This window comes from Moschus berezovskii, chromosome 12, assembly GCF_049115385.1.
Source record: "Moschus berezovskii isolate FMDL1 chromosome 12, NW_MosBer_1.0, whole genome shotgun sequence".
Classification (NCBI taxonomy): domain Eukaryota; kingdom Metazoa; phylum Chordata; class Mammalia; order Artiodactyla; family Moschidae; genus Moschus; species Moschus berezovskii.
This window is the reverse complement of record NC_142471.1, coordinates 46,580,504-46,724,682: the sequence shown is the minus strand read 5'-3', so window position 1 is coordinate 46,724,682 and position 144,179 is coordinate 46,580,504. Positions and strand designations below refer to the sequence as shown.

General features: G+C 40.2%; 5 protein-coding genes across 12 annotated transcripts; 3 read left to right on the top strand and 2 right to left on the bottom strand.

Moving 5' to 3' along the window:
• The first annotated feature begins 9,017 nt into the window (after positions 1-9,017).
• Positions 9,018-50,400, top strand: UBE2D1 (ubiquitin conjugating enzyme E2 D1). 3 transcript variants are annotated; one of them, XM_088842109.1, is made up of 7 exons: positions 9,021-9,270; positions 40,564-40,627; positions 40,722-40,753; positions 42,785-42,862; positions 44,281-44,386; positions 48,715-48,808; positions 49,507-50,400. In XM_088842109.1, the coding sequence occupies exons 1-7, from the start codon at positions 9,247-9,249 to the stop codon at positions 49,616-49,618; spliced, it is 510 nt and encodes a 169-aa protein (XP_088698235.1). In that variant the 5' UTR covers positions 9,021-9,246; the 3' UTR covers positions 49,619-50,400. The 3 variants fall into 3 exon arrangements, with proteins under 3 accessions (XP_088698236.1, XP_088698235.1, XP_055281174.1); XM_055425199.2 differs by having other exon boundaries at positions 9,023-9,270; positions 49,529-50,400; XM_088842110.1 differs by lacking the exon at positions 42,785-42,862 and having other exon boundaries at positions 9,018-9,270.
• Positions 50,401-68,963: 18,563 nt separating this feature from the next.
• Positions 68,964-81,207, top strand: TFAM (transcription factor A, mitochondrial). The gene is made up of 7 exons (XM_055425202.2): positions 68,964-69,205; positions 69,779-69,897; positions 71,405-71,475; positions 71,895-72,044; positions 76,139-76,234; positions 79,902-79,958; positions 80,436-81,207. Exons 1-7 carry the CDS (start codon positions 69,105-69,107, stop codon positions 80,580-80,582), a joined length of 741 nt encoding a protein of 246 aa, XP_055281177.1. The 5' UTR covers positions 68,964-69,104; the 3' UTR covers positions 80,583-81,207.
• Positions 81,208-91,338: 10,131 nt separating this feature from the next.
• Positions 91,339-96,591, bottom strand: ZNF239 (zinc finger protein 239). The gene has a single exon (XM_055425201.2). The coding sequence runs from the start codon at positions 96,564-96,566 to the stop codon at positions 95,355-95,357; it is 1,212 nt and encodes a 403-aa protein (XP_055281176.2). The 5' UTR covers positions 96,567-96,591; the 3' UTR covers positions 91,339-95,354.
• An 8,534-nt stretch (positions 96,592-105,125) lies between these two features.
• On the top strand, positions 105,126-129,436 carry LOC148775991 (uncharacterized). The gene is made up of 3 exons (XM_088841970.1): positions 105,126-105,146; positions 107,421-107,914; positions 123,384-129,436. Exons 1-3 carry the CDS (start codon positions 105,126-105,128, stop codon positions 123,418-123,420), a joined length of 552 nt encoding a protein of 183 aa, XP_088698096.1. The 3' UTR covers positions 123,421-129,436.
• A 528-nt stretch (positions 129,437-129,964) lies between these two features.
• ZNF32 (zinc finger protein 32) lies at positions 129,965-134,596 on the bottom strand. 6 transcript variants are annotated; one of them, XM_055425207.2, is made up of 4 exons: positions 134,298-134,574; positions 133,467-133,547; positions 132,154-132,293; positions 129,965-130,947 (listed from the first exon to the last, which is right to left on the bottom strand). In XM_055425207.2, exons 3-4 carry the CDS (start codon positions 132,221-132,223, stop codon positions 130,154-130,156), a joined length of 864 nt encoding a protein of 287 aa, XP_055281182.1. In that variant the 5' UTR covers positions 132,224-132,293; positions 133,467-133,547; positions 134,298-134,574; the 3' UTR covers positions 129,965-130,153. The 6 variants fall into 6 exon arrangements, with proteins under 6 accessions (XP_055281182.1, XP_055281180.1, XP_055281179.1 ...); XM_055425205.2 differs by lacking the exon at positions 133,467-133,547 and having other exon boundaries at positions 134,498-134,596; XM_055425204.2 differs by lacking the exon at positions 133,467-133,547.
• Positions 134,597-144,179: the final 9,583 nt, after the last annotated feature.

Genomic DNA, 144,179 nt, shown 5'->3' with positions numbered 1-144,179 from the left:
AAGCAGAAGATATTAAGAAGAGGTGGCAAGAATACACAGAAGAACTGTACAAAAAAGATCTTCACGACTAAGATAGTCACGATAACATGATCACTGACCTAGAGCCAGACATCTTGGAATGTGAAGTCAAGTGGGCCTTAGAAAGCATCACTACGAACAAAGCTAGTGGAGGTGATGGAATTCCAGTTGAGCTATTTCAAGTCTTGAAAGATGATGCTGTGAAAGTGCTGCACTCAATATGCCAGCAAATTTGGAAAACTCAGCAGTGGCCACAGGACTGGAAAAGGTCAGTCTTCATTCCAATCCCAAAGAAAGGCAATGCCAAAGAATGCTCAAACTACCTCACAATTGCACTCATCTCACACGCTAGCAAAGTGATGCTCAAAATTCTCCAAGCCAGGCTTCAGCAATATGTGAACTGTGAACTTCCAGATGTTCAAGCAGGTTTTAGAAAAAGCAGAGGCACCAGAGATCAAATTGCCAACATCCACTGGATCATGGAGAAAGCAAGAGAGTTCCAGAAGAGCATTTATTTCTGCTTCATTGACTATGTCAAAGCCTTTGACTGTGTGGATCACAGTAAACTGTGGATAATTCTGAAAGAGATGGGAATCCCAGACCACCTGACCTGCCTCTTGAGAAACCTGTATGCAGGTCAGGAAGCAACAGTCAGAACTGTACATGGAACAACAGACTGGTTCCAAATAGGAAAAGGAGTACGTCAAGGCTGTATATTGTCACCCTGCTTATTTAACTTATATGCAGAGTACATCATGAGGAACACTGGGCTGGAAGAAGCACAAGCTGGAATCAAGATTGCTGGGAGAAATATCAATAATCTCAGATATGTTGATGACACTACCCTTATGGCAGAAAGTGAAGAGGAACTCAAAAGCCTCTTGATGAAAGTGAAAGAGGAGAGTGAAAAGGTTGGCTTGAAGCTCAACATTCAGAAAACAAAGATCATGGCATCTGGTCCCATCACTTCATGGGAAATAGATGGAAAAACAGTGGAAACAGTGTCAGATTTTAGTTTTTTGGGCTCCAAAATCACTGCAGATGCTGATTGCAGCCATGAAATTAAAAGACGCTTACTCCTTGGAAGGAAAGTTATGACCAACCTTGATAGTATATTTAAAAGCAGAGACATTACTTTGCCAACCAAGGTCCGTCTAGTCAAGGCAATGGTTTTTCCTGTGGTCATGTATGGATGTGAGAGTTGGACCGTGAAGAAAGCTGATCGCCGAAGAATTGATGCTTTTGAACTGTGGTGTTGGAGAAGACTCCTGAGAGTCCCTTGTACCGCAAGGAGATACAACCAGTCCATTCTAAGGGAGATCGATCCTGGGTGTTCATTGGACGGACTGATGCTAAAGCTGAAACTCCAATACTTTGGCCCCCTCATGCGAGGAGTTGACTCACTGGAAAAGACTCTGATGCTGGGAAAGGTTGGGGGCAGGAGGAGAAGGGGACGACGGAGAATGAGATGGCTGGATGGCATCACCGACTCTGTGGACATGAGTTTGAGTGAACTCCGGGAGTTGGTGATGGACAGGGAGGCCTGGCGTGCTGTGATTCATGGGGTCACGGAGAGTCGGACACGACTGAGCGACTGAACTGAACTGAACTGAGACTTTGCAGAAAAGCACATCCTACCATGATTCAGGGGACCTGGAAATGAGTTTGTTTGTTAAAGGGCTGTATCATGTAGACTTGTTTAACAACTATTTAAAATTTTTTATTTATTCATTTAGTTAATTTTGGCTGTGCTGGATCTTCATTGCCACGTGCTGACTTTCTCTAATTGTGACGATCAGGGGTAACTCTCTAGTTGAGCACAAGGGCTTCTCATTGCAGCGGCTTCTCTTGTTCCTGAACTCCAGCACACTTTTTTAATGACGGCCACATCGATGAGGCCCAAACTCATTTTTCAAGTACATAGAAGCTAATCTTCTAACCAAGTCTAAAGTAGAATGCAAACACAATAGCAGTTAACATTTTTCTGAAAAGTGCCATGATCCCCTCACTGTGCTAAGCGCATCACATGCATTACCTCATTTTATTATATGAGGTAGGTGCTATTAAACCCATGTTTATATGAGGAAACTTACCCATGTCCACTAAGATAGTTTAGAAACACAGGTACATACTGAACTGCTCCAGTTCCTTTTGAGGTTGCGAGAAGCCAGGCCTAGAGCCTCATCTACCCATCTGCCCTCATCCTTGTTTTGTCCTGCCTTCCACAATCCTAGTCCTAGCTTCTGGGACTTCAGTGAAACACTGCTCTACCTCAGAGGGAACAGTCTGGAGCCTGTTTGCTGGACTCTGTGCTAAAGAATGAGGTGACTCAGCTGCTCTGTTTAAGAGTTCTAGCTACCCAGATGTGCTTAATTTTATGTGTCCACTTGATTGAACTAATGGATGCCCAGACAGCCGGGTGATTGTGTGACAGTGACCACTGCTGCTGCTGCTGCTGCTAAGTCACTTCAGTCGTGTCCGACTCTGTGTGATCCCATGGGTGGCAGCCCACCAGGCTCTGCCCTCCCTGGGATTCTCCAGGCAAGAACACTGGAGTGGATTGCCATTTCCTTCTCCGAGTAAAGAAGAGCCGCCCTCACATATATACACTGTGTGTGTGTGTATGCTCAGTTACTCAGTCGTCTGACTCTTTACAACCCCATAGACTATCGCCTGCCAGGCTCCTCTGTCCATGGGATTTTCCAGACAGAATGCTGGAGTGGGTTGCTATTTCTTTCTCTGGAGGATCTTCCTGACCCAGGGGATAAAAACCATATCTCTTGCATCTCCTGCATTAGCAGGAGGGTTCTTTACCACTGTGCCACCTGGGAAGCCCTGTATATATACATTGCTATGTATAAAATAGATAACCAATGAGAACAGGAGCGGTGGGGCTTCCCCGATAGCTCAGTTGGTAAAGAAGCCACCTGCAAAGCAGGAGATCACGGTTCGATTCCTGGATCAGAAACATCCCCTGGAGAAAGGATAGGCTACCCACTCCAGTATTCTTGGGCTTCCCTTGTGGCTCAGCTGGTAAAGAATCCACGGGCAATTTGGGAGACCTGGGTCCAATCCCTGGATTGGGAAGATCCCCTAGAGAAGGAAACAGCTATCTACTCCTGTATTCTGGCCTGGAGAATTCCATGGACTAACAGTCAGTCGGACACAACTGAGCAAGTTTTGCTTTCACTTTTCACGTAATGAGAACTGACTGTACAGCACAGAGAACTCTACCCAGTGCTCTGTGGTGACCTAAGTGGAAAGCAAATCCAAAAAAGAGGGGATATATGTATATGTAAAGCTGATTCATTTTGCTGTACAGAAGAAACTAACACAGCATTGTAAAGCAATTATACTCCAATAAAATAAAAATATAGAATAGCCACCCTTACCAATGTGGGCAGGTGTTATCCAATCCTTTGAGGGCCAAATAGAACAAAAAGGCTGAGAAAGGGCAAATTCTCTCTCTCTCTTCTTGAATTCAGACATCCATTTTCTCCTGCCTTTGGACATAGGAGGACACAAGAGTTCCTGATGTGGGACCTTTAGACTCCAGAGTTTACACCAATACCCCTCTCTCTCCTTCCTCTGTCTCAGGCCTTGGGCCTACGGTTGAAAATTACATTATAGGCTTCTTTGATTTTTAGACCTTCAGACTTGGACACCACTGGATTTCCTGGTTCTGTAACTTGCAGACAGCATATCATGGGCATATCTCAGCCCCCATAATCATGTAAGACAATCCCCATGAAAAATCTCCTCTTTCGTATCTATGTACCATATACCCTATTGGTTCTGTTTCTCCTGAGAGTCCTGCCTAATGCACGGGGCTGATCAAAACTTTATTAAAATAGATTATGACTGAAACCAGAGAACACTTTCCTTCTCAGACCTCATCAAAGAGAAACCAAAAAATACTTAAACATCCTTGTGCTTGCTGTTCAGCACTCAGTTGGTTTTAATTAATCATTTAAAAAATACATTAAAAAATGGACAAAAACAGTTTTGAAGGACACATATGCCCTAGAAGGGTACACGTAACAGAAAATACCTGTAAAGGAAGTACCTGCCTGTCACTCCTAAAAAGTTTACGGTAAACTTCACAACTTTCGAGACTGTCTGCACTGTGCCCTTCTTAATCCATGGTTCTGGCCTAGTTCCAAGCAGACTCTCAGTCAACACTGGGTCCTGACCGTATGGAGATTTACTTGCGCACAAGGAAGTTCGTGCTTCAAGCCCCAGCCCCAGCTGGGGAATGGTCCCCTTGAACCTTCTGGCCTGTAGCTAGACAGTTAGTGAGGGAGGGTGTAAGGATAGAATCTGTGAGCCAACAAGCGAGACAGATATTCTGGAAATACTTTTAAAGATATTCAAGAAAGAATGCTTGAATTATATGTGTGCCAAACACCTGTTCTGAGCCATCCCAGCTCTCCTGACTGAGTTTCGCCTCCTGATGACTCTGGTTTTCAGTTATGGGACAATAGACTCACAAGGGAAAAAGGCCCTGCTGTGTCTGAAGACCATATCGTGGGTCGACTGTCCTAGGACAAATGAGAGGTCTCATCAGCCCAAAAGAACAGGCAGAGGTCAAAAGAAATGGGAGCACTTGAGTGGGGAGGTCTTTTACAAAGACTTTTCTTTATTCATTTATTTTTGGCTGCACTGGATCTTCATTGCTGCATGGGCTTTTCTCTGCAGAGAGCTGAGGCTACTCTTCGTTGCAGGGCTTCGGCTTCTCATCCTGGTGGCTTCTCCCATTGCGGAGCACAGGCTCTAGGTGCTCCGGATTCAGCAGTTGTGGTGCGTGGGCTCAGTAGTTTCGGTGCACAGGCTTCGTTGCTCCACAGCATGTGGGATCTTCCCACACCAGGGACTGAATCCATGTCCCCTGCATTGGCAGGTGGATTCTTAACCATTAGCCCACCAGAGAAGCCCTACAAAGACTTTTGACAGCATAGCCACAAAGAGGCACAAAGAAGAAACCAAAAGGAGTTCTTACATCTGCAAAGACAAATGTGTTTTCATGGAGAACAGGTGGAAGAGAAGCAAAACTGGCAATCAGTGACTGTTCCCAGCAGTACCTAGGAAACAGGTAACTTCTGTTCCAAAGAGGCAGAGCTGGTGGTGGTATTCCTAGCAAGGCAGTCACTCCGCTTGCCTCACTTATCCATGGTTAAGTTCAGGAACTACGAACTCTGGACTCCTGACACATGCCCTGTTCCATCATGCCACACTCATCAGGAATGCCTGAATGTTTTCATCAAACCCTTTCTTTTCACCCTACTCTGAAAATTTCTGGTGAGAACAATGTGTCAGTTTCTCCAGGGTCTTCATTAAACTGCCCAGATTGTTGGTTTGATTATATCGATAATCAGTGCTCTCCTCCTGGTCCCAAGAAGCTCTTCATTCATCTCTTTCACTCAGCGAACAAACCTCTCCAGAGACTTCTCCAAATGGTTTAATTCCTTATTTCAGTTTCTTCCCCAGGATCATGCTTTTTCCAGATAAACAGCATCAGGCAACCATTCCATATTCCAAGTGCTAAGAATGACTGTTCCACATCCCAAAATATGAGTTTCTGAAAGTAAGCACAGTCCCTCTCATAAAGTCTGTTTCATTTGAGTTGGGTCATGAAGGATGTGTTTGTCAGGTGCATGGTGGGAGGTCATTCTATGCAAAGAGAATACATTGTGCATAGATACATGACCATGTGTGAGCTAAAAGATGAAAAGGAGGCATCTAGGGACAAATCGGGATGGGTATTTTTCAGTACACTGAGTCATTGAACTTCCATGATACAAACCAATAGAAATTTTTAAGCAGTGGAGTGATATGATTAATGTGCCTTTTAGTAGTATGTAATAGGAAAAGGAGTACATCAAGGTTGTATATTGTCACCCTGCTTATTAACTTATATGCAGAGTACATCATGAGGAACACTGGGCTGGAAGAAGCACAAGCTGGAATCAAGATTGCAGGGAGAAATATCAATAACCTCAGATATGCAGATGACACCACCCTTATGGCAGAAAGTGAAGAGGAACTAAAAAACCTCTTGATGAAAGTGAAAGAGGAGAGTGAAAAAGTTGGCTTGAAGCTCAACATTCAGAAAACAAAGATCATGGCATCTGGTCCCATCACTTCATGGGAAATAGATGGGGAAACAGTGGAAACAGTGTCAGATTTTATTTTTTGGGCTCCAAAATCACTGCAGATGGTGATTGCAGCCATGAAATTAAAAGACGCTTACTCCTTGGAAGGAAAGTTATGACCAACCTAGATAGCATATTAAAAAGCAGAGACATTGCTTTGCCAACCAAGGTCCGTCTAGTCAAGGCTATGGTTTTTCCCGTGGTCACGTATGGATGTGAGAGTTGGACTGTGAAGAAAGCTGAGCACCAAAGAATTGATGCTTTTGAACTGTGGTGCTGGAGAAGACTCTTGAGAGTCCCTTGGACTGCAAGGAGATCCAACCAGTCCATTCTAGAGGAGATCAATCCTGGGTGTTCATTGGAAGGACTGATGCTAAAGCTGAAACTCCAATACTTTGGCCCCCTCATGCGACGAGTTGACTCACTTGAAAAGACTCTGATGCTGGGAAGGATTGGGGGCGGGAGGAGATGGGGACGACAGAGAATGAGATGGATGGATGGCGTCACCAACTCGATGGACATGAGTTTGAGTGAACTCTGGGAGCTGGTGATGGACAGGGAGTCCTGGCGTGCTGTGATTCATGGGGTCACAAAGAGTCGGACACGACTGAGTGACTGAACTGAACTGAACTGAACTGAATGGTAGCCTAGAAACCAACTCTTTGGAAAAGACCCTGATGCTGGGAAAGATTGAAGGCAAAAGAAGAATGGGGCAGCAGAGGATGAGATGGTTACATAGCGTCACCAACTCAATGGTAATGAATTAGAGCAAATTCTGGGAGACAGTGAAGGACAGGGAAGCTTGGCATGCTGAAGTTCATGGGGTTGCAATGAGTCAGACATGACTTAGCAACTGAACACACACACACACACACACACACACGATAGCCTTGAAAAGGGAGAAATTAATGCCAGTGTCAGAGTCTCAGTATCTTTTGAATGAAACTGCCCTGATTGTTGTCTCTGACTGTGTGTTTTTATCTATCAAGTGGTGATAGACTGACTTATCAGGACTGTCCATTTAACAACACTGGAGGTTTTTTTCCTGGGCTTCCTGGTAATGAGAAACTTACTTAAAATTAGTGCTTCCTGGTAGTGGGAGTGGCTAGGGATGGTCTCACTTGCCGCATTATATCCAAATACTATCAGCTTGGGAATGTAACTCTCCAACGCAGCTGGTGCCCAAGCCCAGATTGTTTCTCCCCTATTTACAAGGACACTCTCACTCTTGCCCTATGAAAAGGAAGAGCATTGTTTTGTAGGGTCCCACTTTCAGGAGCCCAAAGATGTTGCATCAAGCTAGCCCCAGTACACCTCTCTGCAGGATCATACGACTTTGCTGGCGTGTTTCAGAAACCTGTTTGCCCCAAAGTACTTCAAATTTCCCACTGCTGATTGGACCATGGTTGGCAAACTAATCCAAGAGTAGTCAATCTATACTTTGCTCACTAGCTGAAAATGTATAGCCTGAAGTAAAAAGACAAATTGTGTCTATGGGATTCTTCCCTTTAGGGAGGTAAATACGGAGTACCAAAAGGCTTGGCCGTTTAGCAGCAGAAACAGTTGCTTGAAGAGTGTCAGAAAGTGCAGTAAGGGTGGTGGGAGCTCATACCCTGTGAGCCCTGAGAAGTTAAGGGGGAGCTGGAAAAAGGAGGGTGGGCCAGCATGCAGAGAGAACCAAGATCTCAGGAAAAGGCAAATAAGAGAGTAGCCAGATTCCAGACTGGTTTTAGTTTCTATGTTTATTTTGGATGTGGGGGGTGGTGAGAATGAGAGGCTTCAAAATTAAGTTTCAGATTCTGTTAATATTTCCATCATTCTTTCACTATCTTATTTCCCTGAACATTTTCTTTTAAGTTACCTGAGTGGATTTTTGTTCCTTGCTCTTTGTAAGCATTTAGAATGGTACAGTGGCTATTGTTTAGGGTTTTCTGGAAAGCTTTCTTCCAACCCTTGCCTTGTAACACATTCTGATTCCTGGCCACAGGGAAGAAAGGTGGACATGTCCAGGAGGTTTTTGGGCTTAAAATGCTGAAACTGGGGTAAGAGTTTGGCTGGAAAGAGAGATTTTTAAATCATTATCATATACATAAAAACTAAGAAATAATTTTTATAGAGCACTTTCAACATATTAGGTAGTGTGTTTGGCACATTATATTAATATCAGTTCAGTTCAGTTCAGTTCAGTCGCTCAGTCGTGTCTGACTCTTTGCGACCCCATAAATCGCAGCAGGCCACGACTCCCTATCCATCACCAATTCCCGGAGTTCACTCAAACTAGTTAATTCTTACAATAATATATGGAGATTATTTTTTTCTTTGGACACACGGTAACCGAGGCTTAGAGAATTTAAGTGCTACAAGGTCACACAGTGGATAGGGATCCGAGCTTGGATTCCATCCCAGGAGGAGGGTCAGTCCACAAAGTCCACGCTTCTCCGGCTATGCTGGGTGGCCTTCCAATTCACGGAAGGACACAAGGTCTACCGTCTAGAAAGATATTAATGGCGAGAGGTCTGAGACTGGAACTCCAGGGCACTTTAACTCTTGAGAAGAGGATTTGGTAACAGAAAAAGGGAAGATGAAAAAAAAATTACAAGATGAGCTGTAGCACATTAGAATCCGGTACATGTTTTTCAAGCTAATTTGTTATTCTCATTTTACAGATTGTGAACTCCAGTTTCAGTTACTTGATCAAAATCCATCTGCAGAGACTAACCCAGCCCTGGCACCTCTGTGCCCAGACACCTGGCAGCGGCCGAGTAGGATACAGGAACTACATTTCCCAGTACGCTCGGCGGGAGGGGGCGGGGCCGGGCGGCCGCAGGTTCCTTCCCAGAAGCAAAAGCGGAAACAAAAGAGTCTCGCTGGTGTCCCCGCCCGCACACTCGCACACACCAGCGCTCGGGCGCACTCGGAGCAGGCACCCGCGCCCAGAGCTAGCCAGACAGCTGCGAGCCGGGGACCCACCCGGCTGAGCCAGCCGAGCAGCCGGCGATCTGAACCCGCACTACCGCACGCCCCCGAGCCCTGCAGCCTACCCCCGCCGGCCGGTGTCCCCGCCGCCCTCTGACCGATGGCGCTGAAGCGGATTCAGAAAGTGAGTGCCGGGGCCGGGCCTGGGGCAGCGGGGCGGGCTTCGGCTCGCTGCCCACGCTGACCCCAGTGGTGGTCCCGAGAGACGCGCCGGGAGGGAGCGTGCAGGGAGGATGGGCTGGGGCGGGGACCGGGGGCCAGAGACGCCGGCGGGGCCAGCGGCACCCGACAGGTGAGGTGGGAGCAGCGGCAGGTCCCGGGTGCTGGAGGTGCTTGGAAGCAGGGGGCCCGATGTGCGCTCACGCCGGAGCTGCGCCCGGGGATCCCTGGCAGGAGAGCCTCTTCTGTCTCCAGACCTTCCCAGAATATGTGCCGCTCGGTCACTGCTGGATTTTGCCTTACACCCGGCTAGCTTTGGCCCTTGTCATGCAGCTTTCTTCACGCTGTTTCTGAAGCCTGTCCTCTTTTATGATCTTGCTTTCCCGTGCTCCCGGGAGGGCATGGAAGGTGTGGTGGGCCTGCAACCTTCCTCCGCGGAGCTGTTGGGCTTGGTCTTTCTCTCCTCTGCTGTTGGCTCTCGCTCAGATGCCCGAATGGGCTGGGAAAGCCCATTTGGGGCCGAGAAACCAGGAGAAGCCTCCTGCTCCTTCTATTTTGGTGCCTCTGCTGCTGCCACTTGAGGTCACATAGCTGTAGTGAAAACATAGTTGGTGATACACAACAAGATGACCTCCTGGCTGTGATTCATGGTGAGTCAAGCCAAGCTGTTTTGTTTTTTTTTTTCTCGCCGTGATAAACTTATATATAAAGTTTGAGACACAACAGAAACTGTCACAAATTAAATTGTTCGATGCTTTGACACATGGGTATAGAATGAGGAAGAAATGTGTATGTTCATTAAACAAATATGTATCCGTCCCAACTCAGTGTAAAGAATTGTTTTCTCTTGAATGTTTTTTGCTACCGCCTCTAATGTGAACATGTTACAAACCTGAGATTGGGGCGTTTTCTTTCTGTTCACTTTTGTTTCTTGTTGGGTTATTTGGTCTGTTCACTGACATAAGTTTTAGGCTTTACTATTATGGTTCACGTGGAGAACATTGAGAATTTGTTTTTTTAATAGGAAGTGCGTTCAGCATTTAAGCCAGCAATGGACAGCCTGTTTCGTAAAGGATTTCAGAAGAAATACTATCAAAAAATTTATCAACTTTTTCAGGCACGAATCAATAGGGCAGTGATAGGGAAGTATACATTGTATTCTCAGTCACCATTGATGTCATCTTTTGGTACAGAGGACAGCAACTTTCTGACCCAGCCGATTTGGTGGTGGTGAAGGGGAGGGGTCAAATGATCTGAGAAATACTGTTATTTTCTGTGCCTGTTAATGTTACTCTCACTGTAAAGCATATAGTGAAAATCAGCATGTGTTGATTAATATGCTTTCTGATGTGAAGATAATTCAGTTATACACTTTTTTTCATATACATGATTCTAATTTTGAAACCCCACTCAGCATCTTTGCCATGCCTTGTGTACTTTTAAATGATGATGTAATGTTGGCTCACATTTGAGGTAAACACACATTTTCCAAGGAAGTCTTAAAATTCCATTTCCTTCTTCCCTAGTTGTGAGAGTTTTTTGCAAGACTGCATGTACAGTAGCTTCAAATAGTGTAAAATTTGTCAACAGTAGGTGAACATTCAAAGAAAATGAACACTGTTAAGCGTCCTGGGCAGTTTATCAATCTCCTTGCTGAGCCAATGTATTTGTCTTATATATATAATATGGCATATACCCAAAATCATATTGTTAGTTACTATTAGTTATTATTAGTTTATAACAGAGTTGTCTGCTTTAAAAAAAAAATTGGGGATGACATGACATCCCATCTCTGTGTGTCAATCTTTGGCTTCCCTTCTCTGTTACCAAAAAAAGTGGCTTGTACAGATCTCTTTTCCATTAATCACTTGTTCAGACCACTCTCAACTTTAGAAAGTATTTTTTTTTTTGATTCCCCACATTTTCATTCTTTACTACCTTCTTGATGAGAAGTGAATTCCAGGGGAGGTGTGCTGTTTGCCATGTGAACAATTAAGTTACAGAGCCCTCTTTGATATCATCAGCATATAAATTCTTTTTGAATCTTGCGTGCTTCAACAAAAGAATACATGTTATTAACTTTTGGCCTTTCTTTTAAAATGTATTAAAGTAACACTGTCAGGTAAGGTTATTGGGTTGCGATTTTCCTGGGCCTACAGTGGCACACTTTGGAACTGTGCAGAACCTTAAAGAACTTTCAGGAGTGAAGGTCAGGGGAACAGCTTCTAGGGTAGTACTTCAGAATCAACCATGGGGCGTTTCAGGCCATCCCCACTGCTGTAGTTCATGGGGTTGCAAAGAGTTGGACACGACTGAGCCACTAAACTGAACGAACCGCTGCTGTAAATGGAGAGATGGTGCTGAGTACCTCAGATGGGCTGCCGTGGAAAAAAGGTTGTGAACCACTGACTGACATTCTGGTCTACTCACTGTTGTTCAGAGAAGGATCTTGAGGTTTGGAGTGGAGTACTTTGTCCAAGTTAATCTCTTAAGAAGTGATTTGGCATGTTTTAAAAAGGTCATGACTTCACAGTTTTTCACTTCATAGGGAAAGATAAAAGATGGTTGAATTAAATGTATTTGTATGAACATACAAAGCATGTGGATATGAGTGCTTAAAGTGTATTTCTATGCTAAGAGTATGCTAAGTGATTTAATACTCTAATTTAGAAATCCAGTGCCAGTTTTGCATTTCAGCTCATAAATTTACACACTCTTTCCCTATTTTTAGATACAGTGGAAGATGTCACAGTCATTTAAATGACTAAAGGGAAAAAAATCGAACAAAGTCTGAGGAGAGAAACCCTCAAACATGTCTGAAAAAAGAGAATAGTTTTTCAGGTGGACATTTATTATTTTCCAGAATTAATTCTGAAGTGTTTCTTCTTCTTTTTTCTTTTCTTTTTTTTGAAGTATTTCTTCTGTGGGGCTTCCCTTTGGCTCAAATGGTAGAGCGTCTCCTTGCAATGCAAGAGAACAGAGTTCGATACCTGGGTTGGGAAGATCCCCTGGAGAAGGAAATGGCCACCCACTCCAGTACTCTTGCCTGGAAAATCCCATGGACAGAGGAGTCTGGCAGGCTACATTCCATGGGGTCGCAAAGAGTCGGACACGACTGAGTGACTTCACTCTCTCTCTCTTCTATCAGTGCCAACTTTTGTAAACATATTTTGGAAATCATTTTTTAAATTGCAAATATCATAGTCCTAAATGTCTTGAAAACCTGAAAAAAAAAAAGGAAATTCTAACACAGTTATCATCTTAGTATATTCCCTCTAGATTTGAGTTTTGCTTTGTAAATATAGCAACACAGATGACTGTTCCTCAGTGTATACTTCTGTCAACAAAAGGGAATATTTATATTTTTAATTTAATTTCAATTTAACTTAAAATGTATATATATAATATAAATTAAAATACAACTTTATAAGTGTTTTTAGCTGTTGAATTTTTTGATTTGTACAATTTCACATTACACTGCTTTTTATCTGATACTTCAAAATTGCAACAACAACAAAACCCCAGCCTTTTGTGGATGAAACATCAAATGGGAGAAGAAGCTATGGTTTCTATTGCTGGCTCTGTGACTTACTAGCTTGTTTCCCTATCCATACAATTATGCTGCTGATAAGTAAAACTGGCATGTATGACATATAATGGTTACTCTCTGCTAGACACTGGATTAAGTGCTTGACATATATTAATTGATTTAATCATTAGTGGACCCACGAGGTAGAAATGATTATTATCCCCATTTTACAGATGATGAAACTAAGGCACAAAGATATTGAGTAATGTACTCAGAATCACATTCTGTAATTGTAAGTGGCAGCGCTAGGAGTCCAAACCAGACAATTGGCTCCAGAATCCCTACTCTTGACTATTTTGGTATATCCAGATGGACTCATATCTTCTATCCATTGTACTTAATTTGAAGGACATAGAGTCAGATGAATTTATGGACATGTTTTGCAAACTGAAACATTCTATACAAATGTAAAGTGGTATTATAATTAATACCTTGGCATATTTAATCATCTTCATAGACACATCACTGTGTTGACTATGCATTGTAAATTTCTGCTTTAAAGTGATGTGCACTAGATCATTTAACATGGTAAAAGAATAATATGACTTTGTTTATCTTTGTTCCATCACTTGAAATTTTTCCCCTCTGAAAGGATTTAGGGGAAAAAATGATTGTAATTCATAAATGTTCTGTCAAAAGAAAATTTCAATGTGAAGTTTTTATTTGAGAAAATGGTTTATGAATTAATCTAGCTATTAGTTCCCATAATGGCTTTGAAAAGTAGTCAACAGTTCAGATATGTTAGAAAGATTTTCAGATTATAAGATTAAGACTCCAGGTTTCTTCCGTTAAAAAGGATATGACTTAAAAAGTTTTAAAAAGAAGGAACACAGTATTTGTGCTTCTTGGAAAATAAATGGTTTGCCTTGAGATGAAAGGAAGAAAATGTTCTTTTTCTAAAAAGACACTGCATGAATTTTTCTGCTTTTAAATCTTAGTAATTAAGTTCAGTCTTTCTTTTGCCTTCAGGATCATGTATTTTTCTTCCTTTATCACAACAAAGGTGTAAAAAGATTAGATAACCTATCCTACTTTAAAAGTTCTGAGGTTCCTTCTCTGTGGAAATAAATAGCATAGTTCTAAATATGGCAGTTTATGCCTATTTTAGGAAGCCAGGCACATATAAAAACTAAACCTAGCAGGATGTGGGATTGCCTCCAGCAAAGCAAAGTAGCATCCTTATTCATTTTAATTCCCCGAAATACGTGTAGAAAACATATTTAATGAACACCACTAATCAGAATGATCAGTTAGTAATACTTTCCATCAAACTGAGTTAATGGTTGTCTATAATGAATTGGCTCCCCCTCCCCCCTTTTAAACACTGGATAAATTGAGAATATGTTTAATTAAAAATATGTATTTAAATACTTATCCTGTCTCCTCTTAACCCTGTATGCTGGCTCAAAAAATACTGGAATAGGGCTTCCCTGGTGGCCCAGTGATTAAGAATCTGTCTTGCAGTACAAGGGACATGGGTTCAATCCCTAGTCTGGGAAGATCCCATATGCCTTGGAGCAACTAAGCCCATTTGCCACAACTACTGAAGCCCATGCACCTAGAGCCAGTGCCCGCAACAGGAGGAAGAGTAGCCCCTACTCACTGCCACTGGAGAAAGCCCACTCACAGCAACAAAGACCCACCACAGCCAAAATAAATAAATCTTAAAAAAAGAATACTGGAATATTTAATATAATCCAGATTTGCAGGTTTGGGTATTGGAGGGACCCTCAGGACACCTCAGAACAATTGAAGGCAAGACAGTTTCTATTTTTGTTGGTCTAAATGGCCTCTGAGAAGCTGAGGGTTCCTCTCCCCCCGCCGAATTTAAGTTGGTTCCGGGAGGAATCTGAAGGTTCAGTTACTTACATTAGACGGTAGTGATAGATAGGCTCCTGTGTTCCAGGAGTTGTCCTCAGTATGGGGAGGAAACCACTATGACACACTGCATCTACCACTGTGGGTCGGATCACCACCATGCTCTGCAGCTTCCTGTCTTGCCTTTTCCTGAATGTTGTCCCCACTCTTCTCTGTTCATATTATCCTGTTTGTGTGGCTCTTCTTCACTGACAGCTTATTAGATTCCTACTCTCTTTTCAATTTAGGAAAGCCTTTCTATCTGGGGCGAGGTGGGGGTTGGTTCCTTCACCTTTATTAGCAGTAAAATTAACCCAGTGGTTTTCCCTCCAGGTTGCCACCCTCCTTTTGTGAGCAGTTTGGATTGCTCTAGGGCATCACCGACTCAATGGACAGGAGTTTGAGTAAGCTCCAGGAGCTGGTGATGGACAGGGAAGCCTGGCATGCTGCTGCCCATGGGGTCACAAAGAGTCGGACATGACTGAGTGACTGAACTGAACAGAGAGGGAACCCAGCTGAGGTGGTGACCTGGGCCTGTTGTTCTTCTCTAAACCCGTAAAACTCTTGAGGGTGTTTTTTTGCTTCCCCCAAGTTTTAATGTGTTGTATTTTCATTTAGTTAAAAATACTTTCTAATTTACCTTTTAATTTCCTTTTTGGTTCTTGAGTTATTTAAAAAAAAACATGATTTATTTTCCAAATAATTGGAATGTTACAGAGCTTCTGTTACGGATTTCTAACTTAATTCCATTGTGATCATAATATGTGTTATTATTTGATGCCTTTAAAATTTTTGACCTTTTTTATGGCCAAGAATATGGTCTTTATTTTTTACTTACACAATAATAACATCCTTCCAGTATTCAACATAGATTTTTGAATGAATAGTGTTTAGTAATTTCTGGTCTTAATTTTGCCCATCACTGGTTGGCATCTTTTGTTTAATCGCTCAGTTGTGTCTGACTCTGATCCTATGGACTGTAGCCCACTAGGCTCCTCTGTCCATGGGATTCTCCAGGCAAGAATACTGGAGTGGGTTGTTGCTATTTCCTTCTCCTGGGAATCTTCCTGATGACCCAGGGATTGAACCCTGGTCTTCTGCATTGCAGATGGGCTCTTTACTGTCTGAGCTACCAGGGATTTCTAGTCTTCATTTTGCCAGTGTCTGGTTGGCTTCTAGGCTATGGTCTAAGGAATGAATGCAAAACTAAAGTCTACACCTTGCTGATATTTTAGTGTTTTCTTGCACTTTTGTGATCTTTCAGAACAGGGGTGACAAAATCAGTTTAGTGGATCACAAACAGCAGTTTTAAAAATAGAATAGAAAATTTTCGTGCTTTGGATATAGTAATGGTGTTGTTTCATGAGACCTTAGTTTTAGTTATGTGTGTGTGTTCCTGTGCTTGTGTGTTGTGTGTACTAGGTTGTGGTGTATAGTCCTTTTTTTTAATTAGTAATTGTTGTAATGAAAGTTTCAAAATCACTGTCCCATAGCATAAGATCTTTAGGTAAGATCAGTATTGTCAGAAATACATGCCATATATTTATGCATGCATGCATGCTCTGTCGCTCATTCTTTGTGACCCCATGGACTTTAGCCCGCCAGGCTTGTCTGTCCATGGCATTTCCCAGGTGAGAATAATGGCGTGGATTGCTATTATTTCCTTCTCCAGGGGATCTTCCTGACCCAGGGATTAAACCTGTATCTCCTGTCTCCTGAATTGGCGGGCTGATTCTTTACCACTGAGCCACCTGGGAAACCCACCGTATATTCATACATATACCTATATGTGTACATATATATAGAGAGAAAGCAAATGAGCCTATATACATACATACAAGCACACATACACGTACACAACACATAAAGTGTTCTAGTCTTGGAACATTTCTGTTTGATAGAAATTGTCAATGCTCATTATTTTCTACTACAAGTATGCTCATTATTTTCTACTACAAGTAGCAGCATTTTATAGTCACTGAATTACAGCTGCAGTATTCAAGAATAGTACTGGCTAATAGTACTCTCTCTAGGAGAGATTACTTACCTTATTATGAAAATGCTTATTAAGTGCCTACTACGTGCCAGTAATTAGGGATGAAACTGTCAAAATGTAAATATTGATAGATAGGTTTGTGTTTTAAGTAGGTTTTGAGAAATAGGCTGCTTCATTTTTTTCTTTTTCCCTGAAGCATATCTTTCTTGGTTACTATGAAATAAATAGTAACTTTTGATAATGTAGCATTTAAAATGCTCTGTATTGCATGTTCCATCATGTGTCAAAATTCTATTTTGTATCTAATTTCCTATCATGTTTTTCTTGCTTTTCAGAGTGTCTGAACACAGAAGCTCTCAAAGCTTGTGAAGTAGTGTTCATTTCTATCCGTTTATAAGGTAGAAGCCTCCTGGGAAAAGATAATAAGAATTCCTTTTCATTCCTTCATTCGTCACACTTTGGTTTCTCTTGAGCATGACTGAAAATGTGCAAATGGCCTTAATTCAGTACTGGAGCATTGTTGGCTTCAGTGTCGATTGAAAATAATGTGCTCTAGTTATTACAGCCTTGAGATGAGTATTGTTTTGCGGTAGGAAGAGTGCTGGAGTGGAAGTCAGATGGTCTGAGCCTTTGTCCTGGCTTTGGCTTTGTGACCTTGGCCAAGGAACTCATAGTCCTTATTTTCTTTATCTAGAAATGTAATGGGTTGAACTAGGTAACTACTGTGGCCTTTTCTGACTTATAATTTTCAGCACACTTAACTAATGTTATGTGCTGTTTTCCTTCTGTCCCGCAAACAGCAAAAATGGTCACAAAAATAAATATGGAGCAGTGGTACTGTTTTGCTGCTACATGAAACTTGAATTAAAATTCTATTTTAAATTGTCAGAATTGAAATAAATGTGGGCATCTTAATGTATAACATAGAATTAATGAGTCTCTAAAGATATATCACCTTTTCATTAAAGAGCATTTATTTGAGATGCAAATAAGATTGATTTTTCTTTTTATACTGGTAACATAGTGTGATTTTCTCATTCTATTTAGCACCCATCTGTTTCACAGGTATCTTTTGTACTTTAAAGATAATTTTAGGACTTCCCTGGTGGTACAGTGGATAAGAATCCTCCTACCAATGCAGGGGACATGGATTCAATCCCAGATCTGGAAAGATTTCACATGCCATAGAGCAGCTGAACCTGTGTGCCGCAACTACTGAGCCCACAAGCTGCAACTACTGAAGCCCCTGTACCTAGAGCCTGTGCTCCACAACAAGAGAAGCCACGGCAATGAGAAACCCATCGTGTACTGCAAGTAGAGAGTAGTCCCTGCTCAGCGCAACTGGAGAAAGCCTGTGAACAGCAACAAAGACCCAGTACAACCGAAAACAAAAAAAAGATTATCCATATATTTAGACAACTGCCTTACACAACTGCTTTACATATAGTAGATTTTTTAGATTCAAATTAATGCATTTATGGAGCACCTTATGTATATAAGGCATATGCAAAATATGATAAGTAAATGTATGGGAAAGCAGGGTATAAGCAGCATTATCTAAGAACTTTTAAACTAATAAAGATATGAGATGTATCACAACTCAGTATACTAAGGAAAATATACCATACTTGAGAATGAAGGGAGTCAAAGGTGGGAGAGGCCAAATTTATCCGGGGGAAATCAGGGAAAAGTCTATGGAGAAGATAGATTTAGATATAGCTTTGGAAGATTGGGTAGCATTTTTTTTTCCTATTATAAAAGAAATCCATGATTATTGTAGAAAATATAGAAACTGCAGACCAAAATAGAGTGGAATGGGATTTCCCTGGTGGTCCAGAGGCTAAGAATCCATGTTCCCAATGCCTGGGGCCCAGGTTCACTCCCTGGTCAGGGAACTAGATCCCACATGCCACAGCTAAGACTGAGAAGAACCAAATAAATAACTAAATATTTTAAACAACAACCAAAAAAAAGAGTGGAATGATGGTGTTGGGTAGCAAAGACATGGAAACCAGGTTCATAGAGGAAGCTACAGAAATGCAAGCACTAGAAAGTACGTGACTTATTTGGAAAGAACAGATAATCCTGTTTTGGGGGGTCAGAACATAGTACGACCTTAAAATTTCATACTGTGGAGGGCCTTGAATACCTATACTGACAAGTGTTAGTCGCTCAGTTGTGTCTGACTCTGTAGCCCACCAGGCTCCTCTGCCCATGGGATTCTCCAGGCAAGAATACTGAAATAGATGCCATTCCCTTCTCCAGGGGATCTTCCTGACCCAGGGATTGAACCCAGGTCTCCTGCTTTGCAGGTGGATTCTTTACTGTCTGAGCCACCATGCTGACAAATGTGTTCTTAATGTAGAAGTTGGGGGATACCATTGAAGGTTTTTAAGTAAGGAAGTAACATTCTTAATCCTATTGCTAGAACTACATTCTTGCCCTCATAGAACACAAGATTCTTTACCGTTTATAGATTTGTCACAGAAAGGGACGTATAGAGTGCTGTGTGAATATAGCAGGGACCCTTTGGGGGCTTCAGGGAAAGCCCCCTTAAGGAAATGATATTTAAGATGAGACAAAGTGATTGTGTGTGTGTGTGTGGTGGGGCGTGATTAGGAGTCTTCTGTCTAAAAGGAAATCATTTTTGAAACTAGAGACAAGACAGTGTTTTGGGGAAGTGAAAGTCATTATGATTGATACAGAGAATGGTTGGGGGAAAGTGGTTGCACATGTGGGGCTAGAGAGCGGACAGCTCCTCAAAGTCATTTTAAGGATTTATAAATCTTCTAGTAAGGCTAATGAAAAACATTGAAAAGGTTTGACAGGGTACTTTAAGATACTTTGACCACAGAGTGTTGGTAGAGAAATAGGTTGCTGCTGCTGCTAAGTTGCTTCAGTCATGTCCAGCTCTGTGCGACCCCATAGATGGCAGCCCACCAGGCTCCCCCGTCCCTGGGATTCTCCAGGCAAGAACACTGGAGTGGGGTGCCATTTATTGCACTTGTTCAAGTGAGGTCCAGGAGGGTCTGAGCTTGCCTGATGGCAGAGGCCATTTGGAAAGAGGGATATATGAGAAGAGTTGTAGGATGATTGTACCATCTGGCCTTTTTGAGTTGGTCTGACCCACCATACCTCCCTGTGCTTCGCCCTTCTAGTCACATCTCAGGCTCTGGGCCTTAGAATCTCTACAGACTCTTTGGTCTACTGCCCAGTCTGATCCCAGATTCTTTAATAGTGTCTCCCTGGTTCAAACCTTTGGCTTTTTATTCTGAAATGTCTCTCTGACTTTTCTCAGACTCTTCTGCCCTTTGGACCTCAGTTTTTCTACATGATGGGCCTCCTCCTGGGACCCTTTCATTGGGAGGATTTGGACTAAAGGGGAATCTGAACAACCTGGTAGTCATTAGTGTAGAGGGGGACGGGGTGTGCAGGAAGGAAGGAATCATGGTGATCCCAAGGTTTAGAGTTCAAGTTACTGGAATAATTGCTTTTTACCATAATCTTCATAAGGTGGACTCAAACACAGTTTTTACTGGGATACCTTGAATTTGTCAAGATATATTTTTATTTATGTAAGTCCTATGGTGGAAATATTATGTATGGTGGTGGTTTAGTCACTAAATTGTGTCCGACTCTTGGGACCCCATGGACTGTAACCTGCCAAATTCCTCTGTCCATGGGATTTCCCAGTTAAGAATGCTGGAGTGGGTTGCCATTCCCTTCTCCAGGAGATCTTTCTGAAGAAATATTATGTATGAAGTGAAAGTTGCTCAGTCTTGTCCCACTCCTGCGACCCTGTGGACTGGAGCCTGCAAGGCTCCGCTGTCTGTGGAATTCTCCAGACCAGAATACTGGAGTGGGTAGCTGTTCCCTTCTCCAGGGGATCTTCCCAACCCAGGGATCTAACCCAGGTCTGCCACATTGTGGGGGGATTCCTTACCAACTGAGCCACCAGGGAAGTCCAAGAATACTGGAATGGGTAGCCTATCCCTACTCCAGTGGATCTTCCTGACCCAGGAATTGAACTGAGGTCTCCTCATTGCAGGCGGATTCTTTACCACCTGATCTACCAGGGAAATAAGTATAAAGGGAGATTATTGAGTCTTTTCTTTAAAAGGAAGTCATGTTTTAAACTAGAGGCAAAATAGCATTTTGGGAAATTGAAAGCCATCATATTGTGGTACTATAGAGAGCACTGGGGGAAAGTAGTTACAGATCTGAGACACTGGCTAGATAATGTCCCTTAGTGACCTCCAACATTTATTCCAAATTGTGCTCTTTATAGTTCAGACTCAATAAATATTACTTTGATGCAGCAAAGTCAATAGTGTCATTTCTTTCTTCATCATCTTTCTGTGTGGGATTTGGCTGCGATATCATTATTTTTAATAGACAGTCTTTGCCAGAGATACCTGATCCAAAGAGACAGTGAAGCAGCCAGGACCTTTTTATTGAAGTGAATTTGGTTCCTCTAACTTAATTAATTGGATGTCGTCAGCATTTTGAAGTCTTCCAGAAGGAATCTTCATGGTCTAAAATACATTTTTTCTTTTCTTTTAAATTCAAGGGCTTAGAGAGGTTCTGTATTCAGAGACATTTCTGAGAATTGTTTGACATCTCCTTATTGAAATAGCTCTAGTCACTGGATAAGGAGATCAGAGTCTGAACTGTAAGCCCATGAAATGTTTATTTACAGACAAACCAAATATAGCTCATATATCCCTTTAGAGACAACATCAAAAATGCAATCCAGTAAGAATTGCTGTCTTGTTTTAGGAGTTTTGAGATAAAGATGGTTGTGTGACATTAATTAATTGCCTGTTGAGCCAGGATCTTTTAAATAACATTTTCATATGCTTTGGATTCAGTAATTTAGATTTTGGACTGTAAATCAATTCCTGTGCATGGGCTGCTAATGTCTTTTATGCATACCCATTGGGGTATATATTTTATCTATTATGGAGATTGAGACCTTCTGAATGTTGAGACTAGAGAACAACAAAGCATTTTCAGTCTGGTCAGCACAATTTGTTGGAGAATATTTACTGCATCCTGTCATGTTAAGGATGATGGTAAATAAGGAAACTCTGACTTGTCAGCTTTCCTTCTCCACTGTTCAGATTGGGCCCTTACCCTTCTGGGAGCTGAGAGATTAATGAGGCTTCTCTTCTCTTACATTCCCTTCTTTGTTTCCTTTTATTTGTTTACCCTCTTTGAATTAGGCTGCCTCATCTACTTTTAGATTTTAAGTCCCCTAGAGGCAGGGACTGTGTCTAGGTTGGTTTTATGGAGAACACTCAGCATATTGTAGGGATGTTATAAACATGCCATCTGTGCCAATTTAAAATTCAGTTTCAGGCCTCTCAGTACTTTTCTTTGTGTCTGGTTGGATATAGAAATCTGAACTAAAGTACAGGTGCTTAGCTGTGTAAGGCTGTATAAATTCATTAAGTACATGTTTTTGTGGACTCATAGTGCTTTTATACTGCTAGTCATAATACAGGAACAGTATCTTGTAATCTGCCTTTCATTACTGTATCTTGTATTTTTTTTTGAAATTTAAATACACTAATTTATTTTTAATTTGAGTGTCAGATTGGAATAGAAAACTGCTTCATTGACATGGACTATTTTGGGGTGTACATTCACCACTTAGATGTTTATTGCATAGTCTCTGTTTAAATATAACATTAGTTTGTTTTAAGCTTACTTTGTTTCAAAGAAGACAAAAGTTGAAACTGTGTATTTCAGTTTTCAATTTAAAAAGCCACCAGAAATGAAATTGAAAGATACACAAAATATATGTACACACAGTGTGTTAACTATAGTGAGTTCTTTTCATATATAGACTTACAGCAATATATATAGTCTTATTATTTGATCATTTGATTATATGATTTCTCTCCATGTAACTAGCAGTAGAATTCTGTATCATGGTATATTCCTGTGTTCACCTTTAATGGTTACTGTCAGACTTTTTTACTAGTGGCATGTGAGAGTTCCAGTTGCTTCACATCTTTGCTATCATTTGTACTTTTCTTATATTTTCACCATCCTTTGAGGGTTATAGTGACATAGCATTTTGGTTTTAATTTGCATTTCCTCGATGACAAATGAAGCTGGTGCACGTTGGCCAGTTGGATACTCTTTTGTAACGTGCTTATTTGTCTGTCTGAAAAATTGATCTGTAGGAATATTTTTTTAACATATTCTGGATTCAAGCCTTTTATCAGATATATGTGTTACAAATATCTTTTATTTCATGGTTTACCTTTTCACACTTTTATTGTGTCTTTTCTGTGAACAGATAGATGTTCTTTATTTTAATCAAGTTCACATTTTTCTCTTTTTCCCTTATGGTTAATGCTCTGTGTGTCTTATTTAAGAAATCTCTGACTCCCCCAAGGTCATGAATACATTTTATGTTTTCTTTTTAAAGCACTACTACTTTACCTTCCATGTTTAAATCTATGATCTATTTAGAATTGGTTGGTTTTTTTTGATAAGGGTCAAGTGGAGGAGATCATGTTTCTTTATTTTTTTCCCTACAGTTTTTCCCCCAGTTGACATGGCAGCACTTATCAAAAAAACTTTCCTTTCCCTCCACTGGACTGTCACTCTCTTCACTTTTAATTTTTGAATTCCAAGTTTGCTGTTTTCTTTGCATTTTCAGCACATTGTTGAAGTTAAAGTAAGTGCTTAGTAGTACCACTCAGATGTCAAACACCATCCCTTTTGCTTCTACATCAAAAGTGTTATTTGTTTATTCAAAACAGATCACATCCTAAGTTGGGTTTAAAAGATACGCTTTCCATTTTTTTTTAGCGTGCAGCTTTCTGTAGTGAAGTTTTTGTAGAGCCCTGGGGAACACCATTCACGTTGAAATCTATGTGAATGGAGCCGCTTAGAGTTGGCGCACATGGCCTATGGGGCAAAATGCAGCAGCCCTGAGTGCTGTGTTTAGTAACTGGCAAATTAAAAAAGAAAAACCATTACCTTTTTCTGTGCTCCAGCAATCCACATTTTTAACAAATGAGCGTTATTTGTGTTCAAGTATTGTGGTGTGCCACAATTTTAAAGAAGTGGAGTGTTAAAAAAAAACACAAAACTTAGGTGATTCGTGTGGCTGTTCAGAATTTCCTAGCTCTTATAACTTTTTTATGTTTCACATTTGAGTTTATTTTTTATCAGAAAGTAGTTTGTGTCAGCCAAGATATTTTTTACCAGTTCCTTTCTAGATCACACTTTCTGTCCTAGGAGAAACTTTCCAGGACTCCCTTGAGTGATCTAAACTTTCATGGACACATTCAGGAGGTGACCCCTGAGGCCTGTAGCTGCTCTTATATGTATTTTCTTGGAGACATGTAAGGTTCCAGAGGACCTCTTTCCTATATTTTTTAAGCTATATCTAATGAAGTTACTTTTCTCCACAAATAAGTTCTCCTTAAGTTTCATGCCCTGGTTTTAATCATCAGCAAATGTGCCTGACCAGTGACTTGTGAGGATTTTTTTTATTAACATCATAATCTTACACCATTAAAAGAAATCTTGAAAACATTGGGAGTGGAGTTGGGATGAGAATGTAAAATCAGAATCATGACCCCTATTAGGAAGGATGTGGAAGTGTTCCTCCTAGGCTTAGTTCAGCTTGGTACAAGTAAGAAAAAAAAACCTCTGTCAGTGCCACAGACTGCAGCTCTGTCTATGGGTTTCTCCGCCACCAAGGATTGCTGGTAACTGGCAGACAGGTTAACTTTGAGACTAGGTCAGCTCAGCACAAAACCCTAACTCATCTTGGAAAGGCAGCCCAAAGCTATGTTCTGAAAGTAGGTCAGCAGCATCTTAAATAAGTAATAAGGATGGAATATTTAAATTTTTGAGGTCTTCCAAATCAGAAGAACCACAACAAAAAATGTCTTAACAGAAATTTTGTGTGGCTTTAGACACTTTGCTAGAATATCATACATTATGTAAATTGAAAATAGTTGTCACGGCAGCATATGTTTTTGATTCCTTAATGATGAATATTATTTAAAGATACATTTCTAGATGTTGTTATATGTTATTTAAGAGGCTGCCCCAGCCTTTTTAAGTGATCTGCACTGTTCTCTAACACATGTTTTTAAGATTTTTTTTTTATTATATGCAATCTACATAAAGGAGTATTGATTCTGATTCTGTTGTCAAGTCTAATTATTTACATTTTGAAAAAAATAGAAATTTGAGAGATCTGTGCTCTGCTGATCACACTGTTTCTTCAACTTTTATTAACTCAAACAATATCAAGCATTATATGAAAGGCATTGTGCCAAGTGTAGTGGAGGAGATCATGAATAAATGCAAAAAAATTCCTAGTTTTAAAATAATATTCTGGTAGAAGAGGAGAGGGAAGAAGGAAATTAGTATTTCTTGAGGTTCTGTATACATGCTAGGCATTAAGCTACTTCACTTACATGTTTTCATTTAATTCTCAATATGGTTCTTCCAGTGATATCCTCATGTGAGCCCTTTGAGCAAGGGGTTAAGGGAGTTGCCCAAGGTCACATAACTAAGTAAGGGTCAGTAGTAAGGCCAGATCTGACTCCAAACCTCTTATTTTTAAAGTGCCAATTGAGATGACAGCCACTGTTACTGTTAAGAAGAAGGGGTAAAATTTGGGCATAGGGAGATAGACGGAAGGTTGTTTTAGGAGAGGGAAAATTTTGAAGGCCAGAAAACTTAGCCATGTTCAGCGAACATCCAGATACTCAGGCCAGACCTGACTACATGGTTTTCAAACTTTTTGGTCTTATATTAAAAGCATTGAGTGCCTCAATGAGCTTTTGTTTGTATAGGCTCTATCAGTATTTACCACGTGAGAATTTAAAACAGAAATATAAAAATATTTAGCAATTTAAAAATAACAATAAACTCATCCAGTTAGAACTAGACATGGAACAACAGACTGGTTCCAAATAGGAAAAGGAGTACGTCAAGGCTGTATATTGTCACCCTCTTATTTAACTTACATGCAGAGTATATCATGAGAAACGCTGGGCTGGAGGAAGCACAAACTGGAATCAAGATTGCTGGGAGAAATATCAATAACCTCAGATATGCAGATGACACCGCCCTTAAGCAGAAAGTGAAGAACTAAAGAGCCTCTTGATGAAAGTGAAAGCGGAGAGTGAAAAAGTTGGCTTAAAGCTCAACATTCAGAAAACAAAGATCATGACATCCAGTCCCATAACTTCATGGCAAATAGATGGGGAAACAGTGGCTGACTTTATTTTTCTGGGCTCCAAAATCACTGCAGATGGTGACTGCAGCCATAAAATTAAAAGTCGCTTACTCCTTGGAAGGAAAGTTATGACCAACCTAGACAACATATTAAAAAGCAGAGACATTACTTTTCCAACAAAGGTGCGTCTAGTCAAGGCTATGGTTTTTCCAGTAGTCTTGTATCGATGTGAGAGTTGGACCATAAAGAAAGCTGAGCGCAGAAAAATTGATGCTTTTGAACTGTGGTGTTGGAGAATTTTGAGTTTTCAATCTCCTTGGATTGCAAGGAGATCCAACCTGGGTTTGATCCCTGGGTTGGGAAGATCCCCTGGAGAAGGGAACAGCTATCCACTCCAGTATTCTGGCTTGGAGAATTCCAGGGACTGTATAGTCCGTGGGGTCACAAAGAGTTGGACACCACTGAGTGACTTTCACTTTAATTATAGTACAGTTATCAAAATAAGGAAAGGACCATTGATACAATATTGTAAACTAAACTACTGACCTAATTCAGATTTTACCATTCAGTTTTTCACTGTTATATTCCTGCCCAAGGATCCAGTCTGGGATCCTTTCCTGTCCACGGATCCAATCTGGGATCCCAGGTTCAGTTGTTGTACCCTCTTTGTGTGTTCGTGTGTGTACTTTAATCTGTGACAGTTCCTCAGCATTTCCGTATCTTGTAAAAATTTTTAATTAAAAAAAAAAATGACAGAAGGACTTCCCTTGTGGCGCAGTGAATAAGAATCTGCCTGCCAATGCAAGGGACACAGGTTTGATCCCTGATCCAGGAAGAGAGCATCTATATCCATGTACCACAACTACTGAGCCCACATGTTGCAACTGCTGAAATCTGTGTGCCTAGAGCCTGTGCTCCATGACAAGAAAAGCCAGTGCAATGACGAGCCCACACATCTCAACAAAGCGTAGCCCTGCCTCACCGCAACTAGAGAAAGCTCGTGCACAGCACCGAAGACCCAGGGCAACCAAATATAAACAAACTCCAATACTTTGGCCACCTCATGCAAAGAGTTGACTCACTGGAAAAGAGTCTGATGCTGGGAGGGATTGGGGGTGGGAGGAGACGGGGACAACAGAGAATGAGATGGCTGGATGGCATCACCGACTCGATGGACATGAGTTTGAGTGAACTGCGGGAGTTGGTGATGGACAGGGAGGCCTGGCGTGCTGTGATTCATGGGGTCGCAATGAGTCGGATACGACTGAGCGACTGAACTGAACTGAACTAGAGTGACCTTAAAAAAAAAAGAAGATGCTTATATGTAGTGGAGGAGAAAAGTGTTATTTTATCTCTCTTAAAATGCATAAGAAGCTGAGTAAAACAGCATTTTTTTTCCTCTAAAAAGTTGAAAAATTAGGGAGAGTGGGAGGGGAGGCACAAGAGGGAGGGGATATATATGTAAAATGTTTTATATATATATAAAATTATGACTGATTCATGTTGTATGGCAGAAACCAACACAACATTGTAAAGCAGTTATCTTTAAAATTTAAAAAAGTTGAAAAATTACTATAAAAATTTAAAACAATGTAAAAAATATAAAAGGTGACAACGCAGCCCTAGAGATAACTACTATTAAGAGCTTGGTGTGTATTCTTTTAGTTTATTTTCTATGCATGTATAGTATTATGGGATCTCTTGGGCATACTTCTGCCACATATATTTTTCACTTAAAAACTGTATTATTTTCACACAACGTTGTTTGATGTCAACATACATATCTCATTCTTTTTTTTTTTTGGCCCTGTAGTATGTGGGATCTTAGTTCCCTGGCCAGGATTTGAACCTATACCCTTTGCAGTGAAAGCACAGAGCCTTAACCATTGGGCAACCAGGGAAGTCCTCTCATTCTGTTTTTTTTTTTTTTTTAAACATTTATTTATTTGGCTGCATCAGGTCTTTGTTGTGGCTTGGGATCTTTCCTTGAGGCATATGGGCTTAGTTGCTCCACACATGAGATCTTAGTTCCCCAACCAGGGATTGAACTCATGTTCCCTGCATGGCAAGGCATATTCTTCACCACTGGACCACCAGGGAAATCCCTCTCTCATTCTTTTTAACAGCTGTCAGTTCAGTTCAGTTCAGTCGCTCACTCGTGTCCAACTCTTTGTGACCCCATGAATCACAGCACGCCAGGCCTCCCTGTCCATCACCAACTCCCAGAGTTCACTCAAACTCATGTCCATCGAGTCGGTGATGCCATCCAGCCATCTCATTCTCTGTCGTCCCCTTCTCCTCCTGCCCCCAATCCCTCCCAGCATCAGACTCTTTTCCAGTGAGTCAACTCGTCGCATGAGGTGGCCAAAGTATTGGAGTTTCAGCTTTAGCATCCGTCCCTCCAATGAACACCCAGGATTGATCTCCTTTAGAATGGACTGGTTGGATCTCCTTGCAGTCCAAGGGACTCTCAAGAGTCTTCTCCAGCACCACAGTTCAAAAGCATCAATTCTTCTGCGATCAGCTTTCTTCATAGTCCAACTCTCACATCCATACATGGCCACTGGAAAAACCATAGCCTTGACTAGACAGACCTTTGTTGGCAAAGTAATGTCTCTGCTTTTGAATATACTATCTAGGTTGGTCATAACTTTCCTTCCAAGGAGTAAGCATCTTTTAATTTCATGGCTGCAGTCAGCATCTGCAGTGATTTTGGAGCTCCCCAAAATAAAGTCTGACACTGTTTCCACTGTTTCCCTATCAACTTCCCATGAAGTGATGGGACTAGATGCCATGATCTTTGTTTTCTGAATGTTGAGCTTCAAAGCAACCTTTTCACTCTCCTCTTTCACTTTCAAGAGGCTTTTTAGTTCCTCTTCACTTTCTGCCATAAGGGTGATATCATCTGCATATCTGAGATTATTGATATTTCTCCCAGCAATCTTGATTCCAGCTTGTGCTTCCTCCAGCCCAGCGTTCCTCATGATGTACTCTGCATATAAGTTAAATAAGCAGGGTGACAACATACAACCTTGATGTACTCCTTTTCCTTTTTGGAACTAGTCTGTTGTTCCATGTCCAGTTCTAACTGTTGCTTCCTGACCTGCATACAGGTTTCTCAAGAGGCAGGTCAGGTGGTCTGGTATTCCCATCTCTTTCAGAATGTTCCACAGTTTATTGTGATCCACAGAGTCAAAGGCTTTGGCACAGTCAATGAAGCAGAAATAGATGTTTTTCTGGAACTCTCTTGCTTCCTCCATGATCCAATGGATGTTGGCAATTTGATCTCTGGTTCCCCTGCCTTTTCTAAAACCTGCTTGAACATTTGGAAGTTCACGGTTCACATATTGCTGAAGCTGTAGTATCTGATAATATGGCTGTATCATGGAACCACTCCTTTTGTGATGGGCCTTTAGGTTATCTCAGTCTTTCATAATATACAAAATGCCTGACTAAACATCTTTATATGTGTATCGTTGTCTGTTTGGATGATTATTACTATGAGGTGAAGCTCCTGGATCAGAGACCGTATGCATTTTGCACTTTGATAATTATTGCTAAGTTTCCCTCCAGAAAGTATTATCTCAACTTATACTCCTTCCAACAGAAAGTGACATGCTTATTTCCTGCCAAAGTCATAATAGAGGTATTCTAATAGGGTGATAGTGGCTTGATTTGGGTAATAACCTTATGGGTTTCTCAGTTTATACATTGCTTTATCTTATTTTTCCCTGCAAAGCACTATTTTGCTTTGTTTTGCTATTGTACCCCACACACACACAATAATTAAAATGAATGATTCTAAATGCTTTGTCTTTGAAGTCTTTTGCTTTTGATCAGCATGGAATACATTGGATCTTATGAGGATCTTATGGACTTGAACAACTTGTATAATTCACAAGACAGTAGTTCAGTGTTAATTCTTAAAGACTGGAGAGAAGAGCAAAGGGAGAGATTACTGACCCTGGCATTTCTTTTTAAAATAAGAATCATTATTTTTAATACTCTATATGTGGCTGTGATGCTTGAAGTAGATACATAAGAATTCCAGTTATGGTAGAGAAAGCATAAATCAGGTAACAGGGCAGTTTCTGGAAAACTTTGAGTAAACTAAATCAAAAGGGAGAGAAGTATAAGTAGTCTTTGATTTTTTGTGTTTATCTAAAAGTACTCTGGCCTCTGAATAGACTTAGAGCAAAAAGGTACAGTTTTGATGTGTCTGGTTATAGTTTTTTGTTTTATATTTTCACCTTCTTAGGATATCTGAGAATTTTTCCTTTTTAAAATTTGAGGTCTATCTTTTTGCTGGCAGGGGAGGGTATATATTGTGTTTTTTGTTTTCTGTTGGTCACTCTGTCTGTGCATATATACCACAGTTGCAGTCACATATTTCCAAACAGTGTAACAGGGCATATTTCCAGATACATATTTTGATAAAGGGATAGAACATTAGAAATTTCAGTTCAGTTCAGTTCAGTCGCTTAGTCGTGGGTCCGACTCTTTGCGACCCCATGAACCATGGCACGCCAGGCCTCCCTGTCCATCACCAAATCCCGGAACCTACCCAAACTCATGTCCGTTGAGTCAGTGATGCCATCCAACCATCTCATCCTCTGTCGTCCCCTTCTCCTCCTCCTGCCCTCATTCTTTCCCAGCATCAGGGTCTTTTCAAATGAGTCAGCTCTTCGCATCAGGTGGCAAAAGTATTGGAGTTTCAGCTTCAACATCAGTCCTTCCAATGAACACCCAGGACTGAGCTCCTTTAGGATGGACTAGTTGGATCTCCTTGCAGTCCAAGGGACTCTCAAGACCCTCCTAAAAATTCTAGGATGTAAGTCTTCTCACCAAAGCACTTGTGTCATTTTTAGTAGTAACTAATGATTGATGTGACTATTAAGAATGTTTGATGTACCATCAGCTGCCTCTTTTTTATAATAAGTGAGCTTTCCTATAATGTCAGCTTTAAATAAACAACTTAAGAACCTGGCCTTTACAGGAGAAAGATTTTATCTTTCTCATCCTTAGCTCTATCTTCCAGCAGGAGGTAGAATCAGGGCACAAAAGAACATGATACCGAGTATTTTTCTATACGATGTTGAAGGGATTTGAAAGAACAGTCTGACATTTGAAATTTGAATGCTATTCAAGGCTATTCCAAGTAAAATATAGTTTGGGGTTTTTTGTTAGTAAACAAAATTAATTTGTATGTATGTGGTTTTTCCCGTGGTCATGTATGGATGTGAGAGTTGGACTGTGAAGAAAGCTGAGCGCCGAAGAATTGATGCTTTTGAACTGTGGTGCTGGAGAAGACTCTTGAGAGTCCCTTGGACTGCAAGGAAATCCAACCAGTCCATTCTAAAAGAGATCAGTCCTGGGTGTTCATTGGAAGGACTGATGCTAAAGCTGAAACTCCAATACTTTGGCCACCTCATGTGACAAGTTGACTCACTGGAAAAGAGTCTGATGCTGGGAGGGATTTGGGGCAGGAGGAGAAGGGGACGACAGAGAATGAGATGGCTGGATGGCATCACCGACTCGATGAACATGAGTTTGAGTGAACTCCGGGAGTTGGTGATGGACCCGGGGGCCTGGCATGCTGTGTGGTTCATGGGGTCACAAAGAGTCAGACACGACTGAGCGACTGAACTGAACTGAAATGTATGATTTACTCACATATGCATTACTCTGTAAAATATATACTTTCAAATCATTAACAGTTTTTTAAAATCTCAATTAGAGACTATTTTTTTGTTTTTTAAATTATTTTTTAATTAAAGTATGGTTGATTTACAATGTTGTTAATTACTGCTATATAGCAAAGGGATTCAGTTACACATGTGTATATACATATACACACACATTCTTATGTATATCTTCTTTTCCATTATGGTTTATCATAGGAATATTGAATATAGTTCTCTATGGTATACAGTAGGGCCTTGTTGTTTATCCATTCTATATTTAAAAGCTTACATCTGCTAACCCCGACCTCCCATTCCACCCCTCCTCCAGCTATGTGTGTGATTCTGTTTCAGTTTCATAAGACACTGTCAATTTTTATTTAACTAGTTTTCTAGTTAAAATAAGGGCTAAGAAGTTCCATTTATTCATTTACACTAATGTTTAGAAAACTCAACGTGGTGAATCTTTTTAAAAGCAATCTCCTAAAAGCCCAAATTAGAAAATGGTTAAATAAAGCAGTCATTCTAAAATGAGGCTATGGAAAATTCCCTGGTGGTCCAGTGGTAAAGACTCTGTGCTTCCACTTTTGGGGCCTCAAGTTTGATCCCTGGTTGGGGAACTGATTCCTCAAACCACTTGTAGAGGGAAAAAGAGATTTTGCCCAAAATCATGTGGCAAATAAGTGATGGAACTTGGACTTAAACGTCAAAACCTTGCTTTTTTTTTTTTTTTTTTGGTATACTTAAGTCAAAGAATTTGATCAATACATATTATTTTCTTATTTTTTAATTATTTTATTTTATTTATTTTTTTGTGACTTTCTCAAAATTTATTTATTTATTTATTTATATAATTTTTTTTTCTTTACAGTTAAAAGTATTTTTATTAAAAAAGCACAAATGCAAAGAAATGAACAGAGGAAAAATTATGCGTCGAACCTGGACTGGTCACTTATGATAATATACATGCTACAATTCCATTCTCCCCAATCATTCCACCTTCACCCTCTCCCACAGAGTCCCAAAGACTGTTCTAAATGCCTATGTCTCTTTTGCAGTCTCTTATACAGGGTTCAGGTTACCATTTTTCTAAATTCCATATATATGCGTTAATATACAGTATTGATGTTCTTCTTTCTGGCTTACTTCACTCTGTATAATTGGCTCCAATTTCATCCACCTCATTAAAACTGATTCAAATGCATTCTTTTTGATGGCTGAAAAATACTCCATTGTGTATATGTACCAAAGCTTTCTTATCCATTCATCTGCAGATGGACATCTAGGTTGCTTCCATGTCCTGGCTATTATAAACAGTGCTGCAATGAACATTGGAGTACATGTGTCTCTTTCAATTCTAGTTTCCTTGGTGTGTATGCCCAGGAGTGCGATCGCTGGATCATATGGCAGTTCTATTTCCAGTTTTCTGAGGAATCTCCACACTGTTCTCCATAGTGGCTATACCAGTCTGCATTCCCACCAACAGTGTAAGAGGGTTCCCTTCTCTCCACACCCTCTCCAGCATTTATTGCATGTAGACTTTTGGATAGCAGCCATTCTGACTGGTGTGAAATGGTATCTCATTGTGGTTTTGATTTGCATTTCTCTGATGATGAGGGATGTTGAGCATTTTTTCATGTGTTTGTTAGCCATCTTTATGTCTTCTTTGGAGAAATGTCTGTTTAGTTCTTTGGCCCATTTTTTGATTGGGTCACTTAGTTTTCTGGAATTAAGCTGCAGGAGCTGCTTGTATAATTTGGAGATTAATCCTTTATCAGTTGCTTCATTTGCTATTATTTTCTCCCATTCTGAAGGCTGTCTTTTCACCTTGCTTAGAGTTTCCTTTGCTGTGCAGAAGCTTTTGATTTTAATTAGGTCCCATTTGTTTATTTTTGCTTTTATTTCCAATATTCTGGGAGGTGGGTCTTGGAGGATCCTGCTGTGATTTATGTCGGAGAGTGTTTTGCCTACGTTCTCCTCTAGGAGTTTTATAGTTTCTGGTCTTACATTTAGATCTTTAATCCATTTTGAGTTTATTTTGGTGTATGGTGTTAGGAAGTGTTCTAGTTTCATTCTTTTACAAGTGGCTGACCAGTTTTCCCAGCACCACTTGTTAAAGAGACTGTCTTTTCTCCATTTTATATTCTTTCCTCCTTTGTCGAAGATAAGGTGTCCATAGGAGCGTGGGTTTATCTCTGGGCTTTCTATTTTGTTCCATTGATCTATATTTCTGTCTTTATGCCAGTACCATACTGTCTTGATGACTGTGGCTTTGTAATAGAGCCTGAAGTCTGGCAGGTTAATTCCCCCAGTTCCATTCTTCTTCCTCAAAATTGCTTTAGCTATTCGAGGTTTTTTGTATTTCCATACAAATTGTGAGATTATTTGTTCTAGTTCTGTGAAAAATATTGTTGGTAGCTTGATAGGGATTGCATTGAATGTATAAATTACTTTGGGTAGTATATTCATTTTTACAATATTTATTCTTCCAATCCACGAACACGGTATATTTCTCCATCTATTAGTGTCCTCTTTGATTACTTTCACTAGTGTTTTATAGTTTTCTATGTACAAGTCTTTTGTTTCCTTAGGTAGATATATTCCTAAGTATTTAATTGTTTTCGTTGCAACAGTGAATGGAATAGTTTCCTTAATTTCTCTTTCTATTTTCTCATTATTAGTGTATAGGAATGCAAGGGATTTCTGTATGTTGATTTTATATCCTGCAACTTTACTGTAATCATTGATTAGCTCTAGTAGTTTTCTGGTAGAGTCTTTAGGGTTTTCTGTGTAGAGGATCATGTCATCAGCGAACGGTGAAAGCTTTACTTCTTCTTTTCCAACTTGTATTCCTTTTATGTCTTTTTCTGCTCTGATTGCTGTGGCCAAAACTTCCAGAACTATGTTGAATAGTAGTGGTGAGAGTGGGCACCCTTGTCTTGTTCCTGACTTTAGGGGAAATGCTTTCAGTTTTTCACCATTGAGGATAATGTTTGCTGTGGGTTTGTCATATATAGCTTTTATTATGTTGAGGTATGTCCCTTCAATTCCCACTTTCTGGAGGGTTTTTATCAAAAATAGATGTTGAATTTTGTCGAAGGCTTTCTCTGCATCTATTGAGATAATCATATGATTTTTATTTTTCAGTTTGTTAATGTGGTGTATTACGTTGATTGATTTGCGGATATTGAAGAATCCTTGCATTCCTGGGATAAAGCCCACTTGGTCATGATGTATGATCTTCTTAATGTGTTGTTGGATTCTGACTGCTAGAATTTTGTTAAGGATTTTTGCATCTATGTTCATCAGTGATATTGGCCTATAGTTTTCTTTTTTTGTGGGGTCTTTACCAGGTTTTGGGATTAGGGTGATGGTGGCCTCATAGAATGAGTTTGGAAGTTTCCCTTCCTCAGCTGTTTTCTGGAAGAGTTTGAGTAGAATAGGTGTTAGCTCTTCTCTAAATTTTTGGTAGAATTCAGGTGTGAAGCCGTCTGGACCTGGGCTTTTGTTTGCTGGGAGATTTTTGATTACAGTTTCAATTTCCGTGCTTGTGATAGGTTTGTTCAGATTTTCTATTTCTTCCTGGTTCAGTTTTGGAAAGTTGTACTTTTCTAGGAATTTGTCCATTTCTTCCAGGTTATTCATTTTATTGCCATATAATTGCTGATAGTATTCTCTAATAATCCTTTGTATTTCTGTGTTGTCAGTTGTGATCTCTTCATTTTCATTTCTAATTTTATTGATTTGGTTCTTCTCCCTTTGTTTCTTGATGAGTCTGGCTAGTGGTTTGTCAATTTTATTCACCTTCTCAAAGAACCAGCTTTTGGCTTTGTTGATTTTTGCTATGGTCTCTTTTGTTTCTTTTGCATTTATCTCTGCCCTAATTTTTATGATTTCTTTCCTTCTACTGACCCTGGGGTTCTTCATTTCTTCCTTTTCTAGTTGCTTTAGATGTAGAGTTAGGTTATTTAGTTGACTTTTTTCTTGTTTCTTGAGGTGTGCCTGTATTGCTATGAACTTCCCCCTTAGCACTGCTTTTACAGTGTCCCAGAGGTTTTGGGTTGTTGTGTTTTCATTTTCATTCATTTCTATGCATATTTTGATGTCTCTTTTGATTTCTTCTATGATTTGTTCATTATTCAGCAGCGTGTTGTTCAGTCTCCATATGTTGGCACTTTTAATAGTTATTCTCCTGTAATTGAGATCTAATCTTACTGCATTGTGGTCAGAAAAGATGCTTGGAATAATTTCAATTTTTTTGAATTTACCTAGGCTAGATTTATGTCCCAGGATGTGATCTATCCTGGAAAAGGTTCCGTGTGCGCTTGAGAAAAAGGTGAAATTCATTGTTTTGGGGTGAAATGTCCTATAGATATCTATTAGGTCTAACTGTTCTATTATATCATTTAAAGATTGTGTTTCCTTGTTAATTTTCTGTTTAGTTGATCTATCCATAGATGTAAGTGGGGTGTTAAAATCTCCCACTATTATTGTGTTATTGTTAATTTCCCCTTTCATACTTGTTAGTAATTGTCTTACATATTGCGGTGCTCCTATGTTAGGTGCATAAATATTTATAATTGTTATATCTTCTTCTTGGATTGATCCTTTGATCATTATGTAGTTTCCTTCTTTGTCTCGTTTCACAGCCTTTGTTTTAAAGTCTATTTTATCTGATATGAGTATTGCTACTCCTGCTTTCCTTTGGTCTCTATTTGCATGGACTATCTTTTTCCAGCCCTTCACTTTGAGTCTGTATGCATCCCTCGTTTTGAGGTGGGTCTCTTGCAGACAACATATATGGGGGTCTTGTTTTTGTATCCATTCAGCCAGCCTTTGTCTTTTGGTTGGGGCATTCAACCCATTTACGTTTAAGGTAATTATTGAAAAGTACGATCCCGTAGCCATTTTCTTTATTGCTTTGGGTTCAAGTTTATACACTCTTTCTGTGATTCCTGTCTATAGAAGATCCTTTAGCATTTGTTGGAGAGCTGGTTTGGTGATGCTGAATTCCCTCAGCTTTTGCTTGTCTGTAAAGCTTTTGATTTCTCCTTCATATTTGAATGAGATCCTTGCTGGGTATAGTAATCTGGGCTGTAGGTTATTTTCTTTCATCACTTTAAGTATATCTTGCCACTCCCTTCTGGCCTGAAGAGTCTCTGTTGAAAGATCAGCTGTTATCCTTATGGGAATCCCCTTGAGTGTTATTTGCTGCTTTTCCCTTGCTGCTTTTAATATTTGTTCTTTGTGTTTGATCTTTGTTAATTCGATTAATATGTGTCTTGGAGTATTTCGCCTTGGGTTTATCCTGTTGGGGACTCTCTGGATTTCTTGGACTTGGGTGATTATTTCTTTCCCCATTTTAGGGAAGTTTTCAACTATTATCTCCTCAAGTATTCTCTCATGGTCTTTCTTTTTGTCTTCTTCTTCTGGGACTCCTATGATTCGAATGTTGGAGCGTTTAACATTGTCCCAGAGGTCTCTAATATTGTCCTCATTTCTTTTAATTCGTTTTTCTTTTTTCCTCTGTTTCATTTATTTCTACAATTCTATCTTCTAGTTCGCTTATCCTGTCTTCTGCCTCTGTTATTCTACTGTTTGTTCCCTCCAGAGTGTTTCTGATCTCATCTATTGCATTATTCATTGTATATTGACTCTTTTTTATTTCTTCTAAGTCCTTATTAAATCTTTCTTCCATCTTCTCAATCCTTTTCTCCAGGTTATTTATCTGTAACTCCATTTTACTTTCAAGATTTTGAATCATTTTCACCATCAAAATTCAAAATTCTTTATCAGGTAGATTCCCTATATCTTCTTCTTTTGTTTGTGTTGGTGGGCAATTATCTTGTTCCTTTACTTGCTGGGTATTTCTCTGCCTCTTCATCTTGCTTATATTGCTTTGCTTGGGGTGTCCTTTCCCTCTTCTTGCAGTTTGTGGAGTTCTCTTTATTATGTAGTTTCTTCGCTGTGTGTGGGGTTGGACAGGTGACTTGTCCGGGTTCCCTGGTTAGGGAAGCATGTGTCAGTGTTCTGGTAGGTGGAGCTGGATTTCTTCTCTTTCCTTTAGAAGACAATGGGCTGCTTTTCTGGGAGCCTGATGTCCTCTGCCAGTATTCAGAAGTGGTTTTGTGGACTTTACTCCACGTTCAAATGTTCTTTTGATGAATTTGTGGGGAAGAAAGTGGTCTCGCCGTCTTGTTCCTTCCTCCCCAGAACACTGGATTCCTATATTCCACCTGGTCGTGGAGTATCCCTTCCCAGCCGCTCCAGCAAGGCGCAGCCGCTGTACCCTACCTTGGACGAGGGGTATCTCCTCAAGGCCGCCCCTCCTGCTTTGAATGTGGATCAGCTCCTCTCGGCCCTCCGGTGCCCAAGCAGCCACCACCTCCTGGACGTGGTACAGCTCCTCTCGGCCACCGCCCCAACGCTGGGCGCGGGGCAGCTCCTCTCAGCCACGATTCTGCACGTGGTTGGTTGCACCGGGAGCCGGGCGTCTCTCGCGTCTGCGCCGCCGGGAGCCGGGCGTCTCTCGCGTCTGCGCCGCCGGGAGCCGGGCGTCTCTCGCCCAAAACCTTGCTTTTTTAACACTATCACTGAAATCTTCCACTTTATTGTTGAACTATACTGGGACCAAAGAAGCTGCTAACTCTGTTAGTTAATTCTTGTTAGGAAGAGAAGCACAGCACAAGCTGTGGGGAAGAAACAACAAAAAGGAAAGTACCGAGTTACGCTGGAGGGGACTAGAAATCTTGGAAGGAGACCTGAGTTTGCACTTGGCTTGGTTACTTAGTTCATGTATCAGTTTCTTAGGAAAGCTTTTTCCCTACCACATCCTCTTTCTTGTTTGTCTCTGTTAGAGCACTAAACTCATTGCAATGATGCTAAGATGCCCATCTTTTTCATTTTAACATTTCTAAAATTTGGATGTGCCTTGTAATTGATGGTGTCTTAAAATTAATCAGCAACATTTCTGCTTAATTATTGGTACATAAGGATGTGATTTACCATTGACAGCATCTTAGATTTGATGAGTGCAGTATTTGTTTACATGTGTTCCCATGAAATTGTTCACATCATCCCCACAGTTTTCAAATACAGAGTATATACAATGATTTTCTAATTTCTAGTATCATCCTCTTTAAAGCTCTAGGCTTGTATGTTGAATAAATTTTTCTTTGATATCACAGAGATCACAGATTTGGTGTATCTACTTTCCAGATCAACATCACCTAGTATATTCCCACATCTCAGTAAATGGTATCAAACCTGTAGAAGATCTACTGCCAGGGTCTGAATCCCAGTTCCACACTATACTAGTTCCATGAGCACATAGTGAACCATGTCACTTTTATTCTTTGTTTGTAAAATGGGAAGCATAATAACACCTTCCTGACAGGATTATTAAGATGATAAAACACTGAGTAAATATTAGCTGCTGCTTGTTTTCATCATATGTATTTGTGACTTTTCTTCTTCTTCTATACATGTAATTCATCATCAATCCTGTCATAAATAGTCTTTTCACAATATCCCCAATCCATCCTCTTTTATCTGCCTCTTCTCTAGTCCAAGCCCCTATTATTGCCTGTAGCAATTAATTTTGTAGCGTCCCCTTTTCCCATCTCTGATCCATTCAGGGCATAGTCAGAGCCATCTTTTAATTCAGATTATGCCACTTCTTAAAACCCTTCCCAGTGCACTTGGTATAAAGCCCCAAATCCTTAATATGATGTATATTGTTCTCAGTTTTCTGCCTGGCCTCTGCCTGCTCTTTCAACCTCATCTTCTGCTGCCGTGCCTGACAGTATCACTCAGTTCTCCCAAAACTAACTTCTACTCATCCCTTAGATTCAAGCTGAAATGTCACTTTCTCAAAGACATTCCCTAACTGATTGCCTAACTAAATTAGGTTCTTCAGTCCTAATTTACAGTCTTTTATATTGAATTTACACCTTTCATAGTTGGTGGTGGTCATTTCCTTCCCAACTGAAGGTAAATTACTTCCCCACAGTCATAGCGTTAGTTATGGTAGGACTGGAATGCCAACCTAGGACTGACCAACTACAACTGTGCCATTTCCATGATCTTTTGCTTCCTTGAAAGCAGAAAAGAGCATATGAATCAATGTGCTAGGCTTTAAGATATGGCCCAGCTGTTCTCCTTTCTTTCCGTTTAACCTTCACGCTGTTCCTTAAATATCCATCTGTCCGTGAGCCTTCACTCTCCCAAATTAGATTATAAACTGGTTGAAGGAGGATCTGTGTTTTTTTTTTTTAAACCTATATTATACACCTACTACTACTAATACTACTAAGTCACTTCAGTCGTGTCCGACTCTGTGTGACCCCATAGACGGTAGCCCACCAGGCTCCCCCGTCCCTGGGATTCTCCAGGCAAGAACACTGGAGTGGGTGGCCATCTCCTTCTCCAATGCATGAAAGTGAAAAGTGAAAGTGAAGTCATTCAGTCGTGTCGACTCTTTGCGACCCCATGGACTGTAGTCTACCAGGCTCCTCCTTCCATGGGATTTTCCAGGCAAGAGTATTGGAGTGGGGTGATTATACACCTAGTACCTATATAATTACTAGGTATATAATATAGATTTGAGGGAAAAAAATCCTAAGTTACCCTACATACAATAGATACTCAAAAATATTTTATATTAGGGATGCTAAAGAAAAACAGTATTTTAATTCATTTAATTTTTTTAAAGTTTGGAGCTGTCTCATGAAGGAATTTAATACCTTATTCCATATTCTTCTATCCATCAGTGACATAGTACATTTTATGTGTCCATATTTTGAATAGAACTGCCTAAAATGATATTTAAATGAATTGTTTGTGTCTTCATGGATTATTGCGCTTGTTTCACTGGGAAAGAATTAATCTGAAGTATTTTTGCTTTGCTTCAGGAGTTAAGTGATCTGCAACGTGACCCACCTGCTCACTGTTCAGCTGGACCTGTGGGAGATGACTGTAAGCTTTACTGTCTTGCTAGGATTTTGCTACCATTAATAGTATAGGTTTGAACTCTTGTTAATGACTCTAAAAACTCCTTTGTTTGTTTCAGTGTTCCACTGGCAAGCAACTATTATGGGGCCTGTAAGTATGATTCATATATGTGAAATTAATCCCTTCAGCCATCCTTCATTCTTACCATTTCATCTTTGATCAGATGTTTGTGGCTAAGGTTGAATTTTCTTGTACTCTGAGTCACTAGAAAGCAAAATACGAGTAAAGGATTTATGATGATTTTCTAGAGCCCTGGTGGCAAATACTTGCTCGGAACACATTTACAGTGCTTTGCCAAATCCCTGATCATTATGCATAGTAATGGATCACACACAATTTGCAATCAGGCTTTGTGTTTGCTTTATCTTTTTTTTTAAATACAGAAAGTTGTTTGGAACTAAGCGTAATTACTCTCAACGTTTTAGTAGGTTAAATATAAGTCTAATTAACCCAATAATGGAATTCCTACAAGTAACAATCAGTAAGTTTCATCGCAGTGTTTCATCACTGTGTGAAGAGATCAGATACAATTTTGCAGTGGCTCTGTTGCCATCTCATGAGTTTGCATTGTCCTGAATTCAAAATCACCTGCTGTTCTGTAACTGGCTTCTCTTTATACTTATTGCCTTTGTTAAGATTATTTCTTTCTACACCTGAGAAGCAGTTGTGACTTTTCTTTTTGTGGACAAAAATCTAATTGTGTGAGAATGGGTACTGACACCTCAGGTCCTTTTCTGGGTAAGAGTATATTAGTAACGTTTCCATAAGCATCATTCTGTCCTCCCTCCTTTGAAAGAGCTTTATCCAGGAAGCCATAGAGTTTTTAATCATATTGCCTCATGCTTAACTTTTAAAACACACACCAGTTACTGAATTTTCAGAACAGGAGTCCTGGGCAAATGTTTTAAATCACTAAATTATTACATTAAGTTAGTTTTTTAAAGGGTGAAGTGCAACATATTTATTTAACTACTTTGATAGGAATATTTTTTCATTGCTTACCAAGAACTTTCAAAATAATATCACCTCTCACCCTTATGAATTATAGCCCTCTACAAATATTTCTCAGGTGAATCACATGTAGCAAATTATGTTACTCATACCCCTCTTTATTTTAGTAATGTAAATATGCCACTGTATAGTATAATTGAGTATCTAAGAAGATCATATCTGTTGATTGTAATTAACTTATATTTTCTACATTCCTTATAATTTTTGCTAAACTAGAATTAAACAATGTATACAGTAAGAATAAGTATACAGTATGGTCCTCTAATATCTGTGTAGAACCTTAAGTAGGAAGTAATGATAACCTTCTGTTCTTACCAACATGTTGACAAAGTATAACATGATACATTTACTTAAAATAAATGAATTAAAATAGAATTTAAAGGTATTTTTGCTACTTTTTTCCCCTTTCCCCCTTTTTAAAATCATCCTTTTTTTTTTCTTGCTTGTAACATAAATATTTCCTAATTGCTATAAAGACATATGGCCAAATTTAAATTCCTCTTGTTAAGTTGATTCCTAATTTGATAATTCTCTGAAACTGAATTTTTCTAATTTCATTTGTGGCTTTTTCGCATTTTCCACATTATTTTATAAGCTGTTACTGAGTGAAGATTTGAGGTTTAAATTATGTAACAGTGTCACTTAGCCTTTTCTTTTCATAAATTGGTCATTTCAATTTATCTCTATTCTTGACCCTTTAAGGGAAGGAGCACGAAAACTTAGGTTTTAGAATTAAGAAGAAATATGCTAGCCTCAACCCTTTTCTTTCATACTGATTACTGCTGCGAATTATCATTCTTTTCTCACAGACTCTTATGTGTATACTTATCTTTAACAATCTGTACTCACAAACAGGTTTCTTTGGGCAAGTCACACCACTCTACTATGTGTGTCCTATTTTTGTTTTGTTTTAAACTATGATTTCGGCATGATTGCTGAAAAATCCTCCTTCATGCCTACCAAGAGAAACCTGCTTTCAAGGTAAATGATTTGAACTTAAGACTAAATGATGGCATTTTCCTTTTCAAACCGTTATATTTGGAAGGAATCATCTTGGATTACTAATAAATACAGCAGTCAGACACTGATGTAATTATTTTGTAATTTCAGCCTGATAGCGCATATCAAGGTGGAGTCTTCTTTCTCACTGTACATTTTCCGACAGACTATCCTTTTAAACCACCAAAGGTATTTTTATTTTTATCATTGATGTCACGCCTGTGTCAGGGAATTTACTCTCTATCCAGAGATATTTTTGTGATGTCAAAAGACTGTGGGTGGGTTGGCATGTCCAAACTTTTATATAAAGCCACTGAATCTAAAATATGTTTCCTCATCAAATATTTTACTATGTCTGTAAACAAAAAGCAGTATCTGTTAGGTTAGAAATTAGCTTCCCTAACCTGTCTTATCTTCCTCATTACATATGTGTAGTTTGGAAGTTTTTATGGTCAAGAATTAGACTTTTCCATTCAGGGGATTTTCATTCCAAGGCTGATCCTTCTTTCTCAATTTTTAAGTATTCAACCAATATTTATTGAGCACCTACCATATTCTGTTGCACTGGGGAATACAAAATATAATAAATAAGATACAGTCCTTTTATTATATTTAGTATAGGAAAGATTAAGGGCTTCCCTGGTAGCTAGCTAAGCTGGTAAAGAATCTGCCTGCAATACAAGAGACCCTGGTTTGATTCCTGGGCTGGGAAGTTCCCCTGTGGAAGGGATAGGCTACCCACTCCAATATTCTTGGGCTTCCCTGGTGGCTCTGTGGTAAAGAATCCACCTGCAATGTGGGAGACCTGGGTTTGATCCCTGGGTTGGGAAGATCCCTTAGAGGAGGGCATGGCAACCCTCTCAAGTATTTTTGCCTAGAGAATCCCCAGAGATAGAAGAGCCTGGAGAGCTGCGGTTCATAGGGTCACAAAGAGTTGGACACAACTGAGCAACTAAGCACAAAACTAGGAAAGATTAAAACACATTCTTATTAAATTTAGCTTAGCTCTAAAGAGGAAACCAACAAATGATGGAGTGTCAGTGAGGGAGCGAATCATTAACAAATTCTGTCACTCATGAGATAATTACTTTAGATTTTTAAAAACATCTGATTAACTTTATGTATGAAATGATATAACAATTCTTGTGAAAGATTAGAATTCTTGGTAGGTTTCTTAGGACAGGTAATAAGCTGGGGCCCCTCAACTTTCCTCCAGAATAGGGTCACCATTCTATTTCTAGACCCAAGTGTCAATTGATAATCAAATTAAGGAAAGGATCGCTTTGAGGGTGATGAAACCCATGGTTAATTACCTCAGGTGCTATTCAACTAATCATACCAGCTATTACAGACTTATTTATTACACTTTCTAAAATACTTCTCAGTTGCTTGGCATTAGGAAGAGCAGGAAACTGAATGTATTTGCTTTCACATTATCAGTAGCTAAAGCTACATTCGGATAAAGTAGATGCTCATCCAGTTTGTGTTGAATACATTTCTCCTCTAAGGTCATATGAAATTGAGGACATTTTACCCTAGAGCAAATTGGTTCTGTTTGCTTTCATAGTTCATGGATTATCAACAATTTTGTTTTGTTTTATGTTTAGATTGCTTTCACAACAAAAATTTACCATCCAAACATAAACAGTAATGGAAGTATTTGTCTTGATATCCTGAGGTCACAGTGGTCACCAGCTCTGACTGTGTCAAAAGGTAATTTCATTTATCAGATTTAAAACAGTTAATAACAGTGAGACATAAAAAATACAGCAAAAAGGTCTTAGGGACCAAAGTTTGAAACAAAAAACCAATCAACTGTGTTTTCTTCTGCTTTGCTTTTGCTTTCCTTTCATAGCTTTTATATTACTCTTGCTTGGGGTGGTTGATGGGCTGATCTAAATGATGAAATGAGAAAAATTTAAAACGGTAGAACTAGAAATTTGGGGGTAAGCCTGTTGACTTTAGTTCGGACTTTAAAAACAGACAGGGACACAGAAAGAGAAACACACACGGAAGTAAAAATAAGATTTTAGGACCAATTGTCCAATTCATTAAATGGAATTATTTATTGACATAATAAAGCTTTACCTCTCTTTTACTTCATCCAAGAAGTAATGGAAAATTAGGCAGATAAAGTAAATGATTTAAAAAGACAGGAATTCCCTTGCAGTCCAGTGGGTAGGACTCTAGACTTTCACTTCCAAGGGCCCCAGGTTCAAACTCTGGTCTGGGAACAAGGCTCATGGTATGGCCACACAAAAAAAATGAAAGACATATTCACACTTTAGAATAATGCAGTACATACAGCATGTTAGTCTAAACTTCAAGCCATCAGTAGCATCGTTGTAAGGACTGATAAATACTCCATGCAGATTCTCAACTTTCACAGTTATATAGCATTAGTTTTTGCTAAATTATGAGATGTGTATATAGGGCATCTGAAGCTGTTTGTTTCATTCACTAATGCTGTTTGCTCTCCCACCCTCTTAATTTTGTCTTCGCTCTAACAGAAGAGAGCCTGAGTTACTATTTTGATTTAGAAACATCTGCCCCTCAAAGTAACTTGGTAGTTTTCCCTTTTTATAAAATTTAAGAAAACTATTTCTCTTGAGGAATTTAGAGGAAGAATCGAGGATCATTAAAAAAAATTTTTTAATAGATACTACCTGATTACATAACTTGTGTAAAAATTGATAAGCTTTATAGGAAGCAGTGTCCACAGCCATGATTATTTCAAGTATTAGATAAGTAACAGCCCTTCAGATCAGTTAGTTATTTATGAATGGCAATTTTTCTAACCTAAAATGTCCGTATAAAGTGTTTGTGTAGATGCTAGTCTTTTTTTAAAAAATCTTTCACATAACTGTTACCTACTAGATATAAGAAAGATAACTGTCATAAGGTTATTCAAATTAATAAACTTTCCTGGAATAGTATCACAAAATGAAATTCAGTTAGCTTATGCAGGAGGAGAAGGGGAGATGGTAGGATGGCATCACCGACTCGATAGACATGAGTTTGAGCAAGCCCTAGGAGTTGGTAAAGGACAGGGAAGCATGGCGTGCTGCAGTCCAGGGAGTGGCAAAGAGTTGGACAAAACTGAACGACAGAACTGACTGAACTATGCAGCTAAATACTTACAAGAGAAAGTGCAGACTGCCAGGTGTTAAATATTTACCTTCTGATATTGGTAGCTTTTTATAAAAAAAAATTCATTTTGTCGACTTCAGGAAACATAAAAAAAATTGTTGGAGTATATTTGCTTTACAATATTGTGTTAGTTTCTGCTGTACAGCAAAGTGAATCAGCTTTACATATATATGTATCCCCTCTTTTTTTTTATTGCCTTCTCATTTAGGTCACCATAGAGCACTGAGTAGAATTCCCTGTGCTGTACAGTTGATTCTCATTAGTTAGCTTAGAAGCTGTCCTTTAAGAACAGTTTCACATAGCCTTAGTTTCCTCATATGTCAAATAGGAAATTATAATAGTATTACCACATGTGGTCACTATATAACTAGCACACAGTAAAGCACTCAGTTCAGTTCAGTTGCTCAGTCATGTCCGACTTTTTGCAACCCCATGGACTGCAGCACGCCAGGCCTCCCTGTCCATCCGACCAACTCCCGGAGTTTACCCAAACTCATGTCCATCAAGTCGGTGATGCCATCCAACCATCTCATCCTCTGTCGTCCCCTTCTTCTTCTGTCTTCAGTCTTTCTCAGCATCAGTGTCTTTTCCAGTGAGTCAGCTCTTTGCATCAGGTGGCCAAAGTATTGGAGTTTAAGCTTCAACATCAGTCCTTCCAGTGAACACTCAGGACTGATCTCTTTTAGGATGGATAGGTTGGATCTTCTTGCAGTCCAAGGGACTCTCAAGAGTCTTCTCCAACACCGCAATTCAAAAGCATCAATTCTTTGGCGCTCAGCTTTCTTTATAGGCTAACTGTCACATCCATAGATGACTACTGGAAAAACTATAGCCTTGACTAGATGGACCTTTGTTGGCAAAGTAATGTCTCTGCTTTTAATATGCTGTCTAGGTTGGTCATAACTTTCCTTCCAAGGAGTAAGTGTCTTTTAATTTCATAGCTGCAGTCACCATCTGCAGTGATTTTGGAGTCCCCAAAAATAAAGTCAGCCACTGTTTCCACTGTTTCCCCATCTGTTTGCCATGAAGTGTTGGGACCGGATGCCATGATCTTAGTTTTCTGAATGTTGAGCTTTACGCCAACTTTTTCATTCTCCTCTTTCACTTTCATCAAGAGTCTCTGTAGTTCTTCGCTTTCTGCCATAAGGGTGGTGTCATCTGCATATCTGAGGTTATTGATATTTCTCCCTGCAATCTTGATTCCAGCTTGTGCTTCTTCCAGCCCAGCATTTCTCATGATGTACTCTGCATATAAGTTAAATAAGCAGGGTAACAATATACAGCCTTGACGTGTTGCTTTTCCTATTTGGAACCAGTCTGTTGTTCCATGTCCAATTCTAACTGCTGCTTCCTGACCTTCATACAGATTTCTCAAGAGGCAGGTCAGGTGGTCTGGTATTCCCAACTCTTTCAGAATGTTCCATAGTTTATTGTGATCCACACAGTCAAAGGCTTTGGCATAGTCAATGAAGCAGAAATAGATGCTTTTCTGGAACTCTCTTGCTATTTCGATGATCCAGCGGATGTTGGCAATTTGATCTCTGGTTCCTCTGCCTTTTCTAAAACCTGCTTGAACATCTGGAAGTTCATGGTTCATGTATTGCTGAAGTGTGGCTTGGAGAATTTTGAGCATGACTTACTAGCATGTCAGATGAGTGTGGTAGCTTGAACATTCTTTGGCATTGCCTTTCTTTGGGATTGGCATGAAAACTGACCTTTTCCAGTCCTGTGGCCTCACATGAACGTTAGCTATTGTTCCCTTTTTCCTTAAAACTTTTGTTTTGTGTGCATAATAGTGAAATCAGGGTACAGGGCTCTTGGTAGCAGGAGAGGGGAGATGAATAACCTCCCTCTTGCTTAGTTTATGAAGTAGCTTGTATTTTCCTTATATGTGTTCATTTTTCACTTTTTAATATTTTAAATGTTTTATTTCACTTTTTATCATTAGTTAAGTTTGGAAACTTTCTGGAGACATGAGCCCAGATAATTTACCCTGTTTGTTTAATATACAGACTTAAAATTTCATTGAGTAGATGGAAGATAAAAGAGGAATGAAATGTTAGTTTTTTTTAGCCCTTATTGCCCCCTTTCCAGGCCATTTAAGGATCACCTCTGCCTTATAAATTCACCTTTGGATGTGTAACAGTAGGAAAAGATAAAGGAACATAGTAGAGGAAGGTGAAGATGGAAGATTGTTCCAAAGACTCCATGTATCCCCTTGGAAGGGGTGGCATGGAAGCAGACAAATGAGGAACCAGAGTCCTTGTTCCCTTCTTTTCCACATACTTAGTTTTTTCTTGTTTTGTTTTTGCTTTTTAAAGTATAGCTATTTGCATTAGTATTTGGATTCAAGATGGCAAGAAACAACTATATTTTTTCCATTTTAATTTACACTGTAAAATATACAAGTTATGTAATGATAGCTGCACATATTATTTTTAAAAGCATTTGATACAAATAATGTACATGTAATAAAAAATTTCATTGAAAATAATTTACAAATCTTCCCTCTTTAGCTCTAAGCCCAAATAAAAAGTACATGAGCTCAGTCTAACAAAATAGTTTGAACTATTAACTATAATTCGATCGCTTTACCTTGAATTGATTAGAACACAGATTTTTTGCATTAAAATAGAATAAAAAGTGGAAAGTTTTCTTGTTAAAGTAAAAAAGTATCTCTAAGAAACACCTGAGGTTAGGATGCTATTCTAATATTTTCCAACTGTGTATTTGGAGTCTGTGTGTTTTAATCTCAAATGTAATTTAATGTGTTAATTTTGCTTTTTTTATTTATAAGTTTATTGTCTACTCATTAAAATTACTTTTACATATGTACTTTTGTATAAAGTAGAAATCTCATTACCTAATATGGTGTTCTCTTTTAAATCTAGTTTTATTGTCCATATGTTCTCTGCTTTGTGACCCTAATCCAGATGATCCCTTAGTACCAGATATTGCACAAATCTATAAATCAGACAAAGAAAAGTAAGTGTTTGCTTATATTGATTTCTGTGCATTTCTATGTAGTCTGCCAAAACATAAGTATTATCAGTGTATTTAAGTACATTTAGTTACGCTTATTATTTTTGTTAAGTTTGTCTTTCCAAAGGAGTAAATCTTTCTTTTTAAACTGTTACTCTTTTTTACAAAAAAATCTCTCCCCTTCCCACTTATTGTTTCATCCTTTACTATTTAATAGTACTTGTTTTGCCTTTGCATAATATGCATGTTTTTTGATAGTAACTATCAAGCTATATATAATTCTAAGCAGTAAATCTAAAATTTAAGAAGTTGGTAATAGAAAGTACTGAATATCATATTCCTTACTTTCTCCCAGGAAGAGAAGTTATCCCTAACTACCCCTAACTGACCTGCATCTTGCTGGTACCATTGATTCATTTGCATTTTACAGATAATGACCATTCAGGGTTGACTTTTATAGATTTGTATTAGAAATTGACTTCTTTATTTTGTTATTTATAACTTAGGTACATTTTTCATATAGGTTGTAAAGAGAGCTATTAGTTTAAGAAATCCCTTATGTTTTGTTTTATTTATGTATGAATCAAAGTCACATTGACCCAATAATTGGTATATGAATGATTATTGTGATTAAATGTAAAAAGTTAGACAGTTTTACATAGACAGATCTTCTAAAACATTTAATTTGTATGTTTTTACAGTATCCCTTTTGTATATCTACAGATACAACAGACATGCAAGAGAATGGACTCAGAAATATGCAATGTAAAATCAAAGAAAATTTCATATATACCAGAGTACTGTAAAATCTAGGTTTTTCAACATTAGCAGTAAATTGAGCACTGTTTACTGTTTCATTGTACCATGAAATCCTGATTTTTACCCATTTTAAATGTATTTCTGAAGCAAGACAAAACAAACTTCCAAAAATATTCTTGAGACTGTGATGAGAGCATTTATCATTTTTATGCATTGAGAAAGACACTTATTATGGTTTTTAAGATACTTGGACATCTGCATCTTCAGCTTACAAGATCAACAATGCATCTGAAAAGCAACCAAATTATTTTTTGCTGAAACTAGATGTTTTTACATGAAAAATACTGTATGTGTTATCTAAGATGTTGTCAGTTTTATAAATCTGTATTCAGATTTCATTCTTTGTTAGCTCACTTTATAATTTGTATTTTTTTACTGTATAGACTAAATATATTCTATTTACATGTATGTCAACTTGTTACTTTTTTCCTGTGAACAGTATTGAAAAAACCCAACAGCTGATAATGAAATGAATTAACTGTCTCCATTGTCTTGGGGTATTCTGTAGATTGATTGCAGATTTCTTAAACCTGAAATGATCTTTACACTGTAATTCTCAGTATACTGATTATGGAGAAACACTTGTTTTGATTTTGTTATACTTGACTTAACTTTATTACAATGTGAATTAATTGCACTGCTAATTAGAAAGATGTATAACTTTTATTTGTTGCTATTCACATCTGAATTTTTTTCTGTATAGGCAATATTATATTGACACCTTTTACAGATCTTAATGTAGCTTTTTCCATTTAAATAAAATGCTTTTTCTACTATTTGTCTTGATTACTTTAAAAGATAAAAAATTGCCTTATCTACAAGTAAGGATCAATACTCTATATAAAATTTTGCATGAAAATTAATTCCAAATTGTAAGGATGAAGTCTGTCGTACTTGGCATTGAGTGTGTGCTTAGTCTCTCAGTTGTGTCCAACTTAAGCACCATTAATTATATAAATTTTGCTTTAGATTTGTATCTGTCTACTAAATTGTCAATCTAAAGGATGCTATACATTAGTCCTTTGTTATAGAAGAGAATTTAGTATATGTCAGGGTTTGTCTTGGATCACATATAAAATGAATTATTTTCCAGAGTACTGAGATGAATATAAGGCAGTGTCACCCACATTGAAGAAAAGTCTTTATAGACCTGAAGAATAATTAGGTTAATTCATTAAAATACCCCTGTAGATGTAACTGGCATTGTATTTCTTAACATTTTAAAATCTAGAATTTCAAAAATAGAATTTTAGTGCTATCACAATTTGAAAGAGGACATCCATGTTTTAACCATAGAAATTATAAAGAAAATTCTAAAATGACACTTTTCCTCTGTTTTATAATTTGTCAGTTTAAAGTGACTTAAATGAGCAGATTATCTTTGCAGATTTTAAAGAAAACTAGAAAATCCTGATGATCTAACTTAGAAAAAAATACATCTCTAATTATTAGCATGCTTACCAAACTTGAGTGTCATTTTTAAGAAGAGTTGTATCTCTTCTGATTATTGCAGTAGCTGTATAAGTGTCCAAAAAATCTGTAATGGGTATAGTCATTAGCAAAGATTTTAAATCACTGAAGTATTTTACCATGGTTCATTATTATTAAAGCACAAAATAACTCAGTGTTAGAAAATGTGTTTTTACAAATGAATGTAAAATAAATGAATTGTGAAATGGATGTTTAAGAAAATATAGGTTTAAAAAGTAACTATATTAAGTGATGTCTTAAAACAGCCTTATCATGAAAAACACTACTATGTTATTATAAGCTACATTGGCCCAGAATTTGAACACTCAACATCATTAGATTTAAGTATTTAGTATATTTTGATAATAAAGGGTTTTGTTTCATGAATATCTTTCACTTTTTAAAAACGTTTTATTTGTGTGACATTTATTTTTGGAAGTGTATTTTTTTCTGTATTAAAGTTTTGAAGCTTGCCTAACTCTTGTTTGCCTTTGCTTACATATGAAATGTACAGCCACTCTCTTGAGGAGTGAGCACAAATTCTCATCATTCATTAAAAGTCAGAAGCAGCATAATGATCAGTCAGATCACTATTTTGGGTTTGTTGATGTGTTTAATTCTGAAAAACAGTGCATCAGTACCTAACTAAATCTGAAGACAAGGACCTTCTTTTGTAAATTAGCCATTAATTTAAGGACCTCTTGGGAATGAGGAAAATGGGTAGTCTTTTGAATCCCACATTTTAAGGTCCTCAGTGCTTTGAGACAGTTAGAAACCGTATTGAACTTGGATTCTGGACACTGACAACTGCCTATACAATAAATCCATGATACAGACTATGCAGGATAACCTAACCCTTATCCCCCAACTATCTCAAAAGCATACAATTCCTGAACAAGCTTTACACATGCCTGTGTAAACCATATATGATTATTCATTTTTGCTACCCCTCCATGAATTCTGTTAGGGGAATTTTTAAAGTTACTTTGTCAATTTCAAAAGAATCTAAATCGGTTAAGTGAGAAACACAAACAGCACAAGGGTAACTTGTGCTGAGTTAGTATTCAAAAGAGTAACTTTTTAAAAAATGATAAAAACATGACCATATGCAGTTTTTCATTTCCTTTATTGTTTTATCACAATGACCTGCTTTATACATGATTCAGTCATTAAATGTTTTACAGAATCCTGCTCTGTCACAGTTCTGTATTTTTAATGTGGAAAGATTAGGGTTTCCCCTTGGATTAAGAGAGATTCTTGGTGAAGCTGTTGAAGTGACTATTAATATAATAATGACAAATCCAGATTTTAAGTTTATTTCCATCACTCTATCAACTGTTAACTATGACTTCGAAAAATTTTTCTTAAAGCAGAAGTTTAATTGCAGTTTAATGGCCCTAAAATGTGATGCCAATTATTTGTGACAGTTCTCATTTTTTATAGTACTTCTCTGACTGCTCTGACAGTTGTGTTGTACAGTCAAGACAGCAGGTAGAGATTCATCTAATTTCACTAGTAGAAATTGCTATGTATAGATAACTGCTGCTGCAGCTGCTGCTTAATCTCTCAGTCATGTCTGACTCTGCGACCTTATGGACTGTGGCCCACCAGGCTCCTCTGTCCATGGGTTCTCTAGGTAAGAATACTGGAGTGCATTGCCATTCCCTTCTCTAGGGGATCTTACTGACCCAGGAATTGAACCCAGTTCTCCTGCATTGCAGGCAGATTCCTTACCATCTGAGTCACCAAGGAAGCCCATAATAACTAGTCATTTCTAAAAAATTTTTTTGTACTGAGATCTGCAAACTCCTAAACTGCATATTGATACAATTTGACCAGGAGTTTTTTCATTAATAGTAATAACTTTGTAGTAGAAATTAGTGGAAAATTTGTGGACAGCTGACATTTTTGGTTCTAGAAATAATTCATGATGCAAGAGTGTCTTGGTGATAACCTAAAATAGTGTTCTATCACTTATTTTTATCATGTTACATTTAAATTTCTGCTCTCATTATATATGTAAGAATGTGGTTTTGCAGTAATAGGAAGGGAATATTCACCTAAAAGTTCTAGTAGTTGAAGGCATTTTCATATAATAGGATACATTTCTTTAAAAACTTATTTTCAGCACTCTCTTATGTTCTGCGGTTGCAGAGGGAGGGGCATGCCTTTCTCACCCCAGGAGGAAGTTGTTTTTATTATGCTGGCATGTGTCCAAGTTCTGAGCTATGCTTTCCTCATATCTTTTGCTTGCTTTCGTTGAAATCTTTTTAGTGCAAAAGAACACTGAGTTGTGTGTACAGTATTTCATTGTAAACTCTTAATATACATTTTGGGGAACAGTTGTGATGCCACTTGTGTAAGCACTTCCAATACACTCATCTTGGTGCCATGACCATCCACACATTCAGTGTGTCAATAGAAGAATTCACAAGATGAAGCATATGCTCATACTCAGCTAAGATTTGTTGATTTGTTTCAGCAACACAGAAGAGGTATGCAGCTGCATCTGTAAGGGGAAAAGACAGATCAGAGTCTAGAGGAAACCGTGAAGCTCCCTCTGAAGGGGCCACACAGGGTGCAGTCTTCCTCCAGCAGTGAATACAGGAACACGGGCACAGTGTTCAAGGGCTTTCCGTTCCGTTCCATTCCGTCGCTTTCCGTTCCGACTCTGCGACCCTGTGGACTGTAGCCTACCAGGCTTCTCCGTCCATGGGATTCTCCAGGCAAGAATACTGGAGTGGGTTACCGTTTCCTTCTCCAGGGGATCTTCCCGTTCAAGGGCTTTACTGGGGGCTAAACCATGTAGGCATCCGGGGCCCACCAAAATTCTAGGCTCCCAGAAGGTAAGCAGGTGTTCACTGAAATGATGCCAGCACAGCAGATACAACCTCACATTGCATAGGAAGAGTTTCAAAGGCAATGTTCCTAGATGCCAGTTGAGGGCCAACCTGGTGCACCATTTGTTGACAAGACTGTTCTTCCTTCTTGAAAGATCAAGATTGTTAATCGTGCTTGTGATATTTGTTTGTTCTCACAGCCATTATGGGTGATGTGTGCAAGTTTCCCCCCTCTTTTTAAAAAATATTTATTTGGCTGCATCAGGTTTTGGTTGCTTCTCTCTAGTTGTGGAATGAAGGTTTAGTTGTCCTGTGCAAGGTGGGATCTTAATTCATCTACCAGAGATCGAACCCATGTCCCCCGAGTTAGAAGGCAGATTCTCAACCATGGAAGTCCCAAGTTTCCCCTTTATGACTGTGAAATTGTCTATTTTTTAGTTTATATTTGCTGTAAATATTTTGAAGTCAAGTTGTTGGAAACACACACACACACTACACTCACAGGTGAAATCATGATATTTTACTGGCAGAATGATCCCTTTCTCATTAAGAAATGTCTTTATCTCTAATTATGCTTTTAGCTTAAAGTCTACTTTAATATTAATACAGCTTTCTTTTTAGCTAGTATTGTAGTGTATCTCTATGTTGTTTAATTTTGGGCCTTTCTGTATCTTTTTAAAAAATGTGTGTCTCCTGTACTAATTATATTTGGTTTTCTCTAATTTGGTTTTTAATTCAACATGACAATTTTAGTATTTTAATTGGAGTATTTAGTCCTTTGCATTTAATGGAATTACTGATATAGTTTGGTTTCTACCTACTATGTTACTTATTTTTAAAAATTAATTAATTAATATTTTGGCCATACTGTTCAGTTTGTGGGATCTTAGCTTCCCCACCAGGGATTGAACCCTGGCCACAGCAGTGAAAGCACCCAGTCCTAACCACTGTATGGCCAGGGATTCCCATGTTCCTGATATGTTTAAAATCATGTTTTATTTTTTCCTCCTTTCTTGTCCTCTTTTGTTTCAGTTTTTATAATAGTCCCATTTTTCCTCTAATAAATTACTCAGTTCAGTTCAGTCGCTCGGTCGTGTCCGACTCTTTGCGACCCCATGACTCACAGCACGCCAGGCCTCCCTGTCCATCACCAACTCCTGGAGTTCACCCAAACTCATGTCCATTGAGGCAGTGATGCCATCCAGCCATCTCATTCTCTGTCATCCCCTTCTCCTCCTGCCCCCAATCCCTCCCAGCATCAGGGTCTTTTCCAATGAGTCAGCTCTTCGCATGAGGTAGCCAAAGTATTGGAGTTTCAGCCTCAGCATCAGTCCTTCCAATGAACACCCAGGACTGGTCTCCTTTAGAATGGACTGGTTGGATCTCCTTGCAGTCCAAGGAACTCTCAAGAGTCTTCTCCAGCACCACAATTCAAAAGCATCAATTCTTCAGTGCTCAGCTTTCTTCACAGTCCAACTCTCACATCCATACATGACCACGGGAAAAATCATAGCCTTGACTAGACAGACCTTTGTTGGCAAAGTCATATCTTTGCTTTTTAATATGCTATATAGGTCAGTCATAACTTTCCTTCCAAGGAGTAAGCGTCTTTTAATTTCATGGCTGCAATCAGCATCTGCAGTGATTTTGGAGCCCCAAAAAATAAAGTCTGACACTGTTTCCACTGTTTTTCCATCTATTTCCCATGAAGTGATGGGATCAGATGCCATGATCTTAGTTTTCTGAATGTTGAGCTTCAAGCCAACCTTTTCACTCTCCTCTTTCACTTTCATCAAGAGGCTTTTGAGTTCCTCTTCACTTTCTGCCATAAGGGTGGTGTCATCTGCATATCTGAGGTTATTGATATTTCTCCCGGCAATCTTGATTCCAGCTTGTGCTTCTTCCAGCCCAGCATTTCTCATGATGTACTCTGCATATAAGTTAAATAAGCAGGGTGACAGTATACAGCCTTGATGTACTCCTTTTCCTATTTGGAACCAGTCTGTTGTTCCATGTGCAGTTCTAACTGTTGCTTCCTGACCTGTATATAGGTTTTTCAAGAGGCAGGTCAGGTGGTCTGGTATTCCCATCTCTTTCAGAATGTTCCACAGTTTATTGTGATCCACACAGTCAAAGGCATAGTCAATAAAGCAGAAATAGATGTTTTTCTGGAACTCTCTTGCTTTTCCATGATCCAGTGGATGTTGGCAATTTGATCTCTGGTTCCTCTGCCTTTTCTAAAACCAGCTTGAACATCTGGAAGTTCATGGTTCACGTATTGCTGAAGCCTGGCTTGGAGAGTTTTGAGTATTACTTTACTAGTGTGTGAGATGAGTGCAATTGTGCAGTAGTTTGAGCATTCTTTGGCATTGCCTTTCTTTGTGGTTGAAATGAAAACTGACATTTTCCAGTCCTGTGGCCACTGCTGAGTTTTCCAAATTTGCTTTCACAGCATCATCTTTCAGGATTTGAAATAGCTCAACTGGAATTCTACCACCTCCACTAGTTTTGTTCGTAGTGATGCTCTCTAAGGTCCACTTGACTTCACCTTCCAGGATGTTTGGCTCTAGGTGAGTGATCACACCTTCGTGGTTATCTGGGTTGTGAAGATCTTTCTTGTACAGTTCTTCTGTGTGCCACCTCTTCTTAATATCTTCTGCTTCTGTTAAGTCCATACCATTTCTGTCCTTTATCGAGCCCATCTTTGCATGAAATGTTCCCTTGGTATCTCGAATTTTCTTGAAGAGATTTCTAGTCTTTCCCATTCTGGTGTTTTCCTCTGTTTCCTTGCATTGATTGCTGAGGAAGGCTTTCTTATCTCTCTTTGCTATTCTTTGTAACTCTGCATTCAAATGGGAATATCTTTCCTTTTCTCCTTTGCTTTTCGCTTCTCTTCTTTTCACAGCTATTTGTAAGGCCTCTTCAGACAGCCATTTTGGTTTTTTGCGTTTCTTTCCCATGGGGATGGTCTTGATCCTTGTCTCCTGTCCAATGTCACGAACCTCCATCCATAGTTCATCAGGCACTCTGTATATCAGATCTAGTCCCTTAAATCTATTTCTCACTTCCATTGTATAATCATAAGGGATTTGATTTAGGTCATACCTGAATGGTCTAGTGGTTTTCCCTACTTCAATTTAAGTCTGAATTTGGCAATAAGGAGTTCATGATCTGAGCCACAGTCAGCTCCTGGTTTTGTTTTTGCTGACTGTATATAGCTTATCCATCTTTGGCTGCAAAGAATATAATCAATCTGATTTCGTTGTTGACCATCTGGTGATGTCCATGTGTAGAGTCTTCTCTTGTGTTGTTGGAAGAGGGTGTTTGCTATAACCAGTGCATTCTTTTGGCAGAACTCTATTAGCCTTTGCCCTGCTTCATTCCGTGCTCCAAGGTCAAATTTGCCTGTTACTCCAGGTGTTTCTTGACTTCCTACTTTTGCATTCCAGTCCCCTATAATGAAAAGGACATCTTTTTGGGGTGTTAGTTCTAAAAGGTCTTGTAGGTCTTCATAGAACAGTTCAACTTCAGCTTCTTCTTAATAACTTATTAGACATTCTTTTATTTTTTTGTAATTACCCTGAATTAAAAGATCCATCTTTGTCTTATCTCAGTTTAATGTAAATTATTACTTATACCATTTTCCCGTAATGTAAGAACTATTTGTACCCTGTTGACTCCTTTCCCACATTTTGCATTATCATTATGAAGTTTGATTCTACATGTATGTTAAATTCCACAAGACAGTCTTATTTTGTGTGTTATTGCCAGTATACTGATCTCCATATATACTTTTCCAGTGGTCCTCATTGCTTCTTGAATTTTCATGTTTCTGAGATCATTTGCCTCCTGATTAAAAAACTTCATTTAGTATTCCTTTTAGTGCAAGTCTTCTGGTGACAAATACTCTTTTTCTTTCTTTTTTTTGTTATGCTATCATTTATGTAGGATATTTTTCTCTGGAAGTAGAATTTAGCTTGCTATTTTCTTTCAGCACTTTGAAAATATCATTCCATTGTCTTCGGACCCTGCAATTCTGTTGCGAAATCTGCTATTAGGTTTATTGTTGCTGCTTTAAAAAGTATCTAGTTTCTCTGACTGCTTTTAAGATTATATTTTTTTTTACTTAAGAGTTTTACTGTGATGTTACAAGGTACAATTTTCATCATCTTATTCTGCTTGAAGTTCACAGAGCTTCTTGATCTATAGGTTGATACATTTTCATGAATTTTGGAAAATCTTGGCCCTTATTTCATCAAATATTGCCTCTATTTTTCCCCTTTAGGACTCTAGTATAAAATGTACTAGATCTGTTTCCTAACCTTTTTCCTATGTTTTTCTCTTTTTTTCCTTTGAGCTTCTGTTTGGAAATTTTGTATTCATCTTTTCTTTTCCAGTTCACTAATCCTGTCTTCTGCATATCAATCTGCTCTTAAAACCATCCCCTTAATTTCAGATATTGTAGTTAACTGAAGATTGTCCTTCTCAGTTCTAGAACTATCATTTGATTTTTTAACATATTTTAGTTTTCTATTTTGTTCCAAAATTGTTTATTTTGTCCATGTTTCTTTCTAGTTTTGAAGTCCTTAATTACCGTTATTTTAAGTCTTTGTTAACTTCAAGGAAATGAATCACCAGTGTGAATGTGCTTTCATGCTTTTATTGAAAGCCATATACTGTGTATAGAAACTGTAGAGTCTCTAGATGCTGTTCTCCTCCACAAGCAAGGGCTCACCCTCTCCTCTGCCAGACAAATAGTGTGCAAAGATGATCACTGTAAGGCAATCAGGGTCTGTGCTTAGTTGAAGCTGGTTGCAGTTTTATGAGATTCAGTCTATGTCTGGTTTACCCTTGTGAATAGTGCAAAACCCTCTAGGATTCTCTTGGTTTCCTCAGACCAGAGAAATTACAAGAAATTCCATTCTGCTTTTCAATGGTATTTTTGATTCACAGGTTTAGCCTCTTCTGAGAATTACAGAATATGGCAAACATCTTGATGAAGGACTAACATATGTTTGAAGTCTTTCAAATCCACCATTTTGTCACTTCTGCTCAGTACGATCATCAAAAGTACTACTAGTTTTTCTGTTATGAACAGCCGGTCGGTCTCAGGGATCAAGCCTGAATTCTCAGCCTTATACCACAGCCAGATTAAGTGCCCCAGGTTAAAAGGGAGGCTGCAGATCATTAGTGTCAGATCTCCACATCAGTCTTTTAACTCCTAGTATATTCTTTGGGGCCCCTGTCCTCTGGCAAGCCTTTGTCTTCTCAATGCTATGAGACTGCAAAAGTTTATACCATGTTTTCAAAAGTTTATTTCTTTAGCTTCTTGACCAACATAGCTCAAGATTCTGAGAAAACAAGTTGCATGTTGAGGTTCTTTAATTTTCTATCTTTGTCACTAGCACTGTGCAACCACAGAAAGATCTGTTAGCTTCTCTGCCCCAGCAGCGGCCTGCTGCCTGTGCTAAGGCCAAATTCTCCCCTCTATCCTGTACTCCAGAAGAATGACCACACAAATTCAGAGATTACTTTTGATATATTTCATCTCATTCAGGTTTTCAGTAGGACCACCTATCTGGAGACTGCTAGCCTATTTCTGCACTCTTTAAATGCAGTACTGGTACAACCTCCTATCTTTCCCCCATCCTCAGATTAACCATCCTCAGAAAGTCAAAGTATTCCATCTATTACTAACTGAAATTTAATCATGTGGGTTATCATTCTGAAAAATGTTGAGAGACTTCCCTGGCAGTTCAATGGTTAAGACTCTGTGCTTTCACTGCGGGTTGAGGGTTCGATCCCCAGTGGAGGAGCTAAGATCCTGCATGCTGCATGGGGCAGCCAAAAAAAAAAGTTTAATAATAGTTCCCCACAGCCTCAGAGGTTCTGGAGAGGAGTCTGGGAAAGAGAGAATGGAGATACTAATGGGTTAGCCTTTGAATCCTACACTTCTGCTTTGAAGCTCATTTTTACCAGATTTATATGTGTCCTATGGCTCACACATTCATTTCCAATTTCAACCAGCAGAATTGAAGTACTAAGCCCTTAAAACTGGACTGTCATGATCTGATGTGGCTTGCATCTCCAGACTCATTTTCCATTCCCTGCCTCCCACCAAACTTCCTGCTTTTCCCATTGGCCACCAACCTCTTCCACTTCCGGTAGAGTGGTGCTTCTCAGTCTCACACTTTGGTCAATCTGTTCATGGTGCCTAAAATGCCATCTTCAATCCTTTAACTACCTCGCCAAGTGCTGATAGCTTCCCTTTTGTTTTCCCAAAGGTTATGCTAAAGCTCTGGTTTATGGTTTTCTCTCTGACCTGCAGATTCTGGCTGGCTTTCTGTGTGTGCTTAGTCGTGTCTGACTCTTTGTGACCCCACAGATTGTAACCCACTATGCCCCTCTGTGTATGGAATTTTCCAGGCAAGAATCCCAGAGTGGGTTGTTATTTCTTACTTCAGGGGATCTTCTTGACCCAGGGATCAAACCTGTGTTTCCTGCATCACCTGCATTGGCAGGAGGATTCTTTACTGCTATGCAACCATTAAGTAGAATGAGGGATATCTACATGCACTAACATGGGTGTGTTTGAATCTGCCCTTCGGAATTCAGGGAAGGTCATGAAGGCTTGGAGTCTTGCCTAAAGAAATAGGAATCAAAATGAGGCCTCTGTGCCTGGGGGCCCCACTCAGTTTCATCACTACTGTTGTCAGAAATGCACACAGGAAGCTGGACACAGGGTGGGGGCATGTGTGTATATTAGTTGTGCCAAGAACTGGGGGTGCTTGGGGACCAGTTGAGGGGATCATGAGTGATGCATCCCCAGCAGCTTATGGTTTCTTGATGGAGTCTACAGCACAGTATGAACCGTGTTCCTTCAATACCCTCTAAGAATTCCATCTGGTGTCCTCCCAGACTCTTCCCACTCCCCAGTCCTGAAGTTCGTGATTCAGTTCATGGACGGGCTGAAAAGGAAACAAGTTCCTCTCTATGTTCCACACAGCTGGGGAGGCCAGGTGGTCACTCACACACTCTCACTTTCCCTTGTTGGAGATATCACAGGCTCAGAAGATAGCTCTTGGCCCTACGCCGTGCTGTGTTGGGGGAGGGTTGATGCGGTAAAATCATGTTTTTTTTTTAACCCTTTCCGACATGTCCAAACTTGTAATTCTTTTGCTTCAATATTGTCCTGGAAGTTCTCTGCTAGAAACCTGGAGTTCCACAATGGATCTTTCATCCGTAAGTGATTGTCTAAGACAGTGTTTTGCAGGCGTTCCCGAGCTGAAAACATGAGGGGCTGGAGCCAGTTTAGGGGCCACTGCAGGGTCCAAAGGCAGGACCAAGGCCATGCTTTGTATGTCTATTACCCAGTGCACATTTGGGCAAGATTCCTCCCAGATCCCTCATCATAGACACTTAGAGCTCCCACAAAGGCACTTTTGTCTGTGGAGAGATGTCAAATTTTTATTAGGGGTGGGGCACAAGCAAGGGTCAACTTACACAGCTATAGTGCTGACATCACTCTGTCCCCAGTGTGTATCTTTATCAGTACCCTCACCATGCTGCATTACCAGTGTCAGTAACCATGAGATCCTTAGTGTTTCTCATTTTTGATTCCTTGGGACCTAGCACAGTATCTGGCACACAAGAGCTCAAACAGTTATTGAGTAAACAAATGAACTGGGTCTCAGATGATACTTAGGATTTTAAATGGCATATTTTAGTGGGGAAGACGTTCAGTCAAATAAGAGAAACCAAACAGATAATAAAGTAAAAACAAGTAAAAATGGGCTTGGTAAGTCTGTGTGCAATTAATGAGAGAAAAGCTTAGGTGGAGAAGGCAGATTAATGCGATGTGAAACCTTGATTTGATGGCCTGTAAGAGATCAATGGGGCTTCCCAGGTAAAGAACCCACATGCCAATGCAGAAGACGGACACAGGAGACCTGGGTTTGATCCCTGGGTTGGGAAGATCCCCTGGAGGAGGGTATGGCAACCCACTCCAGTATTCTTGCCTGGGAAATCCCATGGACAATGGAGTCTGGTGGGGTACAGTCTGTGGGGTCACAAAGAGACATGACTGATGCACTTAGCACACATGCACAAGAAATCAATGTAAGTTTTTAATCAGCAAAATGATGTAATAAAAGTGTTTAGGGCTACTTACTTAGCAGAGTGCAGAACTGGAATTAGATTAGTTTGTCATACTAGAATCATACTCAGAATCATTCTTGGCTTCCACCTATTAATGAAAGCCTGCTGACTGTACTTAGAAATGCCTTTGGAGTGTGAGCCATGGCAGAAACTTAGCTCAGGATCTTAACCTCTTTCCTAGGTTATGGCAATAGCCTCCTAATTCATCCCCTTCTTTACAGTCTCATTTTCATCACTCTCCATGTGCCTACCAAAGAGATTTCTAAAAATGAATTTAAGCTGTCAAAAAGCTATTTGTCCATCTTTTACTAACAAATTCCTTAGCATATCACACAGCCTTTCACAAACTAATGCCACCCAATCTCTTTGGTTGTCTCAGACCACTCCTTTTCACATATATTTTATCTTTCTGAGGACACTGTATCCTTGTACATCTGTGACTTGCACATACTGTTTCCCTTTTCTGGAAAGCACTTCTACCATTCCTTGCTTGAAAAAAGTAGTTCAAATGTCACCTACTCTATGAAGCCACTCCCTACTCTCCCAGCAGATTTAAACAGATAGATCATGCCTTAGTCATCTTTGTATTTTTAGAACTCATTGCAATATTTAGCATAGCAGTGGCTTCTACTAGAAATAGAGTTTTTAAAATGTTTAATGATAAATATTATTGTTGTATTCTGGAAAAAATGCAAAACAATACAGACCTATATAAAGTAAAAACTGAGTAAAGTAAAAACCATCTACTCATGCCTGCAATACTGAGGTATAATCACCATTAAATCAGATTTTGTGTGTATTATTTTATACACTTGTGTGTGTATAGTTTTTAAAAATTCAAGCCTGTTTTTGAATGACTGGATGACCGAGTAAAGGAACTTCAGATGTTATTTATAACAATCCACTAATTAGTTGAAGTCAAGAAAGAATTTTTATGAGGTTAGAAAAGAAACAATAGACTGTGAAGGAATATTGAAAGAAAAAAAAAAAACAGTGAATTCCCTGGTGGTCTAGTGGTTAGGACTCCACACTTCCACTGCAGGGGACATGGGTTCCATCCCTTTTCTGGGAACTAAGATCTTGCAAGCCACGGAGGGTAGTCAAAAAACCAAAAACAAAAAAATAAACAACTACTGCAACTTCATGACTGAGTTGCCTGTGTTATTCTTAACATAGAATCAAATATAATTTCAAAGCTGCAAATTGTGGATTCATAGGTGGAAATTTTTAACAAGATGCAACAAGGAAGATAATCCTCCTAATATATCTCTCTGAATACCAGTTTTCATACTTGTACAACACAAGTAATCCCAATTTGTAGGGTTTATGAAAGGATTAGGGATAAAATATATTAACATGTTTGCCATGCAGTAGAGCAATAAATTATTATCATTTGTATTGATAGAGTGTTTTACAATAATGTGAGGGCAGACAATGTAGGTTATCTTGTTTACTAATAACATTATTCCCTCAATATAATCATGCTGAATTTCTTCTACTCTTTACAGCTTTTAGGAACATTCAACGATATGAATTTTGGTTTTATAAATTTGCATACAATTACACCTGTCTTTTTATTTGTCCTTCCTCCTGCTGAGTCACAGAATCAGCTTTAAAATAGAAAAGCTATATTTATTTTGCATACTACTGCTACAGCAATGACTAAAAATAACTGATATGCTCTTAATAATTAAGGCTGCATACCTTGTTCTAATTGAGAAGTAATTCATAAACTAATTTGGATATCTGGGAACTAGTAACATGCAATAGATCCTCTTTCTTATTTTTCTCTCCCTTTCATCCTTTTGTATACTGTTTTAAAAGGCAAAACCCTGTGAAGTGATAACAGAACCTAAGTAAATGAAAATGGTTTGAAGGAAAAAATTACACATGTAGTTTTCTTCATATATATTTCATTAAAATCTTCCTTGGTGGTCCAGTGGTTAAGACTCCATGCTCGCAATGCCGTGGTCCCAGATTCCATCTCTCTTTAGGGAACTAGATCCTGCATGCCACAACTGAAAGAAAAAAAAAAAACAAAACCCTAATTCTGCAACTAAAAAGATTCTACATGCTCCAACTAAGATCTGCAGTCAAAACAAATAAATAATTTTTAAAAGTATAGCTTACCATCTATTGATAATTAGAAAAGCATTATAATTAGAAAAGCAACACTGCTTTCTCTTAGGAATATTTTTTTCTCCAAGTGATATCTATATATCTAACTCTGTTATTCACCAGGGAATTATCTTGGTCTCTGACTGCTGCTGCTGTTCATTGGTGCTACCTTCAGCTTTACCACTATGCAAGTATCAATAAACCATGATCACTGCATGATGAACATCATATATATGTCCCCAAATTTTACATGATTCTCATGTAACTGTCCCTTCCACACATAACTGTCCTTTCTATTGGCAAATGACACTTTTAACAGGTAGTTGATTTTTTCTATGGGGTAAAATTTGTATATAAATATTTTGTGCAGAACTAATCTTTTTACATTTTTTATTTCCTTCTTTTTCTCCCTCCCTCCATCTATCCATCAATCATGTTCAATGTATCAATACTATGCTAATACTATAGGAACAGAAAGAAGCATAAGACTTAATCTTGTCCTCAAGTATAATTTACCATTGGGACTTCCTTGGTGGTCCAGTGGTTAAGACTCCATGCTCGCAATGCAGTGGTCCCAGGTTCCATCTCTCTTTAGGGAACTAGATCCTGCATGCCACAACTGAAAGAAAAACAAAACAAACAAACAAAAAAACCCTATATTCTGCAACTAAAAAGATTCTACATGCTCCAACTAAGATCTGCAGCCAAAACAAATAAATAATTTTTAAAAGTGTAGCTTACCATCTATTGAGGAAAAAAATGTGCATATGTGCACATGAAAGATCAACAAGCAGATGCTGTATGATATGTCACGAGTAACCAGCACAAATTCACGTAGTCTAGAAGGTCCAATGAAGATATTTGGGACTGGAATGATGTGATGTGTTGACTGAGTCTGAGGAATAGTCTAACATAAAGGGAAAAGCACAGCCAATAAATTGGAAGACCAAGTGTTCACTTCCACAACTGACTATTGTAACCTGAACTTAATTTCCCTGATTTGTAAGTTGGGAACCAAGATTATAATAATACTTCTCTTCTACTTCAATTTGTGAATCATACAATCAAATACGGTTATATAAAGATGTTCTGAAAAACATTAAAAAAATTCCAACCTAAGGGTGTGTTGTTTTAATTTTTCATCACCTAACATAGTGTTTATGTTCAAACATCACTAATAATTAAGAAATGTTAAAAGTTCAATAGGAAGAGGGGAGCAGTGCTTATATATATATTATTTAATTGGGAGAGAAAATGACAATGTAAAAGACAGGGCTGTGATACAAATATGACTTTTTAAGGTATAATCAATCCATACTATATTATACCTATACTTAATTAAAAGCTAATAACTGTTATGAATAACGTGGGGATAATGATAGGCAATACTTATTGAACTTTTACTATGTGCCAGGGGCTGTGCTAAGAACTTTTTACGTATTGTCTAATTTAATCTTCATAACAATCCAACGAATCTATCATCATTGTTCCCATTTCACAGAGGGGGAATCCTGGGTCAGAGAGATTTTCATTTGGCAAAGTCACACGGCTAGTAACAAGCACAGGGTTTGAATCTAGATCTAATTCTAAGCCTCTATTTAAAAAAAAAAAATGTATTTCTTTATTTTTAGCTGAGCTGGGTCTTTGTTGCTGCATGGGCTTCTCTCTAGCTGTGGTTAGGGGGTGTCTCTTGTTGCTCTAGGGTGAGGGTTTCAATAGTTGTGGAAGGTGGGCTCAATAGTTGCAGCTCCCTGGCTCTACCGCACAGGCTCAATAGTTGTGGCACACGGGCTCAGCAGCTCCTTGGAACGTGGGATCTTCCTAGATCAGGGATTGAACCCATGACTCCTGCATTGGCAGGTGGATTCTTTATCACTGAGCCACCAGGGAAGCCCTAAGCCTGTATTCTTATCCAGTAATTTCCATAACTTTGGCATGTCACACAAAAGGCAGTGATAAAGTCAGAACCAAACTGAAGTGCTTTGATGTATTTATTAAACCAGATAAGAAATGGATATTTACATAATGAATTATTACAAGCAAAGGTGAAGTTAGGAATGAAGCTTTAGAAGGAAGAGAAAGGCCGGTGCATAGATGACCTAATTTGCCGTGCATGATGATTTAACTTTGATTCTGTGGGTAGTAAGGAGCCACAGAAGGTTTTCAGTACAGAAATGTGATCACTGCCTGCCTGGCCTAGTGTTGATGCTCCATATACACTTCATGAACAAATGAATGAATGGAATCTGCCTTTTAGAAAGACTGACCTAATGACATTGTGAAATATAGTTTGGAGGGAACTAAAACTGAAAGTAGAAAAGCTCCTGTAAAAGTTTGGGAAAAGATAGCAGAGCTGTACTGGAGCTGACCAGTACTGGTTTGAAGGGGCAATCATGTATACTTCTTCCCAGCTTCAGGTTCAGTGACATTCAGTGGATGGTGGGGTTATCTACACCACAGATCTCAGCAAACACTACAAATCAGGGCTCTCTTTTTGGAGAGCAGATTTACCAACACACTACTGGCTTGAACAAAAGCTACGGCAATGGGACGGAAGAGGAAGAAATACTTACTAGAGGGGTTAATGAAGTAGAATCAGCAATACTTATTAGTTGGTTGATGGGTGAGGAGGGCCAGTGAGGGAGATTACACAATGGTTTATCAGGTTATTGGGTTGCATGATTAGAATAGGAAACAGGTACCTCTTGCCAAGAAGAGGAGTTCAAGATAGGCAGAAGATAGTGAATTCTGTTCAGGAAAAACTGAGGTATTTGTGCAACATGATGGTAAAGATGTCCAGAAGACAGTGGCTATATAGATGTGAGAGTAAAGGGAGAGGTATAGATTCAATATGAAATATGGGAACCATGAGGATGTACCTGATAGTGGAAGTCAGTTGGAACTGAAACACTGGGAGTAGATGAACTTTTAAAGCAAAATAAAGGGACAGAACCCTGAAAAACACTGTGGTAAGTCCTCAAGTTTTATAAAGTAAATATACATAAAGCCACATGCTTTTTTGTACAAAGACAGTTTGGGCAAGTAGGTAGAATTATATTTTCTGTGTAAATACTGAATTTGGAATAAAATTATCACAGCAATATATATGAGTCTTAAAGAATATTCACATCTGATGAAAACAGATTTATAGATCAGATTTATAAGAACCTTATAACAAGATTTATGAAAATGACACTTTAAAACAACAAAAAGGCTTTAAATATTCAAAAAAGTTTAACTTTATATCTATCAAACATCTGAAAGAATAAAAACACTCTAGAAAAATGTAAAGAAAAGTTGTTGCAGAAATCAGCTAAAATGTAATTATAAGGAATTCTATCTTATACTTTTAGCTTGATATTGTGATGTAACTGTTCATTTCTTTGCCTCTGCCACTAGAGTTCACTGGCGGTGAGAAGGTGGCTGTATTTTTGATCTAAGTTTGTGGCCTTGTACATAACGTGTACTCAGAAAATAAGCAAACAAAAAATCCAACCCTGTTTCTTCCATGACAGAGTGAGAGATTTGAACATATGACCTAAAAGGTCCCTTTCAACCTGAGAATTTTTGAAAAGGAAGTGCTGATAGTTGCTTACCACAAAAGAAGTGGGCTTAGTGGTAGCACCAAAGGGCCAGTGTTTCAAAGATAGACTCTCAGCTCAATATGACACTAGTAAGAATTTTCTTACAAAGTTATCCAACAGAGAAAAAGCTGTTTCAGGAATTAGCTCTTTGAAATAAATGGAACCTGAGAGCTAGAAGGGTCCTTAGATAGCTTCAGTTTAGGTTTTCCCAATCTTTATTCATGCCATTGTCCACATGGAAAATGGCTGTACGCACATCGATCAATATCTCAAGGCATAATTGTCACACGTTCTCAGAGCTTTGGTTGGGAAGACTGATCTGGTCCAACATCCTCGTCTGCAGTGGGGGAAATAAAATCTTACAGCAGGGAAGTGACATTCCCAGATCACGACGTTAATGTAAATGATGGGGCTAGAACTCTAGCCTCCGGACAAATAACAAGCCTCCCCACAAAGCAAGCAGGGTTGGATGTCAAGCTTGAATATTAGGTCAGCGATAGTCTCAGTGGATGGGCCATGGTCTGGATCGGTGTTGCTTTAAATGTGGTCCCATAACCACTGGCATCAGAACTTGTTAAACCTCGAGGAACTTGTTTAAAAAGCTGAGACATGGGACCCACACAAACATACTAAATCAGGCTCTGCGGCAAGGCCCGGGAATCTGCATTATAAGGTTAGAAACCGTGATTCACCCCACCTCCTCTACGGTAATTTCGGACTATACGCTCCTACTTGAACTGAGGGACTCTGCCGGGCGCATAGCACCCAGCAACCTGACCTCAGAGCAGCGTGGGCGGCACAGCAACCACCGTCCTAGTGTTAAAACTGTCTGTTACGTACTAGAACTTGCAGTCGTCACAGGCCAGCCAGTGCCCTATCCGTGTGAGGACACCGCCGTGCCTCCATCAGCCTCCTGGCCCGGCGGCTGAGCAGGCTGCGGGGGGGGTGGGGGGTGAGGTTGGGGCGGGGGGTGCGGTTGGGACGGGGGCAGGCTCAGCTTCGCCCCCTCGGGACGCGGTCCCTCTGCAGGCTAGCCGGGTTACAGTTCCCCTTCTCCGCCTCCGATCTCCTCCTATTTCTCCGTAGTCCCGCCCCCCAAGGAAGCCACTACAGCGCCTGCGCCTTCTACCTTGCCCCGCCTCCTAACTAAACCGGAAGTTAGCCGATTTCCCATAGTGCCTCGCGAGTGGCGGGCATGATAGTAAATTCGGTAGCCTGTCCCACGGCTTTAAGTCGGCTTTGTTGAGGTTTCTTTTGTGCTAGGGCGCTGTAGGGAATTGGGACCTGGTCAGTGCTTTGTCTGCGGATGCAATGGCGCTTCTCCGGGGCGTGTGGGGCGTGCTGAATTCACTGGGAAAGTCAGGAGCGGATCTCTGCGCGGGCTGTGGCAGTCGACTGCGCTCTCCCTTTAGGTAAGCCTGCTCCCCTGCACCTTAGGAGGCGGAAGGGTTCAGGACGCCTTGGGGTTAGAATGTAGACGCTGTTCTCCGCTTTCTGTCCCCCCTAAAATAGTCAGGACTGACTTGGCCCTGTGATTCCGACCTCGACCTTGCCAAGGGGATGGTGGCTTTGAGACCAGGCCTTACTCCATCAGTACCCCTTGCCTTCCTTCCGGCCACCTTTCACCTCCTCCCGTCCCTCCTCACTCTAGTACCTTGGAGCACCGGGTTCGGCATCCCCTGCGAACTCGCTGTAATAGTCACCTGCCTTCATCTAGGCTTTGAGGCAGGGCCCAGGAGCTGGAGATACATGCTTTCCTTCACTCTCTGCCCTTGCTAGGAGGTTAGGGCTTTGAGACTTCAGTTTTGCAAAGCTCATTCCCCTGGATAGGACAGGATTTTAAATATCATTAGTGTTCTCGTCGAAGGTGTTAGATGTCAGATGTGTAGCATCTTGATATCTTGTTTGGCATCTGTGTTCACATAGTTATGAATTCGGGTGCTTAAATGTTTAACACTGGTTATTTTCTTTTTATTTGTATGTAGTTTTGCGTATGTTCCAAAATGGTTTTCATCCAGCTTGAGTGGTTATCCAAAGAAGCCTATGACTTCATACGTTCGATTTTCTAAAGAACAGCTGCCTCTATTTAAAGCTCAGAACCCAGGTAAGGAGTTTGGGTTATATACTCTTCTCTGATGTAGCAAAGATGCCACTAAGCAGTTAAATTGCAGACTTGATTTTCAGTATCCAGGCATCTGTTGAATGCAGAAACATAACCATTCTGTTTGCTGGCCTGTAAAATAGATACAACATGGGCTTCCTGTGTGGCGCTAGTGGTAAGGAAGCCACCTGCCAATGCAGGAGACATAGTAGTCGCAGGTTCAATCCCTGGGTGGGGGAAGATCCCCTGGAAAAGGGAATGGTGACCCACTCCTTTATTCTTGCCTGGAAAACTATGGACAGAGGAGCCTGGCAGGCCACAGTCCATGGTTCAGCAGAGTCAGACACGACTGAAGCGACCTAGCAGGCATCCATAAGAAATCAGTGTAAGTGCAGCAGTAAGGTAATTTTTACCAAATAAAAATGCTTTAAATGTAATTGAGAACTGGTGAAATGTATTTTAAAAATAGCATGTAGAATGGAAAGTACCCGGGAAAGAGGATGAAAAAGCTGAATTTGGGGCCTTGTGGCCATTGACCCAGAGGACCATTGACGAATCATTTTACCTCTTGCTTAGCTCCTGCTGCTGCCACTGGGAATTATTAATAAAGTTGCAGTGAAATAATTTATGTGGATGTGTTGCATAAACTTTAAAACTGAATACAGGTTAATGTTAATTTTAAGAGCTTTTTGACTGAAAGCCAGTTTTTGAATTTCTGAAAGATGTCCAGTTAGGTTTGTTGACTCCCTAGAAAGACTGGGTCCTTATTGGGGCTATAGTGTAAAGATAGTGACCAAATTAGTAATTGCTGAGCTTTTCTTATAATTTCTAAAGCTTTTTACTATGCATTACATCATAGGGCACTTATGAAAATCATATGAGCTGTAATAGTCACATAAAGAACTGTTTTAAGAGACATGCTTCAGTACTCACATGTTTTAAAATGTAGGAGTTTAACAAGTGGCTTGTTAAATCATTTATACCTTGTCATTCCAGTTAAGATGAGGAAGGAAATGGAGAAAAATGAATTGGTTTTAGAATAATTTAGCTTGTTTGCAAACAGTATTTCTGTAATTGAAATACAGGGTGGTGTTATATGAATCAAGACTATATTTTGTTGTTTAGTCAGGTTTTATGAACTTGATGATTCCTGAAAGACTTGAAAAAAATGTTTTTGATTGAAATATGAAGTAGAAAACTTGTAGACACTGATTTCCCAATTGCCTTAACTTAGTAATCAATTCCTAAGGACCATTTTGGTGGTAAGTGATATTATTCCTTAATTTAATTATTAGATAATAGACTTTAACAATGTTAGATAAAATATTAAATTATTTATTGTACTTAAATTAGTTGGTTAAAGAAAAACTAAATCATTTTAAGTTGTGTGTGGTAAAATATTTGTAAAAATACTTAATTTTAGAGCTAATGGATTATGCTTTCCTGAAAGTCTTTATAAATTGATCCTGAGATGTAAAATGGTGATATCAATTTTTATTTCATTTCATAGATGCAAAAAATTCAGAACTAATTAAAAAAATCGCCAAGCTATGGAGAGAACTTCCTGATTCAGAGAAAAAGGTGAGCATATAAATTTTCAACATTGCTGACCAGTTATTTTGCGGCTAAGGACAACTGTCATGTCCTTTAAGGAACCAGATGACATAGAGTTTTTTGTTTTTTTTTTTTTAACCTTTGTTATCTCAAAGGAATGTCATACTTTCTCATCCACATAAATGATGAGAATATGGATAAATGGCAGTGGTGATGAAGGGTTGGTTTTTGAAGCAATTTGAAGTTGAAGGCCAGTTGCTAGACCTTTACCTTGGATAACATATTTGAAGAACACGTGATTTATGAGTGGGATTCAGAGTACATTTTCCACTTGGTGGTTCAGTCAGTTTCCTGAAGTTATGCAGTTGTCCTTCCCTGTCAGGTGTGCTATGTTTAATTAGCCAGCAATAGTTTATGAACTTCTCATTTGGGTTTTATATTTATAGATATATGAAGATGCTTACAGGGCAGACTGGCAGATATACAAGGAAGAGATAAACAGAATTCAGGAACAACTAACTCCAAGTCAAATGGTATCTTTGGAAAAAGAAATCATGCAGAAACGTTTAAAAAAGAAAGCGTTAATGAAAAAGAGAGTGAGTATGGTTGAAAATAGTCTTTTCCTTTGGCAAAAAACTGAAATTTATATATCTATAAATAAAATGTTTTTTTTTCTTTTTCTTATTTGGTTGATATGGTAGAGAATGTACTTCAGTTAGGAAAAAATAGGATAGTTTCCTTCTGCCACTAGGACCAGTGGACCTTTGAGTATATTGTAAACCGTTTTTGCTCCTTTTGGATGTGTCTGAGTTTGAGATAACATAATTAGGACTGGTGTGAAAGCTGTAGGAACAGAGTTACGAAACAGGAAAATCAGAAATAGTAAAAATCTTGCTTCTGGGTCTTTTCTAGAGTAACTTACTCATTTGACTTGTTCTATAGGTGATGGTGAATTTGATTCAGAATATTGCTGAATTCATTAACTTATCAATGTTTTAAAAGTGCCTATTGTAGCTAATAAAGTTAAAGTGCCTTTAGGATGAAATTCTATTTTTCCTCATTAAAAAATCCCACATGGTTCAAAATTAGTGGCTTCCAGTTTAAGGTATTAGTCCATATAAATTCTATTGTTTGACAGACTACATCTTTCCATAGTATTAGGTTGAGGTAGTGAACTTGCTGATCCAGTATATATACCATAGAAAATGGTCATCAGAGCAAAAACTTCCTTCTCTGGAAAAGTAGATGCCAGCATTTAGTGTGAAGTGATGGGATCTCTCTTCCTGATCCCTGTGTCTTAAGACCTCCTAGCTCTTGGGTTGAGGACCCACCCAATTTCAAGTCAATGATAGTAATCTGAGACTGCTAATCCAATTAGTAAAAGGAAGCCAGGAAAGATAGGGACGGTATTTGGGGAGTGGAAAACTAGGGTTTATTCTCTCTCTTGAGCTCTCCCTTGCTCTTTAATGTATCAAACTAGTACTTTGAGTGGGGAGGACCAGATGAGGATTGAGCAGATATAAGGAGTTTCTTATTCAGGTATTTCTGTTCTTTCTCTGTTCTCTTCTATTCCAGTTCAGTTCAGTTGCTCAGTCATGTCCGACTCTTTGCAACCCCATGGACTGCAGCACGCCAGGCCTCCCTGTCCATTACCAACTCCTAGAGGTTACTCAAACTCATGTCCATTGAGTTGGTGATGCCATCCAACCGTCTCATCCTCTGTCATCCCCTTCTCCTACGTTCAATCAGGGTCTTTTCCAGTGAGTCAGTTCTTCGTGTCAGATGGCCAAAGTATTGGAGTTTCAGCTTCAGCATCAGTCCTTCCAATGAATATTCAGGACTGATTTCCTTTAGGATCGACTGGTTGGATCTCCTTGCAGTCCAAGGGACTCTCAAGAGTCTTCTCCAACACCACAGTTCAAGACATCAATTCTTCGGTGCTCAGCTTTCTTTATAGTCCAACTCACATCCATACATGACTACTGGAAAAACCATAGCTTTGACTAAACAGACCTTTGTTGGCAAAGTAATGTCTCTGCTTTTTAATATGCTGTCTAGGTTGGTCATAACTTTTCTTTGAAGGAGCAAGCATCTTTTAATTTCATGGCTGCAGTCACCATCTGCAGTGATTTTGGAGCCCCCAAAAATAAAGTCAGCCACTGTTTCCCCATCTATTTGCCATGAAGTGATGGGACCGTATGCCATGATCTTAGTTTTTTGAATGTTGAGTTTTAAGTCAACTTTTTCACACTCCTCTTTCACTTTCATCAAGAGGCTCTTTAGTTCTTTACTTTCTGCCATAAGGGTGGTGTCATCTGCATATCTGAGGTTACTGATATTTCTCCCATCAATCTTGATTCCAGCTTGTGCTTCATCCAGCCCAGCGTTTCTCTTGCATGTGTGCTGTACGTATTGTAGTTGTCCCATAGTGGTTGGATGTTCTTTCTTTTCCCTCTTCAGTCTTTGTTCTCTTTACTTTTGGATTTTCGAGGATTTTTTTTTTTTTTTTTAGCCATGCTGTGTGGCTTTTGGGATCTAAGTCCCTTGACCAGGGATTGAATATGTGCCCCCTGCAGTGGAAGGTTGGAGTCCTAACCACTGGACTGCCAGGGAATTCCCTTTATCTCTTGTACTTCTTTTTGGTTCTTTCTTATGATTTCCCTCTCTGCTTACAATGCCTGTTCTTGCAAGCTGTCTAGAATCCTTACCATATTAATCACAGTTGTTTTAAAATCCTGGTCTGATAATTTTGTATCCCTGCCAGTTCTGATGCTTGTTTTGTTTCTTTACATTAGGCTTTTTGTCTTTTAGTATGCCTTGGGATTTTTTTCTTGATAGTTAGGCATGATGTGCTGGGTAAAAGGAACTGCTGTATATGGGCCTTCATAATGTGGTAAGGCATGGGGCAGGGGAAGCATTCTACAGTCTTATGATTAGGTCTTGGTCCTTTAATAAGGGCTTCCTTGGTGACTCAGTGGTAAAGAATCCACCTGCAAATGCAGAAGATAAGTTGGGAAGATCCCTTGGAGAAGAAAAGGGCTACCCACTCTAGTATTCTTGCCTGGGAAATCCCATAGACAGAGGAGCCTGGTGGGCTACAGACCATGTGGTTGCAAAAGAGTCAGATATGAGTTAGCAATTAAAACACAAAAAAACCTTTAATGAGCCTGTGGCTTTGCGCTTAGGTGGTACAGGATAGCTAATGTAAGCTGTAGTCTAGTATTTTCTCTCATTGAAGTCTTTTAGGCTCTGATAGTATAACAGCAGGTTAGGGTCTTAATGTTTATTTATGTGTTTATTTTTTATTTGACTGCACCAGATCATTAGTTGCAGCACGTGGGATCTACTTCCCCCAACCATAGATTGAACCCCAACCCCCTGCATTGGGAGCACAGTCTTAACCAGTAAACCACCAGGGAAGTCCTAGCAGATTAGGTTCTGATTAACTAGTTTCCCTTGAGGGCAGGCCTTGTTAAGAATAATAAAGTACTCTGGTATTTTGAAATGATTCCTTTTCTTCCTGCTGGAAGCAAGAGGAGTTTTTTCCTTTGATATTTACTGTGGGAGTCTGGTCAAGTTCCTGGAGAAAATCCTCATATATTATGAGGCTTTGCTATGAGGGGTGGTAACTCTCAGAGTTGTCCACATGGAGCTTCCAGCAGTTAGTCAGCTGTGGTTTAGTCTCTTCCACACCACTGGTTTCCATTCCTCTATCTGTTCCAGTAAGTCTCGACTCCCTGTGTTCACCTGTCTGTCTGTCTCTCCAATCTTGGGAGCAGCAATTCGCCCTGTGTCCCCTCTTCTATGGATCCAAGAGAGTTGTTGATTTTGCAGTCTGATCAGCTTTATATACTTATTGGGATGGAGTGGTGACTTCCAAACTCCTTACATGTAGAACCAGAAACTTGAAAGTCTGAGTGATTTTTCTCTAAGACTTCCATTTGCTCTCCCTGTTGGAGTTTTTCTTCCCATTAGATTCCCAGTTCCACTTACTTACAGATTAGGAGAGAGGTGTAGGGACCAGGAAGTTGCAAGTGAAGCACCTAGAAGAAATCCCTAGCGGTAGCTCTAGAAACAAAGGGGAAAATGCAGAGTTAAGTTGTAAAATGCCTCCTTTCCTGAGAGGTTCAGGGCCGAGAAAGTGATCTCTATGTGTAAATCAGAGGAGCCCTACTTATGAATGAAAGTTGGGTTTGTTATTTGCTGTAAACCAAATTGCTATTAAAATCCCCATAATTTTATAAATTTCTAAGTTCAGAAACTCAGTAGGTTAGGATGATGCAGTGCGCTTCATTAGATAATGCAGCAAATACTCTAATGTTCTTGAGTTGTCAAGTAGAGGTACGTAGTGCTTTGTCTAAGGAGAAGTGGTGCCTTACAAGGATAAAACAGTTTTTTCTTAATGTTTAAAAAGATTTTGTGCATACTGCTTATTTATTCAGTTCATGGAGACCGTGAAAATAATATGTAAAGGAAATGTTTCTGTATGAAAATTAACTCATAAAATCTATTAGAATTTTCAAAACGGTACTATCAAAAATTCTGATCCCAAGAGGGAACAATTGCATACTCATAACGTTCATTTTAAAGAACGTTCTGTAATTCATGGTAGTGAATGAAGTTTCTCTAGGTAAAGTTAAGTATCATAGAGTTTAAAACTTTATCTCATCTTTCATTTTTTTTTACTCAGGAGTTAACAATGCTTGGAAAACCGAAAAGACCTCGCTCAGCTTATAACATTTTTATAGCTGAACGTTTTCAGGAAGCTAGGGATGGCACATCACAGGTAAAAGAGAACTCTGTATGTTTTAAAAATGTTTATTCTAATTTTTAAAATAATATAGACAAACTTAAGGGGTGCAACCTGTCAAGTGGTGAAAAAAAAGTGGTAAATTACTATAAAGAAATAGTATATATAAATAAGACCTAAACATCTTTTTTCTTGCCACATAAAGTGTTTAAAATTTGAATATGTATATATACATATTCAGCTATGTATATACATAGTCAACTTTTTAAATTAAAAAGCAAAATTTTCACCTTTATAGGAGTGTTCAAGTTCTGGAGACTTTTCTTATCCAGCACTGCTGAATGGTTTTACAATCACTGGGAAAGAATGAGAGTAGAGGTATAATGTTTCACACTGGGATTTGAGTGTAACATGTGGCTTCATGTTACATCCTTCAAAAATTTTGGGTTATACCCATGGGAATGTATTATATTACACATATGAATGGCATCTATGACTGCAGAAAGAAGAAAAAAGCTTGTCATTCTTGCTGTGGCTTAGTCTTTCCTTTACTTCCTTTTTAGAGGCTCCAAATTGTCAGTTGTATTATTCCTCTTATAATATGCCATGGTAAGAAAAGTTGTCTGCTCAGATTCCTAATTCTTGTCAATGTGAGATGAAGGTTCTTGCCACTCTGATTTTTTGGGTTATTTACATCTGTAGTTCATTTCACAAATCCTGTTGGACATAGGATTAAATGATGTGTATATGTAGTGTATTTTTCTGGCTATATATGATTTCACTGATTACGTCCCTTGGGATTTTATTTTATTTTTTTGAAAAGTAGTATTTAGTGTTGTAGGAAATTTTAGGTTACTTCTGAAAAACAAAAAGGGGATCTTCTCAGATCAGGGATTGAACCCATGTCTCCTGCATTGGCAGGTGGATTCTTACCACTGAGCCACCAGGGAAGCCCTGGATTTTAAATTTAGTTTCCATGGCCCTACATTACTAAAACAGCAAGTCTGTTTATTTTTTTAGTTGGAAATTTCTCAGTCACTAACTTATCTTAGATTTAGTTTTATTAGTATAAGAAGGTTTTGTGTTAGAGAATCCTTCTGAATCAGTAGTTCTCAACTCTGACTGCATCTTGGAATCACCTCAGAAGCTTCATGGCTGGCCTTTATCCCTGAAAATTAAAATTAATTATATCATTTTTATTCATGTAAAAAAGTGCATACTCAGTTTTAAAGAATCAAAATAAGGCTAGTTATGAAAGATACAAGTTTTACTGTGCTGTCATATTCCTTACTCCAGAAGCAAATACATTCTATTTTAGTTGATTCTTGTGGTATTTACCTTCATATCTCTAAATAATGTTCTTATATTGTTACTTCCTGATTTTTCTAAAATGCTAAGCATTACCTATATTTTAGGCATTATCTCTCACTATGTAAGATGAATATTTAACTCTATCTCATTCCAGTGTTCACTTTTCTATCAGCCTTCCTCCCAATATAGTTACCATAATTCTGGTTAGATCAGTATTGAGTACTTAATACTATTACGTGTGCATGCTAATTTGCTTCAGTCATATCCGACTCTTTGTGACCCTATGGACCATAGCCTTCCAGGCTCCTCTGTCCATAGGATTCTCCAGGCAAGAATACTGGAGTAGGTTGCCTTGCCCTCCTCCAAGGGGTCTTCCTGACCCAGGGATCAAACCAGTGTCTCTTAAATCTCCTGCATTGGCAGGTGGATTCTTTAGATTACTAGCGCCATCTGGGAAGCTCAGTGGCTCAGCCGGTAAAGAATCTGCCTGGAGAGGAGAGCCAGGTTCGATCCCTGGGTCAGGAAGAATCCCCTGGGGAAAGGAATGGCTACCTACCCCAGTATTCTTGCCTGGGGTATTCCACGGACAGAGGAGCCTGGAGGCCTATGGTCCATAGGGTTGCAGAGTCGGACACAACTGAGTGACTAACACTTTCCGCACTTAGAGTTTGGGATTAGCTCTGCTTTTTCTGCTCCCCAAATGCTGTGTTGGTAGTATCCTTTCCTATTGTCTTTGTCTATGTGGTTTTTATGCCTTTAGAAATTATAGTTGTTTAATTTAAGAAAATAAATCACAGAAATGAATTGCTTACAGTTCTGAAGGTTAAAAGTCCACGATTAAGGCAACATGGTGAGAGCCCTCTTTGGTTCATAGCTGGCACCTTCTCTCACTGTGTCCTCACATGGTGCGAGTGCTCAGTTAATGTGATTTTAGATAGCACCAGAAGTACATACCTTCCCATCCCTTTAATTTTTTTCCATGAATGAGTTTTTTAGGTGAAAGATTATTTATGCATGCAGCTTCATAAATTGTTTAACACACTGAATATGAAACTTATGGATTAAAGATAAGCAAAAAGATACGTTATGAAAGAACTAAAAGCATGAAAGCAATTCTTTCCAAAGCTAAGATAGCAGTTATTTAATAAGTAACTATCCCTGAATATACTAAATGTATTTATAAAGGTAAGCTTAAAATATTCAAAACAGGCTCAGATACTATCTGGGTACCTCACTTTTTGTTGACAGGAAAACAAAATTAAGTGAAAGTTCTGGTCAGAATAGTGAAGTTAATAGTTTTAACTCTACTTCTTAAAATCACTGATGATATCCTCCTGCCTTTAATAGGTACTTTTCATATTCCTCTTTCCCTCACAATCTCCTCCTATCTCTCTGTTTCTTCTCTGCTCCTTATTCTCCACCCACCCATTTTCCTCTTTAGTCTTTGCTCTCTGGTAGCAACACCACAGGCTGTGTGAGGTGTACTCACTGTCTGTCTGCCTCTCCTCCAACTGTGGGATTCCTGCATCCCTTTAATTTTATAGATTAAACCTCCCAAGCCTAACGGAGGTCATAGAACTTTTTCCAGGTCACATAATTAAGTTCAGCTATGTAGAAGAATTGGTGTTTTATTGTTCCTATGACAACAACTAAAACACAGTGGCACAAATATTAGAATTAAGTAAGCATTTAAGCTATAGAGGAAATAAAACAGTAGTTGAAGCTAGTCTATGACAGAGTAGCTTATATTTGAATATTAATTGAATTAAAAAAGATAAATATCTGCACAAAGGAGCCATCAACAAAATGAAAAGTAATCCTACCAAATGGGAGAAAATATTTGCAAATAATTTAGAAAATTCATATGACTCATTCCCCCACCCCAGAAGAAAAAAATCTGATTAAAAAATGGGCAAAGGATATGAATAGATATTATCCCAAAGAAGACATAGAGTTGGCTAACAAGTATATGAAAAGGTGCTCAACATCATTATCAGGGAAATGTAAATCAAAACTACAATGAAATACTACCTCATATTTGTTAGAATGGCTATAAAAAAAGTATTACTGAGAATGCAGTAGAAGGGAAACCCTTGTGCTAAAACAGTAACTCAAAAAAAAGAGCACATAGACACAAATAGCATGTTGGTAATTACTCGTGTTGGTGGGTGGGGTAGGAGGGTGAAATGTGTAAAGGTGGTCAAAAGGTACAGACTTCCAGTAATCATTACAATCATACATTGGTATATGTCAGTTATATCTCAGATTTTTGAGGAGTCTTTGCCTGTAATTCTTGATATCTGAGTGTTTGTTGTTGGAATGAATAATAAAACAGCATCTTTAATCACTGAAGTCCTTATATCTGGTACTTAAATGTATGTTGTTTTTACAGGTAAAGCTGAAAGCTATAAATGAAAACTGGAAAAATCTCTCTAATTCTCAAAAGCAAGTGAGTAGTATGGTTTTAGTCCCAAGTGCCTAGTTAGAATATCTATGAGAATATATTAGGGCAAGGCTTGATTCATGTGAAAACAACTTTATATTACACAGTGTTTTTAAATTATTGTCATATTCTTGGAACCAGTTTGGCTTTTTTCTTTTGGTAGTTTTTGATTCCATATAAAACTGGTATTTAAAACAGTGTCACTCGTAACTTAGTGTCATCATATCCAGTGATGATCACACCCTGCCCCTATTGCTTTTCCACACTCCAAACCCTGAAATTGTAGCAACTTCATTAATACTTGATGTTTATCTCTTATCTGTTTCCCATCTAATTTTTATCTCACAAGAATATTTCTTTTCAACCCCCCTTTAACATATAGAATAGTAAGATAATTTCTAGAATATTTTTGGAGAGCATCCCAGAAATTAACTGCAAAGATTCCTCTAAAGAAATCATTTTAACAATTATACTCTTTCTCAGGTATATATTCAGCTTGCTAAAGATGATAAAATTCGTTATTACAACGAAATGAAATCTTGGGAGGAACAAATGATGGAAGTTGGACGAGAAGATCTTATACGTCGCTCAATTAAATACCCAGCAAAAAATGACCCTGAGAAGTTTTAAAATAGAAGATTGAGTTATGTTCATAATGGATAGACACAAGAAACCAACTAGGTCTCAATACCCGAAGCTGTTGTAAAATTAGAATGGATAAAGTTGGTGAACATTTATATTTAATTCCTTTTCTGTAGCCCATGGACTTCTGCCAGCCAATTCAATACATTTCGTATTGGTGTCTTGCTTTTGAAAACTCAAACAGATAAGAGTTCATGTGGAATTTATTTTGTGTTTAGGAACTACTGAGCATCAAAATAATCCATGAAATGTAGCAGTGAATCATTTTACCTTTGATAAAGGTAAATCAGACTGTGAAGTTTTTTTATACTTGATGATTATGGAAAAAATATTCTTGTTTCCTTATATTATGGAAGCAGGAGTTTCCTATTCATAAGTATCTCAAAGTTTGTAGAAGCCATAGTGTTCTATGATATAACTGCATTTTTAAAAGAGCATCCAGAACTCATGCTGGTAAATTCCAAATCCTAGGTAGAATTCATATTGTAATCAGAGTTGATGGTTGTACATGTGAGGAATTTCTGGTGTCAGTTGCAACTTTTATAAAAGGGATAGAGAGATTTATAAACCTTTTCCTCATTATCTTTTTCCTAAATTAAAAACTAAAAAATTATGTACCCAATCTATGCATATTGTTTTATATTGCATAGAATAAGAATTATGTGTTTCCTACTTTGCCAACCAAGGTCCGTCTAGTCAAGGCTATGGTTTTTCCCGTGGTCATGTATGGATGTGAGAGTTGGACTGTGAAGAAAGCTGAGCGCCGAAGAATTGATGCTTTTGAACTGTGGTGCTGGAGAAGACTCTTGAGAATCCCTTGGACTGCTAGGAGATCCAACCAGTCCATCCTAAAAGAGATCAATCCTGGGTGTTCATTGGAAGGACTTATGCTAAAGCTGAAACTCCAATACTTTGGCCACCTCATGCGGCGAGTTGACTCACTGGAAAAGAGTCTGATGCTGGGAGGGATTGGGGTTAGGAGGAGATGGGGATGGCAGAGAATTAGATGGCTGGATGGCATCACCGACTCGATGGACATGAGTTTGAGTGAACTCTGGGAGTTGGTGATGGACAGGGAGGCCTGGCGTGCTGTGGTTCATGGGGTCGCAAAGAGTCAGACACGACTAAGCGACTGAACTGAACTGAATTATGTTTTAAGGTGAAACATTCGTTTTATAGCTTTCTGGGATTTTTGTTTGTTTTTTTAAACAAAGTAGGAGTTTGTATACTGAATTATTTTTTCTCTTATGTAAATACATTTATCCAGAAAGTAGAGAACTTGTTTGGTGTAAGTTTTAAAATGAGAGATCTAAAAAAATCATGTCTCCAAAGTCTCTCAAATTGGAATCTATAATTTTTCAACATTTGCATAACATATAAAAAAGCCTGTATAATAATTGATAGCCAGTTCTAGCTTGATGCTCATATCCAGCCCACTGCCTGCTTTTCATGACCTTGTCAACTAAGAATTGTTGTTCACAGTTTTAAATGGTTAAAAAAAAAGCATACTTCAAGACACATGAAAATTAATATGAAATTCAGTGTCCATAAAAAAAATTTTATTGGAACACAGCCACACTATTTGTGGTTGTTTTTGTACAACAGTGCAGTTGACTAGTTGCTAAGAGGTGTAGCCTGCAAAGGCTGACCCGTGTAGTGTGGAATGAGATGCTCTTAAGTTACTTGGTATGGCTCAGTAAAAATAAGTTTCCCAGTTAGCATTTAAACATCACCATCTTCTAGCATTTGATTATCTTCTTAACAAGAGTCAAAGGTTTTCAAAATCCACACCACCTTTTTGAGCAAAATATTCAACTGTCATCGTCAGTTCACATGAATTTATAACTCAAAATTTATATATTTACTTTGTATTTTGCAAAATATGCCAAAAAAAAAGTGTGTATTCTAGATCTCCAGAAAGATTTTTGTAGTTTGTGGGTAGAAAATAAGTAAAAGAATCGCTAAAAAATGACTTGTTACATACTGAACTTGGCAAAGGTCGGGAATGTAGAGAAAAATACAACTTAAGAGGACTAGCCTAAGATTTAAATATATGAAGTTGTTTGAAGTTTTCAAACAACTTTCCTCTGTGAATGGTAATGCAGGACAAAGTCTGCCATTATGTAAAGGATCCTTGGTCTGAGGCTAGAGTATTCTGGGGAGGAAGAGATAGGGAAGAAAAGGACATTTGCTAGTGTTTGTTGCAAGGTTTCTCAATTAGGTTTCCAGGAGAGAATAAAGCAAGGCCTAATTCCCTGTGGCATCTAGAATGGTACCGATTTTGTACCATCCTTAGGAGAACAGAGAAAACAATCACTCAAATAATTTACTGTGTTCTGTGCTTCAGATGAGCCCAGGGAGCACATGGGAGTCAGTGTTTATAATAAATATTATAGATTGGGGGAGGAAGAGAAATGAATTATAAACTCCTGTAGCACAAATGTATAAAACATCTTTGTACCTACCTTCTGAGCTCTAGACATTTAGCTGCCTATGCTATTTTACACCAAACACATTCAAATATCTTCCTGAATATACTGGGAAGTTCAGTGTCTACTAAGTTCTCATGTATATACTTCTTAATATAGGGAGGAAAGGTATGAAACAGTGAAAGGAGCTATAGCAAAACCATTTTGTTTCTAAAAGAGTGTCAATGTTAATACTTTAAATATTAGGATAATCTGATATAACACCTTTCTTAATAAACCAGTATATGGCATACCATGTATTAAATGCCATCCAATTTAACAGTATATACAAATACTCTTATGAAGAATGAGAGCTTATATCAATAACCAGTGGGTGGGTGTGTAACCGGTCACCATTCTTAAACTGAACAAGAAACTCTAAAGGCTAAAGAGTTGTGACCAGGGAAAAGATGCTTAAGTGAAAACTGTTCATGCTGTCTGAGCAGTCAGTCACAGAGATGCTTATGTTCACTAGAGTACCAATATTAGATTTTATAAAATAATCTGACAAGGGTGTGTGTAATTATTTTCTGATGTTTAAGGGATATGTGTAGATTCAGCCTACTGTAATCATGTAATTTTGCTATTGCTTTTCGCTAACTCCTTTTTTTGGAAATGCCATTTTTTTTTATAAGGTATATGCTTTTTGAAATAGTTGGCCATGAATGTGTATATTTACATTTCTGAATTAAAATGGAGTTAAAGTAACTAGCAAATTTGATTGATATATTTGACATTTACTGTACCTAAAATTAATCACCACCAGATTGTGCTAAGGCAGCAGGAACTTCTTATATAGGTAAATAATTAATTTCCATTATTTCTCTTAATTTTACCAATCTTTTTACTGTAAGACGACTACAACAAAAAAAAGAATACTCTCTTCCTTCCTTTTCTCTCCTCACAGCTACTATTCCTCTTCCTTTTCAAAGCACCAAGCTCTTACAAATTTGAAAATGTTATATAAGTGCAGATAATATGTTTTGAAATTTTAAAGCAGCAATACTCTTTTAAATTGAACTTTTGGGAAGAATAAGAAATGAACATATTTTTTATTATTTTGAATTTATAAAATTTTCCAAATAGTAAAACTGCACAAAGTTAGTATCATCATTCTGTCACTTTGTTCACAAATAAACTATTTTTTGGTAATTAAATCATTGATTATATTTGATGGAAAATACAGAAAACATGAAATCATCTTCTAGCACGTTAAAAATACTTTAAAAAAATTTTACTGGCTAAGAAACTACATACTTAAAGTTGACTGTAAACAAAAATTCTAAATAGGCTAAACATTTAAAAATGACCCTAATGGCAGAAAGTAAAGAAGAACTAAAGAGCCTCTAGAAGGTGAAAGAGGAGAGTGAAAAAGCTGGCTTGAAACTCAACATTCAAAAAACTAAGATCATTGCATCTGTTCCCATCACTTTATGGCAAATAGAAGGGGAAAATTGGAAGCAGTGACATGTTATTTTCTTGGGTTCCAAAATCACTGTGGATGGTGACTACAGACATGAAATTAAGACACTCCTTGGAAGGAAAGCTATGACAAACCTGCTGCTGCTGGTGCTAAGTCGCTTCAGTCGTGTCCAACTCTGTGCAACCCCACAGACGGCAGTCCACCAGGCTTCGCCATCCCTGGGATTCTCCAGGCAAGAACACTGGAGTGGGTTGCCATTTCCTTCTCCAATGTGTGACAGTGAAGTCGCTCAGTCTTGTCCGACTAGTAGCGACCCCATGGACTGTAGCCCACCAAGCTCCTCTGTCCATGGGATTCTCCAGGCAAGAGTACTGGAGTGGCTTGCCATTAGTATTAAAAAGCAGAGACATTACTTTGCTGACAAAAGTCTGTATAGTCAAGGCTATTTTTCCAGTAGTCAGGTACAGAAGTGAGAGCTGGACCATAAAGGAGGCTGAGCACTGAAGAACTGTTTTCAAACTGGTCCTGGAGAAGACTCTTGAGAGTCCCTTGGAATGCAAGGAGATCAAATCAGTCAATCCTAAAGGAAATCAGCCCTGAATATTCATTGGAAGGACTGATTCTGAAGCTGAAGCCCCAATATTTTGGCCACCTGATGTGAAGACCTGACTCACTGGAAAAGACCCTGATGCTGGAAAGCAAAAGGAGAAAGGGAGTGGTAGAGGATGAGATGGTTAGACACCAAACTGTCAGATGAAATTCATCCACCTCTGAGCCCTGTGAAGGATTGCCTGTTGAGTACAGTGCTGTTACATTAAATTATGCAAATTTAATATAAATATTTGAAAGTTGTATTTTATGTACGATGTTTAAAATAGTGCAATCTTTAAATTTTTAAAAATGGCTGGAGTCAGAATTTCAAAACACTTGAACAGCAAAGTGAGGGCAGTGTTTGATATTACTATATGCAGTCACTTAATACACAAAATTTAACTTTATCATGTGTCAGTTTCCTATATATGTTGTGTATGTGCTTTGAAAGTTTTGTAAATGATCTGCTGACTTGTACTGCTATTTTAATATTCAGTGTTGTTATAATTCAAAAAACTTTAAAAAATATCAACCAACCCAAATATTCATTTAGGAGTGGTGTTAATGCTTGTGCTGTAAAATATTTCTAAAAACTGGTAACTCTGGAACAGAATCATGTTTGTAATAAAATTTTTTTCTGATGCACTGTTGGATTGATAGGTAACAGCATGGGATACTTAGAACCTATGGAGCAGATTGAATCTAAATTCTCTATCCTATTTGTAAATTTATGATTTTTAAGAATTCTCTCTCTGGAACCCTCCTGGCAGTCCAGTGGCTAAGACTCTACAGTTCCACTGCACAGGGCATGGGTTTGATCTCGACCTGAACTAGGATCCTGCATTCTGCCTGGCAGAGCCAAAAGCAAAAAGATAACAAAGGAATACCCTCTTTGCACTTTTTTCCAATGGGAAAATTAGTACTTGATGAGTGAATCTTGTCCTATCCACACTTACACATTCCTCACTCCACTACTCTGTATTATATAATACATGGGTTTGTTGAATCTTGGTTTAAAAAGACAGCTTCAAAAACCTAACACAACCTCTACAAGACACTCTTAGAATGAGGCACTTTGAATATGGACTTCATATTAGATGATTTTTATGGTTAAATTTTATAGGTGTGATAATGGTATTGTGATTATGTAAAAGTATGTCAGAAGATACAGGATGACACATTTAGGGCTCAAGTTTCATCACAAGTAAAGACAGATAAAACCATGGAAGGATACTAACATCTGTTGATTCCACATGAAGTATGCCTGGTCACTGAATCTTCCAAATTTTCTGTTTGAATTTGTCGAAATATTTGGACAATTTTAAATATATTGGGAAATATATTGACCAAGAAAATGTTTATATTGCTTACTGAAATTCTTATGACTTGAAAATCCCATTTGCGTAAACTGTCAAATGGTTGTGCACGTTATCTAAGAGAGATGATACTTTTTTTCAGTTGGTGTGCATTTTCACTCCTCTAACAATTTTGTGTATTGACAATGTCAACCAAAAAAGAATGCACAACCTAAAAGTTGGGAGCTTTATACAACAGACATTCTTAGGACTTCAGGCCTGGGAGACGGCCTCTCAAGTAACCTTGGGAAAATTGCTCCAAGGAGGTGAGGGGTTAGCTAGGATATACAGGGGTTTTTTAACAAAGGGTAGATAGTATGAATGACACAAAATTATTGTAAATTAAAGGAAAACTAAACATCTCAAGGAATTTAGCGCTTTTCTACGCATGGTAAGATACAAGAGTCTGGGCTTGAACCAATCCTTTGATACCTACCTCAGCTATCAGCCAGTATCCTGAGCTTCCTCAGGGCGCACCATGGGGTGTGGTTGCAATCTGAAGGCTGCCAAAAGGCAGGTATTCCTTGTTTCCTTTCTGAGTTCCCTTAGGGCTCACCAATTCATCCTCGAAGGTGGCCACAACCACTGACGACTATGACATTCTTTGTTTACTGATATGGCAGGCAATATTCCATTTCTCACAAGTAATTCTGAGAAGCTGGCATCATATTTTATCATGATTACTACAATTGCCAACACCACCACACTGAACTGCTGTGCCTCCTGGGAGAAGCCCTATTGTCAACAGGTTTTCAAACTTTGCACTCTAGGTCTCTTCTCACATCTCTTCCACCTGCGTCAGCAACAGCCACCTCACATCCGCTTCCCTACTCTGACCGACGGTTTAGGTCTCACTGCCAGCTTGTGGCCAGGATACCGCCTGTAGGCCAGATGTGGAAGTGCCCTTCAATTCGGACCGGCGCTCTGGCGCATGCGCCGCGTGGCGCGCAGCCTCAGTCGGATGCGGCGGGACTGAAGCGCTCTCGGGGCGTGGCTGGTGCGAACGCGAGTCGGGCCTGCGTGAGGACCTGCTTCGGCCCTAACTGCCGGCGGGAGGCCTGGGAGAGTGAACGGTTCGGTCCGGTCCTTGAGGTCTTATCGGCGCCTTCGAGTCCCAGGGAAAACCGCTGTACTGCTGGCGGCCACTGCTCTGAGGCCATTGCGCAATCCGTGAGGACAGCAGGGAGTCCTCGCCCTTCCACTCTAATAGGTCCGAAAACAGATTCAGAGAGGCCAGCTAGTGCCTCTAAACCGCACCGGCAGCGGGAGACGGCGCTAGGACGCACATCCACGTTAGTTTCCTCCCGACAAAACCATCTGCCTAGTCTGGCGTTGTATCCGTCCCTGCACTGAGCCAGAGGTCATCGCTTGCAGTATAACGTGGACTCTCACCACGGGACACTTGTATTCCTGGGTTTCCTGGTGTTCCTTAAGGGCTCTGGGATCACAATTCGTAATGAGTTATGGGCCTGGCCTGATGTGTCCAGCCTGTGTGTTTTCAGAAGTCCTGATTTGAGTTTCTGGAAAGACCTACCTGAGATTTGGGGGCTCTGGAAGTTGGAATCCTCATGTAGGTTCCAACTAAAATGATTTTGTCCCCTAGGTTCAGCTTCTGGTTCCCAGGAACAAAGCCGATCTTTTAAAGTTAAGAGGAATCTCACCTGGAAAGTGGCTCATCTGAGTGGAGACCTCGCACCAGGACCTCAGAACCCTTGAGGAACAAGGCCAAGAAAGAGCAGATCCCAGATTTGCATGGCTGATAGCACAAAGTAACCCTTGTGTTCTGCAAGCCTCCTTTCAGACTGTGACAACTTGTTTGAACTGGAGAGGAGAGATGAGCTGGGCTAAGGCAAGGGGCAAATTTGCCCAGGACATTACAGTTTTTAGGGTTTCAGAGAGCATAGTATGGGGGAAAGACATACCACCTACCACTAAGAAAATGTTATCTCAGACACTCCTAAAAGCCTTTGACTTATTTCAGGTTCTCCATTCTTTCCAGTTCTTGAAGAGGCCTCACAACATGCCCCTTATCACATGGGGCATTGAGAGCTGTGTGTACTTCCTTCATCCTCACTTCACAGACACAGGAAGTGAGTGCAGGAAAGAGCCTCCTGGATTACTTGTTTCTGCCTAGCACAAAGGATGAAGAAAACTTAGCCCCAGAGGATGAATGTCCAGGTCATCCTATTCTTGGCAGCCTAGCCAATAGTCAGATTTTCAGACACAGTTGAGTCAAACCTGCTACTGCTGCTGCTGCTAAGTCACTTCAGTCGTGTCCGACTCTGTGTGACCCCATAGATGGAAGCCCACCAGGCTCCCCCTTCCCTGGGATTCTCCAGGCAAGAACACTGGAGTGGGTTGCCATTTCCTTCTCCAATGTGTGAAAGTGAAAAGTGAAAGTGAAGTCGCTCAGTCGTGTCCGACCCATAGCGACCCCACGGACTGCAGCCTACCAGGCTCCTCCATCCATGGGATTTTTTAGGCAAGAGTACTGGAGTGGCTTGCCATTGCCTTCTCCGTGAGTCAAACCTAGTTTCTTATCAAAAGAGTGAGAAACTACTGCCAAGGTATTTAAGGACCAACAGATGTTCTACAGGAGGATATTTCATCTAACTAGTGTATGGAGCGTATAGGTAAGAGAACCAGGAAATGCAGGGCAGAGCAGATCCCTTGTGATCTATTCTTTCTCCTCCAGCCTCACTCTTGTAGTTCTCTACATGTAGTGTCCTTGATCCCACAGAAAATAACAAATCTTAAGTGAGTTATTCTTTTCCTCCAATTAGTGTCTTATGTGAGACTTTTTAGGGTTAGTAAGTTACAATGGAAATACAGAAATAGAAGAAAACCAACTTCAAAGATAATATACAGGAACACATCAGTACCAGGATGAAGTAATATGCAGAAATATGCAGATTCTATGCTGTTACTATTCTGTGCTACTGTTGACCCAGTTTGTCTGCATTTTCTTAGTCATAGCAAAAATGCAAATGTTGTTACATGATTTGTGTTGGCCCTTAAAGAAATCATCATGCTAATAAATCATCATGCTAATTCCTCATAAGACAGTAAGAATCCTAAAAAAAAGTTTCTTTCCTAATCTTCCTGTAGGTATCACAGTAAATAATCTTTCAGTGACTATGGGAAATGGGTGCAACCAGCTGCCTGCAATTGCTCCTCAGGGAAGCAGCACTTTGTGCTGAAGGAGAATTCAGTCAGTTCGTTTCTAGGTGATGCAAGACTGTGGTCTTGCAGACCTCTTTGGCTTTGGTATGTAGGCAATGTTGGCTCCTAAAATAAGTTGGAATGGGTTTATTCCTAGAAGAGTTCATATAGAATTGTTACTATGTCTTCCATAAATGTTTGGTAGAATTCACTTGTACCATCTGGCCTGTACTTTGTGTGGGAAGCTTGTCAGCTACAAATTGTTAGTAGAGCTATTCAGTTTTCTCTTTCTTCTTGAGTGAGCTTTGGTAGCTTGTATTTCAACAACTTTTTCTATTTCAACTAAGTTGTTGGATTTATTGGTGTAATTAATAAAATTTTATGCTACTTTAGCCACATCCCACACATTGTTATATTCATTCAGTTCAAAATATTTTCGGATTTTCATTGTCATTTTCTCTTTATCCCATGGCTTATTTCAGTTCAGTTCAGTTCAGTTCAGTCGCTCAGTCACATCCGACTCTCTGCGAGTCACTAACTTCCAAATGTTTGGCAACTCTACAGATATCTTTCTGTTAGCAATTTCTAATTAAATTCTATTCTGGTCAGAGTGTATCTTGTATGATTTCCATTCTTTTAAATTGTTTGCAACTTTTTTTGCCCATAACACGTGCACTTGGAAAGAATGTGTATTATGCTGTTGTTGGAGTATTCTATAAATGTTAGTCAAGTTAGTTGATAATCTTATATCTTAACTGATTTTCTGTCCATTTGTGCTATCAATTACCCAAGTGTTGAGATTGATAATTTGCCTACAGCTATTTCAATTTTGTATTTATTTCATGCATTTTGAAGCTCTGTTTTAAATGTATTGGAGCTAGAAGATAACTGTTTTCCTGTTGGACGCACACAAGTACAATGCAGGTCTGTCTCTAAGGGCCATTTGATTTCTCCAGAGAAGAAATTTCTCATCTTTTGCTGGAGAGTAGGTCCCAGTTGATAATGCACATGGGTTAGGGGAGGAGGACAAGTGTGTTTGGAAAGAGGGGAATGTCCCCAATACAACTGAGCAGCAAGTTCACTGCTTTCCCTTTCATGTCTCATGTTCAGAGTATTACGCATTTCTGAGCCTGTAGCCAAACTGGTTCCTTTTTGTCCTTAATATAAACAGTATAAATGGCCCCTGCTTCTGCTCTGATACAATAGTTGTCCTTCATATTTCAAATTTTTATCGAGACCTCCTGTTTACTGGTGGTTTTTCTCTTGTTCTCTTCATTGCTGTGATTTTATAAATGTAAAAAGTTTCTAGCATTTTATTGCTGTCCAGAGAGATGTTCAACACAGCACATTTTCTAGTCCTTTCCCCTTACCCTTTTGCTTAGCTGACCAAACCCTGAATGATTTCTGTAGCGGCTGGAATCAGCTACCACACACTCCCTATGTATTAGCTTTTCCCAGCTCTATGTCTTGAACCTGCTTGTCAGTATCACCTACTCTCAGTTCAGTTCAGTTGAGTTGCTCAGTCGTGTCCGTCTCTTTGTGACCCCATGAATCACAGCACGCCAGGCATCCCTGTCCATCACCAACTCCCGGAATTCACCCAAACTCATGTCCATCGAGTTGGTGATGCCATCCAGCCATTTCATTCTCTCTCGTCCCCTTCTCCTCCTGCCCCCAATCCCTCCCAGCATCAGTCTTTTCCAGTGAGTCAATTCTTCGCTTGAGGTGGTCAAAGTATTGGAGTTTCAGCTTTAGCATCAGTCCTTCCAATGAACACCCAGGATTGATCTCCTTTAGAATGGACTGGTTGGATCTCCTTGCAGTCCAAGGGACTCTCAAGAATCTTCTCCAACACCACAGTTCAAAAGCATCAATTCTTCAGCGATCAGCTTTCTTCACAGTCCAACTCTCACCTACTCTCAGGTACCACTCCAATGCCAGTTTTACCCTCACAACTACTTTGGGCATGTTGCTTTGGACTTTCCCTGGCTCTCATTACCTACCTTGCCTTAACGCTCAGTTATGACCCCTTTTTGCCAATAAAAGTACAGTAAGAAAGGTCATGAAGCTGCAAATGTGAACTTCCAAATTTCTTTCTGGCTGTGCTGGGTCTTTGTTGCTGCACAGTCTTTCTCTAGTTGTGGTGGCTTTTCTTGTTGCAGGGCACAGGCTTGAGAGAGAGTAGACTTCAGTAGTTGTGGTATATGCGCTTAACTGCATCTCGGCATGTGGAATCTTCCCAGACCAGGGATCAAACCCTGTCCCCTGCATTGGTGGGCAGATTCTTAACCACTGGATCACCAGGGAAGTACCCTGTTTCTTTTTATCCCCTAACTCTGGCTGTCAATGGGTTAAAAGATTATAATTTAGAAGTGTAACTGTAAGTAGTGATAATATATTCACCAGTATTTTAACCTTAAGATCTTAAACAATCCATATAGAAAGTAAACAGCACCTACTGAGTAGGTAAGAATTTTAAGAATTTAATCTATAACCTAGATTCTTTGCCAAATTTGTGATGGAATTATCGATCAAATACAATTATTGAGATTTTCCAAAGGTCTTTGTTCAGGTACCAGTAAAAGATCAATCTTAGGACAACCCTTGAATTCTGAAAAAGAACCATTTTGCAACACGTTTTCTTTTTTCATTTTCACGTCTGAAGTTGGGATGTCTTAAAAATTAACAAAGTGTTTTCTCTTTGTCAATCTATGGCATCTTCAGGACTTGATGAAATGTGAGACATGCCCTGTTGTTCTTCCTGCATTTTCTTTTCAAATAATTTTATTTTTGTCTGTGCTGGGTCTTCGTTGCTGCGTAGGCTTTTCTCTAGTTGCAGTGAGTAGGGGCTACTCTCCAGTTACAGTTCAAAGGTTTCTCATTTGCTGTGGCTTCTCTTGAAGAACACAGGCAATAGGGCATGCAGGCTTCAATAGTTGTGGGCTCAGTAGTTGGGGCTCCTGGGCTCTAGAGCACAGGCTTAGTTGGTCCAAGCCATGTGGGATATTTTCAGATCAGGGATTGAACTTATGTCCCCTGCATTGGCAGGTGGATTCTCTTATCACTGAGCCATCAGGAAGGCTCCTTTTCCTGCATTTTCATGCACAAGTTCCTTTTTCTGACTTTCCCTCCAAGCTTCCTTACCACAATCAGCAAAATGCTTCCCAAGGACTCTGACCACATTTCAATTGTATTAAGAAAGCTAATGCTTCTGATGCTAAAGCTGAAACTCCAATACTTTGGCCACCTCATGCGAAGAGTTGACTCACTGGAAAAGACTCTGATGCTGGGAGGGATTGGGGGGCAGGGGGAGAAGGGGACGACAGAGGATGAGATGGCTGGATGGCATCACCAACTCGATGGACATGAGTCTGAGTGAACTCCGGGAGTTGGTGATGGACAGGGAGGCCTGGCGTGCTGTGATTCATGGGGTCGCAAAGAGTTGGTCACAACTGAGTGACTGAACTGAACTGAATGCTTAAAAGAGAAAAATAAAAGCTAAACAGAGTTAAAAAACATTGCTAAATTAAGGTATGTATAAAAGGAGACCTGGAAAACAGGTTAGTGTATAACCATTTGAGACTTGGACTTTAGATCTACTCTCTGGACTCACTACACATGGATTCTTATGATTATATTTGGCTCTAAGTCCCAAACAGATTATATATATCAGCCAATTAGAAGACATATGTGACAAACAAGAGTCAAATCCAGAAGAGATGTTCACTTATAATCTTATGAGGTCAGGAGGAACTGGGAGGGATTTATAATTCTAGAGATCACCAAAGCAGAATCATGTCAATTGTCATACCATCTTATGGTATCCAAACTAGTGAGGGTATTATGCAATGCCAAAGTCCAGATGCTCAGTCACTACCCTCATCATTCTATGTGGGCTCCTCTGCTGGTGCTGCTGAGTTGCTTCAGTTGTGTCCGACTTTGTGCAATCCCATAGACGGCAGCCCACCAGGCTCCCCTGTCCCTGGGATTCTCCAGGCAAGAACACTGGAGTGGGTTGCCATTTCCTTCTCCAATGCATGAAAGTGAAAAGTGAAAGTGAAGTCCCTCAGTCTTGTCTGACTCTTAGCGACCCCATGGACTGCAGCCCACCAGGCTTCTCTGTCCATGGGATTTTCCAGGCAAGAGCACTGGAGTGGGGTGCCATTGCCTTCTCCAGTGGGCTCCTCTGAGTTGGAGTCAAATATTCTGGGATTATCTCTTGAAGGAAAGCAAGTCTTAATCTGTCACCTTCCTCCATTTCTTATTAGACATTAGCAACATTTCCTCTAAATTTAACATGTCACTTTCCTGTTATCCATGTCCAGTTAACTGCTTCAGGTTACCTTTGATCAGGATGTACCGGTTATAACCCCACCTCCTCAAGGTAATAAATATTGCATCTATATTTCCCCCATCATTTTTTCATGTATGGATACTAGTCACTGGTGAATAAAATATAGCTGACTAGGGAGCGTGATTCATGGGGTTGCGAAGAGTACATGACTGAGTGACTGAACTGAACTGAGGGAACCTTTTAAGCACCACTTGGGGAATCAGTCATTGTTTAGAAAATCAGGGATGCAATTAGTTTATTGAATAGTAACTTCTGTTTTACTTATGTATTCACTAAAAAACAATCAATTTTCTCTCAACTATTTTACAAGCTTTTTGTTTTAACTTCTAGGAGATGATCCTTAACCCTCTGTTTCCTAGCTCCACAACCCAATTGAATTATGTGTAATACAGTGCATATTTTAAGCCTTGTCGTCTCAAAACATACTCTCCAAGCCTTTCCCAAGTTCCAAAGTGTAAATTTAATCAGAGAAGAGAGAAAATGCAGAAAGAAAGGAAATAAACCAAGCAAAACAAAATAATAATAGTTTAGCCATTAAGTGAAGCAAGGACCTGTAATTCCTCCCCAATATAGATAATATTCTGAGCCATGTCCTTTGAGCTGTTTTGTAGATACTGAAACTGCCACCAGATGCAAGAAGTTAATTGTTTGCTGCCCACAAGCAAGCAGACCCCAGATGAGTTAGAAACAGAAGGCTGATGATGTTGACTCCTAATTGCCTTACCATTAATCAATGAGAAGAACGTCCATGAGCTGATTATGCACCCCACAGTTCCTTGTTCCTCACCTTATGTTTCCTTGAAAGCCATCAGTTTGGGTCTGATGAGCACTAGCTGTTTGGACTCCTTTGGTGCCCTGCAATAAATGGTGCACTTCCTTTACAACCCAGTGTCAGTAGATTGGCTTTACTCTGCTTGGCCAAGAAGACCGAAGTTTGGCTTAGTAACAATGCTGCAAAATCAAATGACTTTTGGGGGTTATAGCAAATATTAAAACATATTGTGCAATCATAATTTAAAGAGGGCTACCCAGGGCTGGAAGGAAATACGAAAAACACAAGGCACACGATTTGAAGAGAAAGCCAATGTTCAATTCTCAGAGAGTATGAACAAAGGAAACATGTTCTGCCTAGACAAATATAAGGTTCTTGCACTTAGAAATGCTGGGTAGGATATATAACTCTAATAACACTGGCTGAATGGCAAAGTACGGACGTTTTCACTCTACCCATCTGAGCAACAAGAACAATCAATTCACTGTGTAGCATAACAAAGTGCTTGGTACCTAAATATATTAAGTGAATGACCATATCTGAATACTCTTACTATATCCTGAGAATGTGAAAGTAAGAGTGATGTTAGAAACACTGAAGTCTTTGGAGTAAGAGCATGTGATTGAAGACCTCATTTAATGAGGATCTTTCCTGTGGACCCGCTGGTGTATGTGGAGGTTGGAGCTCTGGCTGAAGCCCTTCCCACATTTGTTGCACTCATAGGGCTTCTCTCCAGTGTGGACTCTCTGGTGGATGAGGAGTTTGGAGCTCTGGCTGAAGCCCTTCCCACACTTGCCACAGTGATAGGGCTTCTCCCCAGTGTGGACTCTCAGGTGGATGCGGAGGTCTGAGCTCTGGCTGAAGCCCTTCCCGCACTGGTAGCACTGGTAAGGCTTCTCCCCCGTGTGTGAAGAGCGGTGGATGTGAAGGTTTGAACTCTGACTGAAGCCCTTTCCGCACTCCCCACACTTATAGGGCCTCTCCCCTGTGTGGATGCGCTGGTGGATGTGCAGGTTGGAGCGCTGACTGAAGCTCATACCACACTCCCCACACTCGTAGGGCTTCTCGCCGGTGTGCACTCGCTGATGGATGTGCAGTTTGGAGCTCTGAGTAAAGCCCTTCCCACACTTGTCGCATTTATAAGGCTTCTCACCTGTGTGGACTGAATGATGAATGAGCAGACTTGAACTCCTGGTGAAGCCCTTCCCACACTTATCGCACTTATAAGGCTTCTCATCTGCGTGGACTTCACGGTGGATGAGGAGACTGGAGCTCCTTGTGAAGCCCTTCCCACACTGATCACATCTGTAGGGCTTTTCTTCGGTGTGGTCCCTCTGATGAAGGACTAGCTCTGAGCGCTCACTGAAGTCCCTACCACACTGACTACATCTGTACACTTTCTCTGAAGGGCGGATTTTTTCACCAGGGTGACCACCTGGGCTGGCAGTACATGTTTTCCCACAGTCTTGATGGCTACAGGGCTTCTTTGTACGAGCTCTCTGTTGACGATGACTGGCCACCCGGGATTTCCAACCACAAATGTCTTTGTGGTTATAGTCAAAGGGCTCCAAGGATTCTTTCAGCTGGCCAATATGGCGAACTGTCTCCCCTTTGAATAATGGCAAGACCACTTCTTTTACATCAGCCACAAGTTTATCTTGAAGGTTCTCTGAACAATGCTCAATGGGAGGACTTCTTCCTCCTGTCAGTTTCCTCTCAGTGCTTTCTTCAGTTACAAACAGACTTTCGCTTTCCTGAGGATCCTGGGGCTCATTCTTACAGAATGAGGAGTCCTGGGTGGCCATTTGGATTGGGACTTTCAAAGATGAATATTCTTCACTCTCCATGTTTTTTTAAATCATCACTCTGAAGAGTCACCACACTGTTTGTGGTTCCTGGAAATATGAGAAGATACTTTTCTCCACTTCTGACAAGTAGAAAGATCCAGTTCAGGGTTACTTACACCTCGCTGTGAATATTCACAATTCTGACTCCTCATTACTGTACTAAGCCACCTCTTCCAAAATTTGCCAGCAGGAAAGCTCTTGAGGTAATTGATAACGTAAGTACTTTATCTTCATTTTCCACAAAATTTTCACTCAAGTCTCCTAGGAAACAAAGGGAATTCAGTGATAACAAATTCAAGATTTCAGAGCTGCCTAAGGTAACTAGCAAAAAGTTGTCTTGTCCTTATACTTATATCATTTGGGTTAATGTCAGGAAGGGAGAGGGCTTGGGTACACAAGACATTTAGAAATCTTGTCTCTGCTTTTAAGTACTGCCAATGAAAGTATTTGTACCCTAGCCTTGTAGAAGGCTATGAATCACATATCCTTGTTATCCCACAATAAATATTTCATTCCATTTTACCAATTAAATGTCAATTAAAATAAAATGAAGTACTCGACTTTAATAAGTGCTTGGGATACAAAGAAAAAAATACAAATCCTTTTGCTTGATAAGCTAGAATCTACTGGGAAGAAAGACATAGGTCAACAATAATGCCATTTAAATGCTCTGTGTTCATGGGAACACAGAGGGAGGGAGGGGCAGTTGACTCAAACCTTGGGGAAGATTTCTGGGAGCAATGTAAGGGAAAAAAAAGTGGAATGTGGAGAGAAAATATGACATGTTCTGGAAAAGTATAAGTAGTTTCTTGTGAAGGAAATAAAACAGGTAACAGTGGTAAAGACTATGCCTGGAGAGGAAGACAAGAACCGGAACAAAGGGCTCGGTGTGTAGTTAAGAGATCTCCTCAGCCATGTAAAGCTATTAAGGATTACAGTTGTGAGTGAATGACTCTGTGATTATAAAAACCATCATAAATGAGTAAGACTTAAAGGTAGAGAGAGAGCTGCTGTAGCAAATCAGAAGAGTAATGAGAAGGATGGTTGTGGAGAGAAAGGGAGAGATTTGTTCTAAATCACATGATGACTGACTCAACTCAAAAGGGAAAGAAGGCCCCAAGCATGACTCTCAAGTCCCTTGAATGAGTGACTCGGTATGGGTTACTATATCGTAAGAAGGGGCTCTTAATCTCCAAGGCTAGAGTAGGGAAGGGGGACAGAAAACAAACTTGGAATATGACTTTTTAAATTTGTGGTGCTGGTGGAATATTCTGTTCAGTAAGTGAAACATGTGGGTCTGGAGCTCCTGGGAGAGAACTGTAAGGGAATATAGATTTTAGACTCACTATAGATGGTCCCTGACTTACGATGGCTTCACTTACAAATTTTCGACTTTATGGTGGTGTGACAGTGATAAGGCTTTGAATTTTGGTCTTTTCCTGGGATAGCAATATGCTGGATAAACCTCCCTCATGATGCTGGGCAATGGCAGCAGCTGCAGCTCCAAACAGTATGCTTACAACCGTTCTATCTTTCACTTTCAGTACAGTATTCAATGAACTGCATAAGATATTCAACACAATTATAAAACAGGCTTTGTGTTAGATGATTTTGCCCAACTGTAGGTCAGTGTAAATGTTCTGAGCATAATTAAGGCAGGTTAGGCTAAGCTACGATGTTAAGTAGATTAGGTGTATTAAAGGCATTTTTGACTTAAAAGTGTTTTTCAATTTACAATGAGTTTATGGGGATATAACCCAACTATAAGTTAAGGAAGATCTGTAGTATGTATGTTCAGTTCAGTTCAGTTCAGTTGCTCAGTCGTGTCCAACTCTCCGCGACCCCATGAATGTTAGTCAAAACAATTAGGGTTAAGATCCTTATATTACACTGAAATGACCAAAATAAGAAAATCCACAACGGTCTTGGAAAAAAAAGAAAGACTGCCATTACTATAATAAAATTGCTAGGGAACTCCTTGTGATAAAGTGCAGATGGATGAGGTCTAATGGGGAAACAAACAAACAAAAAACAAACGCACAGCTCAAATTATGTACAGAAAAAGGCTCCTGAAGAAGTAGGAGAACGTCTGAAGAAGTCCAAGAAATTAAAATTCCAAGCTCAGAATCAACTATTCTGAAGTAAGAGAGGTTTATTCTGGAAATAGGTATATTATATCATGTTGGACATTTCTAATATCTTGACTAGTTGTTGCCATTAGCAGCGCCACTGTCCCAACTACCCTCTTCCTCACAAAAAAATGAAAAACTAGGAGGTTAAGGGCAGTCGCCCCATATAAAGCTTCAGAAACAAACTGTTTGCAAAAAGGACTCCTAATAGTATGATTTGGGCTGAAGACAGCAGCATAAGTTGAGGTAATGCCAAACCTGCATAATGACAGGGCTGAGGTACAAAAAGAAGCAACCAACTCCACATGTGCCCATGATAAAGCCTCAAGCTAATCCGTGAGGTGGAATTTCTGACAAGAAGGACATCCCAGAGCTGGAAACTGAAGCCGGGCATGTCCCAGATAACATACTGGCCTTAAGAGGCAATCTCAAAAAAAGGGTTTACATCACTCACCATCTGGATTCTTATTAGATTCATCCCAAGCCCAGTCAGCAGAGGTGTCCCCTGTAAGCTGAATACACATGCACCAAAAAAGAACTGAGCATCAGCTGAGGGTGGTACACTCCAGTATCATGCTGCGAACATAAGACTTTTGAAAAAAAAGAGACAATAAACATAAGGCAACAAACAAGAAGGTAGAAAGTAACATCAATAAAGACAGGTGCAAACTCATGAAACAGTAAACAGAGGTAACAGAATTTAAAAGGTTCATAATGAAAATCCCAGAGAATTCTGAGGGGATATCACATCTAAAAAAACTACGATCTAATAATAAAATTGGAGAAGGAAATAGCAACCCACTCCAGTACTCTTGCCTGGAAAATCCCATGGACAGAGAAGCCTGGTAGGCTACAGACCATGGGGTCACAAAGAGTCGGACACGACTAAGCGACTTCTTTTTAATAATAAAATATAAACACACTGCTAAAAAGAATAATTAGAATTTTTCTAAATTAATAAAAGATTGAAAACAATGATAATCATAATATTTGAGACTTGTTTTTCAGACACCGAGTTGTTTTTGTCTCTTTATGACCCAAGGACTGCAGCACGCCAGGCTTCCCTGTCCTTCACTATTTCCCAGAGTTTGCTTAAACTCATGTTCATTGAGTTGGTGATGCCATCCAGCATTTAAGATTTACTGTCCTCATCTGGAACACTCAGACAGCAGATGCATGATCCTAGGTGAGAAAAACTATTAGGACACTCATTCTACACTGGAAGAACCAAGGTTAAAATGATCAAGCAATCTGTGTCATAGCTACTGTCAGACAGTCTGAATTAAGGTCTGCAATCTAGATGGGTTGAATAGCTAAATGAATATCCACCTAAAATGAAGACTGAGGGGGTACTCAAGGAATGCAAAGTAAAGGTAGACAGATGGAATGATAAAAAACTATCTTGTGTGAATTCGATGAATATAGTAGAGGTAGAATGAAGAGAAAGAAATGATCAAAGAATTAACAGGGAAAAAAATTTCTTAGTTTTCAGGAGTCAGGGTTCACTAAATATTAGAAATTGTCTGTGAAACCTCACGACTTCAAAGAAACAAAAAAAAACTAAAAAAAAACCAACCCCAGAAAATGCTAAAATCATCTAGACAGAAAAGGCAAATTATGTGCAAGTACAAATGAGAATTATATTGACAGTAAACTACAGAACAGCAGTATTGTATACCTGAAGATAAATGAGCAATATCTTCTAATTTAGGAAGTAAACTGACTATAAAATTAGCCTTCTGTCTCATACCCAAGTCAATCAGTAGACTGGCTAGACACTTTTTCAGGTAAGAAAAGATTTAGAAAATCACTGAAACAATTATTCAGCAGTGTACTGTAGTAAAAATTTTTAAATTAAGAAAAAGATGACATATAAGAAATAGCAGTGAGCATTAAGAAATCAGTAAAATAGACAAGCTGAATCAACTGTTGATATATAAAAGAAAACAGTAATTAACCAAATCAACCAAAATGCTCTAGAAACAGAATGGAAAGGGAAAAACATCAAATAAAATATATTTTGAAAAGCAAAAATTAGTTGTAGGAAAGGGAAAAAACAAAAAAAGGAATTGTAATCTATGTGTACTATTTGACTGCAGGAACAAGAGTTATGAAGTCAAAGCAATGTAAGTATTAATAACTGTGTGACTCTGACATAGACTCTTGGGATGATGGGCATGTTGGGGGAAATAATGAATACAAAAAATAAAATATTGATAAACTGAAAAAATAGCAGTATATCATAATAAATTAAAATTAAAACTACCTGTTAACACTGGTTAAAAACCCAAAGCCAGCTGACACATGTTGCTTGTGAATGTAAACTGGTATCACCCCTTAAGAAGGACATTTTAACAATTATGTGTCAAAATCACAAATGTATGCACTCAACAGTCCAGCTTGGGAGTTTTATTCTTCAGATTTCTTGGCACAGTTGTGAGTGCTACTTGCACAAGATTTATTCACTGCAGACAGCTTGTGACAGCGAATGATCAGAATTCTAAGTATAGATCCTACCTTTACTTTTGCCTCTCTGCAAACCAGTCTCTATCAAGCAGTCCCAGTGATACTGGGTAAATCAGTTCATAGCATTTTATTGTCCCAGTGGCTTCCCACTGAACTCAACACAAATTCACATTTTTTTACCAATGCCTTCAATGCCACAAATGAATCAACCCCCACTCTATTCTTCCCAGATGCTTCCTGTATTCTAGCCACACTCCTTCTTTTAGGTGTCTGGGTCTTCTCGTGAACTATTCTCTTGCCTGGAACATTCTTCCCCTACCCAGTCACCTGTTTAATGCCCATTAACGCTTTAGGTCTCAGTTTAAACATCCCTTCAGAGGCTTTCCTTGAACCTCTCAACAATACATTTATCACTCTCATCCCATCCCATGCCCTCATTCTCCCAGAACAGAATTCTCCATCCTTCACAGGACTTAATGAATTCACAGTAACATACTGTGTTTACTATTATGTCTCTTTTACAAGACTATAAGACATATTTCTTTGCTGCTAAACTCCACAGCAGTCAATTTTTAAATCTTGATTCCCTGGTGGCTCAGACTGTAAAGAATCTGCCTGCAATGGGGGAGACCTGGGTTCGATCCCTGGGTCGGCAAGATCCTCTGGCGAAGGGAATGGCAACCTACTCCAGTATTCTTGCCTGGAGAATTCCATGGGCAGAGGAGCCTGGAGAGCTATAGTGCATGGGGTTGCAAAGAGTTGGACACGACTGAGCGACTCACACACACACATGTTCATAAAGCAGTGGAGTATTAGATACATTGCTTTCCCTCCAGAAACCTGTCTGGAACCAAAGAAAATAAATCAGACTTGCAGATCTAATGGTTAAAATAAAAGTATACAAAAAAATATGTAATCAGGTCTGAACCTGTGAGATATAAATTGAAAGTTCCGAGAAAAGAAGGAGATTGAGGATTTCCTTGTTTGGTACAGTGGATATGAATCTGCCTGCCAATGCAGGTGATACAGGTTTGATCTCCAGTCCAGGAAGATTCCACGTGCCATGGAGCAACTAAGCCACCACCACAACTAATGAGCCCACGTGCTCTAGGGCCTGTGCTCCACAACAAGAGAAGCCACGGCGATGAGAAGCCTACTCACCGCAATGAAGAGTAGTCCCTGCTCTTTGCAACTAGAGAAAAGCTGGCACACAGCAATGAAGACCCAGCACAGCCAAAGATAGATAAAATTAACAAAAAAAAAAAAAAAAGGAAAAGAGAAGGAGATTGAATGGGAGGGGTGGTCAAAGATCTCACACAGGTAAAGTACTTCAAATAAAATCTTAACAGACAGAATTAACGAGAAACCAGAGCATGGTAATCAAGGGCCCCAGAGCAAGGAAGCATGGAGGACCTCAGGAAAACAGGCTTAGCTGGAAAGGAGGGTGATCATGGGGCAGCAGAGAATAATGCTCTGTAATAAAAGTAGAGCTTGAAAGGGTCTGAAAGTGAGGGGGGAGTTTAGAGGCTCTACACCAGCAACTAAAGGTAATGGGCATGAAGAATTCTCCATTATACTATAATCCGCAACTTGCTCCAACTGAGAGAGCACATCTGAGACACACAGGTGTGGGTGACTGTGCAAAAAAAAAAAAGGAGTCTCAAACTCTGGCTTATAAAGGATGGACCACATACAGTTTCTTGTACAGTTCTCCAAGTAAGGCTACCATTCTCCAGTTCTCACCAAGTAAAAGTTCTTTAGGGCTTTCCAGGTGACGCAGTGGTGAAGAACTCACCTGCCAATGCAGGAGATGCCAGAGACACGGGTTCGACCCCTGGGTCAGGAAGATACCCTGGGGCAGGAAATGGCAACCCACTCCAGTATTCTTGCCTGGAAAATTCCACGGACAGAGGAGCCTGGCAAGCTACAGACCATGGGGTCACAAAAAGTGGGACATGACCAAGCATACACCCACAGAGTTCTTTAGGTGCTTACAATAATCAAAAACATCCTTTTCTGCCAAAAAGAAATTAAGAAAGTGATTCCTCAACTGTAGCTCCTGGGGCCCCATCGATATTTAAAACTGAAGAAACAGAGACTCCACGGCACTGGTATTCAAGTTCACGTTCTTACCCACTGAGACCAAGTGGCTGTAGTTCTCCAGCATCATAGCTCTGTGCAGCTTCCTCTGAACAGAGTCCAGCAACCCCACTCTTTCCTGGTGAAGTCCACAGAAGCATCCTTGAATGCTACTCGTTCCTAAAACATTAAGCACATTCCTCCTCAACTGACAACCATCTGAACAAATGCCCCAGAAGGAAGGTGAGAGGGGAGAAGGATACAGAGGTGTGCAGTTCAGGCTGATCTCAGTCTAGTTTGGATGGAGAACCTTTCCTTTCTCATTTCCTTGCTGAGCTGTCCTTTTGCCCGATTCTTACTATTATCCTGATAACCTTAACACTCAGTTCAGTTCAGTGGCTCAGTTGTGTCCGACTCTTTGGGACCCCATGAATCACACGCCAGGCCTCCCTGTCCATCACCAACTCCCGGAGTTCACTCAGGAGAATGATTTACCCAACACGCTAACCTCACATTTCTTAATCTCTTTAACACCAATGATCTTTGCCTCATTTCAAACTCAGGAACCACAATTAGGGCCATTTCACTATTTGGATCACTCTGTTTTTGAAACATTATCTCAAAATTCACACCTTAAAAACATCTTCCTATTTTTCCTTCACTTCTTCCTCCCTCACATCTATTTTACCAAGATCATCATCCTTTAATCCTTCCTCCTTTTCCTCTCAGCCAAAGTATACTCTGATATCAATTTTTCCCCTAGTCATATAAATCATATATCCTTTCTTGTTCTAAACTAAGTAGTTGGATATTCCTAGAAAAAATAAAATAGCACATTTACCCACAACCATAAACACTCTCCTTAGGTATTCCCAAACATTTATCTCTAGTCGTAACTTTTCTTCTCAATTCCAGGCTCCAACTTCCCACCTACAGCTACACTTGGATGTCTAAAAGGCACTTAAAACATATCAAGCCCCAAAAGAATTTTTTTTTTTAAATCTTTTGGCTGTGCCGCATAGCATGTAGCGATCTTAGTTCCCTGACATGGGATCAAACCCATGCCCCCTGCTTTGGCAGTTTGGGGTCTTAACCGCTGGACCACCAGGTAAGTCACCCCAACAGAATTCTTGCTCCCACAATCTCCATCACTATCTGCTCTTCCTGTGTTGTCCCCCAAGTGCCACACAACCTACTAAATTGCTCAAGCCCAAATCCCAGAAGTCCTTTTGATTTTCTTCTCACTTCCTCACATTTTATTCATCACCAAGTCATCTCAACTCTGCCTTTAAAACATATCTGAAGCCACCCACGTCTTTCCAGCTTGCACTATTATCATTAAAAGTCCCAGCTGTCATTAACTTTCCACCTACACCAACCTCCTAAATTTGTCTTCCCCCACATGATGAATCTTCCCCCACATGATGAATCTTCCACACAGCAGACAGGGTGATCTTTTAAAACACATACCACACCAGGCATGAAACTCTCCAGAGGCTTTTCCATGCACATGGAATAAAATCCAGACTCTTCATTCTGGCCTGCAAGGCTTTACAGACTGGGGTTCTGTCAATTCTTCAAGCTCAGCCTGAGTCCTTCCTCCCTTACATTTCACCTGGCTTCTGTGACCACCCTCAACTAATCTTTAAGTCCTCAGCAAACAGCACACCTGACTCAAAATCTAAATAACAAATATTTATTTATAAATTCACAATTTGAAATCATGAAATGATACAAGTAAAAGAGAAATCTAGAGATCATCTAACTCTGCACTCAATTTACAGATGAGAAAACTAAGGTTCATAACTGCAAAGTGACTCATTCAAAGTCACAGAGGAAGAAAAGGGTTAAATGGGACTCCTACCTTTCAGCAGACTCAAGGACAATGTCTGGTATACAGAAAACAGTAAGTACTGATGGAATGAAGTCCTTTCTTTAAATTCAAAAAATTATCAACATATGCCAGGATCTCAAAATGTCACTGTTCTAGCAATCCCCAACTTCATCACAGTGCATAATCATTAGGGAAGAGATAGAAGAAAAAAAAAAAGAGCACAGGTTCTTACTTATGTCAATCTTTGCTGAAGTTCTCAGTTATATTCGAGGCACAAAGATATCACGCTTTCAATATTTTGAGGCAGCTTACTGTCCTCTAAACAAACAAATTTTTATAAGAACTCATGGTACCTTTCTATGGATGTGGATGTGAGGATGGTTTTTGCCAACCAAAAAGATGGTCTTGCTGGTGGTGCTGTTAAAAATTAGTTCGTTCACCGCCCCCCCACCCAATCCAGCCTGTACACCTGAAACACTGTAAATCAACTATACTTCAATTTTTAAAAAATCATCTAATATTAAAAAAAAAAACACCCAGCCTGATATTTTATTCAAATAACTCCTGGTGTGATGACCTGTTTACAGAGAAGAAACAGCATGAAGTTAGAAAACATGGGGTTGACTTCTGACTTTGCTGTTCTCTGCAGTACTTCGTTTCTGCTCCCTCAGAATTAGATCTCTCCTCTGTAAGATGATGGCACCAAGGCAGAGAGTTAAGAGGGGCTTCCCTGGTGGCTGGCTAATCCCTTCCTTTTCAAATACTCTATGTTACTAAGTGTCAGTCTTGAGGTAGCTTTCTAGAAGTGGTTTTGTGCAGACAAATGACAAGTTTTTTCAAAAAGCCTACATGGTAATTCAACAATTCATTGTACCAATTAAAATGCAGATATGTTGATAAAGGGAACAAAACAAGCAGAACACAAAAGATGAGCAACCCATCCTATCTACCTAAGTGATGTTCACATCAGGTATGCAGAGAAATACTTTACAATAAATGCAATAAATCTTTGGGTTGTACAAAGATCAAAGAGATAAAAAAAGGAGCGAAATTCTCTTTTCAGTAGGTCTAGGGGAATGTTGCTTAGGAACCTTTAATTCTTAAATAACACCACAGATAATTCTGATGCACAGCCTGGCTGAGGAGGATTTCTGGGAGTGACAGGGTAATTACTGAGCTGTTATGTAACACATTGTCTCATGTTTTTAACTCAAGTTTAATAAATGATGGTTGCCAATGTGCATACTTTTTTCCACACACATCACATGCTCATGAAAAAAAGCACCGCAGTTTATAATTCTATCAGCTTTCCTGAGACCACCTAGCACTAGATTGAGCATGTAATAGCTTTGGATGACTTTCAATGTGAGTGAAATGTCTGGCAGGAAAAGGCATGCTTCCAGAGATTGGACCAAACATGCTGTGTGAAGTCTTTCAATAAAAGAGCATAGCACAGTCTTCTGAGGAGTGAGTCAAACTCAAGGAGGTAGGGTAGTTCAGTGAAAACAGGGGTAGAATTTAAAGTCAGCAGACTGTGCAGACCCTGGTGACATCATCTGATAGCTATATGGTCTCAGTATCTTAATGTTCCTGTACTCACGTTTATAAACACTATATGTCTCACGCTGAAGTCTGACAAAGTAAAAAAAAAAAAAACAACACACAGAACCAAGACAGGACCTGACACCAGATACACACTCAGTTAATGCTGATGTCCTTCCCCAAAAAGAAAGGGTATTTCCATTCTCAGAGAAGAGAAACCCCAACTCACCTGGAATTTGGTCATTTTCTCCTTTCAGGAAGGACAGATTCCTGGAAAAGTGGAGTTAAGGGAAGCGAAAAAGCCGTGAAAATCAGGTCCACTTTGCTGGACACAGACTAGTCAGTCCAGCAAGACTGCCGGGGGAAAAATGTTATCAGGTCCTGTTACCTTTACACACACTCCTGGGATGCTTTTGCTGTCTCTTCACGCTGCGCCTCCCTCACCTCTCTCCACGGGGCTTTGGATCAAATAGGCCAGGCCTCCCTCGCAAACCCATGAAAGTAAGAAAATCCCACTGCCCCCAGCAGCTCTAAGATGTGCCTATTTCCCCAGCCTTCGCCCTAAAGTTCTAGTTAGAGCAGTAGCTCTCCGGAAGAATGTGTCGCCTCTCGGAGATATTTCGGCTGCCCCAGAAGCCTGAAAGTCAGACTCTATCGGGGATGCAGGGGCTCTGACGCAATCTCTTTTCAGCTAGGACAGGCCTGTGGGGACGGGAGGGTTGGTCCCTCACGGGAGCCCCTCTCGGTCCCCTAACGTCCACCGAAAACCTCCTTCGAATAAGGCCAGTCATCGGCGTGTAAAAGGCCGGTGTGGCCAACTGCGAAGCTCCCAGGCCGGCCAAGGCCGAAGCTCAGGCAGTAGAGAGGAGGACCCTCGGAGCCACTGCCTGCTCAGCGCTTGGGTCCGCCTGGTTTCAGTCGATCACCGCTAGGTCTGGGGAACGCAGCGCCGGCCCCGGCGCGCGGACACACGTGCGGCCCTTGATCGCACCTCCGCCAGGACGCGCGCCCTCCCACGGCCACCCGCCAGGCTTCCGGGCCCCCGCAGTCCAGCGCCTCCCCCGGCGACACTCCCACAACTCAAACGCCAGACGCATCTCAGCCGGCTGCGCAGGCTGCGCAGCTTGCCAGGCCTTTCTCACCTCTCACGTGGAATCCGACACCTGGAAGCGCAGGATTCGTGATACTGACCCGAGCCAGCGCCTACGGCCGCGAACTACGAGTCCCAGAAAGCCGCGGGAGGGCCACGCCCACTTCCGGCGCCATTCCCGGGGCTTTGCCAGAAGTTGCGCTAGAAGGTATGGTGCAGTTCCCTGCGACGTGTTCCTTGAAATTCGCAACTAGTTCCTTCAGGTTATCCTCATATGTGGTCTTTTCTTTATTTCTTTGTTGTATTTATTTTAGGAATACCCATTAACATGCTTTTCATTTTGTTAAAGTGCTACCGGGGGAAAAGAACAGAAATATCACCCGTAATTTCTCTTTCTCTTTAAAAACATTCTGAAATGAGTATCCCCTTCTCACCTCTGAAGTTGGTTCATTTAGCAAACATTTGAGGTCCTGCCGTGCTCCAGGAACTGTCCAAGACGCTTACGCAAAAACAAATCACCGTGGATGTTAAATTCTAGTGAGATCTCCCACTAGAGCAGTATATGATTTTGATAAAAGGTATAGTGTGTTATAAAAGTTATATGTGATACGGAAAAAGCGGAGTTGAGTCCGGGCATTGAAGGTGTTGGGGGTGTGTGTATTGGGACATGCTGGAACAAAGACTGAGGAGAGGAGGGAATCAGTCAGTCATGCAATACTCAGGGGTTCGAACTCTTTCCCAAACGTACACAGACATGATTGTAGAAACAGATACACTTTTTAAACAAAAATGGGGTCATACTGTGTATGGTAGTACTATGTATCATTGATTTACATGGAAACCTTGCTGCCTGAGACCCTTTTAGTTGTTAATGCCTTCAAAGAATGGCCCCATAATTCTCCCCAGTGGTGTCTCCATTATTTTCACTCCTCACTGAGTGACACAGGGCCTCTCAGTCTCTCCAGAATACTTTCTCTTCAGATTTATCCTGGGGGTGAAAGAGCTGTTGCCTAGACCTCTCCGCTATACCTTTCTCTTTCTTGGTGTATTAGCTTCCAATTGCTAGTGTAATAAGTTACCACACATTTAGTGACATACAACAAACACATGTTAATTTTCTTACATTTCTAGAGGTCAGATTTCTGAAATCAGTTTCACTGAACTAACGTCAAGACGTGGGCACCGTTGGTTCCTGGCCTGGAGGCTCCAGAGGAGGATCTGTTTCCTTGCCTCTTTCAAAATATGTTGTGACCTATATTCCTTGGCTTGTGGCCTCTTCCTCCTTCTTCAAAGCACATGACTCCAGTCTCTGCATCTGTCAATACATTATCTTCGGGGCTAATTCTTCCTGTGTCTCTCTTCTGAGGACTGATGTGATTTATATTAGGCCCACCTGGTCAATTCAAGATAAATCTCTCCACTTCACAACCTTTAATAACATTTGCAAAGTTCCTTTTTCTTTGTTGTATTTATTTTAGGAATACCCATTAACATGCTTTTCACAGTCACAGTGTCTGGGGATTAGGACATGGAGACACTTTGGGGAGGCCCATGACATTTGGAAAGGCTCCTCCTCAGGGATACTCTCCTACCTTTTGTCTGAGGAACACAAACTATCTCCCCAGGACTCACTGCTTGCTGATTCACTGATTCTGTCTCTCTTCCTCTGATGCTCATGCCTTCATGTTCTCACTTCCCTCTAATCCAGTTTAAAGATAATGGCCCATCATTATGATCAGCCTTTTGCCCCATCTTGCCTGGTTTTATTCTCCTGATAAAACACCAAATCTAGTTGAATATAGCTCCCTGCCTGTTCCATACTTGTACCGGTGAGGCAGATGTGGCCTGAGAAAAATGCAGGGCTCTGATGATTGGTCTCACTTTCAGTTTGTGAGTGCTGAAGTCAAGTGGGCCCTTAATGCTGTCAAGCTATCCTGTTACATTTTCTTAGTCCATCCATCCTCCTCAATGACTATCTCACAGTTTTTCCTCTTTCTTCACACCTCCAACAACTGCTTCTTCCATCTCACTTACAACTGATGACTTTTGCTTTCTATGGGAAAAGAGAATTTTATACTCTCACACAAGTGCATTTACAAGTGCATCTCTCCATTAGAGCCTGTATGCTCTACTTTTCATTCTGAATGAACAGCCCCCATTTCTGTTTAAGAAAACCTTCTGTTTGTATCCTGAATCTTATCCCTTTTCTTACACATGAAGGCATTCCCCCTCTCTCATCTGTATTAACAGTTTTCATTCTATAAAAATTTGGGAGGTCTTCATTTGTGGCCTACATCTTCTGCATGTTAAGGTCTTGGGATCTGGAGAAGCACTAGTTAGGGAGCACCTGAGGCTTTAGGTCTTATCTGGGGAGCCCTTGAGTGACACACAGAAAGAAAGGTGGAGACATGTCCATTTCCTTCTGGGTGACCTACTCGTAGTCCAGTGTTCATCCTTGCCTATGAGCAGCACTGTGGAGTAAGGGTTCTTCCTCACTCTTAAGATGAGGTCACAGGGGATGAGAGAAAGAGAGGCAGTGACTTGCCCAAGATTCTGCTTCTAGCAAATGGCCAAAGCCAGGGACCAAACTCAGCATATTGAGTACTGAACTGGGGTTACTTTCACTATGGCATGAGTGTCACCTCATCTTTTCAGGGTTTCGCAATTGGAACAGGTCAGGTGAGAGATGAAGAAAGGATCTTAGGACCCCTTGGGCCCTGCTTCCAGTCCAACCTGCTGGGGGGATCACTCCAGCACAGAAAAGCACCAGACGAAGGTGGGTGGTGGCAGATATAAGTTTGACTGTGCTGGACTGCCTGGAAAGCTGGAGGGACCACAACTGGAGCTGGAAAAGGGAGTCCAGGTTTCCTATGTAGATATGAGCCCTGTCCCCAGCAGGCTGGCCCCTGACTGGAGCAAGGGCACACAGAGCTCCCTCCTTCCAGATCTTTGTAAGTTCAAAGAATGTCTCCAGCTCTAGTACCCAAACTGTTGTCAGGATGTCCTCAAGAGCCATGGAAATGGGGAGGGTGATAAAGAGGGGCTCATCCAGTCATCTTCAGTTTTCAGACTGAAAACTGAGGCCCAAAGAAAAGAAGAGACTTGTTCAAGGGCACCCAGGCAAGCAGCAGGGGCAGCAGGAGGAAAATTAATCTTGCCCAGTAATGAAGGACTGTTGGTGCTGCCCTGCAAGGAGTCCAGGGAAGATGGCCTCAGGGCTGTCAAAGCCCATTGTTATAGTGTACATGCTGCTAGAAGCAGCTCGGCATCATTCCTGCAGGGAGTATATTCAGTGTATCTAGTCACGTGAAAGGCTGTCTCTTCACAGGCCTCCACCAGCAGCGGGAATGAGGAGAGTTTCAGTGGTTTTCAGCATTATGAATCCTCTCTCCTCCCCCTTCAGCCTCTTCTCCCTGACTGTGCAGTTGCTTCATTTCTCATCGTTTTTCATACTCCATCTGTCCACTTTTTAAAAGATGTTGGGCACAGCCAACTAAATCCACTAATAAGTAGGTAACAACTTAAAGGGCGTCCCCCTCAATCCAAGGTTAAATGTATCATAGGGTATCCCAAAGTATCTTGAAATCTTAAAAAAAACTGTGCTTTTTAGGCATTAGGATTAGAGAGATGTTTTTTAGAAAAGATCTATATGGAATGAATAGGGTTGGGTTGCCAGATTTAGCAAATAAAAATACAGTATGCCTAGGTAAATTTGAATTTCAGATATACAATGAGCAATTTTTAGGAAAATATGTGTCCCCTGCAGTTTCTTCTGAAATTCAAATGTTACTGGGCGTCCTGTATTTCATCTGGCAACTCTAGAGGAGCGGTATGCTCCCCAGAAGTCCTGGAAAGACTAAGTAGGTAATTGACCTCCGCCGGGAGTTGGTGATGGACAGGGAGGCCTGGCGTGCTGTGATTCATGGGGTCGCGGAGAGTCGGACATGACTGAGCGACTGAACTGAACTGAACTGAAGCCAACCTAATGGAGAAGGCAATGGCACTCCACTCCAGTACTCTTGCCTGGAAAATGCCATGGACAGAGGAGCCTGGTAGGCTGCAGTCCATGGGGTGGCGAAGAGTGGGACACTACTGAGCGACTTCACTTTCACTTTTCACTTTCATGCATTGTAGAAGGAAATGGAAACCCACTCCAGTGTTCTTGCCTGGAGGATCCCAGGGATGGGAGAGCCTGGTGGGCTGCCATCTATGGGGTTGCACAGGGTCGGGCATGACTGAAGCGACTTAGCAGCAGCAGCAAGCCAACCCAAAAGATGTGCTAAGCCCTGCCTTCAACTCAGTCACCTACTACGGAGAAAGAGGATCTGAGGCTAGCTGCCCAAAGCCCCTCAACAGGAGGATACCTAACCAGCCTCTTCTGGCTCACCCTGTCCTCTGTCCTCTCTTGATATTTAGTGAAAATTCACACCTTCATTTCAGGAGCCAACCCAGAGCAGCTAAAGGGAGGGGCTGTGGATGAGACAGTCTCGGTTTAAATACAGGTTCTGCCAACAGAAAGCTGCACCATCATGAACAAGTTTATCAGTCACTAAGCCCTGATTTCTTCCTTTTTAAAATGAGGCTCACAATACTCACCTTTTTGGTTGTGGTGAGTACTGCATAAAATAATGTGTAAGGTACTTATCAACATGCATGCTCAGTCACTTCAGTTACGTCCGACTCTTTGCAACTTCATAGACTGTAACCCAGTGGACTCCTTTGTCCCTGGGGATTCTCCAGGCAAGAATACTGGAGTGGATTGTCATGCCCTTCTCCAGAGGATCTTCCCAACCCAGGGACTGAACCTGTGTCTTTTATGTCTCCTGCATTGGCAGGCGGGTTCTTTACCATTAGCACCACCTGGGAATCCCGCTTAGCAACGACCTTGACAGGAAAAGTTAGCTGCACTATTCTCATTATTGGCCTCCAGGTGGCAGCAGTCACTAGGGACATGCTCTAGGGTGTTTTGCACCTGCTCCAGGTATGTCTGCCATTGAGCTTGCTCTCTGTGGTGTCTCTCTCCTTGGATCTCTAACTTTTCATTTCTGTTGTCTCAGTTAATTCTCTTAACAATCCTGGGAAGTAGGCAAGCGGAGATTATTAACTGTTTTGTACATGAGTGAACTGAGGCTACATTTTTAGCCTCTCTAGAATGTCCAAATTACCATACAGTTGCGCTCATTTCACGTGCTAGTGGGGTTATGCTCAAAATCCTTCAAGCTAGGCTTCAGCGATAAGTGAACCAAGAACTGCCAGAGTTACAACCTGGGTTTCAAAGAGGCAGAGGAATCCAGAGATCAAATTGCCAATATTCACTGAATCATGGAGAAAGCAAAGGATTTCCAGAAAAACACTGCTTCTGCTTCAGACTAGCTAAAGCCTTTGACTGTGTGGATCACAGCAAACTGTGGAAAATTCTTAAAGAGATGGGAGAACCAGACCACCTTACATGTCTCGTGAGAAACGTATGCAGGGCAGGAAGCAACAATTAGAACCGGACATGGAACAACGGACTGGTTCCAAGTTGGGAAAGGAGTATGTTAAGGCTTTATATTCTCACTCTGCTTATTTAAGTTCTATGCTGCGTGCATCATGTGAAATGCCAGGCTGGATGGATCACAAGCTGAGATCAAGATTGCCACAAGAAATATCAACAACCTCACATATGCAGACGATACCACTCTCATTCTAATGGGAGAAAGTGAAGAGGAAATAAAGAGCCTCTTGATAAGAGTGAAAGAGGAGAGTGAAAAAGCTGGCTTGAAACTCAACATTCAATAAACTAAGATCATGGCATCTAGTCCCATCACTTCATGGCAAATAGAAGAGGAAAAAGTGGATGCGGTAACAAATTTTATTTTCTTGGGCTTCAAAATCAATCTGACTAATACAGTGTGGGTCCTTTTAGTCCACTATAAAGACACAGGCTTTTATTTCAACTGAGTAAGAAGCCATCAGAATGTGGAGATATTGGGATCCTTATTTGTTGTGTGTGTGTGTGTTAGTCACTCAGTAGTGTCCAACTCTTTGTGACCCCATGGACTCCTTTGTCCATAGGATTCTCAAAATCCTGCAGTTCCTCAAAATGATAAATATAAAATTACCATATCACTCCTTGATTCCATTCCAAGATAGCTAACAAAGAGCAATGTACACATCCACACAAAAACTTGTATCCTATTAACAAGTGAGGCGTCAGAGTTCTCAAGAGAAACAGAACCAATAGTGTGTGTAATTAATTAATTAGTTGGCTCATATGGTTATGGAGACTAAGAAGTTCATTGATCTGCCACCTTCAAGCTGGAGAACTAGGAAAGCCAGTGGTGTGATCTGGTCTGTATCTGAAGACCTAAAACTATGGGAACCAATGATGTAACTCTCAGTTGGAGGCCAAAGGCCTGAGAAGGAAGGAATGGTATACTGGTTTAAGTTCCTGAATCTGAAGGTCTGAGAACTAGAAGCTCTGAGGTCTGAGGGCAGGAGAAGATGGATGTCTTAGCTCAAGGGGAGAGACCAAATTCTCCCTTTCTCCACTTTTTAAATTGTATTCAGGCCCTCAATAGGTTGGATGTTGCCCACTCACATTGAGGAGAGCAATCTGCTTTACACAGTTCACCAATTCATATGTTGACCTCTCTGAAAACACCCTCGCGGATGGACCCAGAAATAATATTTACAAGCTATCTGGGTATCACTCAGCTCAATCATGGTGACACATAAAATTAGCCATCACAAATATCTGACTTTTTTTTACGTTTTTAGTATCCCAGCCTCATTGAAGTTTTGCTGTTTTCAAATAAACCAAGCACACTCTCTGCAGTGTCTTTGGAGCTGCTGATTTCTCTGCCCGGAACACACTTCCCACAGATACACTCCTTGTTACCTCACTTCCTTCAGACTCAGCTCAAATGATCTCTTATCAAAGAGGGCAGTTTTTACAGCTCTTTGTTGAGGAGGAATCCTTCTCCCATCTCTTTTTCCTTTGTTTTTGTTTAATCTCTTTCTTCCTGGCCCCTATTTGAATGTAGGATCTTTGAGGGGAGGAACATTATTTATTTTGTTCACTATGTTAAAGAGAGATTATTCTGACATTTGTTGAAACCTGCAAAGAAGACTATTTTCAAGGCTCTGGTTCTCCTTTAAGGGTGAGTTGAAGGTCAGCAGCTGCAGCAGCACATGATTTAATCCTTATAGAGGTAGATGGCAGTGCCCAGGGCAACTGCCAATTTGTAGTTGACAATATCAAGGGTTGGGGGAGGTGGTGGTTGGGATTCTTGGGTTAACTGGCGTAGCAGGATTCTTTGCTGAAATTGCACCTAGCAGGCCAAAGACAAGATCTAGAGAAGAGGATCCATAAGCTCCTGACAGAAGTTTGGTCAGGGAAGGAGTCATTGACATCTGCTTTATCCTTAGCATCTAATACAGTGAGTGGCATATCAGTTCAGTTCAGTTCAGTCGCTCAACATGTCCGACTCTTTGCGACCCCATGAATCACAGCACACCAGGCCTCCCTGTCCATCACCAACTCCCAGAGTTCACTCAAACTCATGTCCATCGAGTCGGTGATGCCATCCAGCCATCTCATTCTCTGTTGTCCCTTTCTCCTGCCCCTAATCCCTCCCAGCATCAGGGTCTTTTCCAGCGAGTCAACTCGTCGCATGAGGTGGCCAAAGTATTGGCATTTCAGCTTTAGCATCAGTCCTTCCAATGAACACCCAGGACTGGTCTCCTTTAGAATGGACTGGTTGGATCTCCTTGCAGTCCAAGGGACTCTCAAGAGTCTTCTCCAACACCACAGTTCAAAAGCATCAATACTGAGGTGTTCAGCTTTCTTCACAGTCCAACTCTCACATCTATACATGACCACTGGAAAAACCATAACCTTGACTAGATGAACCTTGGTTGGCGAAGTAATGTCTCAGCTTTTTAATATGCTGTCTAGGTTGGTTATAACTTTCCTTCCAAGGAGTAAGCATCTTTTGATTTCATGGCTGCAATCACTATCTGCAGTGATTTTGGAGCCCCAAAAAATAAAGTCTGACACTGTTTCCACTCTTTCCCCATCTATTTGCCATAAAGTGATGGGACCAGATGCCATGATCTTAGTTTTCTGAATGTTGAGCTTCAGGCCAACTTTTTCACTCTCCTCTTTCACTTTCATCAAGAGGTTTTTTAGTTCCTCTTCACTTTCTGCCATAAGGGTGGTGTCATCTGCATATTGGAGGTTATTGATAGTTCTCCTGGCAATCTTGATTCCAGCTTGTGCTTCTTCCAGCCCAGTGTTCCTCATGATGTACTCTGCATATAAGTTAAATAAGCAGGATGACAATATACAGCCTTGACGTACTCCTTTTCCTATTTGGAACCAGTCTGTTGTTCCATGTCCAGTTCTCACTGGTGCTTCCTGACCTGCATATAGGTTTCTCAAGAGGCAGGTCAGGTGGTCTGGCATTCCCATCTCTTTCAGAATTTTCCAGAGTTTGTTGTTCTCCACACAGTCAAAGGCTTTGGCATAGTCAATGAAGCAGAAATAGATGTTTTTCTGGAACTCTCTTGCTTTTTCCATGATCCAGCGGATGTTGGTAATTTGATCTCTGGTTCCTCTGCCTTTTCTAAAACCAGCTTGAACATCTGGAAGTTCATGGTTCATGTATTGCTGAAGCCTGGCTTGGAGAATTTTGAGCATGAGAGTGGCATATAGTGGGACACTATTATCATTGGTATGTTGGTGAATGCATGCCCCAATTTGAGAAATTTTCTTTGAAATAAAAAGTCCTAATTGAATGAAAGAGATGCATTTTTCCTTCCTAGCTGTCAGATTGCTGAATTTTAAACGTAGATTTTTTTTTCCCCTAGAAAATAATAGATTTGTTAAAACTGAATAAATCTTGTTCCATGTCCTGGATGTTCATTGGAGGGACTGATGCTAAAGCTGAAACTGCAATACTTTGGCCACCTCATGCGACGAGTTGACTCACTGGAAAAGACTCTGATGCTGGGAAAGGTTGGGGGCGGGAGGAGAAGGGGACGACAGAGAATGAGATGGCTGGATGGCATCACCGACTCTGTGGACATGAGTTTGAGTGTACTCTGAGAGTTGGTGATGGACAGGGAGGCCTTGCGTGCTGTGATTCATGGGGTCGCGGAGAGTCGGACACGACTGAGCGACTAATCTGATCTGATTTGATGTTCTATGTCAGATAATGGTGAGAAAATATTTTTTAGTGTTCACGCCTTTTCTTTGTTTGAAATCAAAGCAGGATTATTTGGAAACAAACCATAAATAGTTCACCCAAAGGAACTGAGAACATGCTTTGCAGATCCAAATCAGTTTCTAGCAGTGGGTGCAGTCTTGGCTGAATATTAAAATCGTTTAGAAACTTTAAAAAATCCGAATGCCCGGATCACACCCAGAGCATTAATGCAAAATCTGTGGACCAAGGCACAGTTACTTTTCCAGGCTCACCAGGTGATGCCAACCTGCACGTAGGATAAAGACCCTAAGCCACGGGATTGTATCCCAGACTACATTTCCCAGAAGCCTCAACGGGCACTTCCGTTTCCGGTCTCGTCAGTCACCGTTTGAGTGGAGCGCGGCATTCGCTTGCTTGTGGGTTTCCGCGGTAAATACAGTTTTGGGTGCTTGTGGCTGTTCTGTACGGAGCTTTGCGGCAGCTCCCTCCCAGCTCGGTCGAGATTGGTTGCTGCCGGGCAGGGACACAGACCTGTGCGCTCCTCCTTTCCCTGAGGGGCGGGTTGAGGAAGGAAAGAACTAGGAGGCCGGGCAGTAGTAGGGCGGTGGCGGCGGTGATGGCGGTGGAACGCCTCGAACCGAGGTTTCCCAGCAGGATTAAACGCTTGCGCTGAGGCCGAGGGATTGAATCTCCGACAAGACTTTCCACTCCTGTTGGTGAAAGCGCCTGAGTAACTCACAGTCAGAGCTTGGCTTGGAGCTTGCATGACTCCAGGCAAGTGTTCCGTGCCTTCTTCCCGCTCAGGTCTTTTTATTAAGAAAGTTTTGTTCTTTCAAATTAAGCTTGAATATTGAATTTTGCTATGACCAGTGCGTTCTCCTGGCAAAATGCTATTAGCCTTTGCCCTGCTTCATTCCGTACTCCAAGGCCAGATTTGCCTGTTATTCCAGGTGTTTCTTGACTTCCTACTTATGCATTTCAGTCCCCTATAATGAAAAGGACATCTTATTTGGGTGTCAGTTCTAAAAGGTCTTGTAGGTCTTCATAGAACCATTCAACTTCGGCTTCTTCAGCGTTACTGGTTGGGGCATAGGCCTGGATTACTGTAATATTGAATGGTTTGCCTTGGAAACGAACAGAGATCATTCTGCCGTTTTTGAGATTGCATCCAAGTACTGCATTTCAGACTCTTGTTGACCATGATGGCTACTCCATTTCTTCTGAGGGATTTCTGCCCACAGTAGTAGATATAATGGTCATCTGATTTAACTTCACCCATTCCAGTCCATTTTAGTTCACTGATTCCCCAAATGTGGTCGTTCACTCTTGCCATCTCCTGTTTGACCACTTCCAATTTGCCTTATTCATGGACCTAACGTTCCAGGTTCCTATGCAATATTGCCTTTACAACATCAGACCTTGCTTCTATCACCGGTCACATCCACAACTGGGTATTGTTTTTGCTTTGGCTCCATCCCTTCATTCTTTGTGGAGTTATTTCTCCACTGATCTCCAGTAGCATATTGGGCACTTATTGACTTGGGGAGTTCCTCTTTCAGTATCCTATCATTTTGCCTTTTCATACTGTTCATGGTGTTCTCAAGGCAAGAATACTGAAGTGGAGCCAGACATCCTGGAATGTGAAGTCAAGTGGGCCTTAGAAAGCATCATTACGAACAAAGCTAGTGGAGGGGATGGAATTCCAGTTGAGCTATTTCAAATCCTGAAAGATGATGCTGTGAAAGTGCTGCACTCAATATGCCAGCGAATTTGGAAAACTCAGCAGTGGCCACAAGCCTGGAAAAGGTCAGTTTTCATTCCAATGCCAAAGAATGCTCAAACTACCACACAATTGCACTCATCTCACACACTAGTAAAGTAATGCTCAAAATTCCCCAAGCCAGGCTTCAGCAATATGTGAACCATGAACTTACAGATGTTCAAGCTGGTTTTAGAAAAGGCAGAGGAACCAGAGATCAAGTTGCCAACATCTGCTGGATCATGGAAAAAGCAAGAGAGTTCCAGAAAAACATCTATTTCTGCTTTATTGACTATGCCAAAGCCTTTGACTGTGTGGATCACAATAAACTGTGGAAAATTCTGAAAGAGACAGGAATACCAGACCACCTGACCCGCCTCTTGAGAAACCTATATGCAGGTCAGGAAGAACCAATGAGAACTGGACATGGAACAACAGACTGGTTCCAAATAGGGAAAGGAGTGTGTCAAGGCTGTATATTGTCATCCTGCTTATTTAACTTATATGCAGAGTACATCATGAGGAACACTGGGCTGGAAGAAGCACAAGCTGGAATCAAGATTGCTGGGAGAAATATCAATAACCTCCGACATGCAGATGACACCACCCTTATGGCAGAAAGTGAAGAGGAACTCAAAAGCCTCTTGATGAAAGTGAAAGAGGAGAGTGAAAAAGTTGGCTTGAAGCTCAACATTCAGAAAACTAAGATCATGGCATCTGGTTCCATCACTTCATGCAAATAGATGGGGAAAGAGTGGAAACAGTGTCAGACTTTATTTTTGGGGGCTCCAAAATCACTGCAGATGGTGATTGTAGCCATGAAATTAAAAGATGCTTACTCCTTGGAAGGAAAGTTATGACCAACCTAGATAGCATATTAAAAAGCAGAGACATTACTTTTCCAATAAAGGTTCATCTAGTCAAGGCTATGATTTTTCCAGTGGTCATTATAGATGTGAGAGTTGGACTGTGAAGAAAGCTGATCGCTGAAGAATTGATGCTTTTGAACTGTGGTGTTGGAGAAGACTCTTGAGAGTCCCTTGGACTGCAAGGAGATCCAACCAGTCCATTCTAAAAGAGACCAATCCTGGGTGTTCATTGGAAGGACTGATGCTGAAGCTGAAACTCCAATACTTTGGCCACCTCATGGGACGAGTTGACTCACTGGAAAAGAGTCTGATGCTGGGGGGGATTGGGGGTGGGAGGAGACGGGGACGACAGAGAATGAGATGGCAGGATGGCATCACCGACTCGATGGACATGAGTTTGGGTAAACTCCGGGAGTTAGTGATGGACGGGGAGGCCTGGCATGCTGCAGTTCAGGGGGTCACAAAGAGTCGGACACGATTGAGTGACTGAACTGAACTGATTGAATTTTATCAAATGCCTTTTCAACATATATGGAGATATCTGTCTTTTCCCTTTTGATCTGTTAATACGATAAATTTTATTCTTAATGACTTTGCAGTCTTAGTAGAACCTCACTTGGTCATGGCCTATTATACTATTTTAACATCACTAAGATGATTCTCTTTGCTCATTTTTTTTTTTTAAGTATTGATGATTGGAGGATTTTTTCCCCCCTTTAAGCCATTTTCATTGCCTTTGGTTTAAATTTTGTAATAATTTTTGAAAAGTTTTTGACTATTTTCATTCTTTGTTATAATTTAATTTACATGGTAGGTGGTTCCCTGAAGGTTTGAGTGCTTTTTTTTAAAAAAAACTGTTTTTGTGATATAGGGAGTAGGACAGAGGAATTGGGGGATAGTTCTTAACAGTATTCTCTCTTATACAGTGATTTCAGTTCAGTTCAGTTCAGTTGAGTCGCTCAGTCGTGTCCGACTCTTTGCGACCCCATGAATTACAGCACGCCAGGCCTCCCTGTCCATCACCAACTCCTGGAGTTCACTCAAACTCATGTCCATCGAGTCGGTGATGCCATCCAGCCATCTCATTCTCTGTCGTCCCCTTCTCCTCCCACCCCCAATCCCTCCCATCATCAGAGTCTTTTCCAGTGAGTCAACTCGTCGCATGAGGTGGCCAAAGTATTGTAGTTTCAGCTTCAACATCAGTCCTTCCAATGAACACCCAGGATTGATCTCCTTTAGGATGGACTGGTGGCCAACTGAAATTCTTGCTTTCTCTCGAAACAGTTCTGATAATTTCCAATTTCCTAAAAAATAATTAAAGTTCTCTAGTTTGTCTGCATAGTTAGTAGTCCTTTTTGGTTCTACCTTTTATCGTTTATATTTATGGTTACTTTTATCTTCTGTATTCATGGTTGCTTATAATTTCTTGCAGTATTTGTTTTTTTTTTTTCCATTTCCCCCCCTTCGTTAGTTCTGTTTTATTTTTTAAAGAAGTCTTGGATATATTTATTAGTGTTACTGTTTTCCTTTTTTAAAAAAATCTTTAATTCCTTTTTCTTTTCCTTAGGTTTATTTCCTTTTTCTAACCTTTTGTAGTTGATTCTTTAATCAATTCATTGATTTTCCTTCTTGTTTATGTAATGTAAATACTTAAAGCTGTAAACTTTTGTTTGTGTAGTGTTTTGATTGTATTGTAGTTTTTATTATCATTATTTTTTAGATATTGTTCAGTTTGCATTTCTTTGATCCAAGTATTCAGGAAGTCATAAGCTAACATTTTTCTTTCTTAAAAGTCTTATAGAAGAGTTGATTTTATGTACATATGGTCTAAATTGGTATTTTTGAAATGAATATTCATGTAACCAGCACTCAGGTCAAGAAATAGAACACTGCCAGTACTGTGCTAAATCGTATTTGCTCCCTTCGTCATTAGCCACATTCTCCTCCACCCCTTGAACTAACACTATAATTTATTTTGGCCTGTTTCTTTTTTTTTTTTTTTCTGTTTCTTTAACTTTATGTGAATGAAACTATATATACATATACATATATATGTATATGTATATGGTGTGGCTTTTTACGCATAGCATTTTCTGAGATTCATCCATTGTCTTTGTTGTGGATCATTACAATGCATGTTTAAGCATAATTGCTGGGCCCAGTCCATTCTAAAGGAGATCAGTCCTGGGTGTTCATTGGAAGGACTGATGCTAAAGCTGAAACTCCAATACTTTGGCCACCTCATGCAACGAGTTGACTCACTGGAAAAGACTCTGATGCTGGGAGGGATTGGGGGTGGGAGGAGACGGGACGACAGAGAATGAGATGGCTGGATGGCATCACCGACTCGATGGACATGAATTTGAGTGAAGTCCGGGAGTTGGTGATGGACAGGGAGGCCTGGCGTGCTGTTATTCATGGGGTTGCAAAGAGTCAGACATGACTGAGCGACTGAACTGAACTGAACTGAACTGAACCCTCAGAATATTTTATTCATTAGGTCTGAAGTGTGGACTAAAAGTCTCTACAGGTTTTTAGGTGATGGTGATGTTATTGCTCTGGAGACTAGTCTTGTAAAACTACTGCAATAGCATATTTCATTATCTCATAGTTTAGATGGATGTTTGGGATGTTGCTAGCTTTTAATGCTATGAACAGTCATATATATTATTGCTTGGTTTGTATGTAGATACATTTTTTTGGGGCATGATGCTATCTCAGAGTGGGATTTCTAGTTTATGGGATATATATATGTATCCAACTTTAGCACATAATGCCAGATAGTTTTTCAAAGTTTTGTACCAATTTGCATTTTCACCATCAGTGTGTGAGAGTACTCATTGTTCCATATCCTTGTCAACTTTTAATATTGTCAGTCCTTTGAAGTTAATCGTTCTTAAGGTCTGTCATGTATCTCATTGTATCTTAACATTCATATCCCTGATATCTAATGAGCTGGAGGACTTTTCAAATGTTTTTTGGCCATTATATGTCATCTTTTATGAAGTATTTATTCAAAAAACTTTGTTGATTATATATGTGTATTCCCCTTCTCCCTGTGGCTTGCTTTACACTAATAGTGACCTTTTAATGAATAGAAGTTTTTAATTTTAATTAGTTCGTTTCCTTTCTTGTCATTGTGTCTTGTGTACTGGTTTAATAAATCTTGCGTTCCTCAAGTCGTGAAGATATTCTTCTGTGTTAACTTTTAGAAGCTTTATTGCTTGTCTTTTACATATAGGTTTATCATCCTCTTACAATTGATTTTCATACGTGCTATGAGGTAGGATTCATGTTTACTCCTACCTCCTCCCCAATATGCCAATGCAATTTCCTTTTCATCACTGCTTTGCAATGCTACTTTCATCATAGAACATGTGTCCTTAAGAGTGCCTTTGTCTTCATATGACTAGTTTGCCTCTGTTTAACCTTTACAATCAGTATCTTGAAATTTTCTCGACCTTAATCACACATTAAATACATCAAAGGCCATTTGGGCTGCTTATTACCAGACTTTACCTCCAACTTACATTTACTTAAAAAAATAAATCTCAGCTCTAGTATTTGATGTATGGAATTTCTTTTCAGGCTAATGAATACAAATATATATATAAATTAAAATGTGTGTATATGTGTGTGTGTATATCTTTATCTCTGAGCCATTAAATGTTGCTTCTTTGCTAAATTCTCAAAGAGGAATGTTATTCTGAAATTCTTGGAGTTGCAGTGTTACATTATAATGTTCTCAAATGTACCACCCTTTTGGAATCTGTCCTAGTAATCCTAGCTTTGTGATACATGGTTTTCTCCCCAAAGTTACGTTTATCCTCATATTTTAATGTTTTTTTTTTTTAGGCTGCACAGTGTGGCATGTGGAATCTTAGTACCCTGACCAGGGATCAAACCCATGACCCCTGCAGTGGAAGCTCAGAATCTTAATTACTGGACCGGCAGGGAAGTCCCTATCCTCACATTTTAAACTTTTTTCTGTTTTGGTGTTTTCCTATGTGTCCTTCCTACCTTTCCAACTTCTTAGATCCTCCTTACAGTCTTTAAATACAATATATGCTTTTAAAATTAATTTTATTTTCAGCTGTGCTGGGTCTTCATTGCTACCTGGGGGCTTTCTCTAGTTGTGGGGAGCAGAGGCTGCTTTCTAGTTGCAGTGCTTGGGCTTCTCATTGCAGTGTCTTGTTGTGGAGCATGGGCTCTAGGGCACTTTGGCTTCTGTAATTGTGGTGTATGGGCTTAGTAGTTGTGGCATGTGGGCTGAAGAGTGTGGGCTCAGTAGTTGTGGTATATGGGCTTAGTTACCCCACAGCATGTGGAATCTTCCTGGACCGGGGCTCAAACCTAGGTCCCCTGCTTTGGCATGCAGATTCTTAAACACTGGTTCACCAGGAAAGTCCTAAATACAGTGTTTATAATATGACTTCCTTCTCTTTCCTTGGGACTTCCCTGGTGGCTCAGATGGTAAAGAATCTTCCTGCAATGCAGGAGACCTGGGTTTGATCCCTGGGTCAGGAAGATCCCCTGGAGAAGGGAATGGCAACCCACTCCACTATTCTTGCCTGGAGAATTCCATGGACAGAGGAGCCTGGCAGACTACAGTCCATGGGATTTTGGACACAGTGGAGCAACTAACACTTTCTATTTGCTTGGATCCTACTTGCTTCTCCAATCTTTAATCTTGCCATCTTTTCTTAGCAAGAATCACAAGTGGGATGAATTAATTTTATGTAACCTTTAGTTGTGTAGACCAGAACATTATTCTTATCCATGTGCAGCTCTCATTTTCAGTATTTCAATATAACATTGAAATTAAAATTTTTTTTTTAAAATTGAGGAGTGTGTATTTGAAACAAAGATGTCAGCCCTAAAGCAAAATACTGAGAGACATGATTTGGGAGAACAAACAGTGTCATGATGGTAAGCATTCTGTATTGGGAAGGCAGAAGCTGCACAGAGAAGACACACTATAAATGAGAGGAAAGTGAGAAAGACTTCAAATATCCATTAGAGAAATCATACTAATGAGAAACCTCAAAAATGTAAAGAATGTGGGATAACCTTTATGAGCAGCTCATCCCTTTTTAAATCATAAAATTCATAGTCAAGAAACCTTAAAGATGGGTTAATTGTGGGCTGCTGCTGCTGCTAAGTCACTTCAGTCGTGTCCGACTCTGTGCAACCCCATAAACAGAAGCCCACCAGGCTCCCCCATCCCTGGGATTCTCCAGGCAAGAACACTGGAGTGGGTTGCCATTTCCTTCCCCAATGTATGAAAGTGAAAGTGAAGTTGCTCAGTCATGTCCGACCCTTAGCGACCCTACGGACTGCAGCCTACCAGGCTCCTCCATCCCTGGGATTTTCTAGGCAAGCGTACTGGAGTGGCTTAATTGTGGGCAGTTCCTCAAGAACCATGCAACATTTTTTAATCATCAGAAAATTCATTCTAAAGAGAAACTACATAAATGTAATGAATGTAGAATAGCTTTCAGAAATAATTCTGTCCTTTTAAGTCACCAAAGACTATTATATTAGTCAGAAACTCTACAAATACTAAGATTGTGGGAAAGCCTTTGCTCAGAATTCAGGCCTTGCTTGTCATGTGAAAATACATAGTGGAGAGAAGCCTTAAATGTAATGAATGTGTGAAAGCTTTCAGGGATAACTCAGCTGTCTTGGAATATCAGAGAATACATACCGGTGAGAAACCATATCCATGTAGTGAATGTGGAAAATCCTTTAGGAAAATTCCAAGACTTATTAATCATCAAAGAATGCAAACAGGAGAGAAACTATGACTGTAATAAATGTGGAAAATCTTTGAGGTACAGTTTATCCTTTGCTGGACATCAGAAAACTCACAGTGGGAATAAATCCTATCAATATAATGATCATGGGAAAGCCTTTATGAAGAGCTCAACCCTTATTGAACATTGGAGAATTCATACTGAAGAAAAACCCTATCACTGTAAGAAATATAAGAAATCCTTCAGGCATAACTCTGGCCTTGTTGTATATCTGAAAATCCATCCTGGAGAAAAACCTTATGAATATAATGAATATGGGAAAGCTTTCCCTCAGAATTCAGGCCTCAAATGATATAAGAAAATTCATAATAAAATTCACAATTTGAGTCATCAAATGTAGTTTGGTAAATCATGCAGAGATAGTTTATTCCTTTTTGACTGTAAAAGAGGAGACATTTAGTAAGTTCCGTACTTAACAAATATATTCTGTGACCCTCTGTCCTGGAAAATGTCTCACTATTGACAATATTCATTGTAGTGTATACTACTATCTGGTTTATACTAGTGAAATATTTGAAGAACCCAAATGTCTATATGGAAACATTTACTACAGAATGCTGTGTAGCAAGTGAAAAGAATGAGGCAGAGCTCTATTTACAATCATAGAAATATCTACATGATAACTTGTTAAGTTAAAAAAACAAGTTGCAAAGAATTAATATTGTATAAATGGCCATACTACCCAAAGCAGTCTATAGATTTAATGCTATCTCTACCAAATTACCCATGACATTTTTCACAGAACTAGAACAAGTAATCCTAAAATTTACATACAACTACAACAGACTCAGAATTGTGAAAGAAATCTTGAGGAAAAAGAACAAAGTTGGAGGCATAACCCTCCCAGACTTCATACAGTACTACAAAGCTACAGTAATCAGAACAGAAAGGTGTTGGCACAAAAACAGACAGGGATCAGTGGAACAGACTAGCGAGCCTGGAAGTAAACCAACACAACTATTGTCAGTTAACCTTTAACAAAGGAAACAAATGTACAGTGGAGAAAAGACAGTCTCTTTAGCAAGTGCTGTTGAGCAAGCTGCACAGTCGCATGCAAATCAATGAAGTTAGAACACTCCCTCATGCTATACACAATAATAAAACGGCTTAGAGACTTCGATGTAGGACATAACATCTTAAAAATCCCAGAAAAGAACATAGGCAAAACATTCTCTGATATAAATCATCATAATATTTTCTTAGGTCAGTCTCCCAAGGAAAAAGAAATAAAAGGAAAAACAAGCAAATGGGATCTAATCAAACTTTGCACAGTAAAGGAAACTAAACGAAAGGAAAAAACAAATCTATCGACTGGGAGAAAATATTTGCAAATGATATGACCAACAGGGGCTTAATTTCCAAAATATATGAACAGTTCATACAGCTCAATAAAAAGTAAAAGCCCAATCAAAAAAAAATGGGCAGGAAACTTAAAATAGATATTTCTCCAGAGAAGACATCTAGATGGCCAACAGGCACGAAAAGATGCTCAGCACTGCCATTTATTAGAGAAATGCAAATCAAAAATACTGTATATACATATATACATGATAAGTGAATCACCTAGCATGAAACTTTGCAAACCACTTTTGACACAGTTGGTCACAACATCTCCATACACTGCACAATTTTTTTTTGCATTTCAGTTTTATTTTTACCGTTCTTGAAATAATGAAGCATAAGATGCTGAAAAATGTTGCTTTTTTCCTTCTGTCTTCAATATTAAAATGGCTACACGAAAATTCACTGATGTTGACAAGTTTTTAAAAGATGCATACTGATATGACAGCTATCACAATACAGTCTAATAAAATTGTTTTGAATGAAGTTACAGACAACTAAAATACCACTAGATCCATCTTATGGGAAAAACCGAACAAACTTTTTGACCAACTCAAAACTTCTTTACTTTGTAACTTGGATTGCATCTGTGTTAGCTGATCTAAACCTTACCTCCTATTTTGTCAAAGGGAATGTTTATTTTTAAATCTTAAGCTTTCCTGTGAACCATAAATCATAGTTTCCCTGTTTTTATTTAATTAGTATTAAGTTGCTCCCCAGATTTTTCATTTTTTCAAAACAGTTTATCCTTAAGAAATAACTAATATTCAGTTCAGTTCAGTCGCTCAGTCGTGTCCGACTCTGCGACCCCATGATATTGCTGTATAACAAATAACCTGAAAATTTAGTGGTGTAAAAACATAACCTTGAATTTTTTGCATGATTTTGTGTGTTTGAAAGTTGGCAAGAAAGTTCTAACTAGTGGGTTTCTCATCTAGTTTTCATGAGATGTCATCTGGGTCTTTAGTCCATCTGTAGATTCTCCTGGGCTAGGCATCTACTATGGCTCACTCATATGGCTGAGAGTTGATGCTGACTGTTGGGAAGTAAGGTGAACCTGTCCACTGGAGCACTTACATACTGTTTGTCCAGCAGAGTGACCTTGAGATAGTTGGGAGTTTTTAACTTAGCACCTGGTTGTCTCCAGAGTAGGTGTCCTGAGAATCATGCAGAACTTTCAGACTTTTAAAGGGTTTTTTAGACCTGGGAAGTCATGTAGCATCACTTCTACCATATTTCATTGTTTGAAGCTGTCACAGGCCTACCTAGATTTAAGGGGAGATGATATGGACATGAGGTGGGTATCAAAGATCTTCTGGACAGTGTTTTAAAATTACTTCATTGTTAAACTTTACATACACTATAAAGTGTACTTTACATATCTACATGCATGCATAGATTCTAAGTGTTAAGTTCAATCAGTTTTGACAGCTGTATAGACCCATGCATCTATCACCTGAAGAAAGAATAGAATATTTTTCTTTGTGAGCTTAACTTGTGCTTGTTTCAAGTAAGTCCCCTCCCTCCATGTCCACAGAGGCAACCACTGTTTGATGTGTTTTAACAGATTAGTTTTTTCTATTGTGTGAAATCATATAAATGGAATTATGTATTTGTGTGTATATGTTTGGGTTCTTTCATTCAACACAAATTTTTGAGATTTTTTTCTATGTTATTGCATTTATCAGTTTTAAAATTCCTGAGTGGTATTTTATTATATGACTGTACCATAGTTTATTACCTCGCCTGTTTTTGGACCTTCGGGCTGTTTTCAGTTATAAATAAATGAGGATGATATGAAGATTTTTATATGCATCTTCAAATATTATCAGGGTACTTTAGGAGCAATATTGTATTACTGTTGAAACCCAAGGGGCATCCCTGGTGATTCAGTGGTAAAGAATCTGCCTGCCAGTGCAGGAGATGTGGGTTTGATCCCTGGATCTGGATGATCCCTTAGAGAAGGAAATGGCAATGGTATTCTTGCTTGGGAAATTCTGTGGACAGGGGAGCCTGGTGGGCTGCAGTGTTTAGGATTGCAAAAGAGTTGGACATGACTGAGCAATTAAACAACAATTCAAACCCATAGTGTTTCTATGTTCAAAGATCTTTTGATAAAATTTACCTATTTTCTGTCAAGTTTCTTGGGATTAAGGAGCCTCCAACCTATTAGGATCTGCTAGAGGGAACCTATAGTTTATAAGAACCTACAGTTTATAGGATAAAGAAAGAAAGATAATCTTATCAAGAAAACCATTCTATTTACATCATTCATCATTTTAATTACATAAAAGCTCACAATGAAAATTTAGAGATAGCTAAAGTTAAAAAACAAAAACGGAAATTCTCCCTTAAAAGCAACTTCTCTAATATCCCTCAAATCTCATCTATTACAGGTTAAAAAAAAGTTAATTATCCTTCCAAATTTTCTTCCAGTGTGTCCATGCATGTGTGCAGGTAGAGGACTGTGTCGTTGTAGGACTGGATCTTCATTATTGACTACAAATCAGCTCAGTAATGAGGACACTTCTATCCTTACTGGGCTTCCCAGGTGGCCTAGTTGGAAAGAATCTGCCTGCCAATGTGGGAGATGCAAGAGTCATAGGTTTGATCCCTGGGTTGGGAAGATCCCCCGGAGGAGGAAATGACAACCCGCTCCAGTATTCTTGCTTAGAAAATTCCAAGGAAAGAGGAGCCTGGCAGGCTACAGTTCCAGGGGTCGCAGAGTCGGACACAACTGAGCGACTAAGTGCACACACACGTCCTTACTGGGTGATTCTGAGATATTGCTACTGCTGCCAAAAGGGAGTGAAAGTCATCATATCTCTTCCCAAACTTTAGATACTTTTCTGCTCTTTGGCTATAGGCAAGTAATCTCTATCCTAGTTAGGAGTGGGAGACTGAAGTGAACCACAGTGCAGACTTGGAAAGGTTCCTGTTTTGTAAGGAAAGTTTAGGGCCTCTGCTCTGAACATGGGTGATTTGTTAGAATATGCTCTCATCCAGATAATACAGTGTTCAATATGAGGGATTATTAAATTTGCCTCATAAATTCTGCCCACTCGTCTTGAATGTAAAACAAAATTAGTTTGAATATGTAGAGAAGAAAAGAATCTTGGGATTGGTAAGGGGCTGGAGTTTTTGAATAGGCCAGTGGTGTCAACTGCAAATATAAAACCTCTATCTGCTACATAAATCTCCAATTGTGTACTAAATTAATGGAGGTACCTTAGGAAATCAAGTCAAAATAAATGGACAGAAATTATGAACCATACGTGATAATGATAATAAACAAGACATTTATTTTTCATACTCATTTGGGGGGAAAAAAGAAAACTCAGTTTGCTCTACCCAGTGATGGTCTTTCTGAAGGAGTCTCCATTCATTCCATAAAATTGGATAGGCTGTTTAATTTCAGGTGATTTTATGCTGTTAGTTCATAAAGAGAACTTCCTCTGAAGAGAGTGGTTACAGGGTGAGCCTTTGTGAGCAGCTTCGCTGGTGCACAGCCAGACTGCCTCTCTGAGTGAAGCTTTTCCCACACTGGCCACACAGATAGGGTGTCTCTCCTGTGTGGATTTTGCCATGCAGAACACAGTTCCCCCTGGTGTGGAAACTCTTCCTGCATTGTGCACAGGCATAGGGTTTCAGGCCTGTGTGGACTCTGATATGAACAATTAAGCTTCCTTTTTGACTGAAGGCTTTTCCACACTGATCACATCTATAGGGCTTCTCACCACTATGAACTCTTCTGTGAACAGCAAGGTTACTTTGATTCCTGAAGCTTCTCTGACATATAGCACACTCATAGGGTTTCTGTCCCGTGTGGAGTCTTTCGTGAACAGCCAGACTACCTCGTTGACTAAAGCTTTTCCCACATTCCTTACACTGATAGGGCTTCTCTCCTGTGTGTATTCGTTGATGTGTAACAAGATTGCCTTTGGCCCTAAAGCTTTTTCCACAATGGGTACACTCAAAGGGCTTCTGACCAGTGTGGATTCTCTCATGTAACGTTAGACTACCCTTCTGCCTGAAGGATTTTCCACATTCCTGGCACGCATAGACCCTCTGTCTCACTCCAGGTGAATCTTCCTGTAGTGTCTTAGAATCTGGGGATTTTTGTTCCAGCTTCTCTCTTCTGAAAGAACTCTGGAAATCCCAGCTTGAGGATCCTGTGGCCTCAGACTGATCATATTTGTGGTGGGCTTCTGTCATCACATCTGGTAAAATGAGAGGGAAGTCATGTAAGATGCACCAATATGCTGAGTGAGAAGAACAGGGAAAAAAGAAACAATGCTTTGAGTGCTTATTATGTGCCAAATATTATACTATAAACTTTGCATAGATAATTTAATCCTGAAAACAATCTTTTGTTACAGTTAAGGAAATGAACGTATAGGGAGGTTGTCAAAGATCACTTGGCTAGGTAAGCACAGAATTAGGATTCAGACACAGGCACGCTCTGTAGCAGTGTGCTGCCTCTAAATTTAATTTAGCTTCCCAAATAGTCTTGTGTATAGACATGATTATCTCTATTTTACAGATAAGAAAACAAGCCAGAAAAATAAAACTATATAAGAACACATTTAGTCCCATACTGAAGTTTTATCTGATACCAAGACAGGTGTGGATCCAGGTTGTATGGGGCCTAAAGTTTTAAATTTTGGAGAGATTCCCATTAAAAAGCAGTATAAAAGTAAGGATAGGACCTTGAAGAGACCAGTGTAAGGGAAAGCTCCTGAAGCTTAGGTTTTGTAGGCTTCATGAGAAATCCACCTCTGCTCTAGACTGCTCTCCCTAACAGTGGAGTAGAGTAAGCCTACGCTGTCAGGATACATGTAGCAGAATCCTACTTTACATTTATTTTAATCACTGTAAACCTGCAAGATAGAGCTTATTGTCCCATTCTGTAGATGAAGAGCCTGGAGCTCAAGGTTACTTAACTTGTCTGATACTACAGACCCAGTCATGGCAATCATAGAATTTGATCCAGGGAATTTTTCCCTTTAAAATCCATGCTGTTTCAATCTGCTAAGCTCTGGTGAAACTGAAGTCAGTTTTGGTTTGGAAGTTTTCCTCAACCCTTCCTATGCAGATGTAGGCGGTACTTCCCAGTACTGCCCTGTATATGCCTTCCTACGGCCCTTAAATATGAGGCCACCCATCACTGATCGTTTCCTTGGAGTCATCCTAGGCCGATTTCAGCTTGTTCCTCTGTCTTTCCATTTCTCATTCAGTGACTGCTGAGATTTAAAACTGCTCATTCATTTTCTCAGATACCACCTCCACATCAAGACTGCTCCCTTGCTGTTTCTAACTCGAGCTTGTAGGCTTTCCCTGTAACCCCTAAAAACAGTGAGCTTCACCAAAGGAACATCTTCTCTGCATCCCCAGCCTGTAGTCCAGTGCTGAGAACAGGGACACTGATTACTGTGACTTGAGGGCATCCCAGCAATCAACAGACTCACTGAAAAAGGCTACATTCTGGGCATATCTTCCATGACAGTCCAGCAGGGTAGCTGTTGGAAATCCAAACATGTCCACTCCTGCTGTATGAGCTTAATCACCACCTCTTTGTATGATTCTTCCATGGGCTGTACTTGAGTACCTAGGGAGGGAAAAACAGAACAACAAAAACAGGAATGGATAAGAGAATTGATAAGTGAGAAGAACAGTCAACAGAAGCTCTGCTTTGGGGTATGAGTGAATGGAGGAAATCTTGTTTGCCTGATATAATACCAGTCATCTGTAACATAACTGCAAAATGGGCCAAGAGGTATGATAGCTACTTATAAATGAGTCCAGGAGGAAGCAAGAGGTGCAAAAGCAGAGAAGACAAAAAGCAAACATGTTTCTCCTCCTGCCAATGCCAAGAAAAAGGTCCTTACTATTTGTACCTTAGCTTTCGCATGGGATTGGAATCTTCCGCTTCCTTCCCCCGCCTAACTGCCTGCTATTTTATCCTCCAAGCTTTCAGAGGAATTCAGAATATAAAAAACAACATTTCAGTCTTAATAACTGGTTCTGTGATTGAAATGTCTCTGACTCTCCTCTCCAGTCCCCTCTAGACTATTAGGACAGAACAAGAGCTTTCATATTTTCTTTTAGCACTTCTTTGGAGGCTCTTCAAGATATAAGAATACTAGTTCTGAGGAAGCATACTACTTGTCCCTTCTTGGAAAAAGAAATACTTCAGATTCCAAATCCAAGTAACTTGCCCCAAGTCCCAGAGCCAGTATGGAGTCAAGGTGGAGCAAGGGTTCAAATCCAAGACTCCTTGGATCCAAAGCCTATGTCTAGACAATTCTTTAGTTTCTCATCACTAAAAAGCGAATGGAACAGAGCTTGACCAGACTTTACTATTCTTCCAGATTCTAGGAATCCTCCTACTCCATCTTGGGGAAATATTCTTATTTCAGGACCCTAATTACCGAATTCTTACACTTAATGCAGTGGTTCAGTGTGTATAATCTTTGTTTCCCTCTAACATATCCCATGAAAATGCTGGCCTCCTGATTTAATGAAATTAGCAGTGTGATGCTACAGTTCTTTGTTAATCAAGGATCTGGTCTTCTTGACAGCTGCACTTTCTGTTACATGTTGTGATGACTGTAGAGGCATTAAAAACTCTTATTTGAAAGACTCAGCTCCAGTTTGCATTGCAAGCCACAAAGCAATGCCCTATTGGTGTCAGGACATCATAGCACCATTCACTTGGAAGTCCTAGGTGTTACTGATCAACCACACATCCACCAAGAGTCACTTAAAAGTACATGGGTACCTGCTGCCTGTCCTTGGTGAGTCAGCAAATAGTTTGCTCGGAACACCTTGGGTAGAATTTTCAGCTGTGCCTCTCCACATGCTGTGAGATATTCAAGTTAACAGCTCAGCTATGTTTCAAGAACCTGATTAATGAAGGGAAATTGCCATATTTTTCTCCATAGATTCCACAGGTGTGCGGAATCAAATTCCTGAAGATTCTGTAGCAAGACACTTTGTAATAGAAAATAGTGCTTTTTCCTATCAAGAAAGCCATTATATCCTGCTCACAGTGAGGCCACGAGAGACGAATCCTACCCTCTGTCTCCCCTTAAATGACACTGGGGAAGTAACCAAACAGCCCAGACCTATTCACTCACTTAATAAATGCTGTAATATCAAGTAGCTTCTGGGAAACTCAAGAGAGTCAAACGAGAAGGGCCTCTGACATGACCTAACAGACTTAAGGCCTAAAGCTGAGAGTCCTCAGTGAAGGACCAGGACAGGGGGAACTCTGCTGAATCCGGGGCATAGCTTCAGGACTAGGAGATTCTGGGGAGGGGCGATTATATTGCCCGCACACCGGAATTCACTTTGTCCTTTCCCATTTCCCCACTCAGAGGAACTTGTTCTTTCTTTCACCCAGCCGAGACACTGTATTTCCCGTCTCCATCTTCTGAAGCCCTCCCCGCCGGCCCAGAGGAACACCTGCCTGTGGTCCCTCCCGCGTCTCCAGGTGCGGGGCCTTCCCGCACTCCCCGCCCCGCCTTGCAGCAGAGGGGCCCCTGCTCCTCCCGACAGACTCTCTGGCCTTCCCGCTTCAGCGATTTCCCCACCCGGACCCGAGCCGGACCTCAGCACCCCGCTCTCCGGTCCGGCTAGACCTTTTCTTGCGGGCCGCAGACCTCTCGCCTCGCAGCTGGCCTCTCTGGGGAGGCTCCAGGCTGGTCACGCCTGCTCAGGGACGCGAGGGGGTGGGGGTCGGAGGCGGCAGCCTGAAGGCGGGGCCCTGCCTCGTCTGGGTGTACTGACCCAGTCAGCGGCCTCACTCACCACAGCCGCGCGCGCCCGCAGACAGACAAAGGCCGGCACCGAGCCCTTATGAACGCCGGCGCGAGCGGGCCGGACTACAACTCCCAGGAGGCTCCGCGCGAGCCCTAGCCCCGTGCCTTGGCGGCCCCGGCTTCTCCAAGCACTGTGGGAAACGTAGTTCGGCGATGCGTCCCGCCGCTCGGGCTCGGCGGGTCTAGGCGATCCGCTGGGCGCGCAGGTCACTCCTGTTTGGGCCGAGTCTGAGGGGCCAATTTGTTTGCGGTCGTAGAACGACGACCAAGAGCGCCAAGTGGCCACTCCGATTAGCCAGGCAGGGATGGCAGCTTGTTGAAGCCATCCTCCGAGCCAGGGTTCTTGCATGACACTGTGGAAGGAAACAAAGCATTGGGAAGAAATGAGTTGATAAAACCCTGGGTGCTTAGGGTTTTATCAACCTAAGCACCTTTATCAACTGTGTCGAGCAGTTCCCTGAGCCAAGACTAAGTGTTCTGAAATTAGAGTTCTGAGGCAAGGAGCAAATATTTCAAGCGAAGTCTGTGGGAGAAGAGAATTTGAAACACCACTGGAGAATTCCAAGACGTAGTGTGGGGGAAGTATGTAATTTCCTTGGTTCTGTCTCGCAACAAAAATTTGAAGTGATGGGACTGACCAGTGTTAGAGCCTTCGAACGGACCAGTGTTACAGGTCCCTGTTACAGCTCACTTTTATTTAGAAAGTAAAGGAAAATGCAGCCTACAGGCATGAGGCCATGCCAACCCAAAAGACCGAAGAGAGACCCCCCCGGCCCAATTTGGCCCCTCTTTTTATACGGTTTTTCTTCTCCCCCTGAGCCTTCCCTGTGTAAATTGGGCTAGCCAGGAGGGTTGTTTGTTTTACCTGTGGTTCTCACTCTGGTCCTTGGACCTTCCTTTGTTCTACTTTCCCAGGCTTTCCCCCTCCTTGTCCTTTAACCACCGCCATTCTGGACTCCTTTTTCCTATTTTGACCACCTAACAGTTGGGCATGGAGAAGGCAATGGCAAGCCACTCCAGTACTCTTGCCTAAAAAATCCCATGGATTGAGGAGCCTGGTAGGCTGCAGTCTGTGGGGTCGCTATGGGTCAGACACGACTGAGCGACTTTACTTTCACTTTTCACTTTCACACATTGGAGAAGGAAATGGCAACCCACTCCAGTGTTCTTGCCTGGAGAATCCCAGGGACGGGGGAGCCTGGTGGGCTTCCGTCTATGGGGTCACACAGAGTCGGACACGACTGAAGTGACTTAGCAACAGTTGGGCTTCCCTGGTGGCTCAGAGGTTAAAGCGTCTGCCTCCAATGCGGGAGACCCGGGTTCGATCCCTTGGTCGGGAAGATCACCTAGAGAAGGAAACGGTAACCCACTCCAGTATTCTTGCCTGGAGAATCCCATGGACGGAGAAGCCTGGTAGGTTACAGTCCACGGGGTCGCATAGAGTCGGACACGACTGAGCGACCGAACGGAACGGAACAGTCGGAAAGGAAGATAGTTCAGTCTGGTGGAGAGCTATGCCCTTCAGATACTGTCAGTGAGAATTTGCACCCAAAATAACGGGTAAGAGATCAGGTTTGAATTTGTCTTGAATTTGCTTGTCAGCTCCATCACTGACTAGCTGCAGGATTCTGGACAGGTTTCTTACCTGGTGGGGAACCAAGGATAGGATCAGGTGGCAGCTCCAGTGAAGGCTTCTTGAAAGGGTCAGGGTCCTGGCCAACCTCCTCCACCAGCCCCATCATATTGCTTCAGAGCAAAGGCAGGTTAGTATGAGAGTCAACTCAGAAAAAAGCAATCGTTCTGCATGTATCCCATGTGTTGTGGAGAGAAAAGAGTATTTTCTAGGGTAATAAATAGATTTTATTCTTAACTGACTATGTGTCTGAGACATTGACAAATTGTAAGCCCCCCAAATTACTTTTGTTTCAAATCCTAAAAGATGATGCTGTGAAAGTGCTGCACTCAATAGACCAGCAAGTTTGGAAAACTCAGCAGTGGCCATAGGACTGGAAAATGTCAGTTTTCATTCCAATCTCAAAGAAAGGCAATGCTAAAGAATGATCAAACTACTGCCCAATTGCACTCATCTCACATGCTAGCAAAGTAATGTTCAAAATTCTCCGAGCTAGGTTTCAATACTATGTGAACCAAGAACTTCCAAATGTTCAAACTGGATTTAGAAAATGCAGAGGAACCAGAGATCAAATTGCCGACATTTGTTAGATCATAGAAAAATCAAGAGAATTCCAGAAAAACATCTATTTCTGCTTCATTGACTGCACTAAAGCTTTTGACTGTGTGGATCATAACAAACTGTGGAAAATTCTTCAAGAGATGGGAATACCAGACCACCTGACCTGCCTTCTAAGAAATCTGTATGCAGGTCAAGAAGCAACAGTTAGAACTGGACTTGGAACAATGGAGTGGTTCCAAATTGGGAAAAGGGTATGTCAAGGCTGTATGTTGTCACCTTGCTTATTTAACTTATATGCAGAGTACATCATGTGAAATGCTGGGCTGGATGAAGCACAAGCTGGAATCAAGATTGCCGGGAGAAATATCAACAACCTCAGATATGCAGATGACACTACCATTATGGCAGAAAGCAAAGAGAAACTAAAGAACCTCTTGGTGAAAGTGAAAGAGGAGAATGAAGCTGGCTTAAAACTCAACTTTCAAAAAGCTAAGATCATGGCATCCAGTCCCATCACTTCATGGCAAATAGATGGGGAAACAGTGGAAAGAGTGACAGACTTTATTTTTATTTGGTCTCCAAAATCACTTCTGATGGTGACTACAGCTATGAAATTTAAAAATGCTTGCTCCTTGAAAGGAAAGTTATGACAAACTTCAGTTCAGTTCAGTCGCTCAGTCGTGTCCGACTCTTTGCGACCCCATGAATCACAGTATGCCAGGCCTCCTTGTCTAACACCAACTCCTGGATTTCACTGAAACTCATGTCCATTGAGTCGGTGATGCCATCCAGCCATCTGATTCTCTGTCATCACCTTCTCCTCCTGCCCCCAATCCCTCCCAGCATCAGGGTCTTTTCCAGTGAGTCAACTTGTCGCATGAGGTGGCCAAAGTTTTGGAGTTTCAGCTTTAGCATCAGTCCTTCCAATGAACACGCATGACTGATCTCCTTTAGGATGGACTGGTTGGACCTCCTTGCAGTCCAAGGGACTCTCAAGAGTCTTCTCCAACACCACAGTTCAAAGCATCAATTCTTCAGCGCTCAGCTTTCTTCACAGTCCAACTTTCACATCCATACATGACCACTGGAAAGACCATAGCCTTGACTAGACGGATCTTTGTTGGCAAAGAAATATCTCTGGTTTTTAATATGCTATCTAGGTTGGTCATAATTTTCCTTCCAAGGAGTAAGCGTCTTTTAATTTCATGGCTCAAAAGATAAAAGTTATAAACCCCCAAACACACAACTCACAAAAAAAATCTGATTAAAAAAACAGATCAATATGTAAAAACAATACTTAATTAGGAAAGAGTATGGCAAAGATAATACAAGCTGGATTCAAGATTGCTGGGAGAAATAGCAATAACCTCAGATATGCGGATGACACCCACCCTTATGGCAGAAAGTGAAGACCTAGAGAGCCTCTTGATGAAAGTGAAAGAGAAGAGTGAAAAAAGTTGGCTTAAAACTAAACATTCAGAAAACTAAGATCACGGAATCCAGTCCCATCACTTCATGGCAAATAGATGGGAAAGCAACGGAAACAGTAAAAGACTATTTTTTGAGACTCCAAAATCACTGCAGATGGTGACTGCAGCCATGAAATTAAGACGCTTGCTCCTTGGAAGAAAAGTTATGACCAACCTGGACAGCATATTGAAAAACAGAGACATTACTTTGCCAACAAAGGTCTGTCTAGTCAAAGCTGTGGTTTTACCAGTAGTCGTGTATGGATGTGAAAGTTGGACTATAAAGAAAGCTGAGAGCCGAAGAATTGATGCTTTTGAACTGTGGTGTTGGAGAAGACTCTTGAGAGTCCCTTGGACTGCAAGGAGATCCAACCAGTCCATCCAAAAGGAAATCAGTCCTGAATATTTATTGGAAGTACTGATGCTCAAGCTGAAGCTCCAATACTTACCTGACTCATTGGAAAATACCCTGATGCTGGGAAAGATTGAAGGCAGGAGAACGGGAAGACAGAGGATGAGATGGTCGGATGGCATCATTGACTCAATGGACATGAGTTTGAGTAAGCTCTGGGAATTGATGATGGACAGGGAGGCCTGGCGTGCTGCAGTCCATGGGGTTGCAAAAAGTTGGACACGACTAAGCGACTGATCTGAACTGAATAGATATTTTGGGGTCTTTGGTTTCACTTATGACCACCAGAGGGCACAATAACATAAAAAATGTTTTGCCCTTCCCTTTGCTGAGAAGTCGTGGATGAGTTCTGGGCTGTTTATTTGACAGACCCTATGGGGTTTTGCCTTGGGAGGCTGGGGCGCCAGAGGGAAGGCACCGCCTCACACCTCCGGACACAGTCGGGCCAGCTGTGGTTGAAACAACCAGGCCTTCAGGCTGCAGCTGGGTCCTTGGGAGCTTCTCAATGTGAAGCAGGTTAGGAACAGTGTCACTGGGAAAGGACAAGACCCTGCTGCCTGCCATACATGACTACTGGAAAAACCATAGTTTTGACTAGATGGACTTTGTTGGCAAAGTAATGTCTCTGCTTTTTAATATGCTGTCTGGGTTGGTCATAACTTTTCTTCCAAGGAGCAAGTGTCTTTTGATTTCATGGCTGTAGTCACTATCTGCAATGATTTTGGAGCCCCCCAAAATAAAGTCTCTCACTGTTTCCACTGTTTCCCCATCTATTTGCCATGAAGTGATAGGACCAGATGCCATGATCTTAGTTTTCTGAATGTTGAGTTTTGAGGAACGCTGGGCTGGAAGAAGCACAAGCTGGAATCAAGATTGCCGGGAGAAATATCAATAACCTCAGATATGCAGATGACACTACCCTTATGGCAGAAAGTGAAGAGGAACTCAAAAGCCTCTTGATGAAAGTGAAAGAGGAGAGTGAAAAGGTTGGCTTGAAGCTCAACATTCAGAAAACAAAGATCATGGCATCTGGTCCCATCACTTCATGGGAAATAGATGGAAAAACAGTGGAAACAGTGTCAGACTTTGTTTTTTTGGGCTCCAAAATCACTGCAGATGCTGATTGCAGCCAGGAAATTAAAAGACGCTTGCTCCTTGGAAGGAAAGTTATGACCAACCTTGATAGTATATTAAAAAGCAGAGACATTACTTTGCCAACCATGGTCCGTCTAGTCAAGGCAATGGTTTTTCCCGTGGTCATGTATGGATGTGAGAGTTGGACTGTGAAGAAGGCTGACCGCCGAAGAATCGATGCTTTTGAACTGTGGTGTTGGAGAAGACTCTTGAGAGTCCCTTGGACTGCAAGGAGATCCAACCAGTCCATTCTAAAGGAGATCAATCCTGGGTGTTCATTGGAAGGACTGATGCTAAAGCTGAAACTCCAATACTTTGGCCACCTCATGTGAAGAGGTGACTGACTGGAAAAGAGTCTGATGCTAGGAGGGATTGGGGGCGAGAGGAGATGGGGATGACAGAGAATGAGATGGCTGGATGGCATCACCGACTCGATGGACATGAGTTTGAGTGAACTCCAGGAGTTGGTGATGGACAGGGAGGCCTGGCATGCTGTGATTCATGGGGTCGCAAAGAGTCGGACACGACTGAGCGATTGAACTGAACTGAACTGAACTGATGGGGTTTGTGGTGGTGGGGGTGGTGGAATGGAGTAAGAGCCAGCCTGCTTAAGTGTTAGTTTCAGAAGGGATCAAGGAGATTTGGGTTTGCCCACCTTCCATTGGACCTAGTGCATGAGTGCTTAGTCGTGTTTGACTCTTTATGACTCCATGGACTGTAGCCCAACAGGCTCCTCTATCCATGGAATTTTCCAGGCAAGAATAATGGAGTTGGTTGCCATCTCCTTCTCCAGGGTATCTTCCTGACCCAGGGATCAAACCCATGTCTTTTGTGACTCCTGCATTGGCAGGTGGATTCTTGACCAACTGTGCCACCTGCAGATTTTTTACAGTCTGAGCCACCAGGGAAGCCACCAAGGAAGCCCACCTTCTGTTGCAAGGAACATCAAAATGAAGATCCTAAAACCCTGATGGAAAAGAAAAGAAAAAGACATGTAATTTATAGCATGAATTAGTAAATGGATATAATTTCCAGGAAAAAAAATGGATTTCTGAACAGGAAAATCTGCTAGCTCAGATTGCAGTTAAAGTTCACTCCTGGAGCACCAGAGAGGGGGCATTTTGCTTCTCTTCTTTGTGTTGAAAGTGCTTCAGAAACTCAGAAGGGCAGAATTAGCTGGCTTCTAACTCGCCCATGCCCCAAGAGGGCAAACAATCCTTCCAGAATAGCAGGGCTAAATTAGAAAAGAAATTTATCAAAGTTCCTTTCTGGCCCAAAGATTTTTTTTTAATCATTAAATAATTTCCAAGGGCCATCTTCGGCCCTGTGGTAGAAAGTGTACCAATATAAAAGTCACACACCTGTCACAAACCCATTGTTTTGCAACTTTGGACAGATCACTTCAAATGACTCAAATAATGACAACGATCTTGCCTGTGTCATGGAGCGGTGAAGGTTAATTCTGGTAGTAACGTTTCACGTTTTGAAAACATAAGACTGTCTGTGTATGTAAGGGTTTCATGTTACCCAGTGGGCCTAGAACTAGTCTCTCTCCCTTAGACCTCCCACAGTGCTGTCAGTATGCAGTTTATGATCCTTACACCCTTCTTTGCTACATTAGCAAGTTATATACATGTCTCCTCTTGACTATGAGAGCAAGATCTTGACCCAGGGCATTTGTGAACCTCTTCATTCCTGAGCAGTGTCATACATGTTCAGTTCAGTTCAGTTGTTCAGTTGTGTCCGACTCTATGGACTGCATTATGCCAGGCTTCCCTGTCCATCACCAACTCCCAGAGCTTACTCAAACTCTTGTCCATCGAGTCAATGATGCCATCTGACCATCTCATCCTCTGTCGCCCCCTTCTCCTCCTGCCTTCAATCTTTCCCAGCATCAGGCTCTTTTCAAATGAGTCAGCTCTTCTCATCAGGGCCATAGTATTGGAGCTTCAGCTTCAGCATCAATACTTCCAATGAATATTCAGGACTGATTTCCTTTTGGATGGACTGGTTGGATCTCCTTGCAGTCCAAGGGACTCTCAAGAGTCTTCTCCAACACCACAGTTTAAAAGCATCAATTCTTCAGCTCTCAGCTTTCTTTATAGTCCAATTTTCACATCCATACATGACTACTGGTAAAACCATCGATTTGACTAGACAGAACTTTGTTGGCAAAGTAATGTCTCTGCTTTTTAATATGCTGTCTAGGTTGGTCATAACTTTTCTTCCAAGGAGCAAGCATCTTTTAATTTCATGGCTGCAGTCACCATGTGCAGTGATTTTGGAGCCCCCCAAAATAAAGTCTCACTGTTTCCATTGCTTTCCCATCTATTTGCCATGAAGTGATGGGACTGGATTCCATGATCTTAGTTTCCTGAATGTTTAGTTTTAAGCCAACTTTTTCACTCTTCTCTTTCACTTTCATCAAGAGGCTTTTTAGTTCCTCTTCACTTTCTGCCATAAAGGTGGGGTCATCTGCATGTCCAAGGTTATTGATATTTCTCCTGGCAATCTTGATTCCAGCTTGTGCTTCATCCAGTCCAGCATTTCTCATGATGCACACTGCATATAAGTTAAATAAGCAGGGTGACAATATGACATTTTCCTTTCCTGATTTAGAAATAGTCTGTTGTTCCATGTCCAGTTCTAACTGTTGCTTCTTGACCTGCATACAGATTTCTCAGGAGACAGGTCAGGTGACTTGGTATTACCATCTCTTTAAAAGTTTCCGAAGTTTGTTGTGATCCACACAGTCAAAGGCTTTGGCATAGTCAATAAAGCAGAAGTGGATATTCTTCTGGAACTCTCTTGCTGTTTCGATGATCCAGAGGATGTTGGCAATTTGATCTCTGGTTCCTGTGGCTTTTCTAAATCCAGCTTGAACATGTGGAAATTCACGGTTCATGTACTGTTGAAGCCTGACTTGGAGAATTTTGAGCATTACTTTGCTAGTGTGTGAGATGAGTGCAATTGTGCGGTAGTTTGAGCATTATTTGGTATTGCTTTTCTTTGGGATTGGAATGAAAACTGACCTTTTCCAGTCCTGTGGCCACTGTTGAGTTTTCCAAATTTGCTGGCATACTGAGTGCAGCACTTTCACAGCATCATCTTTTAGGATTTGAAATAGCTCAACTGGAATTCCATCACCTCCACCTCCAGTGTCATACATATAGCAGATACTCAAAGAATATTTAGTAAGGGAGTACATGAAAGTTTGTTCAGTACCAATGCCTCTCCTCTTCATTCTAACCCTAGAGTAGCCAAAGCATACAGATTAGGAAAAAAGTGTCATCAGTCACTGTCATGGTGATATATGTAGAAAATCCTGTGGAAAATAAAAATAAAATCACTAGAAAATACTTTGAATTTTGTATGGTCACAGGACACAGTCAGTTAACAATTGTATTCATACATAATGGCAACACAGAATTAGAAAATGAAACAAAAGCACTTTTTATAATAGTGTCAAAACATCAAATGTCTACGAAGAAATTAACAAAATACATACAAGATCTCTATACTAAAAGCCGCAAAACACTGCTGAGAAAAATTAAGGCAGACCTAAATAAGTGGAGAGGTATATTATGTATATTGATTCAGTTAAGATGGCATTTCTCTTGAAATGGATTTATAGGCTCAGTGGAAGTCCCAGCGAGACTTTTTAATTTATTAAAAATTTTTTATTTTATTTTTGGTTGTGCTGGGTCTTCATTGCTGCACCTGGGTTTTCTCTAGTTTTGGAGAGCAGGCTTCTCATTGTGGTGGCTCCTCTGGTTTAGACACAGGCTCTAGGCTTGAGGACTTCAGTAGTTGCAACAGGAGAGCTAGAATGTGCAGGCTCAGCAGTTGTGGTGCACGGGCTTAGTTGCTCTGAGGCCTTTGGAATCTTCCCAGATCAGGGATCAAATCCATGTCTCCTACATTGGCAGGGGGGATCCTTATCCACTGTACCACCAGGGAAGTCCTCAGCAAGACTTTTTGAGACGTAGACAGCTGATTCTAAAATTTACAGAGAACAACAAAGAATCTAGAATAACTACAACAATCTTTTAAAAGAGGAACAAAGTTAGAGAACTTATCTAACCTGATTTCAAGAGTTATTATAAACTAAGTAATAAGGAGAGTGTTTATTGGCACAAGAATAGACAAACCAATGGGACAGAATAGAGAGTCAAGAAACAGACTCACACAGTCAATTAATTTTCTACAATGGTACCAAATCAACCCAACTGGGAAAGAAGGTCTAATAAATACAGGGTTTAACACTGAATAATTGACTTAAAAAAAAAGAAACTCAACCCCTATCTCACTACATACACAAAAATGAAGATGAATCATAGCCCTGAAAATAAAAACTAGGACCATAAAGTATCTACAAAATTACATAGGAGATTGTTTTTATGACTTTGGAGTAGGCAAAGTTTTCTTAGATAGGACACAAAACCACCAGTCATTGAAAAAT

Excerpts from the sequence above, each read along its gene's own strand:
- UBE2D1 (XM_088842109.1), top strand. The coding sequence starts at position 9,247 with ATGGCGCTGAAGCGGATTCAGAAA. Across the intron at positions 40,628-40,721 it reads TGGACCTGTGGGAGATGACT|TGTTCCACTGGCAAGCAACT; the intron begins GTAAGCTTTACT and ends TGTTTGTTTCAG. Across the intron at positions 42,863-44,280 it reads ATCCTTTTAAACCACCAAAG|ATTGCTTTCACAACAAAAAT; the intron begins GTATTTTTATTT and ends TTTTATGTTTAG.
- TFAM (XM_055425202.2), top strand. The coding sequence starts at position 69,105 with ATGGCGCTTCTCCGGGGCGTGTGGGGCGTGCTGAATTCACTGGGAAAG. Across the intron at positions 69,898-71,404 it reads ATTTAAAGCTCAGAACCCAG|ATGCAAAAAATTCAGAACTA; the intron begins GTAAGGAGTTTG and ends TTCATTTCATAG. Across the intron at positions 71,476-71,894 it reads TTCCTGATTCAGAGAAAAAG|ATATATGAAGATGCTTACAG; the intron begins GTGAGCATATAA and ends TTATATTTATAG.
- ZNF239 (XM_055425201.2), bottom strand. The coding sequence starts at position 96,566 with ATGGAGAGTGAAGAATATTCATCTTTGAAAGTCCCAATCCAAATGGCC.
- LOC148775991 (XM_088841970.1), top strand. The coding sequence starts at position 105,126 with ATGTCTGGTATACAGAAAACA. Across the intron at positions 105,147-107,420 it reads TGTCTGGTATACAGAAAACA|GCCGGTGTGGCCAACTGCGA; the intron begins GTAAGTACTGAT and ends GGCGTGTAAAAG. Across the intron at positions 107,915-123,383 it reads GCCAGAAGTTGCGCTAGAAG|GCTGCACAGTGTGGCATGTG; the intron begins GTATGGTGCAGT and ends TTTTTTTTTTAG.
- ZNF32 (XM_055425205.2), bottom strand. The coding sequence starts at position 132,223 with ATGTTTGGATTTCCAACAGCTACCCTGCTGGACTGTCATGGAAGATAT. Across the intron at positions 130,948-132,153 it reads CCAGAATGTAGCCTTTTTCA|CATATTGGTGCATCTTACAT; the intron begins GTGAGTCTGTTG and ends CTTCTCACTCAG.